Genomic DNA, 144,179 nt, shown 5'->3' on the forward strand with positions numbered 1-144,179 from the left:
TATGTTGAGCCTCTATTATGGTGTCTTTGGAAAGTTTCCATGCAGCTTGCAGAGATTTTACTTTTATCACTGTACCTTTTAATTTCTGTTTAACTAACTTCTTTATTTTTGTGTAGTTCCCCCTTCTGAAATTAAATGCCGCAGTGTTGAGCTGATGAGGAGTTTTTCCCACTACAGGGATGTTAAATTTTATTACATTATGAGAACTATTTTGAAGCATAAGTATAAGTTATACTTATCTCTTGAACCAGATCCTGCGCTCCACTTATGACTAAATAAAAAATAAACTCTCCCCTTGAGGGTTCCAGAACCAGCTGCTCCAAGAAGCAATCATTTAAGGTATCAAGAAATTATATGTCTGCATCTCATCCTGAGGTGACGTGTAACCAGTCAATATGGGGATAGTTGAAATCCCCCAGTATTATCAATTTTTTAAATTTGATAGCCTCTCTAATCTCCCTTAGCATTTCATAGTCACTATCACTGTCCTGATCAGGTGGTTGATAATATATCCCTACTGCTATGTTCTTATTATTGGAGCATGGAATTACTATCCATAGAGATTCTATGGAACATTTACTTGAGGTAAATTGAGGTAAACAAACATTCCTTTGTTTAAAACCAATTTAATTAGTCCTGTCTAATCAGGGCTACCTAGGTTTGAACATGTGCTACCAACATCATTTCAGTGGGAATTCATAACTTTACATATAATGCTGCTGTCTATATTTCACCATGATATTGTTAACCAGCAAGTTAATAGCTCTCAAATGATACCTTACAAGACATGTTTTGCACACAGATTACTACAATAGTGTGGACAGTGTGATTAGAGGCCTACATGCCATCACTATATGTCTGGGTGCTTTCTGTTATCAAGATAATTTTTTGTATTTGTTGTTATTTTGCAGGGGATTCTGAAAAGATAGATAATGTAACAACAAAACAGAAATTAATGTGAATGGTCAGGCTATGTTGTGCTGTGCAGCTACATAGTTACCAAAAGACAGGGACAGGTTGATGAACAACTTCCCCCAAGAGGCTCCACACAACAGCAGTTTATAATTTTAGTCCTCCTTGTACTCCCTTGTACACAAAGAATACTCTTATTAAGAGCCTCTAGTGGTATTAGTTATCTGAAGCAGGACAAGAAGCACATGATTCTTCACCCTCTCAATACTGCCTGGCTGCAGAAAGGAACATACATTGCACCTTCTTAAAGTAACATGTCTCCAGAAGCATGCTTCTTCTAGGAGTCTAGCAGCTTAAGGCATTGTTGTGCATTACCTCCTAGGTAGTTCCACACCATCCCAAATGCAGATCAGTCCTTTGAGCCTTATATTCCTTTTGCCAATATGAAACAATGCTACCAGCATTTTGACCACATTGATTTTGTCAGCATAGAATCGGCACAATGGAAGTCACATGTTTCACTTTAAACAGTACTGCAAATATTAGACGTGGAGATGAAAAATGGATCATTAGTAATGAAATGTCATTGAGGTGCTATTGGTTTAATTTCTGCTTTTTAAAATCAACTCTTTATTTGGGGAAACTATACACGCTCACAGAAACAGTTCAAAATATTTTATACGTATGAAAGAAAGATAAAACAGTGGAAGTAACTTTAATCCATGCTAATATGCGTGGTGTTACTCTACCAATTAATACTACTCATATAATAAGTATTGTTGCCATAACAACTACCACATCACATGCAAAACTGTCTGAGATACTGTATCCTTAACAAATCAGACACATACACACATGCACACCTTAAAGTACTTCCTGTGTCCCTTCCCACTATCTACTTTGTTTTCTGGTAAATTGTATCCCATGTGAACTTGATTTTTCCCTGACCCTCTTTTATAATCATTACTTTAAACAAAAAGAATCTACATTCTACATATTTTAATGATATTTCTTTTCCTTATTGGACAATTTAACAATTATACAAGAAAATAATCTTAGAGATAGAGAATATCTTTACATTAAGCAGGAGATATGAGTGTATGCAATGTACACTCACTTCATCATCATCATCATCTTGCTGAGGCTTAGCAAAAAGTAACATATGGCTAGTTCCAGTCAGGAGTTCTGATAGGGTCTTTCTGTCTCATCACGGAGTTAATAATAATGTAAACAAATATTAAAATTCTAAACCTAATAGTGTCCCTTAACTGACTTGCCAGAAGATGACAGAATATATTATTTTTAGAGCTGAGTGGATCTAATATTTATTTGTCTTTCTTTTATATAAGAATTAGATACAGGGCTCCTCTCAGCTAATTGCTAAATTATGTGCCAGAAAACTAGAGTTTTCAAGTGCCTTAATGGACCTTGGAAACATGGTTAAAGTTGCCACACACGCACCCCAAAATCTCAAATGGCACTTGTGATTTAGCTATTAATAAATAGACTGTTTCTCTTATGATTAAGTCCTGTGTCACTGGTACTCTAACCAATAATTATAGAGTACTGATCGGTTAGTGTTTATAACCCTGGGACAGTCTCTAAACAAACCACTTGCTATTGGAAATGTTTTCAGTCAAAAAGGCTATGTCTACACTACAGAGTTTTTGCAGAAAAACAGCTGGTTTTCCGCAAAAAATCACAGAGCATCCACGCTGCAAGTGCATTCTTTCTACAGTAAATTGATAGTAAATCGAAAGAACAAAGGAGTTTTTGCATAATTGGTATTCTTCTTTCTGTGAGGAAGAAGCCTTTTTGCAAAAGAGTCCTTTCATAGAAAGGTATGTGGGGATGGGGAAGAGGGGAGTTTTGCACAAAAAGAGGAAAGAGGAAAAAGCACAGGTGCCCTGGTGGCTATCCTGTGCATACCAATCAATGCTTACTTTTGAGAGAGCATCCATGCAGTCTGAACACTGTCTTTCGCAAAAGCGCATCACTTTTTCGATGCACTTTTTCAGTGTGGGCGCGCTCTTGTGCAAGAATTTTTTGTGGAAGATCTCTTCCGACAGAAGTTTCTTGCACAAAAAGCCTGCAGTCTAGATGTAGCCAAAGGGAAAAATACACACACACAAAATCAGAATGTCAAAAAACTCTCAAAATATAAATCACTTTCTTTCCTTATATTGTGTTAAAGTCAGTGCTAATTAAAGAAAAAAATGTGTTCACCCCAAATAAACTCTCTTGAGAACTCTTATATATAAATGTCCAGATCTTTATGCAAATGTATTTCAGATTTAAACACCGGCATATTATAGTCGCATATTTAAATTTGTTTTCCAGTACAAAACCCGTTTTCTGTCTCACAGACTAAATCACTGGTTTGAATGTCCCTCCTGGACATTTTAAAACCTTTATTATAATTCCTGATGAAACAGGGAAAGGAACATTCATTTTATATAATCATAATACATTACCGTAAATTAAATTAATGAGCCTGCCTGACAGATCTATTCACTTTCTTATGGACCTAACTCTCTCAGTTGATCTTATGTAAACAGAGTAAGAACAATTCTTCTATAAAGAAGTTCTACATTTCTAATTGATAACTGTTCTAGTTACTATAGAAGCTATATTTTCCTGAGGAAGCTTGAGTGAGGTTGTGTACTGTTACATTACACTTGTAGCTGGAGGTCAGGAAAGAGTAGGACAGGGAGAGATCCTGGGCTAAAATTCCATTAAAAAAATCAGAAAGTCCCTGATTAGGTTCAGAGATAATGAAGTTGTTCTCATAATGCTCCTTTTTCAGCATTAGAAGGAAGCAACTTTATGAAGGACAAATTTATGAGTGAAGCTGTCTGACAGGGCTGCTTGTGATGTTAGGGGGCATGGCTCAGCAGCCCTGGCCCTCAGTTCCAGTTTATGTCTGATGTTTCTGAAGTTCACAGTTCACAGTTTCAGCTGACCTACAGCAGAATTCAGGAAGGGACTTTTCCCCCAGGGTATTCTGGGAGAGGTTATTTAAAATCTCTTTCCTGTGAAGCCTCAGGAATGGCCCCAGCTAGTGATGGGCATTGGGCAGTGTAGGCCAGCACACTGAGGTGGAACTGAGCATGCTCTCTCTCAGGTGGCTGGCTGGTTCTTGCTCACATGCTCAGATTCTTTGATCTCCATATGTGGGACCATGAAGGAATTTTCCCTCAGGCCATATTAGCAGTGATCTTGGGACTTTTTTGCCTTCTTCTGCAGCATCTGTGTGCCACTTGCCATAATTATCTGGGTGTATTCCACTAAATCATTTCCATCTCATTGCAGCTCCCTCAAACGCTAGTGCATGATGGTTCCTCTTATTTTTGCCTATGGCACATAGTCTAGTTTCCTGTTGGCTGTAATACTTTGGCCTCATTTTCGTGGTTGGTTTTGCATGATGGAGCTGGGTGCTATTGGGGAAGTATGGTTTACAGGAGGTCAGACTTTTGGAAATAACCAGAGCAAAAAAGTACCCAGACAGTCTCCTGGAGCACAGCAAGAGTTACCGTGACCCACTCAATTAAGCTCAAACAACTTCCCTACCAAGTGACAGAGACAAATTCCCTGTCAAGTGACTCAGACTTAGGACTATGTGGGAAGGCGAGTGAGCAGAGTGCTCCCTCCAGTAACAAGAGAAGAGATTCACTGTATACTTATGCTCTCTATGCAGCTCTTGAAAGGGAAATAAAACTGCAGCTGAGAATTACCGTATCAAATCAAACACTGCACGCACACGCACACACGCTGCTGCAGAGTCTATACATACCACATGCTAGCTTCTTTGCTCTGCTTGCTCCAGACAGTTCAAAACACGAGTGCCTACAATTTGGTTTTAAAATACACTGGCCACTATTGTGTTTTTCCCCTTTCATTCCCAGATTCCAGCTTTTGTGGTAACACTTCCATCCCCTGGCCATTTCTTAAATTCTAATCATTCATATGTCCTCCGGCTCCAACCAGTCACTTTAGACTGAATAATGCAGGTTTCAAAAAGGTAATCTACATTTCTTTTAGGAGGTTTTTGTGGAGCAGGCACCTTGTTAGAAGATGCAGAAACTTTGTTTTCCACCTGCAGCCAGCAGAAGTCATTCCAGTTTCTCATCTATGAACTTTTACATCAAAGAGGGCTTCCTATGGCTTGCACCCTTGCAGATTTGATCGATAAATCAACTGGAAGCCAGTTTGGCAGTGGCATCTCTCTTTATTTTTGTCTTACTTTTTCTCACCTATTGAGTGATCGCTAAAAGAAAAGTCTTTCATCCAGTAGTAAATCAAGGGACTCAGGGACCACAGTGAGTAATAACCTAGATAGATAATGTAGACTAATAATATAAAACATCATGGGATGTGTGATTTAGCAGTCGTGGCGCTCAAAGCTTGATTATTCAAATTCATTAGTTTTCATACACCGATTTTCTAGATTGCTAAGCCCCTATTCAAACTCCTAGCTGAATTCTACTTAAGAGCTAGAAATGATGTCTTCTCCTTCTGTTTTCTGATGCCAAATATACTTTGTCTGTTACTAAGTGTAAGCCAAGGCAATCATACAGAAGTCAATGGTATACTGGTCTGACTATTGCTCATTCAGGGCAAGTCCATACAGCAGCGCTATCTTGAAATAACAAAGTGGCGTCTACACAGCAAGCCCATTATTTCAAAATAATGTTGATATAACAAGCTTATTTTGAATTCCATAACCCTCATTTTATGAGGAAGAATGCGTATTTTGAAATATCTATTTTGAAACAGGGCGTGTGTAGACAGGGCAGCTGAAATTATTTTGAAATAAGGGGCCTCCAGGAAATCTCATAGCTGCCCTGGTGGCCACTCTGTCCACACTCATCAGAACCCTATAGTTCCCTTTCCCTTGCAAGTTTTAAAGCTGCAGACAGAAGTGAAAGGGCTTGTGGTATGGAACAGGGCCTGCTTGCTTTGTGCCACACAGCAGCACCCTGCACAGCCTTCCCTGTTGCCATGGCTAAGCCCACTCACAGCTCCAGCTGAGCCCCCCCCCCCCCCACCACAGCTGCCAGCACAGCTTCAGGCAGCTCCCAAGCCCCTGCCTGCAGCTGAAAGAGGAGGGCCCCATCTTGGTCTGATGTGGAGTTCTTGGATCTCTGTGAAATCTGGGGTAAGGAGGCAAAACTGCAGGATCTCTGCATCGGAGACTGGTCGGAACTGGTGTCCTGTCACCAGAAGCAGGGGTGCACCGTGTGCAGAGGAGGGTGGGAGGGATCGTGATGCATGAGCAACGCTTGGTGGCAGGAGAGGAGGTGCCCCATGAGATGTAAGAGCCATCTGGTGTCCACAAAGGCAACCAGAGCACACAGGGAAAAGGTTTTACTGTCCCTCAAGGAGGCAGGCAAAGAAGAAGAGCCTGAGACATGACTATACAGGGAGGTCCCTTTAAACATGAGCCTCAGATAGCCTCAGGCAGCAGCTATGGGAAGTGACTGCTGTCCTGATGCCCTGCCTGAAGTGCTTCCAGCGGGCCTTAAATGCGATTCAGCATCCAATGAGTGTGAATGCTATATTGCAAAATAGTTCAGTACTACTTTGATAGGGATTTGTAATGTGGACATGCTATTTTGAAATAAGCTATTTCGAAATATAAATTTCAAAATACAGTAAACTTCCGATAATCCGGCAACTTTAGGACCCAGGGGGTGCCAGATTATCAGATATGCCGGACTATCAGAAGGGGGGGCCTATGAGGGGTCTGGAGTGGGGTGGGAGGGGATGCCACCCCAGACCCCTTATAACCCCCCCTTACAATAGTCCGGCTCTGCCCCAGGCGTCCCTGATTCAGCCGCTGCTGGTCAGTTTCAGCAGCAGCTGAATCGGGGATGCCTGAAATAGAGCAGCTGGGGTGCTGCCTGGTTGGTCCCGTAGCGCTGCCCCTCGGGGCTGCGGGACCAACCTGGCAGCACCCCAGCTGCTCTTGGGGACGTCTGGGGCAGAGCAGCTGGAGTGCTGCTGGGTTGGTCCCGCAGCGCCAAAGGACGGTGCTGCGGGACAAATCCGACAAGACCCCAGCTGCTCTGCCCCAGGGGTCCCCGATTCAGCCACTGCTGAAACAGATCAGCGGCTGATTCCAGGAAGCCCGGGGCAGAGCTGCTCTGCCCCGGGCTTCCTGGAATCAGCTGCTGATCTGTTTCAGCAGAGGCTGAATCGGGGACCCCTGGGGCAGAGCAGCTGGGGTCCTGCCGGGTTGGTCCCGCAGCCCCGAGGGGTGGCGCTACGAGACCAACCCGGCAGCACCCCAGCTGCTCTGCCCCAGGCGTCCGGATTCAGCTGCTGGTCAGTTTCAGCAGCAGCTGAATAGGGGAAGCCTGTCCGGCTGCCCCAGCACTTCCGGGTTCCTGATGGTGCCGAACCATCAGGAGTCCCGGAGCATTGGATGCCGGACTAATGGAGTTTTACTGTAGCTTCTTCCAGAATAAGCATGCAGCATAGACATACCCTCAGTGTTTAATATAAGGGCTAGTACAGACTATATGTATAATTTCAAAAGAAAACCCATACAGCATTTAAAATGTACCAGTACAAGAAAAATCCCCATTAATATAACATGCATCCCGATACCTTTTCTTAGAAACTACTCTGCTGAAATAAAGTTATACAGGAAAATAAATCATAATAGTCTCCAGTTCTGTTTAATTTTTGCTGGTAAATATTGTGCCCTTAAGATGGCTATTAATTCTGCTTTAGTACTTCCAAATAATTTGATTAGTGTATAAAAGTTTACCTTCAGGGCATATTCTAACTACAGAATATATCCTGCATAAAAACATGCAAAATTATTTCAAAATGTTTACTCTCCAAAATGAGCGAGTCATCGCTCATTTTGTAAATATGGTTTATTTGCAACATATTCATCTCTCCTTGTTTAGTTTTCAGATGTTAACATTAGGCTATATCGTCTGTGGGTTTTCTAGAAAGGAGGTCCCTAACAGGTGGCTGTTAGACTAAGTTCTGCTTGAGAGGACAGTATTAATCAGTATATTGCAAAACACTTCAGAACTGAGTCCCACAATAAATCCATGCTTAGTCTCATAAGACACTAATTATGAAAACGTATTCACATATTTCAATGATATTAGTTACACATCCAAATTCACCCCAAGCAAATGAAACATTAAAAAAGTCTTCACTGAAAGATAATTAAAGATGCATGTTAAATCTATAGCTTCTGCTGGGTTGTGAAATAGATGCAACATTTCAGGCTTGCAATAAATATAATGGATAGCTGTAATAAAGCCATAATTTTACAGCAGCAGATACAGGAAAATGCAAATAGTGACTAGTAAGGTTCCAACTGTAGCTTCCTAGATAAAAAATCTCCCTAAAAGTAATTTTCAGATGATTTTTACACTTTTTGGAGTTGTTAAGGTAGACCCTCCATTATCCTAGTATTGTTTGTCTTAGTGATAAAAAGTCTAGCGAGCAGAGTCAATTAACAAAATAACGTCAGTTATAGCATTCCTTTATATTATATAAATATATTCCATTATATATTATTAGCATTATCTCTATTATATAATCCTCTTTGTACATATTTGAAGTCACTTGCCAATTTAGTGAAGAAACACATAAATTAATAAATTGTGGCATCATTAGTTTGATGATAATCAGGAGAATCTTCTGGAGCCCTGCCTCATCTACACAAACCTTCCCACATCATAGAGTACGTCTAGACTGCACACTAAAATCAAAATAAGATACACAATTTGCGCTACACAAATTGCGTATTTCATTTTGATTTTATTTCGAAATAGGCTATTTCAAAATTTGGCGCATCTACATAGCACCAAATTTTGAAAAAAAAAAAAAAGCACTATTTCGCAACATCCCTTATTCCTCGTGGAATGAGGTTTATAGTGTTGCCAAAATAGCACGTCCGTAATTTTGAAAATTATTTCGAAATAGCGGATGCATTCCTTGGATGCAGGGTAGCTATTTTGGGATACCTCCAGTTTTCCGAAATAGCCTTGCAGTCTAGATGTACCCAGTATCACATGTTAAAGGCTCAATTTGATGCCCAATATAATCAGTTGAAAGGTCCACATTGATTTTAATTGGTATTGAATCAGGCCCAGAAAATGAAATTCCCTTCAGTGAATATGCCCAGAACCCAGGGAATGTTGGCAGATCATTAATTTTAAAGAAAAATCTGCTATATTACAGATTATTATATTGTTATTTTTATAAGGGATTGAAATTGAAATGTTCAGAAAGAAATTAAATAAGCAGAGAAGGTGAAGAGAAGAAAATGTTTAATTGCATCTACACCAATGTTGGGGAGCATGGGTAGCAAACAAGAGGAATTGGAATTGCTTGTTTATGAGCATACATTTAATCTAGGTGGTATTACTGAAACCTGATGGGATGAGCTGCATGACTGTACTGTTAAAATCAATGGTAATAAACCATCGTAGGAAGGAACAAGAGGGCAAAAGAGGAGGGGGAGTGCTAGTCTATGTCAAAAATGATATTACTATTTCTGAGTCATGATGACTCACAAAAATATGATCCTAAATGCTTATGAATCAATGTAAAGCACAAGATGGGGTATTATTCATTGGTGTGTGCTACAGACCACCAAATTACACTAAGGAACAGGGTGACCATATTCTTTACTGCCTATCTATAAAATGTAAGGGAAAAAAGCTATGTGATCATGGAGGATGTCAATCTGAATGACATATACTGGAGGGGCCTTGCTGCCATACTAAAGCATCCTTGGAATTTCTAAATGCTGGAAATGACATTTCCGAACTTAGAAAGTCTTGCATCCAACATAGGGAGATTCTACATACACTGTCTTGACAGAAAAAGAGGCAACTGATCACAGAATTAAAGTTTAATGGAAGCTTAGGTACAAGTGATCAGAACCAGATCGCACTTTTTTTGTGTAAACAGAATAAACTTCAACCCGGTAATATATGTACTTGATGCTTTTAAAAGGCCAATTTCATAATGTTGAAAACAATTATGAACTAGAAAGAAGAATTTAATCAGAAAATGCAAATGTTAATCAGGAATTGTTTGAAGACAAGAGAGAAAACGAACTACATGGAAATGATAGCATAAACATTCTGGACCATTAATGTTGATTTTTAGCAAATCTTTGGAAAACTGAAAGAAGGTTAACGTGCCATTTTGATTTGGGTAACTATGGGCCTGTCAATATGATATTGATCCCAGACAAAATGAGGGAGTGGCTAATAGGGGACTCAGTGAATAAAGAATGAAAAGAAAGTAGTATAATTAATGTCAATTGACATGTGCTTATGGAAAATAAATCCTTTCAAACTAATTTTAATGAGATTACAACTGTGTTTGAAAACAGTAATAGTATTGATGTGCTATACTTAGACTTTTCTAAGGCATTTGAGCTTGTACTGCCCTGAATTTTAATTAAAAAAATAGAATGATATTAAATTAATATGGCACACAAGCTGAGTAACTGATAGGTCTCAAAATGTAATGCAAGCTTGGAATCTTCATCAAGCAAATGTGTTATAAGGAAGATTATTAGATAAGATGATCACAATAGCCCCTTCTGGCCTGAGAATGTGAAAAACTGCTGAAGCACAACTACTATTTTAAATCAAAGATGCAATATTCTTAATAACAAAAAGTATTTTTCTATTTTTTCTTCAGATTTTAAAATGTCAGATCCACTTTTTCTCAAACTTAAAAAAAAAGTTGTCTTGATTGAGATCAAATATGTTCAGTTTCAACCTGAAAGGTACAGTCTGACCAAGCTATAAGCAACTGACCAAGTTATAAGCAAGCTATAATCACTGCTATGACTTTGATTACTACTTAGTCTTTTAGTTCATTAGCAAGAGTGAACTTGGATATGGGCAAGAGACTCAAGCCCAGCCTTGGAGCATGGGAAAGGGTCTAATCTGCATCTAATTTCAGAATTTTTAGATCTAAAAGATATTTGCAACAAAGACGGAAGGGATTCAAATATATGAAATAGAATAGAATCAGCCTTTTCAATCTTACTATCGTCATGACTTTCTCACAGGCATATACTATCACTTTGGATCAGGGGCTACAGAGTTTTTCCCCGATACGAGCTATGTAAGCACAGCGAGACCTCTTCCATCTTCCTCATTCTATTGTTATGCTGCATGTCATTTGTTCTTGCGAGCAATTGACCCTAATGTTGTGGTGAACAGTCTGCAGCCCACTGTTGATTCCCATGGTCTACTCATGACTCCATTAGTGATGCAAAAACAATGATGAGTTCTGTGGTGCTTTAAAGACTAACAAATTTATTAGGGCATAAGCATTTGTGGGCTGGAACCCACTTTGCCAGATGCATGAAATGGAAATTTCTGTTTGGCAGGGATATAGACACATGCAAAAATGGGAGTGTACATTACTACGCAAAGGACCAGTGCTAACAAGGCCAATGCAATCATGTTTCTGACAAAATGGGCTCTTGCCCACAAAAGTTTATGCCCAAATAAATGTGTTAGTCTTTAAGGTGCCACAGGACTCCTCATTGTTTTTAGCCGATACAGCTTAAGCCAACTACCCCTCTTAAACGTAAAAAAACAACAAATGGTCTGGCAGCACTTTATAGACTAACAAAACATGTAGATGGTATCAAACATTCCTAACATGACTTTCTGCCACATGCCTACCTGAATAAAGAATATCCTTTGTTTGGAATATATTTAGGGTCCAATTCTGAGCTCTTTAGAACTAAGCTCAGAGGACTTTGGGGTGGGGAATGACCGCTCTAAATTAAGGCTCTGATTTATAGATGCCTCCAAATAGGTGATTTGCAGTGTGTTCTGACCACATCTGCTCCCTCTCCTGATACATCCTCTCCTTTCCTCCTTGTGATATCACTGAGGCCTAAGTATTATCATCATTGCAGTAAGCTGCAGCATGGCCTACATCACCACTAGCTTACGATTTGCCTGAGGAACTCAAGCTGAATACAATGATTCACTTTATTAACCTGCCATTTAATGGTTCTGCACATGGAGCATTCTGGAAGAGATCAAGGCTTATATAATAAAAAAGAGACAATTTGTCCATAACCCTGAACAGTGCAAGCAGCTCTGGGCTCCTTTATCTCACAATGACATGACTTTACACCTAAATGACTTAAATCTCTAATTTCAGGGCAAAAATCAGCTTGTTTCAGATCTTCTCTGCCTTCCAAACAGAGCTTGCTCCTGGACAGACTCGGTTTGCTCCTGGACAGACTCGGTGTAATGACTATGCAGAACAAAGAGTATTAAATAAAGCACTACGGGTATATCTACACTACCCCGCTAGTTCGAACTAGCGGGGGTAATGTAGTCATCCACAGTTGCAAATGAAGCCCGGGATTTGAATTTCCCGGGCTTCATTTGCATGAAGCCGGCCGGCGCCATTTTTAAATGCCGGCTAGTTCGGACCCCGTGCTGCGCGGCTACACGTGGCACGGACTAGCTAGTTTGGATTAGGCTTCTAATCCGAACTAGCTGTACACCTTGTTCCACGAGGCGTACAGCTAGTTTGGATTAGAAGCCTAATCTGAACTAGCTAGTCCGTGCCATGTGTAGCCGCGCAGCACGGGGTCCGAACTAGCCGGCATTTAAAAATGGCGCCGGCCGGCTTCATGCAAATGAAGCCCGGGAAATTCAAATCCCGGGCTTCATTTGCAACTGCGGATGACTACATTACCCCTGCTAGTTCGAACTAGCGGGGTAGTGTAGACATACCCAAAGATAGAGATGGGCATCAAGAAGAAATCAATATACTCTTTCCTCTCCAGCCTTTGAGGCATACTTTATGTGTCATTTATAAAGCACATACTCCTCCGGATCTGACAAGGGCCCCTCCGGAAGACTTGTTTTGGAATGCTGATAGGCACATCCCACTGGAAGGAGGCTGTGAGGCCATCCCAGGACATGCTGGAGGGATTATACCTTCCGCTTGCCTGGGAAAACTGGGGAATCCATGAAGAGAAGCTGAACCTCTTGTGGAGGAAAGGGAGGTCTGGTCCTTCCTACAGCTGTGACCCTTACCAGAAAAAGCAACAAGAAGCAGGAGGAGGTGGAGGAGAACGAGAAGGAGGAGGAGAAGAAGAACCATGTGCATTTATCACTAATGAATACAATGTACATTCCTATGCAAATTAGGAGTAAGCCCCAGCCCAGGTACATGCCCATCATAGTCTTTGGTGTCCATAAGGTTGTGTTCCAGTGCACTAAAGAAATCTTGTCCTCATTTGGTACAACAATGTGATGTTTTTAATGACCCCCTAGAACAAAAGGGAGGAATGAAATTACATGAAACAAAAGCGACTTATTACAGAATCCTAATATTTTTAATGCCAAAAAGTAAAAACAAGGGCATAACGCGTTTTTACTAGTATGCACAATACCAGATCCCACCTCTCTGGACTGTAGGGTTTTAGCAATTCCCAGCACATTGCTGCTGTCACTACGACTCTCTCCCTTTAAAAGGTCATCAGCATAGGAAGTGCTCTTAAATTGCAATGTAATTCATGCACTGGGCATTTTAAAAAGTAGATCCAGTATTCATAATACACAGGGGACAAAGTGGGAATATTTTTATGAATCCTATTTGAGTCTCAGTTTCCCCTATACACTGCACTGTTCCTGGGAGGAAAGGACTTTTTGCCCTGGGAGTTGGCCAAGAGCTAGAGGCATGGGTGTCCGGGCCCAATACCAATTATCAAGGACCTTGTAATACTGCGATTGAATTGCAGCGTGCTGATTGGTTACATGGTGTTTTTTTAACTGACAGGCAAGTCTTTACTTCAGGCATTTAATTACTGCTATCAACGGACTGGAAAAAATGTCCTCAAGTCTTATCATTTAATATAATTTCAGTCTGCTTTCAGTTATAGTCTGTTCATGTTCTCAGTGTCTGACCATCATGTTTGTTCTTCCCCTATTTCTAATGTACCCATTACTGTGGTATGTGAGCTCCTTTGCAGGAGGAAAAAGAATGTTGCATACTTTCAACAAGAAAATACGTATTTTTGTTGCTTTAACCTTACATCAAATTTCCAATTCTGTGGATGTCAGTAAGGACATGGAGGCCGCGTCTTTAAAATATTCACGTTGAGCATGATCTAAAGCTAACTGAAATCAAAGAAAAGACTCCCACTAGCTTTCTTGGGCTTTAGATCAAGTCCTAAATTAAGGGTTATTAACCATCCAATATTGTCCTGGAGTCTCCAGGGATTAAAGATTATGTCATGTGGTGAAGTCTCCCAGAATATGTCCATTCAAAATTGGCAATCCTATCTAAATGCCTTCCAGCCATTGTTTTCCATCATGTTTTCATACTTTCATGCTAACTGGAGATGTATGTTTACCAGAGGAATAGAAGTCTATCAGGGTAGAGCAGGAAAAAAATACATTTTCAAAGAATAGCTTCTAGTAAAAAAGAAAGTGTTCTATTAATATTTTACCAATAATCTGACATCTGATGTAGAAAACATCTTATGAAAATCTTGAACAGTGACATAAGAAATCCATTAAAATCCTAATTAAAGTGCATTTTGCATTACAACAACCTTGGCAAAGGAACTAATCTACCAAGTATTATTTAAATGCTTTTGAGAATTGGGAGGTAGATTTGTAGTCCTTAAAAAAAATCAGGATATAATTTAATTCATGAGGAAAAAAATTAACCTTTGACTCACCCAGTATTTTAAATTTGCCTGAAATTATGCATTAGAAATTAGTTATGTAAGCAAATGCTTACTGCCATTAATATTGCTATTGTGTGCCCTGGTCTACAGTAGGGAGTAATTTTGGAATCACTCCCTTTATAACAAGCAGAGCGTCCATACTTCCAAGCCCATTATTTCAAAATAAGGGGCTGGTTATTTCAAAATCTGTACTCCTGCTTTTCTCAGGGAATAATGCTTATTTATTACAAAATAGCATTAGTGTGGACAATCCATTGCTGTTAGTTCAAAATAATTGGCTTCCAGAGGCCTCTCACAGCTGCAGTTGTGGCTGCTCTGGCCACACTTGCCAGCTCCACTGCTCCCCTTCTGCGGCGCTTAAAGCAACAGGCTGCAGGAACAGGGCTTGTGGCATGTGCAGACCTCTGCCAGCCCCGTGCCATACAGCCTCAGCAGATGGAGCCATGGCAGCCCCCAGTCCTCCCTCTGAGCCCCCATTGCTGCCAGCACTCTCACAGCAACCATGGCTTCCACTGGCCAGGAATGCAGGAGAGCATAGGCCTGGACAGGTGCAGAGACCCTGGATCTCATCAAGGTCTGAGGCAAGAAGACCAACTTCCAGGATCTCTGCACCAGAAAGCGCAATGCTGACGTGGACAGCCCAATGGCTGCTAGCCTGGCTGACAACCAGGTGCGGATGAAAATCAAGGAGATCCGTCAGGCCTACAACAAGGCCAGGGAGCAGAGCAGATGCTCTGGGGCTGCACCTCACACATTCCTCTACTATGAGCAGCTCGATGCCATCTTGGAAGGGAGGCCTGTCACCTCCCCCAACCCCGTCATTGTTGAGTCCAGCCAGGACACACCCAGCATCAGCTTCTAGGAAGGAGGTGGTGGAAGATGAGTAGAAGTAGGTGGAGGAACAGGCCAGCCTGCAAGCCAGGACCTGACCCTTACCCTGGAGCTAGGCCCCCTCCTCCAAGGATGTCTCCCAGGTATCGGACAAACCCAGGGAAGGCACTTCAAGTGAGTTCTATATCTTCCCCTATGCACACACGGGGGCAGGCAATGGGCTGCATGCGCCCCTCACTCAGCCTACTCAGCCTGGGGGACATACAAAAGCCTGTGCATCTATTGCTCATGGAGCGCCAGTCTGCTCTCAGTTCCATGACACTCTCACATAGGAACCCCTCAGTCCTTCTCACAAGGTTCTTGGAGAGGCTGCCTTACTCCAGCCTCTGTGGTGGGACACCTTCCCAGGACAAGCCACCACTAAGGTGTGTCATGGAAACACACAGCAGGGTCATGCCAATATTCAGGCAGCATCCATTGCTGGTCAAGCGCAGTGATGCAGAGGAGACCAATCCGTACATGGAAACCTGTTGGGAAGAGGAAAAGGAGAGGACCACACCAGCACTCTCTCCAGCCTCTGCCACTCACATTCACCTCCCGCAACACTACCCCCTCTCCAGCAGGCTGGGATAGAAGTTCTCTCTCTGTAAGATGTCATCAGTGCCAAGCCCTGCATATGCAGGACATGGAAGGAAGCTGAGCCACCCCATTCCCACCTCCCACCTGCAGGCTCCTGGCCTGGCCAGCTCCTTTCCATGATTGCTTGTCCCCACACCACAGGTGTAGCAACGCTCCCCTGGGACGTCCGTGCCCCTGCAGGAAAATGCCTGCTGTTCGAAGCACATCTCCATCAGCTGAGCTGAGACCTTCGATGTCAGCTCAGAGGTGAGGGCTAGGCTTCATGCAGTGTCTCCTAGGATGACTGCCCTTGTAACTTTTCTTCACAGCTGGAACAGCTGGCAGCATGGTATGCCCACCACCTCCCATGCCATCTTCCTGGCTCTGTGAGTTCCATCATAGGAAACGCACCCAGGAAGACTGGATGCATCAGCAGATGGTCTGCCTCCAGTCCCTCATTCAGGGGCTTGATGAGGAACACTGGGAGTGGGCCATGACCAGGAGGAGCACTGGGCTGACCAGGATCAAAGGAAGGCCACTTGGAACCAGCTGGGGCGCCAACACAACACCATGTGCTCCTTTTCACCTCAGTGGTGAAGAGCATGGCCTCGTGCATGGAGCAGTCCACCAGCCACGTCCCTGCCACCCCCTGTGGCTTCCAGTCCTAGAGCCCCAGGGGCTGCTGAAGCCCCAGAACATGGGGTGGTGGAACCTCTCAGGTAGCCAAAGCCCCGAGCTGACTGTGGCAGCTGCCAGTCCCAGCCCCATCCCTGAGCCCCCTTCTCTGCCGCAATCTCCGTCCCTCATTCCAGGTTCTTTCTCCAGTACCTCCATTGTTGTATATCTCCCAAATAAACTGACTTGTTTTTTCAGACAAAAAAGGCTTTTTTATTTGCTCTGCAGAGCAGGGGGAAAGGCAGAACAGGGGAAGGAGGGATGGGGGAAGAAAGGCACACAGAGGGAATGCAGGGGCCCCTTATGGAGAGGCACAGGGGAGAGACTCACAGCTGTCCTTGGCTGAAACTCTCATTCAAGGCCCCCTGAATGAGCACAGCCCCTTGAAGTGCTCATTTAATGGCACTGGTGTCTGGCTGCTCGTAAGCCCTGGCCAGCTGTTTAGCTTCTGCCCCCTACCCTGGCAGGAAAGTCTCCCCTCCCCCTTGCTCTCTCAGAGGTTGTAGAGCACACAACTGGCCATCACCACCATGAAGGGGATGTTGTGCTCGCTGAATTGCAGGTGGGTGAGGAGACTCCTGAACCTCCCCTTTGAGGGGCCAAATGCACACTCCAAAACCACACGGCACCTGCTCAGTCTCGCATTGAAGTGCTCCTTAGTAGAGTTCAGGATATCCATGTAGGGCTTTAAAATCCAGGGGGAACAAAGGGTAGGCTGCATCGCCCCCGATGCAGATGGGCATGTCCACCTCCCCAACCCTGATGGTGCAGTCAGGGGAAAAAGTGCCGCTGTGCATCCAGAAGATGCAAGAATCATATGCCTTCCCCAACCATCCGATGTTGATGTTGGTGAAGCATCCTTTGTGGTTCACGAGGACCTCCAGCACCATGGAGAAGTACTGCTTTCTGATTATGTAGTCCAAGGCACTGTGGTCAGTGGCTAGAATGGGGATGTGGGTGCCGTCTATGCCCACCCCTATCCCCCGCAGTTGGGGAAGCCTATGGCAGCAAAGCCATCAATGTCCACGTTCCTCAGAGTGATGACCCTCTGTAGAAGCATGTGGCTTATGGCCTTGGCTACCTGCATGAGCACAGCCCCGACGGTTGGTTTCCCCGTGCTGAACTGGTTCCCAATGGAGCAGTAGCTGTCCAGCGTGGGGAGCTTCCAGAGGATGATGACTACACGCTTCTGCAGGAGGTGGCAGGTTGCATTCAGGAGTCCTGTCGCCTGAAGGCAGGTGCGAGCTACTCACAGAACTCCAGGAATGTGGCCTTGCACATATGGAAGTTCTAGAGCCACTGCTGGTCTTCCCATCACTACAGGACAATGTGGTTCCACGGTCTCCCTCTTCCAGAAGCAGCTTTTGATGGTGTCCAAGGGGTTGAGGAGCATTTGCATCAGCAGAAGCATCAGGATCTGGGTGAAAAGATCCTCCAGTTTGGGCTGGTAGTCGTTCTGCTGGAGCAGCATGGGGGCTGTTTGGATGAACTGCACCATGGGGTGCAGCACGAGGCCCATGAGCCTGGCACTGCTTTGCAGTAGCTCTGGCTCCATGCTGTGAGTGCTGTGACATCTGCAAGGACACTCAGAGCACACTGCCTCCCTTTTGTGCCCCGTGAGGGGGGAGGCAGTATAGTAGTGGTGTGTGAGACATGGCCATAGAGAGGAGCCCCTGAAAGCACATGTCAGAGCTTGCCTTACCAAGCAGCCACAGAAAGTCTCCGCTCTGCTGGTGCTCTCCCTGGAGTGCTTCCAGGGGTTCTAAATCCGAGGCTGGTTCCAATCAGTGTGGACGCACTATTTCGAAATAATTCTAACTAACTTTGATGCTTCCCCATCATGGGGACACGCTATTTCGATTTTGTCATTTCAGGAGTTATTATTTCAATTGTACTTATTTTGAATTTATTTCCTAGTGTAGGCATGCCCTGACAGTGCTCAAAGTCTCCAGTCAGATCCTTTCTTTGAAGAGCTTATGGTCTGAAGCCAAAGAAATAAACTGGATTCAGTTGGACATCTTATACAAAGAAAGTTTGAGGGGGGCAAGCAAAAGGGGTCAATCATAGAAGAAAAGTAATCAGAGTACTAATTTAGAAGTCTTAATGGGACAAATGCTTTTTTCAAACATATATATAAACTAGCCCTAGTTACCCATGTATTAAGTTACTTTTCAATCTTTTTTTTTAAAATTTAGCTTCTTCTTCCACCTGTTTTTTTAAAAACAGATTCCAAATATTACACATTGCCTTTTTGTTTATTTTTGAAGATTTGGCAGATTTTTTACTGGATAAAAAATTGTAAATTTCCATCCAATGCAAGAGTACCCTCTCTCAAGACTCTGCTCAATGTTCGTTGTGGCAACAACTCTTCTCCTTTCTAAAGCTATATCTACACTGGGAAGGTTTGGTAACTAAAGTGCTGTCAACAAGCAAAAGTCACCAAAAGTGAAAGAGAATCCTCTGAACTGTTATTCATGCTTAAATTCGACACTTTACACCTGAGTCTGAATAAACAATCTAATTATCTTACCCATTACAAAAATAGCTTCCCCAATTATCACCTCTAATATCATTAGCTCACAGACATTTACCTTTCCCCCCACCCCCCATCCCCTTTCTGTTCTGAAATTTGATTTGTCCTTTTCATGTGTGTTCATTTTTTTGATTGTATCCTTTGGTATATATGGTTGTGACAATTTTCTTCCACTATTTGATCTGAGGAAGTAGGCCTGGCCCATGAAAGCTCATCACCTAATAAACCATCTTGTTAGTCTTTAAAGTGATACATAGTCCTGTATTTTGTTTCAGCTACACCAGACTAACACAGCTACATTTCTATCACTGGTCAAACTGGTTTTTCTGTCTCCCACTGTTGACATTTCATGACCACATTGCTAGCAGCCTGTGGACAGATAGAGCAAAGCAATGTGGGTAAGCATCCCACAGTGCAGTGTTGTGGGAAGGCAGAGCTGATCCCTGCCTTTCTAGGGATCCCCTCATAGCTTTGTGCGTTCTCCATGCTGAGGAACGTCAAGGCAACACAGCAGTCAGAGCCATCTGGGCAGGTTTTGTGAGATACTGGCAGAAGCCAATTCTCTCAATAAAACAAACAGCAGAGACTACACTGGCCCTTTGTAGACAATAAAAGGAGGAGAAAAAACTAATGTCTCTCACTAGGGTGAACATTTTTGGCTGCCAAAGCTGGGTGTTTTTCTTGACAAAAGTTGCATTGCAGTGTAAACGCTCTCACAGTTGTGCCACCAAAAGGCAGTTTTTGATGACAAAATGTGCCAGTGTAGACAAGCCCTAAGAGTCCTTCATAGGACTTCAATGTCAGCAGCAATGCCATTCTCCACATAATGGCCCGGGCATTCTGTAACTCCCAGAATTTGTGACAGTGTGTTCTCGCTGTTTCTCCTGCTTCTCAGAGGGCTTGTGAGGATTCCTATGCCACCTGGCTATCTTGGAGGAGATAGGGCTTCTAAGATTTAAGTCTAGGATGGAGGAAGGACTTAGAAAACTGCACATGCAGTCAGACATAGGCAAAAGAGAACACTGTTTAATTCTTTCTTAAAAAAAGAATTGTACCCTTATGAAGAAGTGTTACATATTTATATATTTTTGTTATTCTCTAAGTTGCTACAGCACCATTGTTGTTTTTTAAATTTTGTTATAAACAAGGAGATTTTTAAGTACTCTACCAGAGTCATCCTGGTTTTACTTTAGGGCTGAGATTTCCCAAGTGATCTCTTCCCTGGTTTTCTTACCATTACTTGGGTGGTGGCAGCAGATTTTTATTCCCCAAAATCTAGGTTTTTAAGATTTTGGGGGGAAGTTTTAAACTAAAGCCTGGAAAGATAAGGTTTTGGGGTATTTTTGCGGGCCTCCACTTCTGCATTCATCATGCCAGAGTGGGAAAGGAGCCTTGACACCTTCCTAGACAGCCATTTCCTATTTTGTATGTGTGCAACTGATTGTTCCTTCCTAAGCTCAGTACTTTGCATTTGTCCTTGTTGAACTTCATTCTATTTACCTCAGACCATTTCTCCAGTTTGTCCATATCATTCTGAATTATAATCCTATCCTCCAAAGCACTTGCAACCCTTCTCAGCTTGGTATCTGCAAATTTTATGGCTATGTGTACACTACAAGCTTTTCCAGAAGAGGCAATGCAAATGAAGCGCGGATTAGCATTTTCTCGCACTTCATTTGCATAATCTCTTCTGATCCATTTTTGCATGAGGCATAAGGATCTTGTGCAAAAAGGGGGTTTTGCACAAAAAGGAAACGTCCACACTGCTTGTTTTTGTGCAGAAATGGATCAGAAGAGATTTTGCAAACGAAGCGCGAGAAAATAATAATCCATGCTTCATTTGCATTGCCTCTTCCAGCAAAGCTCGTAGTGTAGACATAGCCTTTAAGTGTACTCTCTATGCCTTTATCTAAATTGTTGATGAAGATATTGAACAGAACTGGTCCAAAAACTGATCCCATTGTATTTCCCTACTTTATTAATAAGAAGGTCATGTAAGACTATTGAATACTTTACTAAAGTCTAAGTATACCATATCCACTGCTCTCTCCTTATCTACAAGACTTGTTATCCTACCAAAGAAAGTTATCAGATTAGTCTCACATGATTTGTTCTTTACAGATTTGATCTATTACTTTTCACCTTATTATCTTCTAGATCGTGGGTTCCCAAACTGGGGGGTGTGAAGAAATTCCAGGGGGGGCGTGAGGCAGCCCAAGCCCCCCCATGAAGTATTACTGTTGGGGGGGGGGGCATAAGAGTTTTTCAAAAATCAAAAACGGGCTGTGATGCCAAAAAGTTTGAGAACCACTGTTCTAGATGTTTGCAAACAGATTCCTTAATTATTTGCTCCATTATGTTTCCTGGTACAGAAGCTAAGATGACTGGTCTGTATTTTCCCGGGTTGTCCTTATTTCCCTTTTTATAGATGGGCACTATATTTGCCCTTTTCCAGTCTTTTGGAATCTCTCCCATCTTCCGTGACTTCTAAAAGATATTAGCTAATGGCTCAGATAAATCCTCAATCAGCTCCTTGAGTATTATAGAATGCATTTGATCAGGCCCTGGTGAATTGAAGACATCTAACTTGGCTAAGTATTTTTTAACTTGTTCTTTTTCCTATTTTAACTTCTGAACTTACCTCAGTTTCACTAGCATTTATCAATTCCCACCGACCTTCTTGGTGAAAGTCAAAACAAATACTTAGAAATGTGTTCTTTGAAAAAAAATCCAAAAGCTTCTTTCTTTGTTTATATGATATGTAAAGTGACCTTTGTTGTCTCTGCCTGAAGATGAGGCTGGTCAGACAAGCAAAGGCACATACAGTATTATCCGGCATGCTTGGGGATTAGCACGTTCTGGATATATAAAAATTCCTGTTATATGAGGATCCCATCAATGTAGGAAAAACCAATGGAAAATAATAGTAAAACTCAGGTTTTTAATATTGGTACTTTTGTAGGGTGAGGCAGTTGATCTCACATTTCTATTTTGAGTTAAAGATGATTAGTACTTCTTAAATAAAAAATTGTTCAGCCAATCATGGTAAACCAAGCCGGGCCTGTGAGCCTGAAGATGTGACAGTATTGTGTCTGGGGGCAATGCCGGTTAACAAAGTTTTCTGGTTAACAGAGTGCTGGATAACAAAGGTTTCACTATATATATAAATAATCAAACACATTAGGAATAAAATTTCAGTACATTTATAATTCTTTGTATATATCCCATATATACATCATACAAAAATGTTAATGACTAGTGAGTTATTAATATTTTAATAATATATTACATGCCAACTTTCATAGATATATTATGACAACAGAGTATTAGGTGTAGCGAGTTTGTCAGGCCCGACAGATGTTGCTGACACAGAACAATGAACTATCAACGGGTCTCTGTGCTATGGTCACCCACACCCAGGAGTGGATGAGGGTTTTGTGGGGCACAGAACAGCACAATTTCACAGGCCTCCCCCCCCCCCCCCCTTGACACGGCGCATGCGCGGGGCCTCTGGAAGTTCAGGGCCCAGGGCAGCCGCCCCGCTCGCCCTGCCGTGTATCTGCCGCTGCCCACGCCTGACCAAGAAATAGTTTCCAACCAATGTCTTTATTTTCTGCTGCTTTCTACTGAGTGGTGTCATTGGCACCTGTGCAAAGTTAGTGTAAAATGCTACTGACTAAGAATTGCTATGGTGATGAGGGCTAAATAAGTACCCAGATTAATTCCAGGTACCCAAACCAATGGCTGAAAAATCAAAACTATCAACCTTAGACCAGCTCTTATATTAGTTTCCAGGTTAATAGGGAATTCATAATATAGCAAAAAACAAAAAGATAGGATTAAATGAGGCAAGTAGATAAATTAATGAAGTGTGGATATCTTAGATTTTATGTACTATATCTTATTAAATAATGTGTATTCACGATCTGATCTGTTTTCTGTTTTACTTTTCAGACTCTTTCTACAGATATCAGTCTCAGTTCTACTTCTTTATGTAGCAACTTTTATACTGCCATCACCGAATAGGCTGCTCTAAAGTAGGGATGTTAAAGACTAGTTGACTATCCAATAAGCATTTACAAGTTGACTAGTCGATTCCACACACCCCTCCCCCATGAGATAGAGGCAGCAAAGGGAAAGGAGGAGTACTTCAAAGTGGCAACACCTGGTCGGGTTCTGGGGAAATGCCGCATGGAGCCGGGGTCAGCTGGGAAGTCCTGCACTGACCCCGGGCTCCATGGCTTTGAAATGCACAGGAGCCCCCGCTGGGGACCCTTGTGCATTTCAAAGCAGGCACACACGTATAGTCCAGAGACAGCGGGACTTCCCGCTGGACCCAGGCTATACGCAGAGTTCCTCTTTAGAATGTACAAAAGCCCCAGAGGAAATAGCATAATAGCTCAATGCCCTTCCAAATTCAGGAGCCTGTCAGGTCAAGCTGGAAGGAAGGGGGGGCACTTTTTAACATGGGCAGAGTTTGAAAGGGGTAGGAGGACACTGGGGAGAAGGGGGCACAGCAGGAATCCACTTAGTCCCCTCCCCACATCTATGAAAGTTCTGGCACTCTTGGGGAAGTATGGTCAACTAACAGCATGTTCTAGCTATTCAGCACCAGCATAGTGTGCTATGGTGGGCTCTAAAAATCAGCACAACTTGGAACAGCCCGAGACATGATGCAGAATTTGGCTTGTTCATTTTGTGGGCCTCCCTATCTTTCAAAAGATATTGGGGTGGGTTCCCTGTTATCCTATTTTTAACCATTACATAGTAATCGAATTGAACATACATTTCAATGTAACCTTTGTTTTTCTCCAGTTATTCTTCATTCAGATGGCAACTTTTTATCTATTTTATATGTATATAGTTTTATCAGGAGGTAAGAAAGCATCATTATTACAGTAAAAATATTTATTTTGGTATACAAAGTTGTTTTTAATCCACAGATTGGTCTGGATGCTTACATATGTTTTCTTACAGCATTATTTTGCAGGCCTAATGGAGAAAATGTATGCATTTGGGCAAACTAATTTAATTCTAGCTGAGAAGCTACATTTCTGAATGTAATCTATCATAAAGATTTTGTCATCTAATATTTTAAGTTGTGTATATTGTGCGTACTGTAGGTCAGTGTACAATTATTAAAAGGATGAATGTGATGGAATGTCCCTTGGGATGACACGAGAGATGTTGCCTAGGAAACCAGAGATGCACCTAAGTTTGAGCATCTTTTAGGTGTTTCAAATTAATAGTTATGTTCTATTGAGATTATCAGACATTACAATACAGGCAGTCCCTGGGTTACGTACAAGATAGGGACTGTAGGTTTGTTCTTAAGTTGAATCTGTACGTAAGTCGGAACTGGCATCCAGATTCAGCCGCTGCTGAAACTGACCAGTGGCTGACTACAGGAAGCCCGAGGCAGAGTTGCTCTTCCCCGGGCTTCCTGGAATCAGCCGCTGATCAGTTTCAACAGGCTGAATCTGGACGCCAGTTCTTACATACAGATACAACTTAAGAACCCCAGGCGTCCCCAAGTCAGCTGCTGCTGAAATTGATCAGTGGCTGATTCCAGGAAGCCCGGGGCAGAGCAACTCTGCCTCGGGCTTCCTGTAGTCAGCGCTGGTCAGTTTCAGCAGTGGCTGACATGGGGACGCCTGGGGCAGAGCAGCTTGGGTGCTGCCGGGTTGGTCCAGTAGCGCCCAGAGCGGTGCTACGGGAGCAACCGGCAGTGCCCCAGCTGCTGTACCACAGGCGTCCGGAGCAAAGCCGCGGAGCACGGGGGCAGCGGGACAGCCCAGACGCGCCGCGGCTGTCCTTCTGCCCGTGTGCTCCGCGGCTTTGCTCCCCGTCTCCCTGGTCTGCTGGTCTCCAGCAGACCAGGGAGACGGGGAGCAAAGCTGCGGAACATGCCGGCAGCGGGATCCGCAGTTACGAACAGGGTTTGATGCCCGTCTCCCTGGTCTGCTGGAAACCAGCAGACCAGGGAGACAGGGAGCAAAGCCTCTGAGGACGCTGGCAGCGGGACAGCCACGGCGCATCTGGGCTGTCCGCTGCCCGCGTGCTCCCCGTCTCCCTGGTCTGGGGAGACGTGGAGCAAAGCCGCGGAGCATGCGGGCAGCGGACAGCCCATACGCGCCGCAGCTGTCCCGCTGCCGGCGTCCTCAGAGGCTTTGCTTCCCGTCTCCCTGGTCTGCTGGTCTCCAGCAGACCAGGGAGATGGGCATCAAACCCCGTTCGTAACTGCGGATCCGACATAAGTCGGATCCGTGTAACTCGGGGACTGCCTGTACAAGAAACTGTCATGGAAATGAAGGTCAATAAGTAGTTAGTGAATAGCCAAGTTAGATAATTATTGGAAGTGGCAAAGTCAAAATCAGTACTGAATTAAATAAATCTTAAAAAATTCAACCCAAAACTGTATGGTGTTTTCTCCCCTGTGCAAAAAAGATCACAGCATGGTAATAGTCATCTTCAGAAAACAATCAATAAGTAAATTTCTTTTTAATCTGGATGATAACTTTCCTTCATCAGAACTCGACTGACATCTTGACACTTCTAAATAGCCTAGAACCCTGTTTTGATTACTTCAGGTTCTAAATAGAATTCTGTTCTGTTATTGCTGTTATATTGAGCAGTGTTTCGTGAGTGATATTTTTAAAACTCAATTTCTTGTCTTGATTGGTCTCTTTTATCTGCCAAGGTTTGTTTTGTTGTTGTTGGGGTTTTGTTAATTCCCTGTCTTCCCCCACCCACCCCTTAATAATGTTTTCCTGTCGCAGTTATTTCAATCCCTGTAACTCATGTGGCAGAGCATATTGATTGTTTCCCATCACCACCCTGCATAGGGAGTTAGCATTTTATCTCCCTTTGTTGTTGTATTTGAACGCCTCCATTTCTCTTTCCATCCTTTCCACTCTCTTAATTGGGAATGATCTGTTTCTTGGGTTTACTCACACTGCTATGGGGCTCTGTATTAACCTGATACTTTTATAATTGTATCTATCAAATTCAAAAAAATCTGCAATCTCTCTTCTTTATAATTTAAATTAATCCATGGCATTGACACACTCAGGGAGGCTAGCTGACAAACACCACAGCTGTAGGGGTACAGAGCACACATTAATTCTGTCAGAGACAAATAGGGTAACATTTCCACTTGGAAATTATTTTCCCAAAGCTACCCACGATGTACAGTAATTGTAGTTTTTCTCAGCAAATAAAATATTTTTTTCCTTTAGCACACCAACATTTGTCTGCCAGCAAGTTTTCATCTCAAATCAACTGTTTCAGAAAGAAACAGTACCCTAGTTTCCATAAAAACTGTTGATTGTTGCCTTTTAGACTCAGTGTTGTTATGTTAGTTGACAAATACAACAATTTACAACAACAACAAAATTCAGCTGCCTAATGCACTTTTATATCAAAACAATACATTCTTTTCCCCTGACCTCGCTGAATAGGGCAGGATTTTTCCCAACCAAAGGATGGAGGAGGTACAGCCTGCTATATAGGGGGCAGCAAGAGACCCTATAGTGCAGTGGTTCTCAAACTGTGGGGTCATGACCTCTTTTCATGGAGTTAGCAGGGCTAGATTAGACTTGCTGGGGCCCTGGGCCAAATCCAAAACCTGATCCCCACTGCCCAAGGCCCAAGTCTGAAGGCTTCAGCCCTGGACAGTGAGGCTCAGGGCTTTGGTTTTAGCCTTGGGCCGTAAGGCTGAGGTGACAGGCCCTTGCCTGGGGCTGAAGTCTTTGGGCTTCGACTTTGTACTCCCTGCCTGAGGCAGTAGGCCTTGGGCTTTTTTGGTCCTGCCACCCAGGACAATGGGCTTGGAAGGACTCAGGCTTCAGGCCCCCTTCCTGGGTTTGCAGACATGTTGGTGGTGCCCAGAATGCCTAGACTCTAGAGCAGCGGTTCCCAACCTTTTCCAGACGGAGACCCATTTTGACAATTCAGGAAGACTTGGTGACTCAGGGCAATTCAAAAAATGTGTGAATGGCTCCTTAAGAGCCACCTGGGGACACACCTGGCAACCCTTTGGACATGTAATGGTGACCCATATTTGGGTCCAGACCCATAGGTTGGGAAACCCTGCTCTAGAGCCTGCACCCTTCCCTCCCCACACACACACCTGCTTAAGGCTCTGGAAGGAATTTGTGCAGCGTAGTGGTATGGGTGCTGGGGGCAGTCTATGGGCTGGGGCAAAGGATTGAGGTACGTGGGGGTGGAGGTTCTGGAAGAGAGATTGGGGGCTAGAGAAGTTGAGGAAAGGGGATGCAGGCTCTGGGAGGGAATGGGATGTGTGAAGGAGGTGCAGGGATCTCCGTGCCTGCACCACCCCCACAGCTTTTACACACATACGTGCCCTACCTCTCGCAGGGCCACACGGATGTGCCAACAGCCATGCACAGCTAGCAGCAGGAAGCTATTCTAACCCTGCTGCACTGACAGTAGGGCTGGAGGGAAACCCATGGTCATTTTAAATGCACTGGAGGTGGTGGGCAGGATTGGAGGGTGCGGAGGGCAGGCTGGGCCAGCAGAGAGACCTAACCCCAAACTTTAGCAAAGCAGGGCCAAGAATATAACAATGCCTACAGGATCATGTAGTAATTTTTGTTGTCAGAAGGGGGTTGCGGTCTCATGACATTTAAGAACCCCTGCTACAGGGAATTAATTGGGTGCAGGTTTTCCTTGACCATGCCTCCACCCCTACCATAGATCATTGCTGTGCTGCAGTAGAGGCAGCTCAGAGGCTGAGAGCCCGGCTAAGCTATCTGGCCCCTATGCCATTGCTGCACCAGCTAAACTGATAAAAACTAAGCTGGGGCAAACAGACCACAGAACAGAGATGAATTGCTCTCTCCCTGTAGCCCACCTAACTACTTCATTCACAGGCTCCTGTGCATTCCTTCATCCTACTTTTCGCTGACCTAAAGATGTACAAATGTAAAACTGGTTTATTAAAGTAGGGAATCAGGTTCAAAGACTGCAAAGTGTTTTACCAAGACACGGTGGCTACATCTAGACTGGCATGATTTTCCGCAAATGCTTTTAACGGAAAAGTTTTCCGTTAAAAGCATTTGCGGAAAAGAGCATCTAGATTGGCACAGACGCTTTTCTGCAAAAGCACTTTTTGCGGAAAAGCATCCATGCCAATCTAGACGCGCTTTTCCGCAAAAAAGCCCGATTGCCATTTTCGCAATCGGGGCTTTTTTGCAGAATACCAATCTGGGCTGTCTACACTGGCCCTTTTGCGCAAAAGTTTTACACAAAAGGACTTTTGACCGAATGGGAGCAGCATAGTATTTCCGCAAGAACACTGACAATCTTACATGAGATCATCAGTGCTTTTGCGGAAATTTAAGCGGCCAGTGTAGACAGCTGGCAAGTTTTTCCGGACAAGTGGCTGATTTTCCGGAAAAACTGGCCAGTCTAGACACAGCCAGTATGTTTTTCCAGCCTTGTGTATTTTTTTCACCTGGATAAAATGCTGGAAAAATCAGTTGCCAGTTTCTGCACTCTCCTCATACTCGCATTGTACAGGTGTTAAAAGGTATAAGGCAGTGGAGAATCCAGTGTTGGCTACTCTTGTTATATTTAGTCTTTCCCCGGATCCTGGAATCATGTTACTTCATAAGAATCTGAGCTTTCATTTTAAGTGTCTAGTCCTTGTAGTTGTTGTAGTCGGCAGGAGTAAGTCTCAGGTCTGACATTGGGTTCTCAAAGTACAAAGGACGCTACACAGGTATCTGTCAAACACAAGTAGTTTTTTTTCTTGACAGCTAACAGCTGTGCCCCATAAATGGAAGAACAATATAACAAAGAAGCGGCATATCTTACATCCCTTCCTGCAAGCCTGGGACTCGGGGTAGGCTGCGGATGAAGTGGAAGGTTGTGTCAGTTTCCGAGGTACTAATACCCAAAGCCCATCAGTGAAGTCTGATTTGCGAGGCTCTGAGGGTATGTCTACACTACCCCCCCTAGCTCAAACTAGGGGGGGTAATGTAGTCATATGGAGTTGCAAATGAAGCCCGGGATTTGAATTTCCCGGGCTTCATTTGCATGAAGCCGGCCGGCGCCATTTTTAAATGCCGGCTAGTTCGGACCCCGTGCCGCGCGGCTACACGCGGCACGGACTAGCTAGTTCGGATTAGGAAGCCTAATCCGAACTAGCTAGTCCGTGCCGCGTGTAGCCGCGCGGCACGGGGTCCGAACTAGCCGGCATTTAAAAATGGCGCCGGCCGGCTTCATGCAAATGAAGCCCGGGAAATTCAAATCCCGGGCTTCATTTGCAACTCCATATGACTACATTACCCCCCCTAGTTCGAACTAGGGGGGTAGTGTAGACATACCCTGAGGCAGCCTTAAATACAGTTTTCCTGCCTTGTTTGGCAGTTTAGAAATTGTTAGAAAAAAATATGCCCCCCTGTGATGGCACGTTGGGGGTCCCCCGTCTCTTGCACCCCGAAATGGCACAAACAGACTCCACCAGCCAGTAGAATTGAGGGTGGTTTATTGCTCCTCCAGGATACAGCATAGCAGAGATGTAATCTGGTTACAGGAACTGGGGCTAAGAGGCCTCAGTGCCCCCTTGAGATGGGGGGATCCCAGCCCCCTCCCCAGTTCCTTCTTCCCTGCTTTCCAGCCAGGCACTAACTCTCCCTCTCCAAGCCCTGCCCCCAGCCAGGGCAGCATTCCACCTCCCTTTGTTTCTCCCCATGGGGGGTTGGCTGGTTCAACCGGTATGGAGTCACCTTTGCATAATAAGGTTTTCCTGTTGGGTCTTGCTCCAGACAGCAGAGGTCACCACAGCCCAGCAAGTACCCCCACTATGTCACACCCCCCTAGTAAAAAGTTTGGCCAGCACACTCTTGCTATAGTGGGCTGCAATACTCCTTGGGAGAAACCGCCCGCACCCTTCCTGCATACCATTGCGTTAAGAAAAAGGGAAGGTGTGAAAAGGGGAAAATAGCCTTAGACTCTCCCGCCCATCACCTTGGCATGAGAACTGCGGGGCTTACCTGGTCACATGAAATCTGCACTGTTTTGGCCCAACTCCTGGGACACAGACCCCCACTTGGTGACCGTTGGGCCGTATATGGTAATTTGCAAGCGCGGGAAAGCGATGTGCAGATTTGGGGATAAATACCCATCACACAGTTTGCTCGAGGAGGTCTTCGTAACACACATACCACCATGTGTGTGCCTTCCCATATACTTCAAAGCACTGCCGGCCTGATCAACTGACCAGCCACCTCCCCCAACTCTCGGGCGTAACCAAGGCGTTCGCAACCGAACCGATATCTTTGAAATGTTCCGTGTGCTGTGTAAGTTGGTATGTATGATTTGATTTTCTTTGTTGTATAAGCTTAGTGTTGTAGTTGTTTTTCGTAGTACATAGAGTTTGTTGTTATCACTGTTATTTAATTAGTGTAGCTGGATATCTTTAGACTAGAGACTACTCCCCTTGCCGTTCCCATCCTTATATTTCTGACACATTTAACTAGAAATCATAGAATAAATATAATAAATACTGTAAATTCATTATTAACATGGTCTATTAAAAATCTTAGAATAAATATTATAAATTCATCACTGTCATAAAGAAATATCTTTTATTTGCTAAAATGGTCCACCTGGTTCTGTCCTTCCCCCTTGGGTATGAATCATCAGACCTGTGATTCTCGCAACAGACATTTCCAGGGCTTACTCATTAATGCTGATGTAGGGCTTAGCTGTTAGTTATCCATCTGATTCTGATCTGGATCTTCTTGTTCTTTGGCCCTGTTTACGGATCAGTACGTTAGGGTAAACAGAATTGTTTATGCATTCTTGCCCTTTACCCTTATCTCATACTTGTTCTTACTATACAATGCTTATCTTAAGTGGCGTATGTTCCCAAAGACTTGCTTCTGGCTCATCAGATATAGGGAAAAGGGGGAAAAGAATGCAGGCCTCACTACCCCTAAACTAACACGTACAAAGCTCTTCCACAACTGACCACTACAGTCGTGGAGGGGGAAAAAAAAAGCCTAAAAGCATGATCCAAACGCATTTAAGGTTCCAAATCCAAAAAGAAAAAATCCAAATGTATTATTTTTAAAAATATCCCAATGATACTGTGAGAGCCTGGCTCGTCGTTTGTTATTGTTGCGGCTGTTTTGGTTTGGGGTTTTTTTGGTTTTTTTTTAATGGTTGGGTTTGGCAGTTCTGCGCGTTTTTGGCATGACTCTCTTAACATTTGACTTTTTTTTTTTTTTTTTTGCTTCATTCATCCCGGACAAAAATTGAATAGAATGAGGTCAATACTGAACATCTGATGCTATACATGAGCTAGATGAGCTAAAATAAACCAGAAAACATCACTCATTGTCATTGCAATGGCATGGTTAAGCTTACCTTGTCATCTCAAATGTACTTTGCAACCTGCATAATTCTGTAGTTGCACAGCTTTGTGTTAAGCATAATAGAACAGCCTTGAATCATGATGTCTGACAACACAGTCAATTAACTATTTACATGTGGACAAATGCTTGACTATATTCTGTTGCCTCTTGATGGTGCCTTATGCACTGTTTACACATTGCATTCAATGAATTCAAGGCTGTTGATTGTTCCAATGCATACATGAAGTTAAAGCCCTTTTGGGGAAGGGCACTTGCCTTTTATGTGTCAACATTTTCAAACTCTCTGTCCCTGGATATTGTGGAACTTTACTTTTAACTTTTATTTGTTAACATCATATTTAAAGCTAAGAAGGGTATGGGTGGGTTAATATTAAATTTTAGTTTGAGACACCGAATAAAGGCTGCAAACCAGTGTTCAGGATTCAAGGGAGGTTCGGTCACAACCTGACAGACACAGAGGCCTATGAAAAAAAGAAGGTTCAAATGGGCTTTAAAAGCAAAAAGAAAAAAGCTTCACTTTGGAAATATCAAAACTGTTGCTTTGCTAAATTACTTGTTTACATCCTTATAAATGTGCATCCTGAGCTTTCCATCTCCTTTAATTAAGATCTCAGGCTATGTAGAATTTCCCCCGTAGACCCCAGAGTTTCTCAGATATTTAAGTTAAATAGGTGTTAACAAAAAGTAAAAGGTCCTGTCGGGAAAAATTCTGGAGATGAGCACTTACACAAGCAAAGAATCCTATTTATATCAATGAACCTATTTACATAAGTAGGTATTCCCCAACGTGAATAAAAGTTTCACAGTTAGGCCAAAGTATTTTAACATGCTGTATAAAATGCACTTGCCCTCTTGATTTTTAAGATTTAGTTCCTTGGTACCCATAATGCAATTATGCTACCAGTTTTCAGTTACCATCATGGAATCTTCTAGGGAAATAAATACCTGATTTTCTATATAAAAAGAATGTGTGGGAACTCTACTAATAGAATAGTTAATCGCACACAAGGTCTGTACATTGGGGTGAATTTTATCTTTAGATTATCTCTACTTCAGTTTGCAAAGTCTAAATAAGGATCGTTAATGGGCAATTTAGCCGATTCAGCTAAAGAGCTGCAAGTTTGGACTCAGATTAGTCAGGTTAGTCTTTAGCTGAAAATCAGATTTGTTTATTTTAAATTACAGTCAAAGCATAATCCAAAGACACACAGAGCTGCTTCTGCAACGTGAAAAATAAGCAAACACCACAATGCACAATCAGTTTTCACATTCTCCATCTATTCTAAGGATATAATACATTTCGTTCCAGAATCAGGCAGTGAGCAGTGCAGAATGAACATTAATACAGTTTTCAATAATCAAAGCAGACATTAAAATGTTGCTGTTTTCTGCAAGCAACCATTTGAACACTATGTGGAGGAGATGATCCTGTGCAGTCTGAATTTCAGAGTGAAATGAAAAGTCTCAAAGATGATTGATGTCTCAGTGACCTTTTCATAACGATTCATTCTTGAGAACAGATTAATAGGAGCAAAGCCTGCCTTCACTGCCCTTTGTACAGACATGGAATGCCTAAAAGAGAGGAAAATCACCAGGATTCCTTAAAATGAAGAACCCCAAAAGGAAGATTCCACATCTCTCTGAACACTTGGGTTCAAGCCATATGGCATAGGCTCTCTGCTCCTGTATGCATAAAACTTGAAATATGGTGAGGTGGAGGAGTGGAGACAGTAACACTATGGGTACATCTAGACTACATGCCTCTGTCACCAGAGGCATGTAGATTAGGCTACCAGACATAGTAAAATGAAGCGGCGATTATTTAAATTGCCGCTTCATTTTACTATGTTTGGTAGCCTAATCTACATGCCTCTGGCGACAGAGGCATGTAGTCTAGACATACCCTATGTTCCAGTGTTCCCTACCTGCTAGAAATTCTACATTTCCCCTTAACAAATATCCCACATTTAGACTGTTATAAAAAAACTACTGAGAGGGTCCTCATAATCAAGGGAAATAAGTTTAATAGTTATTGCACAGGATTTTCTCATATCACAGAGATCTGCTAATTTCAGTTAAACCGACTTCACAGATAGAGCAAATACTGCCAAAAAAATGTTGCAGCTATTCATTTGATTTGTTGACCCAATTTGCTCTATCTTTTTTATTTGTATTTGTCACTAGATATGCTGCCCCTTTAAGAGGTTTAGAGTTCAGGTTTGGCCAGAATCTTTATCCGAAGGAAATGGTACCGGGGGAGGGGTGTCATGTGATGGTAGCAAGTTACTAGAATCCAGACTTACTGGGGAATATAAGGATGGCCTGCATTCTATGAGAGTCTGGAGAGGGACATGGTGAGAACTCTCAAGAGCTGCAAAGGAGACCTGCAAGGAAACCGGTTGAAGGATAAGCCTTAGCTGAATACCTAAAGGGTGAGAAATCACAGGTAGGAGGACTCGAAAGGCATATCTATATAGCGGGGCTAAAGCTGAAATAAGCTACACAACTTCATTTACGTCAATTGTCGAAATAGCTTACGTCGAAATAGCTTATTTGGCTTTTGTCGCTCTCTACACAGCAGGAAGTCCAAGTTAGAGCACTCTTCCCCCAACTTCCTTACTCATAAAATGAGGGTGACAGGAGTCGGAGTAAGAGGTCCTCCAGCTTGACATTATTTTGCTGGGGAGATACGGACTACATTATTTCAGAATAATGTCAGTTATTCCAGAATAACGCTGCTGTGCAGATGTAGTCTAAAAGACCATGAGTATGAATAGAGGACTATAAGGAAGAGAAAGCCCATATAAATAACTGACCAGTGTTTTGAATTTAGGGGAAAGGCTATATGAATGCTGAAGACTGTTACAAACTGAAAGGGCTGACAGAACTAGGGGAACAGGTTTGGAAAGTTTTGAGTGTTATATTATGGTAATAAACCACATCTAGAAGAGGAGAACATTACCTGTAGAACACCCAGGGCATGTTTACACTACGAAATAATTTCAAAATAAAATTAAAACTTCCAAAATAAAATTGAAATAGCACGTCTACACTGATTGGAGCCTACATCGGACTTAGAGCCTCCAGCAGCACTCTAGGGAGGGCACAAGGAGGGTGGACACTTCCTGTGACTGCTTGGTCAGGCAAGGCAAGACATGTGCTTTCAGGGGCTCCTCTCTATGGCTGCATCTCACATGCTACTCCTACACTGCCTATCCCCTCATGGGACACCACATCAATGCAATGGCCTCTGGTTGCCCTTGCGGATGCCACAGCATTTACAACATGGAGCCCAAGCTGCTACGAAGCAGTGCCATGCTCACAAGCCTCATGCTGCACCTTGTGGCACAGTTCGTTTACACTGCCTGCATGCTGCTCCTGCGGGACCGCAACCAGTCCCAACTGAAGGATCCCTTCATTGAAGTCATGGTGCTCCAGCTGCTGCAAATGCCCGTCAATCCCCTGGACATCAACAAACACTGCTTTTGGTGGAGGGAGACCAGTTCATACTGGTGAAACCGTATCATCCTGCAGTGATGGGAGGACCAGCAGGAGCTCCAGAACGTCCCTATGCGGAAGTACACCTTCCTGGAGCTCTGTGAATGGCTCACCCATGCCTACAAGTGACAGGACACCCGACTGTGACCTGCCACCCCCCCTGCAAGAGTGCATGGCCATAGCCCTTTGGAAGCTCGCCAGGACAGACAGCCACCTCTCCGTTGGGAACCTGTTTGGCGTGGGAAAATCCACAGTCAAGACCGTGCTCCTACAGGTAGCCAAAGCTATCAACAACATCCTGCTGTGGAGGATCGTCATTCATGGAGGCCTGCTGTGTGTTCCACAACCTTTGTGAGAGCAAGAAAGAGACTTTCCTGAAGAGTTGGGGTCAGAGACTGAACTGTTGGCCAGGGCTTACCAGCAGCCAGACAACAGTGCCATCAGGAAAGAGCACATCAAGGGGCTGTGCTCATCCGGGAGACCTCGAAGGAGAGTTTCAGCCAAAGCCACCTGTGAGACTCTTCCCCAGGCTCTCGACAAAGGGTTCCTGCATTGCCTCTGTGTGCCTTTCCTCCCCCACCTCTCCTTCCCCAGCCCTGCCTTTCACCCTCCTTTGCAGAGCAAATAAAAAAACCTCTTTTTCTGAACAAATATCTGTTTATTTGTAGGATATAAAACAGGGAAGGAATTAGGGAAAGAACCTGGAATGGAGGAGGTGGGTTCAAGGAAGGGGTCTGGGACTGGCGCCTGCCTCGGACTAGAGACTTCAGCTGCCCTGGAGGTCCTACCGTACTGTGTTCGGGGGCCCCACCAGCCCTGGGGGGTACTAAGAGGAGAAGCCACAAGGTGGGGGTTGGGGTGGGAATGTGGCTGGTGGCCCATTCTATGCATGAGGCCATGGGCTCCATCACCAACGTGAGGGAGGAGCACATGGATACATGCTGGCTCGCTAGCTGGTTCCAACTGGCCTTCCACTGCTCCAGGTCAGCCCAGCCGTCTTCCTGGTCAGCGACCCACTTCTGGCACTTGTCAAGCTCCCAGATGAGGGACTGGAGGCAGGCCATCTGCTCCTACAGGAGATCTTTGCGGGTTCCCTTTCTCTGGCGGATCTCACTGAGTTGGGATGATGGTGTAGGAGGTGGTGGATGCACTATGCTTCAGCTGACCCAACTGTGAAGAAAAGTTAAAAGGGCAGTCATCCCAGGAGACACTGTGCATGAAGCCTAGTCCTAACCTCTGAGATGACACCAAAGGTCTCGGTTCAGATGATGGTGATGTGCTTCGCGCAAGGCCATCTTTTGCCTAGACAGTGGACACTTTCCTGCGGGGGCATGGACGTCCCAGGGGAGCATTGCTACACCCGCGGTGTGGAGACAAGCCGGCATGGAAAGGTGCTTGCAGGGAGCGGGGCAGGGCAGCTTGGCCTCCTTCTGAGTCCTGCACACACTGGGTCCAACACAGCCAGCGTCCTGCAGAGAGAGAGAGCTTCTATCCCTGCCCGCTGGAGTGGGAAGGTGTGTGTAAGCGACAGATGCTGCTTGCCAAAGAGAGTGCTACTGGGATCCCCTCCTCTTCTTGCCCCCAGCAAGTCTCCTCCGCATCTCTGCGCTTGAACGGGAGTGGATGCTGCCAGAGTACAGGCATGAATCTGTGCTGTATGCTGCACTGCTGTGTGTTTCCATAACCCCAGACTCCTTAGTGGTATCTTGTCTTGGGAAAGTGTCCCACTATGGAGTTCAAAGCAAGTCAGGCCTCTCCAGGAACCTTGTGAGAAGGATCAAGGTGTTCCTGTATGAAAGCGTCATGGGACTGAGTGTTCCAGATGGGCGCTCCATTTGAACCCACATGCACAGGCTGTTGTGCTACCCACAGGTCGAGTAGGTTGAGTGAAGCGCACCCAGAATCTCACAGCCCACCGTCTGCCCCCACATGTGTATAGGAAAAGTCATGGTCAACTGGCTGGCCTGCTTCTCTTCTACAACCTCTCCCTTGTGAAGGCTGATGCCGGCCATGTCCTGGCCAGACTCAATGACGACAGGGGTGGGGAGGTGACTGGTCCCACTCCCAGATGGCATCAAGCTGTTCATAGTAGCAGCACATGTGTGGTGGTATCCCAGAGAGTCCTCATTGCTCCCTGGTCTTATTGTAAGCCTGCCCGAGCTCTTTAATTTTCATGCAGACCTGGTTGAGGGTCCATTTGTGTCCCTTTTGGCCAGGCTGGCACCTTCTGTTGTGGTATTGCACCTTCTGGTGTGGAGATCCTGGAGTTTGATGATCTCGACATAGATTTCAATGAGAGCCAGGCTCTCTGCATCATTCCAGTGCTCTTCTGCATCCCTGGCTAGGGCCAGCTTGCGGGTGCTGCCGGAGTGCTGGCAGGCGTGGGGGGCTCTGAGGGAGCACTGGACTCAGCCATGGCTCCTGTGCTGCTGTGGTATGGCACACCACTGCCAGAAGTCTGTACGTGCCCTTTTCCTGAAGCCTCTCACTTTAAAGGCTCCGCTGGGGGAAGGGAACAGTGGAGATGTCAGTTTGGCAGAGGGGCCACAGTGCAGCTGTGAGAGGCCTCTGGAAGCCAATTATTTCAAAACTAGCCAATTAGCCCGTCATAAGATGGGATTTTCAGGTCTCTCCTCCAGGTCAGTCTTCTCTCCTGAGCCTCCGGTCACTCCTCCTCCTACTGCCTCCCTCCCTCTCTCTCTCTCAGCTCTCCTCCTGCCTCTCTCTGTGTCTCTCTTTCTGTTCTCCTCCCCATCCTGCCTCTCACTCAGGGGATTGCGGAGCCCAAACAAGGGGCACGGTGTCCAAACGGCCTCTTGCACCACTTGCTCCCATGCGGCAGCCCAGTCGAGTGGTGCAGAAGTCAGCCGAGTCCCACTGTGGGAGGTGGGGCGGTGACATTCATGGCCAGGGGGCGGAGCCTGGAGCTGCTGTCATGCCGTACGTCACCGCCTGCCCCCTTCACTTCTCGCTGTGGTGCTCGGCTGACTTCTGCGCTGCTCAGCCAGGCCACCGCGGAGGAGCAAGCAGCCATTTGGGCTTCCCCCAGGCGGCCCAGCTGAGCGGCGCAGAAGTCAGCCGAGTGCCACGGTGGGAGGGGAAGGACGTGATTCAGGCAACAGTGCCACCCAGAGGGAACAGCCAGCATTTCAGCGTTACAGAGTCACAGACATTGGGTAACTATATGATAGCAGCAGCTGAGTGTGCATACTTACGCTATTTTGAAATAATTTTGAAATAAGCAAGGAGGAGTTATTTCAAAATAACCAGCCCCTTTTTTCAAAATAATAGGCTTGGTAGTGTGGATGCTCCACTTGTTATTTCAAAATAAGGTATAGTGCAGGGCTTAGCGTAGTGGTTTGTGTAATATAAAATGGAAGGCAAACTGAGGCAGCGACGTGGTCCAAAGCCAGACTAAATGGAGTTACACTTTCCATAAATATCCTCAGGAACAAACTTCACTTGTGAATACAGGCAGTCCCCGACTTACATCAGATCCGTAGTTACGAACAGGGCTTTTCTCGCCCCAGAGGACGTGGGCGGCAGGACCGCCCAGACGCGTCGCGGTCCCGCCGCCCGCGTCCTCTGGGGCGAGAAAAGCTGCTCCGCGTCTCCCTGGTCTGCTCCCTGGGAGCCCCCCCAGCAGACCAGGGAGACGCGGAGCAAAGCCTCGGAGGACGCGGGCGGTGGGCCCACGGCGCGTCTCGGTGGTCCCTCCACCCCCATCTCCCTGGTCTGCTGGAGGGGGGGGGCGCAGCTAGTGTGCCCCTCCCCCCCAGCAGACCAGGCTTTTCTCAAGACGCCTGAGGTAGAGCAGCTGGGGCGCTGCTGGGTTGGTCCCGCAGCGCCGCTCCTCGGCGCTACTGGACCAACCCGGCAGCACCCCAGCTGCTCTGCCCCAGGCATCCCTATGTCAGCCACTGCTGAAACTGACCAGCGGCTGACTACAGGAAGCCCGAGGCAGAGTTGCTCTGCCCCGGGCTTCCTGGAATCAGCTGCTGATCAGTTTCAACAGCAGATGACTTGGGGACATCTGGGGTAGAGCAGCTGGGGTGCTGCAGGGTTGGTCCCCACAGTGCTGAGGTGCGACGTTGCGGGGACCTACCTGGCAGCACCCCAGCTGCTCTGTCCCAGGCGTCCAGATTCAGCCGCTGTTGAAACTGATCAGCGGCTGATTCCAGGAAGCCCAGGGCAGAGCAACTCTGCCTCGGGCTTTCTGTAGTCAGCCGCTGGTCAGTTTCAACAGCGGCTGAATCTGGACGCCAGTTCCGACTTACATACAAATTCAGCTTAAGAACAAACCTACAGTCCCTATCTTGTACGTAACCCGGGGACTGCCTGTACTCAACAAAAGTGATTTTAAATCTAAATGCTTGACTAGTCACAGACAGCAAATAGCTGATTGTATAACTGAACAGGAAGAGTTCAAATTTTACACCTGAATAGGCATTTTAGAACTGCTCTCATTGTTGATCTTTACAGAAATCATCCTGTCATGGATCAAGATGTACTATTCCATGCTTTGTGTAACTAACTAACACAGCATGAATTTCAAATTTTGAATATTCACAGTGAACTGTTTGCAAACTTCTATGAACCAAGAGCTACTCACTAAAGGAATACATGAATAAATCTGAAAAGATTGCAACTCATTTGTGCACAAAAAGGCAACATTCCTCAAATTACTCATTGTGAATTATCCATCCAGCTCTAATCAAGACAACTGAACATTTTAAAAATCAAAAATGCATATTTCAATTAGGCTAAATCTCCTACTGTGATCATTCATGGGTTTTTATTCTTGACAAATAGTCTTAATGCTCAAAACACTGTTGCTTTCCTAGAAGGCATATGTCAAATTATAAACATAAAACCAATAATTTCCAGGCACTTCAAACAAAGAGCAAAATAGAGGAAACTTGCAGTTGTCTGTCAGTATATTGGAATCGGTGCTTCAGTCCATTAATATTCACTTGTGCAGTTTCAAGTACTTTGTTTTTTGTGTTATGTGGCATTCAAAGACTCTACAGAGGAGAAGATATCTAAAATAGTCCCTATGTAACAACCCTTTAGAAAGACAATCTTGACAAATAAAAAAGAAACATGTGCCTCGGCCCATGAAAGAAAGGAAATTCTTCACAAAAAAACAGGAATTAATCACAAGTTTCCACAGCATAGGGGCAAATCTTACCATTATACCCATGCTTCCAGAAAAGCCCTGGAAGAAAAGCAGTGTGATTCTGCAGCAAAAGGAAAAGCTTCAGGTTTAGCTCATAGACGTAAAAATTATTGTACTCCTTGCATGGTATGGAGAACTGCTCTGCAAAAGCTATTTTGTGCCGGGGCTAGGAGAACCAAACCCAGGAAAGCGTATGATCGGAGGGGCAGAGGCTCTGCTGATACAAGATTCCTCCTGTTTCTTTCTACAGGACAGACTGATAAGGGATGATATAGGCTACCCCAGACACTGGGCTACAGCAGCCTCTGAAGAAAGACTCCATTGTCACTTCACACCCTGAAGCACAAATCCCTCCCTTGTTTCCTGTATCATCAACAAAGGAGGACACTCCATGTGCCAGCTCAGCTGCTTTGGAACAGTGGTTTGGGAGCAGGGCACAGATCTCTACATTACCTCATCTGCTTGCTCCAGAGTCATGCAGTGCCCACTATCCTGAGTGCCTAGACCCATGGTCTCAGTAGCTAGCTGGTATGTTCATATGGCCCTGAAAGAGTATATGGTCCATGATACTGGACTACCTACAAGCCATTTAACCAATGCCATCTGGTGTCTAGGGTTTGAAGAAGATATAGTTTGTTTCTCACTATGTGTTGCTTACTTGGTTTGCATCAATAACATTATCTTTCAATGTAGTATTTACATGTGAATACTTCCGAGAGAGAGCTCTGTATTGAATTATGTGACTTGTCTGGCCCACTGGAGCTACATAGCCATGCAGGTAATAAGGTAACTTCATTTAGCTTGTCCTTGGAAAAATGTCAGCCTAACATGCATTATACAAATTTGGAGAAGTTCCATATATTTTTTCTAATTTACAGTTGCTAGCATAAAAGGGGGGGGGGGGGAGGGGAGAGAGTAAAACAGAGAGAAGAGATGAAAGAAGATAAATGTGCTTTTGCTTTCTTCCTCCTGATAATCCTTGTCTCAAAAAAAGGCCACTATAATATTTTTGAGAGGATCAGTAGATCATGTATGGAATACAGGTCTCTCTTTCTTTTATATGCTGTACATGTTCAAGGTTGTAATTTTAGGCTAGCCAAGCGGCTGTGCAGTGTGATGGGAACATGAAAGGGGTGTCAAAATCACCCAATTTGTTTATAAAGGAGAAAGAACTAGCCCAGTCCAAAACCATCAAATATAATAATAAAGCAGACTGAGAGATGATCCTGAACCACTTTTCTCAGTTCTCTCTCACTCTCTTCCCCTCTCGTGCGTCAGTTACATTAACTTTTGCCATAACTTGCTGGTAAATCACCTGGGCTGAAATTGTGTGTACAGTAAAGGGTGTTCCCATCCGCTACATGTAACCAGTTCTTAATGGCCCAATTCCAGCTATTTCTCAGGCTGTTTTATTAATTTTGAGGGGATGAGGATGAAGGGCCACCAATGCCAGTGCCACCATCAGGGGTTTGCAGTATTAGGTTGGCGGTCAGCACTGCCATAATACTGTTTTCTACAAGGACAATAGCCCAGCGAAGTTGGTCACAAGCATTGATAGCTGAAGAAGAGGCAATAACATGCCAATCAAATTTAGAGGGTTTTTTTTTTATGACCCATGTGTGTGTCTTCAATAGAACAATGGAAATTTTTCCTATTTGTGATTCTTCTTTCTCTTTCATTATATTTGCACTTGAATCAGAGCTTGGCTGGTGAGAATCTAAAATGTCACTCAGACATGAAGCAAAATATATGCCAATTGCAACTACAAATTTGGGCTGACATTAAGTTATTGATATATAGTAACCTAGGTAGCTTGTTGCATGCTAGAAATAATAGTGTTGTGGGCTTTTGTAGGTGCCGCAAGACTACTCATTGTTTTTAAAGTTTCAGATTAACATGGCTACTCCTCTGAGGCTAGAAAAAATACAACATTCAAGAAAAATAATGCTTGTTCTAGCGGCCGTCACAATTCATGTAACTGATCTCTTCTGGTCTAGTATTTTTATTGTTTGAATATAAAGAAATAAAGTATTCTAAGTAGCACAGATTTGTTTTTCAAAAGAGTTTGAAGGAATTGGATGAGTGAATCCTATTGAAACTGAGTGGGATTTAGACACCTAAGTCTCTTATGCTCCCTTGAAAATTCCAGCCTCAGTGATTTTATCTCAAGTACAAACTGGTAATGAAATCAGTTGCTATGCCCAGTGCAGTGTATTCCAGGCTTGCAGAAAGTTTCATTAATATATAAGGTCATCTCTTTCAATTATTTTAGGGTATCCAACATGGTAGCATCTAGGCACAATCATCTATGCTTTTTGTCATCCTGTTGCTCACCCAGCATTAAACTTTGGGATCAAAGGCTATGTTAACTGTCACAGTACTTGAACACTCCATTTTCATTCTCCCATTAGAAGCATCTCCAATAAGGATGGAGAAGGTAACTCATTTGAGTTTTTCAGCATATCTGATTATGAGCCAGTTAATTGGCTCTGATAATGTAGGCGTAATTCCTTTAAAAATGTCAGTTGGAGCCCTGAGTTACCTGACATCTTCCATCACACATGGTTGAACATGTTCTACCACACATGGTTGAACATGCTGCCCACTTAAGCTAGTGAGAGACGTTCATCTACAAATTAATTAAAATTGTATAAGTTAGGCTAAAATTTTCATCAGAAGTTAATCTTTTCCAGAAAATGTATGAAAGGTTCACTAAGGTCAACAATTAAATGAGTTGGGGAAAGTCTACATGTATTGTGCTACAGACAAGCTTCCAGTTATTCAACTACCATTATATTCAGAATTCTTGTCTTCACCTTGAAGCCCAATGCAAATCTGACCCTCCTTATATGTCAGCTCTTGTCACACAGCAGCCCCTCAGGCCTTTCCTCTGTAACCGATGCCTGCTTTCATTCCCCACTAGTCTTCTCCTCTTAAACCTTTCCTTCTCCATGCCAAACCTTAAGGATGGACTGATCAGTAAGGCAAATACCCTCTCCTATAAAATTCTCCAAAATACTTCTTCTATTGCATCTACATGAAATACCCAGCTCAAAAGGGACTGGTGTTGAAGGTAATCAAAAACAGTTATCTACAGCCTCTCCATTAATGAGCCCCTAAGAAAGCTGTGCTCTTCTTGGATACTGAAATTAACAGTGTCCTTTGCAAAGAGAGAGAACAACTTCCCAGAGCAGATGAGACATAGCCCAAGACTGGTTGATTACAGACCAGGCTGCTAAACTCAAATTCCTGAAACAGCAAAAGGCAAAGAAAGGCAACAGCAGTAAATAGGAAAACAAACTCCCAGATACCAAACCAGGGAGAGGCAAAAAGGAGTCACCTATTGAGCCCTCTGTGAGCATTTCTGTGCAAGGGGTAATGAATATGATACTTAAGAGTATTATAATAATGGCCTTGCTAGAAACACCTAAAAAAACTTGTATTTATCTGGATTTCTAAAAACCATGTTTATCCTTGCAAACAAGGTATACATACATACATATATAAAATGTGAACACCTCTCATTAAGACTGATAAGATCAAATTAAGTTGAAAACTTTCACAGGCCACATAGCGGCAGTGACAGACAGGTAGACATATCCAATCTACTCTCTGATTTGCCGACCTGCAGCACAGGATGCTTTATCCTTACAAAAAATGCCATCCTTTCTCCAGAATAGACTGGCAGGCTAAGGAGCTTTCCATAGCCTTTTACTGCTTGAATAGCTCCCAAGGCCTTTGACACAGATGGGAAAAAAAGAAGCATTAGTATGTGCCAGATCAGAGAAAGCCACGTTCTCAACTACTGCAAACCAGCCGAGTGCCACTAACTTAAATGGAGATCACTTGAGTTAAACAAGGATCTGGCCTCAAGAAGTTTCACAACATTAAACCCAGGAAAACTAAGGCTGTCACAAAAGTGTAATTACTAAAGACAGTTGTAGGAAAGGAAAGGAAAGGAAAGGAAAGGAAAGGAAAGGAAAGGAAAGGAAAGGAAAGGAAAGGAAAGGAAAGGAAAGGAACCCAACAATTCCCATCAGTCTCACACATAGAGAGTACACAAAATTATAAGCTGTTTGATAATCCCTGTCTAATGCAAATGAAGATAAGTAATCTTCTCTAATCAGATCTGTATGAGGTTTCTATTTTTTCATAATAAAGCATTTATGTTGCCATTTTATTGATTCTTAAATAGGAAAGCTATCATAATTCTGACTCTTTCTCATGAGGAGACTAATTAGATTATTTGATCGTCTGGTTCACCAAAGCAGGAAATATTTAAGTGTCACAGCTGGTCTCAGACTAAATAGTTTGTACCAAGATTTTAAATGAAAACAACTCCATCTTTACTGGTTAAGCATTTCATAAATGACTAGACAGTAAAACGTATCAAGACAACAACAGATATCTAATGACTCTAAAGAAAGTTTTAACAGCACCAATGCTGATGGGTTTGTTTTCACTTCTTATAATTATTTTCATGCAAAAAGATTTTGAACAATAAAGAGCCTTTAAAAAAATTCAAGATAGCTATATTTTCAGTAAAAATTTAAGATTAATTTTTAACTACTCAGAAAGAAGAGATTTTTACATTTTTTAATTGATTCATCGACTTCTATTACTGATGCAGCCTTTCCAAATTGTGTCTGTTACTACATATGGCCCTGCTTTAATGAACATGAAACATCCTCCATAGACTGACCCCAACTCCATCCTCTCTGCTACTCACCTCCTATCGTTATCTCCCCAAATTTGTTGATGTGGAGGGATCTTGTTCACTCTTTAGCATGCATTCATCTCTATTGGCTCAAAGTACAAATATCAAACCTTGGTGAAAAGAAAAATCTAAATACTTACATTGTATAACCTAACGCAGTATAGAACAACGCTAGTCTTAAACCTACACATATAATGCCAATGAGAATTGGCAAAAGAAATGCCAAAGGAAAAGTTGCAGCTTGTTTGCTCATATCAGCAATCTGGCACTTCATATGGAATGAAATCCTTTCCTTTTCTTCCCTCCAAGGCCCACTCCAGATCTTGGCACTTACGATCTACTTAAGGCCTCAAAATAGGTGGGACACTTTGGACACATTTCACGTTTCTAGGCCTGACTTATCCCCCACATGGCGATAATGATTCACATTTTCCTTTGCAAAGTAATTTGAAATCTATAGGCAAAAAGTTTCATGTAAGAACTAAGCATTATTATTATGTAATAACCATGCTGTGGAATGATGATACAACCGAGGTCTTTACAGGGCTGTAACATAGTTCTGTAATATATTTTACAAATAACATCAAAATTATGTAGTAATGCTTTTCCCTGATGATATATGCTACTGTTCAGATGGGCCCTCAGCACTGTAAGAATTAAAGATTCCCCTTAGTTTGAAAAAACAAGTGAAGCGGCCACACTACCAAGCTCATTATTTCAAAATAATGGGCTGGTTATTTTGAAATCTGAACTTCTGCTTTCAAGGAGGAATAAAGCCAGCCAGGTGTCCATACCTGTAAGCCAGGAGCTGCGTCTCATCCTGGAGCCGGTTCTCCACCCCCGCCCCCCAATATCTCCCAGGCATTGGACAATCCCAGGGAAGGCACTTCAGGTGAGTTCTATAACTTTCCCTATACACACATGGGGGCAGACGATGGGCTGTGAGGGACTGAGAGCTCCTCACTTGGCCTGCTCAGCCTGGGGGTCACACAACAACTTTTGCACGTGAGTGCACGTAGAACGCCAGTCTGGAACACTCACCTCCATGACACTCTCACACAGGAACCCCTTGGTCCTTCTCACAAGGTTCCTTGGGAGGCCTGCCTCACTCTTGACTCCATGGTGGGACACTTTCCCATGACAAGCCAGCATTAAGGAGGCTGCGGTCACAGAAACACACAGTAGTGCCACAGGCTCATGTCCTCACTCAGGCAACATCTGCTCCCAGGCAAGCACAATGATGCTTGACCTACCCCAACACCCTCTCTTCTTCCTCCAGTGGGCAAGGATAGAAACTCTCTCTCTGCAGGATGCCAGCAGTGCCGGGTCTGGTGTGGGCAGGACACAGAAAGAGGCCAAGTTGCTCCATCCCTCCTTCCCACCCACAGGCTCCTGGCCTGGCTGGCACCTTCCCATTCCTGCTTGTCCCCAGGCCGCGGGTGTAGCAATGCTCCACTGGGATGCCCATGCCCCTGCAGGAAAGTGTCCTCTGTTTAGGCAATATATGGCCTTGCTCGAAGCACCATGGTCTGAACCTTTGGTGTCGGCTCACAGGTGAGGGCTAGGCTTCATACACAGTATCTCCTGGGATGACTGCCCTTGTTACTTTTCTTCACAGCTGGGCCAGCTGGCAACGTGCTGTGCCCACCACCTCCCATGCCATCCTTCCGCCTCCATGGGATCCGCCATAAAAAGAGAACCTGCGAGGACCGTTGTAGGAGCAGACGGCCTACCTCCAGTCCCTCATCCAGGGGCTCAATGACGATTGCCAGGAGTGAACTGCTGACCGCAAGGAGCACTGGGCTGACCAGGAGCAACGGAAGATCACCTGGGAGCAGCTGGTGAGCTAGCACGAGACCATGTGCTCCTCCCTCACCTCGATGATGGAGCGCATGGCCTCATGCATGGAGAGGGCCATTAGCCACCTCGTCCCCCAGCTTCTCCTAGCCACCCCAAGGGCTAGCTGGGCCTCCAGCCAAAGCCTCCTGAGCTGAATGGGGCAGGTGTCACTTCCAGGCCCATCCCTGAGCCCCTCTACTCCTCCCTTCCCCCATTCCAGGTTCTTTACCCAGTCCCCCCAATTTTATATCCCCCAAGTAAATAGTCTCTAGGATAAATAATTACTATTATTGCAAGAGTTAGTTAATTGAAAATAACATTTTTATGATGATGCTAATTGCCTCAAAGTACTACTTTTATCATTTAACTTATGTAAACTTTTGTATCCCTTGTTATTCTGTACACAATACTCCTGAAGTTAGGACAAGTTCAGAAAGAATCTGTTGTTGTTTTTTATAGTTCATGACTCATCTAGAGTTTCGTTTCACTTCAAAAGAGACAGTTCTGCAATAAAAGATGATACTTTTCAACATCAAAGTGACCAGTTCTAGCTTTCTATCCAAAGAGCTGTGAGGCCTACAGCCATTTTCATTAAAGAAAATGAAATTCGATTAGATTAAAAAGGGCAATTTGTGCCAACTGATGGGCATAAATTACAAGGTCCTCTGGATTTCAGTAAGGACAAAGAAAGGAAGAACATAAATTGCATTGCACTGTGAACCTTTATATTTTCTTTTGTAGGGGCATGTCTACATTAGGAAATAATTTTGAAATAAGTAAAATTGAAATAACTCCCAAAATAACAAAATCAAAATAGCGCATCCACACTACAGGGGAGCATCAAAATAGTTCAGAATTGTTTCGAAATAGCATCTCCACACTGACTGGAGCCTGTCTTAGAGCCTCTGGAAGCACTCTAGAGAGGGCACCAGGAGTTCAGAAACTTCCTGTGGATGCTTAGTCAGGCAAGCTGAGACACATGCATCCACAAGAGCAACCAGAGCACACTGCATCGGTGTGCTGTGCTATGAGGGTGTAGGCAGTGTAGGAGTAGCGTGAGAGAGACAGCCATAGAGAGGAGCTCCCAAAAGCACATTTGTCAATGTCCTGTTTTAGCCACAATCCTGAACCTGTGCAGTTCACAGGAATAACACTATTCACACGCATTAGTGCTTGCAGATCGAGACTTTCTTTTATGTGGGCCTTTGACTCAACTAAATATGTTTTTTTTTTTAAATAGGTAGACTACAGTTGTACCACACAAATTGGCAGGGGTACTCAGGTTACTTTGTATCTATTTCTTTTTTTACTAGATTTTCAAACCAGGGGGGGCTCTTTTCTTGGCAGTATATCACAAAGAGTAGGTTGTTGGCAGCAGTGATTGAATTTAGGACCTATGGATATAAAAACATAAGTTTTTTGTTAAAAGACAAAGCTCTGAAATGTGTAGTGACTCAAACCTGCATGCAATATAGCCATTAGTGGACGCTAGAGAGCCACATTGGGTAAGTAGGTTGCAGTAGCACTTCTTCATTATTCATTATTCCATGCATGGCCTGACCCTCTTCTGTTCTTTCTCCATACTCTGAAGTAGAGGGGAGGAGAGTGGGTTGTGGAGCACCCACAGGGACACACATCTCAAGCAATCATCATTACTGCAAAGGTGAATAACTTCTTCAAGTGATGCCCCTTTGGGTGTTCTATTGTAGATGACTACTAAGCATTGCCCACAGTGGTAGGTTTGGAGCCACAAGTTACAAATGGAGGATAAGACAGCTAGGTCCACAGCTGAATGGGTCCAGAAATGATCCTATAGTGTTTTGCAAAAGTGTGTTCTGATGTTCATATAAGCCACCCAACAGATGTCCTGTAATGGAAAATTGTGCAAAAAGGCAATTGAGGTTGCCATGGCTCAGGTGAAATGAACTAGTAAGTTTGTGGGAAGTGGCTTGTCTCAGAGAGTATAGCATTTGCATATGCAAGTAGAGAGCCAGTTGGACAATCTCTGCATAGAAATTGCCATTCCCTTAGAGTGTTCGACTATGGAGACAGATAAACAGCCATTGTGACTTATGGAAGAACCTATTCTGTCTAAACAGAAAGCTACTGCACATCATATGTCTAAGGTATGCAAGACAGCATCTTGTTGGTCCTTGTGGGGTTTTGGGTAGAAAGCTGGTAAATTGTAATGAAATGTAATGGCTACAAGGTGGACTCAGAGAGGTAATAGCTAAGCCTGATTGTTTTAATTCAAATAGATAGCCCAGGAGAGCAGGCAGTGGTGCTTTGTGGGGGTCAAGTTGTTTGCATGTACGCCAGAAGGAGAAACTTTCCCATTTTTGGAGGTAAGTAGTCCTTGTTGTGAATCATCTGCTGTTTAGGAAAATATATTTTACTGCTTCTGAGCATATCATCTCCTCATTTTGAAAGCAGTGAGGGACTACGGTTGGTGATGTGGATACAGGGTTCTGTCATTGATCTGTGACAGGAGACCAGGATGTCATGGAAGCAGGTAGGGAGGAGACAATCTGAGGCGAGAGAGTTAAGGGAACCGTGTCTGTCTGAGCTATGTTGGGGCAATGAGAATAACTCATGCATTGTCTGTGTGAATGTTTTGGATCACCCACGGAAATCACTGAAATCAGTGGGAATGCGTAAAGCAGTGTTGTGTTCCATGGGATTAAAAAAGTGTCCCTGAGAAATCCTGGAGCTAGTACCACCCAAGAACAGAAGAGGGGAAATTTGTGGTTCCTGTGAGAAGCAAAGAGATCTACTTGAGTTTGGCCCCATTTGTGGAAAACAATGGTCAGGACATTGGGATGTAGCTCCCCACTCATTGTCATCTGAGAAGTGGCAGCTGAGTGTATGTGCTACAATAGTGTGTATTCCTGACAGGGAAGATGCTATAGGGGTCACATTGTGATGGACGCACCAGTTCCATAAATGGATAGCTTCGATATATAGGGAATGGGTCTGGTTGTGTTGCCTATAAGGCATCACCCTGTTGGTGAGAATATGTATGGTTGTGTTGCCTATGGGGGGGGGGGGTCAGAAATGCTGACACGTGTTTCTTATTTCTCTGAGCTCTAGAAGGTTGAGGTGAAGTTGCATTTCCTTTAAAACGTTAACATTAAAAACACTGGGAAAAACTCATTTAAAAATATTTAATTTTTCAATAGTGCATGAGCACTTTTGGCAGCACCTGATTTAATCAATGCAAACTGAACCATAACTTTCTACTCTGAGTTCAGATTTTTCCACACAAAATTCTCTGTATGTGCAAAGCAGGGGTTGTACATTGGCATAGATACAGAGCCTCTCTCTAGACCCCAGCTCTCTAGGGCCCCCTTTCAGGTGACAGACCTTCTGCCTTTGCCTCTCTCGGCATGGAATCTCAGTTTGTCTGCTCTTAGGTTTCCCAGGCTGCAGCCTCCTTCCTATTTCCTGTGATTACTCAGAAGGCATGCCTCCTGGTCTCTCCTTTGGGATGGTGATCAACTGCTAATATGCAGTGCCCAGTCAGACTTCTCCAAAATAAATATTGCTTACTGATCGATGGTAGGAATATGGTTCTACATAAAAAGAGTGAGGAATGTTAGGCCATTGTGCAATACATTTAGCTTTAAGTGGGCTCTTTAGTTTGCCTTGTTTGTTGGAATAGTAGCTTAGCTACATCCATTGTTTGGCATTCCTAGTTGCTTTTTCTAACTCTCTGCTCTTAAAGTGAACTACCCTATGCATCCAGTTTCCACTCACCCAGTATTTCCCCTACATCAGACGGACCATCATAGCAAATATAGAGATCTCATACATCAATACAAAGCAGTTTTGCACCCCATGCATAGCCAGTTCCAGAGTAGTTGATGCACATGGAAAGATAGAAAAGTAGCTTAGTTTGAGAAATGTTGGTAATCACAGCCCAGATGTAACATCATAGAGTCAAGCAAGGCTCTGACAGTCATTCCAAACACTCAATAAGAATCTGCAAACTGAGTCATCGTGACTCTTATAATAGTTTGGATAAACAGGATCTCAGATCAATCATATATATTTAATCCAGGTGTAAAATGTTAATTCAGTCTCAAATGCATGTTAATGTTGATGAACCCAATACCCAAACTATATTTGTGGTTGTCATCCTTGCATCTCCTGAATTATCATGTCTTCAAAGCCATTTTTCAAGGCTTGTACTTTACTATCCTTGTTGCACTCTCCTTAGACTGAAGACTTAGAGACAGAGAAAAACATATTAGACTAGTACTTCACTTTTAAATAAAGTTATATTCTCATAATAGAATCTTTATAACTATTCCAGAAAATGTCTTAACAATATAAAAGATTTTTATTTATTAGATTTTTAAAAATATAAGTAAAGGTCATATGATAATGTGACATTTCAAAGTCAGATTCAAACCTTCAGCTTCATAAAAATGTTTGTTTGCTTATAACTCATTAATTCCAAATATGAAGATAGCTTAAAATGACTTAATATTGCCTTTATGAACTAAGATTTTTATGTAATTATATAATTCTCAAAGGATCATAAGCATTGAGCCCTCATGATTCTTTCTCCAATAAACTTTCATATTTTGATAATAAAAGGATGCCAATTTAAAAATCTCATTTGGGTCTGAAAATGTTGGACCTATTGTATTTCTAAAGGTCTAATATAACAAAAAAAGAAATATTGCTCAGGGTATGTTTTGTTCATGGGACTGCACTCTGCATAAAGCCAACTTTTCTTGTTGCTGTGTTAAAAGAGACCCACGCAAACAGCAGGAAAGAGGAAACCCTTTTAAAAATAGGAAAATTATGACAAACAACAAAATTTGTCAGGAAAGCTAAGGGGCAGACACAATACAGAGGTGGTTGCTGTCTATCAGACTGATCTGAATTAAACTCATATCAACCTGTGCTCATATATGTATATCCAAATGGTCTACCATTTTACGCGTGGTTTGTAAGCTCTTTGAGCAAGGGATTTGTTCCATGTTTGTGCAGGGCCTGGTACAATACGCCAGGGAGCCTTTCATTATAACCACAATTCATAAAAGTATCATTTAAATTCACTTGATTTTACTCTGCCTCTTAATTTTCAATGTGTATCAGATATTTGTATGGACAATACAACTGACATTATAGAAAGATTTGGCAGCTGGTAAGAGACAAATGGGAACTTTTTGCAGCACTGAAAGTGTGGGAAGCAGTTTGGGAATATGAGACAAATAGAATAGCTGGCTATTTCTGCTAAAATAATCACTGACAATATCAGTGTTGATAGGTTTCAGAGTTAACAGTTAATTGAGAAAAAGGAAGGCAACTCAGACCGAAGACCCTCACAATTTGCAGAATCACTATTCGTGATTCCACATATTCACAGGTCTCCTGTCACAGCTCGGGGAGCAAAGCCGGGAGTCGCGGGAACTCATCATGATACCTGGCCCCTACAGTGAGTTTCCCCCTAGCACCCTATGGTATGTTCCCCATAGCTCCCAGCCCCTGAAGCTCCCAGTATTTGTGAATTTCGCCATTTGCAGTGGATGCGGGAATGCATCCACCATGAATAATGAGTGTTTCCTGCACCTTGTTAATACTATTGTTTTAGATAAGTTGCAAACTCAGAAGACAATACATCTTTTCCCACTGGTTCACGTTTGCAAGTGTTTTTCCACAGCCATGAGGACTAGAAATGTAGTTTGGTTTTGTTTTTAAATACATTTTTGACTGTGCCACATAAGACCTATTCATGGATAATTAATTCATTTCTGCCAAAAGTTGAAAGATTAGGCTTACCTGTTTGGTTATTTTTTTTCAAATGAGCTCATGAGGTATCTGCTGGGTTCAGGTCCCATCTTTCTTTAGATGGAACTCTAAAACTGAGACACCTAAAATTGGTTAACATTTTTAAAATGAAGGTGCCAGCTCTGTGCAGATGGACTGTGGCAAACATGTGGACTCCACTGATTTCAGTGGGGAGTCCCCACTGGCCCAGAACTCTGCCTGTTCTCAGACTGTGCACTTTGTGGGTGAGAATTTACATTGTGCCTTCAAGAGGTGCAGCACAAAACTCACAACCTCTTGTGAGGCCTTTGTTGGCTTTATACTACTTCTGAGTTCTCCATATTCTGGACTTCTATGGTACCCAGAAGAAGTCACACAGCCCTATAAAGCAGCCTAAATTATAGCAGCCTGCTGCCAGCTACCTACGTGTGGTAGTGGCACCTCAAATCCTCAAAATGATAGATACTGTAGTCCTTCCCACAACACACCCTTCTCATCACTAAGCCCACGGCACCGCTCTCCCTTCCTGATGCATGTAGAGGAGCCTTTTTAAATGAAGCCTGTGTTGGGGAAACATCTTCTGGTTGGAACTAGAGCTCTAATGACTGTTTCATGTTGTCATGATAGTTTATAAGAACCAGAGTGAATGAGAGAATCCCTCCCTTTGTGCCTCAGCTGTTCTCTTCTGTAAAATAGAAGAAATACTCACCCCACCACCAGTACTGAAAAGCTTATTTAAAATGTTTATAAAAAAAGTATGATGATATCCTCAGATTAAGAGTTGCTCTAGACTTGATGAGTTTTATATGGCCTTTATTTTCCCTTGCAATCCTTGACATTCAACTATCTCTACACTTTTTCTGTAAGCAAACCTCCCATGATATTGAGAAAAGCTTTGCATAAACATTTTGCCCTTAACGATTAACAAAGCAATGTTTTTAACTATTAGTTTAGCCTCCTAAGGGAAGTCTAAACAAACTCAGGAGAAATAGAATATATACACAGATATATTAAATGCAAATTTCATAGTGTATATACTTTACTCCCCCCCCCCCACACTTTGGACAACTAGATGCCAGTAACTATTATTTAATACTATAAATAACAGAAGGTTTTTATCTATTGATAGGATTATAATAACTTACATTTCATTGTTGAGATATTTGCTTACTTTTTTGGGATCTAACCAAAATAAGAAACAATGATTTAACCAGAATAAGAGCCATCATTATTTCAGGTTTGCTATTACGACTACCCAAATAATGAAAAAAAAAGTGAAACTGAACCACAATATCACTATAACAGAGAAATTTAAAACCTGAGACTAATATACTGACAAAACAAACTGAATTTTAAAAAATGGTCTTAAAATTACAAGAGAGATAACTTGTGAACATCAGGCTTTAGATAAAAACAATCCAAAGTTTATTTAATTTGCGGTGTAGTTTATTTTTGTTCTTTGCCTCCAATATTGCATGCAAACAACACTGTTTCATTAAACCACTACCTTTTTCATAGCAAAACCGAAAGAGAGCAAAAGGTATGTGAAGATTTAACACTTTACATAAATATTTTTCAAGAACATTACACAAAAGAGGAGCTAAAAAAAGCAACTTAGGTATAAACTGAAACATGAAGCACAGTTTAGTTTTTAAAATGTTTTCAAGAATAAGGAAACAATATCTATATAATATTTATATTCAGCTTCACTTTTACCATACACATATGCCTTAATATGAAGACTATGTAAGACGGTGATACTTTGATAATGTACAATATATGTAAAGAATTAACAGCATTAAAACAGAATTATTTTTAAAAAGCATACTATTTAGAAATCTAGAATATGTACATAGAATGTGTATCAGTTAACAGTCCATGTAACTACTAATATAGGCATTGTTCCCTTTTTCTCTCAGGGAATAGAAAGACATATATGAATATGAGGTAAGATATACTGTATTTATATTTATTGTCTTCTGTTTCCATTGTTTTCTGCTTTGTCTCCAACCCAAAGAATTATTTTTCTGCAAAAAAATCAATTCAATTCAGAAGCATGTACTTCAAGTGATCTGTCCTACTTCTCAAGGGGAATCAAAATACAGAAACACCTTATGAAACTGAAGACACCATCATAACCTAATCAGAAGGCTAATCACTATAAGGATTTCAATTTTTCCATTTACATTGCCTTCTGAGTACACCTTTATAATAAAATCATGTTATAGAACAAAGTGGGAGGGGGAAGGGGAGTTTTCAAGTTAAGCTAAAAATTCTACTTAGTTTTCATTCTGCAGAGCAATGAAATAATCAATGTGTTGGAATTTCAGAACCTCATTTCCCCAACTGGTCCAACCAGGCAGCAGGTAGCGAGCAAACAACTCCAAACATTCTGCATCAGGTTTGATATATTCTGTCAGAATCTCTGTGCCAAAAAAAAAAAAAAAAAAAAAAAAGAGAGAGAGAGAAACAAAGATGATGATGAAAAAGGAGTGAAAAAAAATCAATTTCCTCTGAGCTATTGGGAGATGAAAAAAGGAATGTTTCATTAAAAAAAAGACAGCAAATTAATTTCAAGGATTTCATCAACCAGTCTGACTATTTATAGTCAGAAAGTCATTTGAAATAAGTGCCCTTGAGACTTTGAACAATACTGTCAATAGCCCTGATTTATCGGCTTTCATTTGGAGTCTGGGAATGAGGATTTCAGTGCCTTCACAGGTGACTTTTCAATTTTTCAATATTGTCACCATAACATCTCCTGAGTACTGACTTGACTCTCTCTTTAATAGATGCACATTCAAAAAAAGTCTTCCTACTTAAAGAGCAATTGCTTCTGATTATTTATTAGGACTGTAGTTGTGTCCCTCCCCTCTCCACCACCCTTCATAACACAAACAGGACAGAGCAATTAATGATGATGACATTCAGTAAAAAGATGAAGGAGAAACATCATTTCAAGAATCTAGCAATCAGTAGTGAATACAGAGGCTTATGCTGCTTCATAACACTAGAGCCATTCTATCCTGGAAGCACTAGGAAAGATGTATAAAAGAGTTTCCTTTAGTGCTATAAATTAAATCACATTTTTTCTACAATTGAGCAATCTTTTTTAATGTTCAAATCAAAATAAATAGATATTTTACATTAAAATACCAATTATTTCATTAATTTAGGAGGAATATTTGGCAAGGGAGACAAATATAGTATTTTGATTCATTGATTTTATCTGAACAATATTACTGAATATATTTCTTACATGTTTTGAATATAGAACTTGTCAAAATCAATATAATTTGCTGCTGAGTCAAAGGGACCTTTAATCGTTAAGTTTCAGGAAGAAGATTTAAAGTACAAAGAAACCCTACCAAGTAAAAGGTTTTAAAAAGTGATATCGTATATATGAGTGGGAAAGCCCGATAAATACCTACAGAATAAAAACATGCTCCAACAATATAATTTTTACTTCTGACTGTAACTGACTTATAGAATTGAAAAAAAAATTGCTCGAGAGTAATTTTACCCACTCTCCTCCAGAACTTATTCAGAATTTTCACTGTTCCTCATGAAACATGAGGCATGGAAAACAGTTCATTATATCAGACATTTTGTTACCTGAACTGATCTCTCCTCTCACTATCATTTCAGAAAGCAGAATTATATCTGATCAGCATACATCAAAGAAATGGTGGGAACATTTATGCCTGGAATTCGCTATTTGCTTTTTGGGTCAGAGTTGCCCTTCAAAGAATATACTTTCAAGTAGTTGACTGCTTGCAGATTTCTCATCTGTTCAAATACACATCATGAAATGCTCCTGCTGCTGGAAGATGAATATCCTCCCAAAGATCTACTGTGTGGCAATCCTACCACATGCTTTTTCTAACCACACATTTTCCCTTCTCTGAAAACTGCAATCTACTTCAAACTTTTTCCAATATGTATTTTAAAAGATTTTCCATATATATATATATATATATATATATATATATATACACACACACACACACACACACACACACACACACACACACTTACTTTCCTGTGGGATGACAGAGTGACGTCATCACATCACTCTGCATCCCACCCCCTCCTCTGACCTCAGCAGCCCTGCCTCCTCCCTCCCTCCCTGGTGCCATGGGTCGGGTGCCATGTGCTCTCCCCCCCTCGCAGGGGGGATGGAAGCAACATGCCCTCCCCCATCCTGGGTGGGTGGAGGCACGCAACCTGCCCCTCCCCCCACCCTCAGTCCTGCACCCCCAGCCCACTCACTCATACACCCCAACCTGAGACCCTACACTTCCAACCCCTTCACTGACCACCCTGCCAAGACCCTGCACTCCCAAATCCCTCACTCACCTCTTCCTCCAAGACCCTGCACCCCAGCCTACTCCTTCCCCCTCTCCTCTGCTCAGACACCCTGCCCTCAGCCTGATCCTACACCCTCTCCCTGGCAAGATACCTACCACCGGAGGGGGGAGGTTTGGCTAGTGTAGCGAGCCCCCTAGTTTCCCTTAAAATTTTCCATATTTCTTACATTTTGGTACAAGCACCAATCAAGTAGACCTGCCCCACCCACCCCAACTTAAAAAATGACAGAAATGCTGCAGGTGACTTATTTACACTGGGGGATTTTTGCTACATATTACTGTTATTATTGATAATCTTATATTGGAAAATCTATCCCTTTAAATAAGGTTAGAAAACCTAACCCAATCAAATATTTGCGTAAGTGTCTGGCAAATGCAGAACAAAATGTGATAGTGAGCCTGTTAGACTGAACAGTGCTTTTTGGTGTCACAAGTATTTCCCTGTCTCTACCTAATTAGATAGCAAGATAATTCTCAAAAACGTGCTTGTGTCATTTTGCAAAACCATCATTTTAACATAAAAAAGTAAAACCTATCATTATTTTCTCATCTCTTTAATTAAGGATTGTATGTGTACTGATATGCTGCCTGTATTTTAACAAACATCTTCCAAAGATTAATTCCTCTGATCATTTAAGAAACATAGTTGGGTATGTGCCATTCCAAAGGGAATCTCTAAAGCCCCAAGCATTCAATAAATTGCCTTGAGCAGAACTCTGCTCTTTTGACTTCAGTAGGGATCAGCCCATGAAGAGCTTATTGAAACATCAGAGCTTTAAAAACAAAACCCACTTTTCATAACATAAAAGAGACAATACCATTTAACCAAAAATTAAATTTATATTTTGGAGTACTTGTATTTTGTTCCTACACACACAGAGAAAAAGCAGCAGCAACAGGGAAGTCCAGTGGAACTAATATTACTAACTACTGAGCACTAAAGCTTCCATCTTCTGAAAAGCATTTTAAAATACCTACTATCTTACATAGAACAAAGGACAAATTACTTCTGATAGAGATTACTTAGCTGTAACCAGAAGTGAAACTCCAAGGGTTCCAACAATTTTGGCAACAGAATTTAACCAGGGGTTCCCAGGATTCTCTACTATTGTTGTACTTCTTCCCCTACAGCCCATAAAGATCCCACTCTAGTATGTGACGACTGTGTGGTGAGATGCAATTAAATTATATTTACAATAATTCATTTTCCAATATTTTTCATAGCTTGGATTGGGTATTTACATAATCACATCAGGGGCTAACCCTCAGTCCAATGACAATTAGATTATATAGAGGGCAATAACATGGCTGAATGTTTTGGTATAAAATCTAATGCCACCAATTTACTTGAGCATTAACTTTCTTCTTAAGCTATAAATTATAGTAGTATCTTTGTTAGGGTTTTATGGCCTTCCTATCTTCACATGGATATGTTTATACACACTTAAGGCCTGATCTGCAGATGTTAAACAAAATTCTTAAGTTTTTCAAGTGAATAAGGACTGAAGGATCAAGGCCTTTGATACCAAAAGATAAAAAATATTTTCTCTAATAATCATACATTAAAATACTTTTACATTTTAGTTCTATTTACTATAAATACAAACATCACTAAAAATATTATTCTAACTTAAAAAGCCACTATCAACTTACACTGGGCCCACAATGTATATTTTAGAACAACACTTATTTTAAATAAGAGTTCAAAGAAAGAAGCTGTTTTGAAACAAGCAACCATTCCCCTGTATTGTTTGAAACTCAAATATTGAAGTAGTAGAAACCTAGATATGTAATTATCTATATAAATGCAAGCGAAAACAACTTCACTGATTTAGGCTCTAAAATGTAACCATACAGCACAAATAGTGAAAGGAAATTAGATGACTGAAATTCTCTCATGCTTAGTAATATATTGGGAAAAGTGTTCACAACAAATTGGCCAGATTATCTGAGCTGACTGATTTGTGCTTTGCCTAGGACCAGAAAAAGATGGGCAGAGAGTGCTAGAGGTTAGGCAAAGGTGGCATTATGCCAACTATCCTTTGTTTAAGCTTCCAGTTGACTGAGTTCCAACATATGCCTGGCTGCCAATAGCCCCAATGACTATTGCACAGAAGAGTTTCACACGGCACATAAGGTCTCCCTGCACGTGCCTTCTTTAATTCCCTCTCAGGCACATCTCTACAACATCGCCCAAGGGGCATAGAGCTATTACAGGAAGCAGGTGTTCTCTGAGTTTATTTGCTCTGATAGAGCAGTGTAAAGTGGCTAGGGGAAGACTCAAGAATAAGGTCCATGATTTTTAAAGATAGCTGTTCCTTCAAGGACACCTTTTACATAATAATACTAACATGCATGCATAATTAATAACAGCTTTACAAACTGAAGAAGGAAACTGAAATCTCAAGAGCCAGTCTAGGAACCTATATGGAAAAGTTTAAAAAAAGTGTTTGAAATTCAACATTGCTTAGTGTCCTTCATATAAGACAGCCACCCTTTGCGTATCCTAGCAGCAACAATGAATTAGACTAGAAGGAAACCTGCTGTTATTTGACTCAAAATCATAAGTGATAAAATTTCATTTTAAAGTATTTGCATAAAGCAGTTTAAGTACATTTACAATGACATACGAAAGCTGTGAGCACTAAACACAGAGCATGTATCACCAGAAACCCCTACAGTCATGATTTCATAGTTAAATGCACTGCAGGAACCCGAATGTCTCCTTTTGATAGCTTGCTTTAATTTGCATCTTCTTCTTCCCCCAGAGAAATAAACTATTATAATCAGTCATTAAATGGCTACATATGTACCGACATAAAACTTTATAATAGTAACAAGAAATCAAGTGCCAGACAGTAGCAATAAATACTAATATTTTTGGCTTTGTTGCTACTTAAACAAAACACAAAGTACGTGTGTGTGCATGAGTCATCAAGCTTTCTTCTTCCCCCAACCCCAAACTTCAGCTTCTGTTCATGATATTCTAAATAATCGAGGAATGTGGATCAGCTGCTCTCTACTGGCAAATCTAGAATGCTGCCTTAAAAAAAATAAACAAAAACAAAACAAAACCAAATAACCCTTTGTAATAGTACTATTAAGAACATCAGCAACATCTTTAGACAGAAGCAACAACTTTATTCTTTAATTTTTGGTTCAGTGACCCTAACCTAAGACTAACTTTTACTTATTGCAAATACACAATAGGAAAAAGGGGGTAAATCACTGATTAGATGATCTGTTCTCAGTAGCAAATCTCTTCTTCCAGTAATAACAATGAATAAAGCATAGAAGGTGTGTAGCAATTCTACAAAAATACCGTATTTTTGGCATCTGATGTACCCTCCCTACACACATACATCATATATTACGTGAAGGCTTATTTTATGTACTTTTATATGAGGTATGATATGGAGCTGTCAAGTGGTACAGTAAGCTTGAAGGGCACAGTGAAACAGTGGCACCCAAATGAGTGAGACATTTTTTGCAGTTCTGGAAACACATACCATATGTACCATATGACTGACTACAGTTTTTTGCTGTTCATATTAATTTCAACACTATAATTATTTATTGGTCAAAACTGCCAAACATCAATGTATTGAAGTATTTTTATTTGTTTTGCATGGGCAAATATTTTTTCCAGGAATGATTAAGGTGTTTCATACATGGCAAAAATGGCAACTATCTACATTTTTGCAAATAATTACATGCAATATTTCACATAATATTCTTAATGGTCAAAGTATATCATGAGTGATAACAGTTTTCTATATTTTCAGCTGAAATTTGATGAACAGATTAGTCACACACCAAAAATACTGTGCATTACAAGCAGCAGATTGTGTACCTATAGTTTATACTACATAGTGGGCAGATATAAATTCACCTGAATTGTTAAAATAATACTTCTCCATTTGTAAGCTTTTGTACATACAGTATAGTCTCTAGTCTGTCTGACAGACAGTTTTAATTTAATTACCTATGCATGCAGTACTAATCTTTGAAATATACTAGAAACTAGATATTTAATTCAGTGACACATATGCACAGGTCATTGTTAGTGTTAGAGATCATAAAGACAGCTTCATGTTATGAATATGCAATAGCTATGAGAGAAAGAAGCAGCTTAACGAAGTAGTGAAGACAAAGTCTACAAACAAGTCCTTGCCTCTGCACTGAAGAAAGATGAAGAATATGTACAAATTTCTTGATTGAAAATAGCAGGTGCTGGCAAAGAATAAATGGAAAGATTTGAGAGGAACATTTCATTTTCATGGGACATGGAGCTTCTTCAGCCCAGTCAAGAAATCTGGCATCAAAACATTTCTTGACATGGTGAAAAACAGCATGCAAAGAAACTACAGTGTATAGCAGAGATGTCACCACTGTCATATAAATAATGGCAGGACACAAATTCCACACATACAATGAACTGGTTACTGAGTACTTTAGGTGGGTTCTAAAAGCTAACTCTGTACCTGAAGTCTTTGACAGAAAACTGCAGAAAGACAACACCAGATAGGATCTAAGGCTGGGTGCAAAAGATACTGGGTCTGGTGGACACTGTCCTTCCTCAGAAAGAGTTTTTAAACATGGCATCTAAGAAGCAATTACTTGTAAATTTTCTCTGTGAACAAATGATTCAAAGTGCACCTGAGAGTGTAGGAACATGCCAACACAAACACTCCTCCTTGCTGTATGCTTTTTCAATATGTAGTAAAGTCCATCACCACTAAACATGTTGAAGAAGCCCAAGACGTGAACAGACTCAGGAGGAAATGGACACACAGATACTTCTGCATACTCTATGTGTCAGAGTGGGCTTGGGGTTTCTTGGCTGTCAAAGGAACTATAACTATTAGGTCATCTGACAACTGATTTGGACCATGCTGTTCAGTACTTTCCAAAAATGGAATATGCAGATAACGTGGTCTGAAAGAGACACCGCTGAAAGTACAACTAACAAGCATTGCTTCATACTTGTGCACATGATCCGTGGCACACTAACTCCTGACTTTCAGAACACAGGCCCGTATGCAGGAATTTCTGTGTGGGGGTATGCTTTTTTTGTAAACGTGGACTGCAATTTTTTTTTAAATATAAGGGAGTTCAAAACAGTCATGCACTGAGTGTGCATAACAGAGGTTAATGAAAAATTTGAATGGAAACAATGATTGGTAAAATGGTTTTGTCATAACATACTAATATCGTAAGTGAAAAGCAATATTCTAGTCAATAATCTAGTCTTTGTTGCAGTGAAATTATGGCTTGTCACTATTATATGCATGATTATTTTATCTTTGTGACATTAGTTGCCAATTTAGGATAATGTGGCTTGTGTCTCCAGGACTGTGTTTAGAGCTGTTGGAGCTCTGGGGTGGGATATTCAGTGTGGAAGTTCCTTAAGCTCCTTGCTACTCATTTCTTTTGTTTGCAAGCAGCCAACTGGAAACTACTAACCGGCCTCATCTGTTTCCTCCAAACTGGGACCAATTGGCACTCCCTGACATAGGGTACAATGTACTCTTTGACCTATTGGCTCTATTCAGGAAGAGGACTTTCCTATGCTTGTTTCTTGTGAAAGGTAGACCACTTAAAATACAGCCCTCAGATTAATGAGAGGAGGTTCATGTCATGTTTCCACTGAAGTGTGCAAGATGGAAATATACAGTTGGCATGTTTGATATAAACATGTCCACTGGGAAGTGAATTGAGATCACCATCTCATTCCACAAGAGTGCATATGAATGAACAACCATCAGATCATAATGACTTTTTGGCCATTTGATCTTGACTCCAGCTAAGGAATTAGACCATGAAACTCCATAGCTCAATGCTGGTTTTATCCCCATCGGTATTTTTAAATTAATATTCTGCAGCACTTCATAATGAGAGGAATTCTGAAGATCATCATCAAGATGTACAAAATATTAAGGAGAAACTTACAGCTTCTTTCATTAAAATGTCTACCACTATGATTACAAAGCTATTTTGAAATAATTTGCTACAGTAAAGTTAGTATTGCTTTTCAAGTGTGAAAAAACTTCTAAGTAGGGGTGGGCCCTGGAAAAATTTGGAGTGTAGAAGAACTTGTTTTCTTTATTGAAATTTGATCAAATTAAAATACACACTTCTGTGCCCAGGTGAAAAATACCCAAAATGACTAGAAGAAAATGAACAACTTGAAAAAAATTAATTTTGCTTTACTCAAACATTTTGATTCTAATTTTGAAAAAAAAACAAACCTCATAGATTTCTTAGGTTGCAATAGACCTTCTCTCTCCCTTCAGGTCTGGGCTGCGGGGGGGGGGAGGGGAGGGTGAGCAGGGAGCCGGTGCGGCTGAGCTGCGCTACGAGGGGGGAGGGATGGAAGCCAGTGTGCAGTTCACCTGGGCTGCAGGGGCAGAGGGGGACTAGCGCCAGTGTGCAGCTGGGCTAAGTAGGGTCCAGAAACTGGCACATTGTTCAGCTGGGCCATCCTGGGAGACCGTGCTTTTGCATCCTTCGCATTCCCCCACATACAGGCCTGCAACATACTTCATGCTGTACACGCACTAACAGATATAACTGTCTTATTCCTATTTGGTATGGGGTGGGGGAGGCCGTAAAAATCTCTGTTTAATACTGTCAAATCAAAGGGAGCTTACCATTTCAGAGAACTTGCCAAATTTGGAGAGTTTGAAAGACAAGCTGCAATTTTCTGCAATTAGGCAGTGCTGTAGACCAAAGGGGAAAAAAGGAGACTCAGGGAGACCTGAATTGTTTGCGCCTCAATCTATTAATCAGAAAAGACAAGTCCCTGGCCAAATTCCCCTACGTGAGGACAGTTTTAAAGAGCATAACAAAAGGCAATCTTGTAAAACAGATATTTGGTGTCTTCGCATGCAGATAAACCAGTCACCACTGCAATATATGTGGATGTAATGTAAATGATCTACTTTCTGTATTCTTCAAGGGACCAATGGCATCTCAACTTTTGCAAGACTTTATTTGTGCCTATAATGATAGGCATTGCTTTGCAGTTAACTATATCTATAGTCAGAATAACTTTTCCTTCATAGAACTTTGTACATGTCAAGGCAAGGAAGACTTGATAACCCACACACTTTCAATAGAGATCAGGCTGGTCATAGTAATTATATTGACTACAAACGTCAGCAGTCACATTTAAATTATACCAGTACAAATTTATTATTAGATTTTGTTTTACCCTTTAGATTACTGTTGTCGTGCTTAAAAGTCACAAAGAAATCAAATTTTCTCTTGAAAAGGCGATTATAACAAACAAGTGCAAATATTTCATGGTGGTCATTTTAATGTGTTGATAGTGCCACTGTTTATTCCTGTTCCTACGGTAATAGCACCACATAACTGCTAGGCATAATATCTCATCTTAAAGTAGACAAATTTTCAAAATGATGTATGATGTGCATAGACAGAGAGGGTACATTAAATCAACCAAACTGTGGTGCCTGCCACTCGCCTATGATGACATCAGTATCAGATATAGGAGTGACAAGCAAGAAGCACATAAATAAAAAGGTAGATTCTAACCATACTTCATTATTAACTGATGTACCACATTCCTGACTTTAAATATTTTTGCTAATTCCCAAAGTACAAATATTTTGTTTTTAAGCCAGTTTCACACCTGCAATTCATATACAGAAATTCACCAATGTCATTTCTATAGTTTTTATCAGATGTAGGAAGGAACCATTCTAGTACAGGAATCCTGACCAATCTATACTTAGCAGTGTCACCATCCTGTGCAGTGTGAATATAAAGCACTAAAGCAGGGGGTTCTCAAACTTTTGTACTGGTGACCCCTTTCACACAGCAAGCCTCCGAGGGTGACCTTCCTTCTTATAAATGAAAAACACGTTTTTAATATTAAATACTACTAGCAGGCTGTACCAGCCCCCCTTTCTCTGAGAATGTAATGATGTCATTCTGTGGCCTGGAAGGAAAAGTGTGCGCGCGCACACACACACAGACAGACAGACAGACAGACAGACAGACAGACAGACAGACACACAGACAGACAGAGAGAGAGAGAGAGAGAGACCCCGAGACCGAGACCGAGACAAAAAAATGCTGGAGATGAAGCAGGGCTTAGGGATGGAAACTGAGAGCTCATGACCTCCATGTAATAACCTTACAAACCCCTTAGGAGTCACAATCCCCAGTTTAAGAACCCCTATACCAAGCAAAACCAGACATTCTGAGATGCAATATCACCAATATGCCAGTGACCTAAATCACTTTTGTCATAATTGGATGGCAGTCTCTCCAGAGTCTGACACCAATGCGAGATAGTTGGCTAAAGGAGGCCTTACATAAAAAAAAATGGTGGTTAGGGAGAAGCCTCTGGAGGGTGTGACAGTGGTAGGAACTGCATCTGTTTCCTCAATGATAAGGGATACAATAACTTTTTGATAAGGAAATTTGTAACCTAAGGTTTCTTTGGAACCCTGGTCTCCTCCTGAAATTATATGTAGTCGCATCTTTCAAGTCTACATTTTGCTATCTCTTCTTGGACAAGGGATTATGAACTTCTCTTTGAAATAGACCTGAGTGTATTTTCTCACCCCACATTTGCCTACTGTACAGCTCAGTAGCTGGGGCTCTCTTTGAGGGCTATCCAAATGTTTTCAATAGTGCCCAAAGCAGTAGTCTACTTGCTTTGCTGTCTACATTCTATGAGCTGCATGCAGGAGGCCAACAGCCTCCAAGGGCCCCTGGACAAGGTGTGGGAGAGCCAGTTCTGCACTCCCTGAAGAGGAGGGGCCTCAGGTGGAAGGGCTGGGCTGAGACCGCTAGCCTCCTACCTTATCCCTCCACCCCTCGAATCCTCAGAGCCACAGGGAGCACAAGGTATGGTGTTCCAGCAGCGATTTAAAGGATCTGGGGCTCCAGGTGCTGCCGCAGTAGCAGCCGAGAGCCCAGGCCCCTTTGAATCACCGGGCCCTGGGGCAAGTGACCCCTTTGCCTCCCTGCCACACACTGCTTGTGGAGGCTAAGCATTTTGCACATGCCATTGTATTCTTGTATTCCTCTATTCCCCCGCATACACACACCACGTTCATCATCCTCTCCTCCCTCTATATTGCAGGAACTCCCTACAACTTCCCTCACCCTTCCTCCGTGCCTCTTCCCCATGGCCAGGGCTCTGTGTGTCCCCAGCTTCTCCTTCTGCCACATGACAGCTGAAATATGTTCCTTATACCTTCCTATCTAGGGCCTGATTTCCCCTCACTAGCCCAAGAACCCCCAATCTCCCTTCCCACTAGTAGGTGTGCATACCTCCTCTACCCCCCCATTCCTCCCCTCCCTGTAGCAGGGTCTCTTGGTCTCATCCCACACCAAGGGTTCCGTTTGCTCCTCCAATTCCCGCATCTACCCACATCAAGATTGCCCACTCAGCTGCTGAAATACTAGGGGATTTGTGCAGCCCATTTTCCCCTAACCCCATGCCAGGGTCTCTGCCCACCTTTCCTCCCTCAGCACTGTCTCTGTCTGACCTCTATCTCCCATACCTCCAAGTAGGTGCTCCCATTCTCATCACCAGGAGTTCTGTTGCCTCATTTCCCTCTTCCGCCATACTTTCTCTCACCCATTTCTCCTATGCCACTAGCTATGTGATTCCCCTCCCTCAAATCATACTCACAGAATCATAACAATGTCAGGACTGGAAAGGATTTTGAAGTCATCAAGGCCAGAACCCTGTACTGAGGCAGTAACAAGTAAATCCAGACCATCCCTGGCAGGTGTTTGTCCAACCTGTTCTTAACCTCCAATGATGGGGAATCTACAACCTCCCTGGGAAGCCTATTCCAAACTTTAGCTACCCTTCTAGTTAGAAATGTTTTCCTAATATCTGACATAAATCTCCCCTATTTCGGGTTAAGCTAATTACTTCTTGTCCTACCTTCAGTGGACATGGAGAACAATTGATCACTATCTTCTTTATGCCAGCCCTGAACATATTTGAAGTATTTTTTTAACCTTTCATCTTTGACAAAAACAACATGGACTTTCTCCTCTGAATTTGGTCCAAAATACTTTATTCTCCCTAGATAGGAAGGGAGAGGTACACTATGCCTCCTGCCCCATCACAGAGCAGGAGTTGAGGAGACAGGAGAGGGGAGGAATGAAGCCGCCTTCTCTCTCCTCTCCTGGCTGTCCCTGATGGCTGAGCATCTACATCACAGCTCCTATCAGAAAAAGTAATAATTTTTCTTCTGCCTGTCTGGGAGCCAATCACATTACATTCTATAGGACAGAAGAACATGGGTTATGCTGGAAGACATTAAGGAGTACCATCAGCCAGTTATTTGATCCACAGACAAGTGCAGAGGTACCTGAAAGTGTGGCTGTCCTGAATAGATGACAGAAACTCCATAAGTTCTCCATTTTCCTCCGGGACTTTTAATAAAGTCCTGCTCACTGATAACTAGATCGCTCAGGCAACCCTGATAATCATTCAAAAAGACTTTAATTCCAGGGATTATTGCAGGACATTGCTGACATATAGTCATGGATTCAAGCTTCCTTATATTTCAGAATACTAAATTGTGACGAATTATTTGTCTCTCGGCACGTGTGTATTAAACACACACTAGTAAAGAAAAAGAAAAACGTAAAAAACACTCTCCAAACTAAACATTTCAAAACCTCCCTCTTGGTCAAGCTTGAAAAAGGAGTTGAGACTAGTAATGTACCCATGGACAGCTCTGCTCTTCAGCTGAGATGTAATTTTCTACTACAAGGAGTAAATCTCATCAATGCAGAAGACAGAGCTTCTTGGGAGCCGATCCAAAAATGTAGAACAAATTCCCAGGAACCAAGAATCATCTCAAACCTCACCACCTTCCACTCCAAGTCTTTCCAAACTTCTTCAGCCTGCCTTCTACAACAGAAATGTATTGCATCACTTTAAAAAATCATCTTAAAGCTACCATAACTAACACTACACTGTACACACAGTTCTCCCCCTTGGGAGAGGATGATCTAAAAAATGAACTACACATGACCAGTGTTAGTCACATCATTTAATGGACCATAGGAAGATGCTCAGATACTACAGTGATGAGATCAGTATAGGTACTTACATAGAAGAGTAATCAAACGAGGATTTTATCAGAAGTGGGTATGAGGAGAAGGCTGAACTAAATTAAAGTTGAAGGACTTCTGCTCTGCACACCCAGCTCTCACACAGTTAACTCAAAATGATCTCACTGATGGTGGCTCAAGACCATCTCTCCAATAGCCAAGACTCAAACCAACCAGAGCTTTATAGATCAGTCAGTACCTAGATTTTTACCCAAAACCTAATACAGATTTAGTGCAATAGCCAGAGAACAAATCCAACAGGTTCCCTGTAGTTACTGGAACTTCCTGCAGAAGATGGAAGATGAAGAATCTTCAAGTATAGCGTATTGCAATGATACAATCTATAGGTTCATAGAGCCCAAGGCCAGAAGGAGTACTGTGATCACCTAGTGCAGCTCATATTAGATTTGGGTGAAGTACGGTTTTAAATTAAGTTGGGATATTAGCATGAACAATAGTCCCAAATCATGTGACCAAAAAAGAAGATCATGCTGAAGAAAAGGAGTTGTGTTAAATTTGTAGGTAGCCCTTCAAAAATATCAGTCTTATCTTAAAGCACAGGCTGAAGTAATCGAAAACAAAACACAGTTAATTGGATACTAGGTGCAATAAGTAATTTACTATATAAGAAACTGTTCCATCCGACCTTAACTGAGGTCTGATAATTGGCAATAACATCACTTGTTTGTTAAAGAATATAAAAGAGTCAACTCTAAGAATTCACTGCTCCTATCTGCCTGACCAAGTTGAAGCCAACCAATATGGGCCTACACACTTCTGGCAATTAGCCCATTTGTAAGTATCTTGATCAAATGCTTATAAAAGTGTTTTGTTACTGTTTGGATGTATTAAACTTCTTATTATTTAGGCAGATTTAGAGCAATTACAAAAAGTATCTGGCCTTTGTTTTAATAAAGGATGTTATAGTTACATAAAGTGTTGTAGAAATACCTTGCATAAATAATACTTCCAACACTTGGTCTGACCTCCAGTATTACACAGCCCATAGAGCATCATAATATACATTCCTAGAGCATATCCTTCAGAAAAACATCCAATCTTGAGCTGAAAATTCATCATTGATCTGTCATGGTCCCAGTTTGAAGACCTTCATGGCATTGTGCAACAGGTCAAATGATTCTTCAGACCTAGGAAGAGCAGGGATTTGGATGGAAGGCACCTCTTGTCTAATTGTTTGGAGATGGTATATCAATTCCAGTAATATATTATGACTGCTGGTAATTAATATGAGTATGGCCTACTTGCGGTCAATTACTGACAGTTTGTTTGTTATTTTAAATAAATTTGTTAATTTAAAAATATATAAAAATGTCCAAGGTTGTGTGTTCTATATGCATATTAGATGTATGAAAAATTAAATAAATCTCTTCCAAAACTAGGTGTCCCAAAAAGAAGAGACTGGTGTTTTTAATTAAGCACGCGATTGTAAAATATATTTTACATATTCCCAGTCAGGGACATGCTACTTATCACACAAAGGAAAGAACTCAGGTCATTTGGAACTCTTACACAGAATGCAGGAATAGAGCAATTTTGAAATAATTATAAACTATAAAACAAATGCAACTTTTTTTTATTTAAAGACCTCTATCCAAGAATATCAAACAGAGTTCCTTAAGCTTTGACACCTAACACCCAGATGTAAAGAACTAACAATGGCAGGATTTTCAGAGATGTTGAATGCTGGTAATTCTTACTGACTGCAATTGCTTGGCATCACTGAAAAATCAGGCTGCTCATTAGGCACCTATAAATGGATTTAGTGCCTATCTTCAGACATTCAAGTTTGAAAAATCTAAGTCTATACAAACACTGTATGGTAGAGAGGTGTTCAAAGAACATACCAGTAAGAGGAGGTTTGTGTGAATGAAGAATGCAGGGTACGCTGACAATTAATTTGTGCTCTGGAATTGGAAGAACTTCCATGTCTGATTTCCTGTTGTATAAAATCAGAAGAAAATAAATGTGAAATTTCTCAATCAATACTGTGATACAGGTACCTGTTTTCATGGAGTTTTGTTTTAAATGGGATATAAAATACAGAATACTCAGTCACGGTCAGCCTTCACCGTAAGCCTTTGGGAAGTTAAGTATCTAAATGCAGAGTATATTTGTTTCCTTGAAAGATAAAGGGCAGTTTATTAATTGTCTGAGGCTTTGAAGAAAACATAGTCAATAATGGGATAGAACAACAACAATGAGAAAAAGCCTAATTGATACTTCTGTCACTTTTCAACTGTAGAGTATCACCTATCTTAACCAAAGGAATCCATACCACATCCCTAACATTATGTGCATACAGAAATATATATGGTCTGGTCCAGATCACTGCTATGGTGAGGAATGCATAGAAAACCCCACTTATTTTTTTTTCCTCCTGATACTGGGACAAGTCCCCCAGCAAAAAAGGACAAAGGACTGCTCTTAACTTCTACTGGCAGCCAACAGTCCCAAGCAATTATGACTGCTTCTGCAAAGTGCCACTAAGGGAATGAACTAACCATTTCCCCTTACCGAGGGCCATGCTCCATATACAGGCCGTTGGGAGAGACAGGAGTTGCTTTGGTCACACAGTACCACTGGATAATTCCCCTTTCATTAGGATGGTGCTCCCATGGGCACCTGTGCCAGTTCTAGATGCAGCATAAACTAAATGAAGAGCAAAAAGTGGCTGGCATCACATTGATAGATGCCTTAGTGTACAGGTACAGTACCCAAGTGTAATTTGTAAAGTCAAAATGGCTAAAAAAAACTTAAAAACTTGAGTGTAACACATCCCAAATCCCACTGATTATTAAATCTGGTATATTCTGAACAACAACAAAAAAGCTCTCAACCATGATTATAGCTGTTTCACACGGACTTAACAGAATATACGTTTCAGGATATACATCTAGGCTTCAGAGTCACACACAGTGACAACCCTTATATGATATAGCTTATATAAGAGTGACACATTCAAAGAACCACCACTAGTAAAATACTTACTAAAAATAGTCTGTCCTACCTTAATGGCAAATCTACGCTTCTTTGAACTTTCCCCAACACAAGAACTTCATAGGGTTTCTTGTGGGAAGATTCTAATGGAAATACAAATTCTCCAGATTTGGTAATCTGACAAAAAGAAATGAGAAATAAATTTTGCAAGTGACTTGGCATATAATAGGTATATTTTTTTCTATTAGTTATTGTTAGTCTTTGTTCTTCTTCATACAAAATTAAGATATAAAATTATTGCATCCCTATGAAAAGATACAACGCACACATTAAGGGACGAAGAAATTACAGAAATATGCAGAAAAACACCATGTTGCATGCCCTGCCCCCTCCCATCAAAAGCAAACAGATTCATAACTTACTTTCACCCAGTGCCACTCAGCAAGAGTCTTCACAGACCAATGAGGATAAAGTTCATCCTTAACAAAACGTAGGTGCTTCTGTCTGTTGGTCACCCATGTGACCACAAGACAATTAGGAGCAGCTAGTTCTGGTATGGGAATTTGCTTGATTTGCCATGAAGACAAGTGACTGTATCTGTAGTTCAGTATATTCAAAAAACGTATTAGCAAATACAAAACTAATATAAAAAACAACAGTGAAAAAGGCTAGATTAAAGCCCTCTGATATTCTTCTTTAAGGAACATTTCCTGAATACAAAAAAAAAAAAAAAATCAGCTAAATAAACTTAAATTCAAGTAAAGAGTGACATCCAGTGGTCAAATATGTTGGATGCTTACTTTTATATATTAATTTGAATCCAATATCTTATCCAACATTTTTTACTTAATATTTGTTCCATTCTAAAAATGTCAGCTTGCTAATAATTTTACTTTTGAAAATGGCTAAATTCGTCTTAAAGTTTGATAAAAATTATTTCTTTCAATCCAGTACTCTCACTTGTACACTATCTGATGACACAAGAGTTTGTTTATATTGTTGCTTCCATTCAAGTCAATGTCATTTTATCATTCACTCTCTATTAAGAAATCTTCCATCTGAATGAAAAGCAAATGGAGTAACCTACAAGCGCAATACCAGCTTGATTATCTGGTTAAAAGGTCAAAAAACTAATCACTTCTCAAAGAATATACATAAGTCAATTACCATTTCAAAATACTATTCATGTTAGGGATACAGCGGATATAAAGAAATCTGAATACTGTAAAGTTAATTAACTTCAGCGTGAAAAATACTGTGAGATTTTCAGATAATGTCTCTAATTTATGGAGATCATTCTTTATTCTTTTGAAATGCCATGCTGCCTACACTAGCAACACAGTAATTTTCATGGAACTCACTAGTAACTCAGGATCAGTCTTCTTATAAATAATGCAGAATTATTTCATAAGAATGACCACACTGGGTGAGACTAGCCCAGCATCCTATCTTCTGATAGTGGATAGTGGCCAGGTGCCCCAGAGAGAAGGAAAAGAAAAGGCAACCATCATGTGATCCATCCCCTGTTACCCATTCCCAGCTTCTGACAAACAGAGACTAGGAACACCATTTCTGCCCATCTTGGCTAATAGCCATTGAGGGACCTATCCTCCATGAATCTATCCAGCTCTTTCTTGAGCCCTATTATAGTCTTGGCCTTCACAACATCCTTTAGCAAAGAGTTCTACAGGTTAAGTGTGCATTGTGTAAAGAAATACTTCATTTTATTTGTTTTAAACCTGCTGCTACTAATTTAATATGGTGACCCCCCTAGTTCTGTTCAGTTAAGCACTAATCTCAATACATATTTCTTCTCTCAATTATTTTAACCATACAGACAAATATCCTCATATGAACATTAGGATACTAAATCTCAGACAGCAAGATAGGCCACTGATCTGCAGCAAGTATAAAACTTGGAAGGAATCTCCACTGATGTCCTTGGCTGGCTTCCAGCTCAAAAACTGTAGCACTTATACCCAGTGTAAAAGAGACTGCCTTCTCTTCTACAGGATTAAACAGAAAGGTGTGCCATTCTCTGAGTGATGCAGCTATTTCAAAATACCAACCATATTAATTCAAGATCAGAAATAACTTGAGTTTTCTACTGTGACAAAAAGGGAAAGCAGAGGTATGATGGGGATGTGCTTTTTTTTACTGGGGCCCTAAAGATAAAAACAGAATGTGAGAAACAGATAGTACATTGTGTGCGACATTGGTAAACCAGTTGCCAACTCTTGCAACGTCTGCAGGCATCTAGTAACAAATTCATAGCTGGAAACCAGACTAGCTCACCTATCCATTACTACTGTTTAAGATAATGTTAGACTTTAAAGGATGTGTTAAGTATTTAAATTATAAAAAAATCCTTGTATATCGCTGCATGTATTAATCTTACTCGTGAAGTCTATATTCCATGCTACAAGGTAAAATATAAATTTGTTTTATAACTGTAAAAATGCCTATTTTAAACTTATGAGCTCAAACAGGAAGAGTGGCTCTCTCAACCTATCCAGGGCCCATTAAGTGGGCCATTGAAGAATTCTACATAATGTTCAATCAGAAGTCTGATTTTCTTTTTTAATTGCAAGTTTCCAGAGCTACAGGAGTGAAATTATATCACTGTTCACTTTAGAAAAAGTTATAGATCCAAATTCTCTACCATTTTCACCACTTTATATGGTGGTAAGTCCATAGTAACAAACAGCATCCTGTTGCAATGAAATTCCGTAGCTCACTTGAGAAACAGGCCCTTAAATTCTAATGTAATGACTTTGAAAACTAGAGTTCTTAGCAGCTGACTCATTATGCCTGAGAATTTCAGTATAGTATTATTAATTTTCTACTTCTATCGATCAAGCAGAAAATCAAATCCACAACTCCCCCCCCCCCCCCCCCCCCAAAAAAAACCCCCTCAAGTTTCTACCTTGGGCCCTCGTCCTGAAAATTCTTAACTTTGATATCAATGGTATTACTTGTGGTAGTAAAATGGAGCATATGCATTAAAATTTGCAGGATTGACTTTGTAATACAATTGGCTGTAGGCTATCATGAAAAGTAACTTAAGTGCGAATCATGTTAACTCTTTGGCACACACTGAATTTGAAGCATTTGAGTAGTTTCAGTGAAATACACAAGATTACTCACATAATAACGTGCTTCAACTCAGGAACATGTCAAAGTGTTTGCAAGATCAGGGCCTAAGTTAGCAGTTGTTAATGTGCTGGACCGTATTATCATATTATTTCCACTGTATCTGTATGGAAGTAAAATACCAAAAATGAACACACAATCAGAACTTTACAGTGCTATGATGAAATAGCACATTAATGAAATCAAATGTGGGGTTTGGATGATATTTTTTAAAGGACAAATATAATTTTTTAAAAGTTACCGGTTACTTCTTTTAACAGACTTGTTCTGCCATGGTGGATCTATCACAATTACATCATATTTATTCTCATCTAGAAAGTAAGTAAAATTGAAAGACTTGTTTTAAAACAAAAGCTAAAATTGTTCCATAAAGTTTAAGCAGCTATTTACAAAATCCAGCAGTGGGGCAACATTCTATTTCGCTTTTAAAAATATTTAAGTAAAATGCTTTCAGCTATTATAATTATGAGGAAATTAAAGAAAATTTATATAAGAAAATCTTCAGTGTGTCAGACTTTCATGATTGTTCGCTAGGTCAGACACTAATTATTTTTAAATTGCTGACCAGTCACAGCTATGCTTTTATGTCAGACTCTGCTATGTTATGTTGGTTACAAGTGTATTACAAACTACTATTTATGTATTAATGTTTCAGCTATTATTCTACTGATACTGCAACCATCACACACACACACACACACACACACACACATATGCGCATGCCACTTTACTTGTCATCAGAGGAAAAATCCCTTAAAATTCTTTATCTAAATAAATTCAGGACTTTTCAAATAGAATTTGGTTTATATTATAATCTAATCTAATCCAATATAATAATTGTTTCTCTCTTCTTAAATAACATGTCATATTGTAGTTATACATTTTCAAATGAGTAAACATCACAATTTTATTCAATGGATTACTGGGGAAAGCACAGAAATAAAGTGCTTAGCTAATTAAAGCAGTATTAGTCTATTATAAACTAGAAAACTGGCTCCCCACGAACACCAGCTTTTGTAGAGCCACCTGCCCCATCCATGCAGCTGCTTCTGATAGAGAGGCAGCAGAACAGAGGGTGGGTGGGGCAGGTGGGAGACAATTCACACCAGAGGCCAGCTTTGAAGTTGGCTCCCTGTGTGTACCAGCTCCCATGGAGCTGCCTGCCTGCCTCCCTCCCTCCCCACCGGTGCTGCTGCCTCTCTATCAGAGGCGGGGGGCAGGTGGGAGCCGGTACTTAGAAGCCCCCGGTGTGTAAACATGTACCTGCTAAAAATTTCAGCAGTTACACAATTACATAAAAACACAATTTTTAACATCCCTACTTTGTATCCCTTTGAATCACTGGCCCCCAAAACAACTGCCCTCTTCTCCCCCTCTTCCCCATTGGCAGACCTGTTTACCACCAATACTTCAAACTGCACTGAAGTCTAGGGTCAAGATGATTATTTGAGGGGTGACTTGGTGGCTTAAACAACATATTCTATCAGTGAGCAGATTGATGGGCCACTGACAAAAAGAGGAAATTTTAATGAGTAAAGATACTTACAAGTCAGAAGTGGTTGCAAGCAGGAAATATCAGATAAAAGGAACCTGCTTTTTGGTGGCACCAGGTACTTCTGCCCCATTAAATGTATTATCTTTGCATAATCTGTATTGTTTTCTGTAACGCATGAAAGCAGATCCTGCTCTGTAATGGATGTTTCCTCATCTATAATTTGTGCAGGTCGATGGTCATTTTCATTAATAGAAGGAAAATCTTTTGCCATTTCACATAATTCAGCCAATGCACAGCCAACATGTTCTGAAACAAGATTCTTGATGCTGCTTTGCTTTTCAGAAACAAGGTGAAGAAAACCACTTTTGAGTCCTTCTTTGATTAAACACCTGGTGCCCTCCAAAATCAGGCCCCGAATCTGTACAGTGATGAGAGAGACAAAACAGAAGGAAAGGTTGGTTGAAATATCTGGCTGATATCTCTGGAGAAGTAAACAGAAATTTTACCACCTGTTTTCTACATTCTGAATCTGCAGATTGTTACCAGAACCCAAATACATTTAAAACCAAGGAAAACTAAGGATGTCAATATCCAGGGATTTTACTATGGTATCTTTTCAGAAATTTAAACTCACTTTAAACACATATTGTATGTATTAAATTAAGGGTGATAAAAATTAGAGTCAAATTATTGTAACTTGTTTTAGTGAACATCTAAATGATACCCTCTTAGGCCCTGATCCTAGAAGTCATTCGTGTAGTTGTGGCAGATCCTTGAACTTGCACAGAATCCCAGTTATTATAATCAAGGGTTCATTTACGTGTTTCTCACTGACTATTCTAAGCCTAAAATTACTCTCTGCATCCATCATCACTGTGACCCTATGATTTTCAATTATAAACCAAATAATATTGTCTGGTTAGAATAGAATTATAGCCTTCATGGCCTTAGAATACACACATTCAAGAATACCAGTAAATGCACAAGGAACAACCTTGCAAAAGGGCCTCACTTTGATAAGGCTGGTACCAAACAACCAAACAACCGCGCGGGATTGTTTTTACAATTTGCTTTATTTCTAGGAAATAACCTTGGTTCCAAAGGAGCTAGCTGGCTTTTAGCTCAGAGAATAGAGACTCGTATGTCCATCAGCGAAAAACTGCCACATTGCAAAAGGGCCTCATTGCAAATGCACAAAAACTGCCACATTGCAAATGCAATTGTTCTTGTTTCTACAACAACAATGAATAAATATTAAAACAGTTTGAACTAATTTCACATCCTATGGGGAGTAACAATCTGAGGAGGTTAGCTTTTACTAATATAAATTTAGAGCTTAACTTTCTAATTGTTTAAAAGAAGGCTAGTAGAGATTACTTATATTTCGTTAATAACTGTTTGTTTATACTGTCATTAAAAATACCCAAAGTTGTGCACATAGCTAGTACAGGCAATGAAGAGATTTTATTACTCGTCCGTCTTTCTCATTCCTTCATGAATTGTTTTTATTTAGGCTCCAATCCTGCAAAGTGCTAAGCATGCATTTAACTTTACTAACAAGTAATCTTACTGAATTCAGCTCATGAAGTATATGCATAAGTCTTTTCCAGATTCAGGGTCTTAAACTATAAGCAATTTGGAGCAATGCATTTGTATACCTTCCCGCGTTCTGAACCCCTAATCTGACCCAGTATTGAGTCCTTCACTTGGACACTTGTGAGACCAAATTTTGCTTTAACAAACTGAAATTACAAGATTAATGTTACCATATACTTTGGAATGGTTTCAGAGGGTTTACATTTGATAAATTACCTATAGATACACATTGTACACTGATTGTTACTTACTATTGTTCGGGTTTACCTTTGCATGGTATTCTAAAGCATCTAGTTCCCCTTGGTTGAAAGCACTATACTTTCTTTTACGTTTCTGTAGAGAACAAAATGCAAAAATATGAAAAAAAATCAGCTGTGCTACTACATGGCAAAAAGAAACAAATACTCCTTCAGAGCTTGTAACAATTTGTCATATCCTTCTTTTATTATGAATTTAAATCCTTTGTCATAATCAGCTTCTGTTTTAAAATACATGAGCTGTTACAGGCTCTTACAGCATATGTTTGCCAGTGCTATTCAATGTTACTTATTCCATTTCATAATTCATATGAACTCTAATCCTCACTGCATAGTTTGTCTGAAACTTTTGTTCAGCTGGATTTGGAGAACAGCATGCTATGAGAGAGGGCAGTAATCCCATGCTGACTGTGCATATCTGTGCCCCTCAACCCAAAACCTATAGCCCCCCCTCCAGGCTGAAGCAGGAAATGAGGACAGCAGTTTACAAGCATGCTATGCAGGAGGGCGTTGATCCTACACTGACTGTATACATCTGTGCCCCTCCACTCCAAACCTGCAGCTGGAGACCTGTTTGCTAGAGCTGGGGGAAGGTGGGGAGGAGTGGACAACAGTTAGGCTTTCACAGATTAGGAGGTGAAAATACATACGTGACATGTTTAAAGAGCTCATGCAATCCACCCACACTGACAGGGCACAACTGAATGCATGGAGGCAAATGTTGTTAGAGGTCATCTGCAGCAAACAGGACAGGCATGCATCCATGGCATATGAGTGTAACATACAGAACAAGATGTTGAGGCTCATGGGGGGGCAAACAGGCTTGATGAGGCACTTGGTAGAGGTGCAGAAAGAGCAGCTAGAACAGAGAACCCCCTTGCACCCACTGATAAACCACATGTCCTCCTCACCAAATTCCACATCCTCCTCTCCCAGACGTCCTAGAATGCAGCGGCAGAAGGGAAGGTTCAGGAAGCCTTTCATACAACTGGGAGAGATGGCTCTTAGTGCAGAAGGCTGTCATTCCCATATCTTTGACTGCCACACACAGTCAAAAAGGCACAGGTCCTCATGCTTCTCCCACACAGAGTTATCAGACCCTTGTTACACTCATAATTCCATTTCTAATGGTGCCCGTGTTCACCGTGCAGCATAAATAAAATTTAATTATTTCATAACAACAGGATCTTTACTTACTGTGCCAACTATGATTGAGAGCGCTGCTTTACAGGGCAGCATCTGTACAACAGTGGGCTGCTTAGTAATGAGCAACATACATCACTATCACATCATTGTCTGATCATTCATGAAATTGATTTTCAAAGCCTCTCTGAAGCGCAGTGCACCTTGATGTGCTGTTCTTATTGCCCTGGTGTCTGGCTGCTCATAACAGACACCCAGGTAACTGATCTGCCTTATTCCCCCACTCTTGCCATTTAAATGGCCAAAGGCACATTCTACCAGCATTCTAAAGCCACTGGTCTTCGTCCCATAGCTTCCCACAGCTGCATAACTACGTGGTGCTACCAGTCTGTGCTTGTTTCCCAGGACCAGAATCAGTGTTACACTGTGTCAGCATGCCCGACTGCTGCTAGCATATGCCAACTGCTCCATTCAATAGGTTCCTGCATGTCTGTATGCGAGGCCTCCTAATATTTTTCCTCACACAGACAGCTGCTGGCTGGGCTCTGGACAAACCGCATGATACTACAGAAGGTGTTTGCAATGCTTGCCGCAGCAGCGTGCAGCTGAACAGGTCCATGCTTGCCATGCTACGACGTATATATGGATAACCAAAGGAAAAAAAGGCATGAATTGATTGTTTGCCGTTGCTGTCAAGGAAGGAAGGAGGTAAGTGTATCATGGGAGGCTGATGACATACCCAGAACCATTCATGACAATGTTTTTGTCCCATCAGGCACTGGGAGCCTAACCCAGAATTCAAATGGTCAGCAGGAACTGTGGAATGGCTACCCACAGTGTATCGCTGTGTGGATCATTGGTAGACACTGTAATGGAGATGCACACTGTAGACCAAACATGTATAGTGAGAACATGCACCTCTGACCTTATAAAATCAGATGCTAAATGTCGATCTCAATAGAGCTGACCTAATTTCATAGTGCAGACATATCCTGAGATTCTACTGTAAACACCCTATTACCTATTCAACAAGGAGTCTTGGGGCACCTTAAAGACTTATTTGGGCATAAGCTTTTGAGAGTAAAAACCACTTAATCTTACACATACTTTAGTCTTACTTCCTTAGTCTTTCAGGTGCCACAGGATTCCTCGGAGTTTTTGCAGATAAAGACTAATATGCAGAGTGGAAAAAAAAGTCATCAGTAAAATAGTAAAGTTCTCATTTAAAAATAACAGTTACAATTAAATCTGATCACAAACATGCTATTCCTATACTTACAGTCTAATGGCTCTAGTCTATCCAGCCTGGAAACCAGTTCTTGCTCCTTGAAAGTTCTAGGCTTTCAATTTTTGTTAGTCTGCCCAGAAACATGTGGAAATATAAACACAGGCTAAATAGGATTGCTTTTGTTCTGTGCTTATGTGGTGGTGAACCTGGGCCAAGCATAGTTGAGATAGTTAAAACACTGTCTAAAGACAGAGACAACATATAGGAAAAGATGTAGGCAGCACAGAAAGGAACAGTGGAGTGGACTGGAAAGGAAAAGAGAAGACGTTATTCAGCACACACACAGCTATCTATATTCCCTTACACTTTTGCCACAGCAAAACTGCCATGGCTTTTGGGTGTAACAGAGATCTTATGTGGGACTATTTTGAAGAAATTAATTCCCTGGGTAAAAAAGGAAAATATATCAAGTGTAAACAGAGCAAGAAGATGATGCAGGGCCTAACTGCAAGAATTAAACAACACAAGGAAAACTGCTTATTGGGAGAAAATTATGCAGATATTACTGAAGAACAATGTGGATCGACTTTGCAAATGCATCATTTTTCAAGCTTCTCTCTATGCCTTGCAGAATAAGTGTGATTTAACAAGTAAATTACCAAGCTGTTTACTATGTTGGATGTTGCTAGACAAAAAAGTTTATTTTAGCTAATCCTTATGGCTTGTTTAATTAGATAACTAGACTTAGAATCTATCACTCAAGTATACGATAGAGAAAGCAGCAGTAAGAGAAATCTAGAGTTGCCAGTTTCCACTGAGCGTCAGTTCTTATTTTATATTACATAATGCATACATCTTATTTTGGAAATCATGGTCATGGACTATAATGGTGATGCCATGAGTCTTTTCCCTATTTTGCTTCAGTATCACAAAGCTTTTCTGGTTACTTGGAATCAGTTCTGCATCAAAATGATAGTAGGAATAGGGAAGATGAGAGCTAGTGGTAGAAGATTTAAGAATACCATACATTTTGTGCTCTGCGGACTTGCCTGTTAGAGTTAATAAAAATTGAAAAAAAATAAAAAAGAATTTAAGGATAGCTATCAGCTGGCAATGCAAGAGAGTACTTCAATTGCGAATGTGAAGCATTTAACATTTAAGATTTAATTTATTACAATATACATGCTATTGTGTTTGTGTGTGTGATTTAGTTCTTATCATTCCTAACGTACTACTGCTGCATCTGCAGCTTGATACAGGTACTGAGTAGTATGCACCATTTTCTAAATTAATACAAAATTATCTAAAAGAATCGCACAAAGTATATCGTCTTAGACCAGATAAAATGCTGAACTGACCTGTAAATGAACATGTTTTAAGTGATCAGATTTGCACTACTGTTTAAAGAAACATGTGAAGTAGTAATAATAGAAAACTTGGCTTAAATCAGTAAGTTTTTTTCTGGTGATTTAAATCAATGATTTAAATTGACTTTATTTAAATCAATCCACCATGTTAACATGGCTACTACTCAGACTTCAAACCTATTCACTTACTCCAGTGGACATAATGCAGAGCCACAGACATTCGGAAGAGTATAACATGATCAATGTAGAAAAGCGGTATAACAACAGCGGACAACAGAGTGTGTAAATCAAAGGTGCTTTCTTAACATATCTAAGAACATTTTCAGAAGTATAGCAATTTCTTAGACTAACAAGTTTTTATTAATTTTAATCAACTGCTTTTTAAGATGATTAAATTTTAATTTTAAGCTACATTCTTTTCAAGCTTAAATATCAACAAAGTTATGACATTTCACTTGCAGCTTTGTTACTGGTAGTTAGGCATTACCTCTATCTCCCTTTCCCCCGATCCGAGTCTTGCATTTGTAAAAAATAGTTTTTATTAATAGACAAACCAGTTATTTATAAATTGAGCAAGTTTAACCAAGAAGTGATTCAGAGTCTAACATGGAGACCAAAATTATTATTATTATTATTATTAATAGACTATAACTACTCTAAGGTTAACAAAACATCTGAAGCCCTATTACAAATCTTTCTTTTCAGTCTTTCCTTCTTCACACTGCTCTTTTGGGCTAAAATGGTCCATAATGGATTTCAGACAAAGGTACTCTTTTATAAAAGTCTGAGTAGAAATGAGCCATCCATTTTAGAAATGTTTTTTAAGAAAAAAAAATAGAGGGGCATATTCTCAGATATCACCATTTTTCATCAAGGGGTTTGGTTCAAACTAACGCATCCCGGCGCTCACTTTCACTTTCGAAACAGCTGTTGATCGGAGTAACGTGCCAGCAAGATCATGCTAATGAAGCGCGGGATATTTAAATCTCCGCTTCGCTGACTATTTCGAATGCCTACATTTGCATCCCTAGTTCAAACTAGGGTGCAAGTGTAAACATACCCTTAGAGTAGAGTCATTATTGGAGGTGCGAGGTAAAAATAACTCAAATTCATATGCAACTAATTCCCCCTCAAGAAGTTAGAAAATATTATAAATTAATTCATTAACCATGTAGTCGACAAAAATTGTGTTAACTACACGATTAGTTGATGAGGGGTAGCACTGCTGCCACTCAATCCCAGCTCCTGCCAGGTCCGGCAACTACCCCCACGGTGGCTCTGCATTACAAGTACTTGTAGTGCAGAGACACAGTGGTTAATGCCAGCTCCCAGCATGAGCTAGGACTGAGCTAGCCTGCCCGCATGCCAGCTCTTAGTGCTTGTAGTGCAGAGCCATAGCAGGGGTTGATGCCGGGTCCCAGCACAAGCCGTGACTAAGCCAGCCTACCCACATGCTGGCTCTTATTGCTGGGACCCAGCATCAAACCCCGCTGCGGCTCTACACTATAAGCTCTAAGAGCCAGTGCGCGGGCAGGCTGGCTCAGTCCCAGCTCGTGCCAGGACCTGGTATCAACACCCATGCTGGCTCTTAGTGCTTGTAGTGCTGAGCCACAGCAGGGGTTGATGCAGGGTTCCAGCACAAGCCAGGACTGATCCAGCCTATCCACATACTGGCTCTTAGTACTGGGACCTGGCATCAACTGCTGAGGCAGCTCTGTACTACAAGCACTAAGAACCGGCACGGGGGTTGATGCAGTGTGCAGGCATGAGCCAGGATTGAGACAGCCTGCCCATGTACCAGCTCTTAGTGCCAGCACCAGCATCAACCCCCACTACGTCTCTGCACTACAAGTACTAAAAGCCTGCACGGAGGTTGATGCTGGGTCCCAGCACGAGCCAGAACTGTGCCAGCCAGCCTGCATGCCAGGGGAGGGGGAGTGTTGCGTGTTTACTAGGCGGGGAGAGGGAGTGTTGGTTGATAACATTAACCAATAAGCACCTGCTTATCAGTTAATCATTTAGTTGAGTACACTATTACATCCCTATTATGTACTGCTGCTGGTGGCAGCGATGTCTTCAGAGCTGGGCAGCCCAGCTCTTAAGGCAGACCCATCGCCAGCAACAGCACAGAAGTATGGCATGGTATGGCACTGCCATCCTTACTTCTGCACTGCTGCTGGTGGGTTGCTGCATGCAAAGCTGGGCACCTGACCAACACCAGTTGCTCTCTGACTGGTCAGCTCTGAAGGCAGTGCAGAAGGGTTGCAATACCGTGACCCCCTTGAAATAACCTTGCAACTCCCTTTGGGGTCAAGACTCCCAATTTGAGAAATGCTGGTCTCCTCCATGAAATCTGTATAGTTTTGTGCTTTTATCCCAAATACCTGCTTTCACAAGGACAGATTCAATTTCAGTCTCGGACAGGTTTTTCATGATTCTGAATTTGGTTCTGCTTTAGTCATGAGCTACAAAACCCTGACATCATCTTGTTAAGGAGCTAAGTCAATCCCTATATCTAGCAAAGGCGCTTTTTTCCACACATTTTGAAATCTGCAGTGAATATGCTTCCCCACGCCCATAATTTGTGCTTTAAATTCTTTCAGGATCTATCTGAACAATTTGCAAGAAGTTGTTATGATAGACTCTTCAATGAGTAGTTACGTTATTTATAGTCTCTCCCCCCGCCCCCCGTGTAGACCATACCTTCCTAGCACTGGCAATCGAATCCCCATCACTGTTCTTGGCTCCTTTGTGTTGCTCAGTTTCATTGCCATTGTCCTTTCCATTCTTGGGACCAGCATCAGAGCTTTCTTGCTGGGACATCTCTTGAGAAGCTGAAACTATATGGGGCTTAAAAACATGAAAGAACTCTTCTCGAAAAACATATTTTGTCTTTAGTGTTGCCTCAGTTTTCTCTACTGAAGTTCCAGTAGAGTAAGTAGTAGCTACAATGGAAGAAGCAACAAGATCCTCCTTAGCAGGGGTAGAAGAAACAGGAGCAACATCAGACGCTGAAGGAACAGGGTATTCACAGGATGGGCAAACCTGGTAGCCACCCTTGTTGATGAAGGAAAGATGATCCAGTAGCCACCCAACTGACAGCTGATGCACCACAGACATCGCTCTCCTTTTCAAGGACAGTATCTTAGAAATTGGAACTGAAATTCATACTTGCTTTCTGGTTTAGATTTTCCTATAATTAATAAAACAGACTTTATAGAATTGTTTATTAAAACATTGCCTAAAGTGTGCTAGGTATTTCAAATACAAAATCTGTTGCTGACCCTACCATCCATTGTTAAGAAAATCCAGCCTTTATACTCCCTTGCCATAGTGCTCCTCATTGTATGTTTATTTCACAAGTGTCTGTATAAAATACAGAATAAATACCTAGTATGCCACAATTTCCTACTCCATGATGGCCAACTCTACAAAAACCAAGATTTTGTCTGGTTGTTGGCATAACTTCAGCTCTTCAGCCACCCTGATACCACCAGCCCATTTTGGCTAGGAGCACCTGTTGCACAGCTTTGCCTCATTCCGCTGCTCCCTATTGTAATGTATTGCCCATGACCTGGGCAACACATTGCAGTAGCATTTCAGGCAGGACCACAAATCCCACCCGTCACATCGCAGCAGCATTGTAGGGTTGCCAGGTGTCCAGTTTTCAATAGGAATGCTGGGTCAAAAAGGGACCCTGGCAGCTCCAGGTGGCACTATCGATCTGCCAATTAAAAGTCCAGTCAGGGTGCAGCAAGGGCCCAGGGCTAAGACAAACAGCTCCCAGAAGTGGCCGCCAGATGCCCAGATCCCTTTGGCCCCTAGGCACAGGGAGATCTGAGTGCTACCCTTGGACCCACGGGAGCTGCCTCAGCAGCACCCATTGATCGTGGTTGCCAACTAATGGAACTGTGGGGCCAGGCAGCGTGACAGGGAGATCATGCGGCATCTCCCTGTGCCTGGGGGGGGGGGGGGCACTTCCCAGGAGTCATGGTAAGCACCACTGGGACCCCGCATCCCATCTCCTGCCCCAGCCCAATGCCCCTCCTGCACCCAAACTCCCTCCCGGTGCACAGACCCTGCCACCCCCGCCCCCAACGCCCTACCCCAGCCCCGAACAACAAATCCCTCATCCCCGCCCCGCCCAAGAGCCCACACCCCAAGCTGCAGCCCCCGGCCCTGGAAGTGAGGGTGGGAGAGAGCGCAGCGGGACCCCTGCTCAGGAGTGGAACCCTGAGAACCCCTCCTACTGGCCCCGCCTTGTGCCCCGGGAAGCTTCACTCACCAGACAGATTCCAGAGCCCACTGGGCGCAGCCATGTTGTCGTACGGACCCAACGTCTGTCAGCGTGTCGTTCCCCAACTTCCGCGGAAGCGCGACCGTTGTGACTGCGAGGGAAGCCGAGGCCAGTGAGATGTTTGCGTTTTGATTTTCCAACGCTGTTGCTAGTAGACCCAAGACCGGCGGGGGGAGCGGAAGTGAGGTCATCACTGTCGCGCCGTGTGCTCTGCGCCAATGGCAGCGTCTCCCAGCGTGGGTCGGGCGCAGAGCGCATGACGGCGAGTGACGCAAGCAGCTGGCGGGTGGATTTGAAATTGGGAGGGGAGGAAGCAAAGTCGCGGCGGCAGTAACGACAAAGAGTGAGCGAGCGGCAGGGCCGGGGCGGGGAGGCGGCGCCCCCTGGGGCACCTGGCGGGCGGGGTCGGGGCAGGAGCCTCCTTCGCGCTCTGGGGTGGCCCTGCCTGGGGAGGGGGACGTGGCGCGTAGCCGGGCGCTGACAGGTCTTGTCGCCGCCTCGCTGGTCCCGGGGAGCCGCTGTTCCCCTCCCCCCGCGCTAGCTGCGTGCCCTGGTCTGCAGGCCGAGGGCGGGAGGAGACGCCGCGGGGAAATTCGGCCGCTGCCTAGTTCGGCCTGAATGTCGCAGCCAACAGCTGCCTCCAGGCAACGCGCGCGCCTGCTGCAGCAGGGAGATCGCGCCGGGCAAGGGTGAATCTCCGGGCTTTATAGTAAAGTGGGATGCGGGTCCGCCACTGACTTGGAGCTCTCTGAGGTGCCCAGTGACAGGGTCTGGATATTGCAGAGAATGCTCTTGGAGTGAGGCTGTGGTGCACCTAATGCTAACTTGAAAGGTGGGGGTCTCAAACTCATGGCCCAGGGGCCAACTACAGGCTGGAGTGTAATCACAATCTGGCCTGGGAGTGCTGGGGTCCCCGTCCCCCCAAGGAGTGCAGTCTGTCCCCATCCCTCCAAGCTCCACCACCTCCTCCACATTGCACCCCACCCCATGAGGGATGTGGCCTTGGGTGTTGTTGGGGGGGCGGGGCAGTGTTGACTGCTGCTACCACCCCGTAACAGACCACCTTTGGGACTGTGTCTTTTAGTGGATGGGATGCAAGGGAGGGGCAGAAGAGGGGTCAGTTTGGAGGATGAGGGATGAATATGCTCCCCAGCCACCCTCCTGGCCAAATTGTGAATATGTTCTTCCCCATACATTGGACCGTGAGTTTGAGACCCCCAGCTCTAAGGTAAGAATGGGACTGCCAGAGTCAGGAAAGTGCCTCGGTTGTTGAAATGTTGGTGTTGTCCTGACGCTGATGCTCATCTACAACCACTTTGCCTGACTAACCCACCACAGTGACCTGGATCAGTTGCACGGGTGTGGTATTCCTGCTGAATATCAAAAAAATCATAGATTCATTAGACACTAGGTTTATGTTTCATTATGTTTCATTACAACAATCTGTAGCCCAATAACCCTCATTTGACTTACGGCTACAAAAGTGTTAACTGTCCATTATAAATCATCTCTTACAAAATGTGTTAACTAAGGATGTGATAATGTAAATGGTCAACCAATAAGCCTAGGCTCATCAGTTAACCTTCACAATTACAAGCAGCCCCCCATACCCTGTGCTGCTGCCTCTGAGCTCTCCACGAGTACCAGCTCCTTCTTATCTCCCTCCCCCTCTCCCCCCTCTGATACAGAGACAAGACAGGGGGTGAGGCAGGAGGCTCCATGGGAGCTACCCTGTGCTCCTTCCCCCCCCCCCCCCCACATGTGTAAACATGTAATGGCTGACATTTTCAGCAGTTACATGTTTACCTGAATGCACACATTTTAACATCCCTAGTTTTAACATCTCATGCTAAACAACATGTTCCCCTTTATAATTTTGCTGTGACACTCAGGTTATCTTTCCCAGGCCTGAAGAAGAGCTTTGGGGATCTCAAAAACATATCTCTTTCACCAGCAGAAGTTGGATTAATAAAAGATATTATCACGCCCACCTTGTCTCTCTAATATCCTGGAACTAACACTACATCCCACAATTATGGATGTAAATAACCATTAAAATAGTTAACTGTTAAACCAGGGGTGGGGTGGGGTGGGATAGGGGCCAACGACCCACAGAAAAATCAGTCAGGGGGATGCAAACAAGTGAGGGGAAAAAACCCTCACTGACGTGGCCCCTGACTGAGGCGAAAGACACTCCCCACATTCCCCTACCACACCAGAACCTAGGGGGATCCAAGCTAGTAGATTCTGTGCGCTCCAGCCCTGTGGTGGAGCAGTAGGGGGACTGGAGCGCCAGCGCAGACTCCCCAATGCTTAAGGGACCCTGATCCTCGGGGGCCAGTTCCAGTCCAGCCCTGGGGCCTTATGTTCCCTACCACTGTGTTAAGTGGATAAAATTATGCTGTTTAACCAGTTAACTGTTGGCAGGCAGATGGCAGCCAGGGCTGGGTTCCCATCCACCCTTCCAGGCCATGTCAGAGCGGCCGGGACCTGCCTGATGTCCTGCTGGAGTCCTGCCTGGACCAGCAAAGCTGAGGCCGGGATCCCACCGGCCCAGGTCACTCAAGTTGGGCCGGGGTCTTGCCGGCCCCACTCTAGCTCAGCTGGTGTCCCTCTTTGCCATCCAGGGCTGAGGTCTCACTGGCCCGGACTGCTCCAGTGCAACTGAGATCCTACCATCCCCGGCAGCACGCAGCCAGCTGGATTGAGCCAGGGCTGCTTCAGCCCGGTGCAGTTGGCCAACCAACTGGTTACCTGGTAAGCATTCGAATAAGTTATTTACTGGGTAACCAGCTAAATAGTTGATTATTATATCCCTAACCACAATGGCAACATAATTCATTTAAATGTTTAATACTGTTATCATTGGCCTTTAGCATTAGTGTGCCACTAAGGTGAATGAAGGACATCATTCCTTCCCTAGTGCTTGTTTCAGTGTCTGTCTGCAGGCTCAGGCAGTACATATTTGGGAAATGTACTTTGCAAATATAATGATTACTAATTTTTTTTCTTAAACTAAACTTCAATTTCTTGAGGAATAATAGGGCCATCAGATAGTTGCTGGTCCAACTTAACAACCCACACTAATTCAGTTCAGCCCCTGCACATACTGGCTGTGATGTTAAAGAATGATAATGTTCCTTGATACTGTGACTATTTCTCTTCTATCAGCATAATTTACCTTGTAGTTAAAAATGCGGCGCAGCTCAAGTACCAGTGGTAGCAGTGGCCGGCAATCCATGATGCCTCTGAGAGTGCAGGATACCAACAAAATGGGTCTTCATACACCTCAGGCGTAAGTGTTACTGATCAAGTCATTAAAAGTTAACTGGTAAGCATCACCCTAAATGAGTAATGTTTACTGGTTCTGGTTAACTGCATTAGGATCTGGACAGCTCCTCACCCATGCCGGGCAAGGGGCTGCTCCAGCCCTGCGGGCACCCAAGGCAGGCAGGGGCACCAGAGCAGCTCTTGTCTATGGTGGGCCCAGCCCCTCTGCCACAGGTTACACACTGGTTCCCCAGGAGAGGAGTGGTCAGCCCTTGCCAACCCTGCTCCCGGGGAAGTGGCTTTAGCGGGATCGGCAGCACTTGCTGGCTCTGCTTCTGGGGAGGAGGCTTTGCTGCAGCAGGCAGCCCTGCTCCCTGGGAGGCTTCACTGTGGGCTCTGCAGTATAAAGCTTATTTAAGCTTTATGTTGCAGAGCCTGCAGCATGTAACCACTAGGAATTTTAAACAAATGTTTACATCCCTAGTAAATACCTAATTAAAAAGTTAACTAGTTAAAAAATATCATTTTAATTGTTTAACTGGTTAACTGTGGAGTGCTGCCCCAGCCAGTCAAGCCCACCTTGTCACGACTGGGGTCCTGCTAGCCAGGGGACTGCTCCCACCCAGCTGGGTCCAACGCAGCTGAGGGGCTGTTCTTGCTGGGCCCAGCCCTCTGGTTAACTAGTTACTGGGTAAACATGCTGGTAAGGCTAATGCTTACCAAGTAACTGGCTAACTGGTAAACCTTTTACATCCCTAAATTCCACTGGGTTAAGTATGTCTAAATGTCTTTAGGGTCAGATCCATAAGCAATAATTTGTATAATGTGATTAATTTTAATACCATAATTTGTGTGTTCATGCAAATATATAGTTCTTTGGGAGCTAAAACTTTGTTTTCCATGTGACTAAAATTTCATATTTTAACTTTTTTTGTTGCATTATCAAGAACAGAACACCTGACAGCAGTGTTTTTATATAATTGACAGTTTCCTAAGAATATATTTAATGGTCAGTGACACCAAGAAGCTATTCAGTCTAAAAGACTTAGTCTAGCTCAGCATGCATGAAAATTGGTACTTTAAAAAAATTAGTTTAAATGCTGGTTTATTTTTTAAAAATTTAAAATTGTCAACTTGTGCTAAGGTGTAAACGTATTATCTATTACAATAATTTAAATTACATGCAAAAAATAATACTAAGCAATATTTGTTTTATTACCATTTTTTAAAGAATGTTCCACTAGTTCAGTGGCTTGTCAACCAGTACATGTTGAAGTAGACGTTTCCTTTTATGCGGGTGTAGAGAGAGATTTTCTTTATTTCAGTTTATTCCGTTAGTTCAATGTAAAGAAACCAGATGGATTTTGAAGCTGGAAAGCTTATCTTCTTTTCCTTATCTAAAATAAAAAAGTTGATGTAAGAAAATATCTAATAGTTCTAAAATTTTTCAGGGCACAGTGACCGGAAACAATTCGTTCAATTCACTAACTATTGATAATACATCCTTTTTTTTTAAATCAATCAGTTTTAAATGCAAATCACATTAACTTTTTTGATAAACATTTTTTTCTTGTGTACCCAGCGTATTTAAAGTGGTTTAATAAAAAAGTAAATGCCAGTTTTGTGCATTTTAAACTTAATTTGAATTTCCACCCAAGTGGAGTTTAACACATTTGCAAGTACAAAATTAATCTAATAAATATCAGTCACCATTTCTAGCATAGTAAAAATGTCAAATTTAATAATCTGCATAAAGGTATCTTAAGCTATGTAATTGCTTAAATAAATGTACATAATGGTTACCAGTCAATGAAAATTAGCCTTTCTTTAAGATAGTAATTAAAAAGTACAAATGACAAATGTAATTAAAATCAATGATTTAAACTGAGGGTTACTGTTTGCTGATTTAAATCATTATTAAAATCAGTTACTTAAATTCATCTGCTGTTATTTGTGCTGTAGTTTTCTTAAGTGAAGGTGAATTATTGTAATAACAGCAACTTACACATTTTTTTAAGGCAAGACAGAACAACCTTTGGGAAGCTGAATATGAATAAGCCTACATCTGGTGCTTCAGAAAGAAAAGTCAGCTTATTCGGTAAAAGGTACTGATGATAGGGCTCTATATGGTAAATGTAAAACGTAATTGAACAGCTTGTTAAAGATCTCTGCCATTTGTTTTCCCTAAACAGATTTCTGTTGGGGGATTTGAGGCAGCTTCATAGCTCCATCTCTCTCCTCAAAATAATTGAGCAGTATGGAGCTCATGTACCTGTTCAGATCATTAACTTCTCTTCAGAAGCCACAGCAAGGGAGATGGAGCAGAAAAAATCTTTAGTTGGCTGTACTGCTCTGCTCCCACATGGTTTTTTTTTTTCGTTGATCAGAGTTAGGGATAATAAGCTAGATGATGGGGACCACTAAAAACTTCCATGATAGGATGAGAGTAAGGAAGATAACTATATATTTTCAAATCTTGGAATAAGGTTTATAACTGTTTATTTTGGCTATTAGTCCAATTAACTGTTGTTATTCAGCTAGTATCAAAGGGCTTGGTCTACATGGAGACATTGACCAGCATAGATATTGCTCAATAATTTATTCTGTATTAACTATTTCAGAATAACTTCCTGTATGGATACCCTGTTCAGGAATACAAATGATGCAGCAGAGTAATTATTCTTTAATAAAAGTGATTAAGTGAAAATAAAAGTAAATAAGCTTAGGAACCCAACAGTTATGGTCTACATGTATCTAAACTTTTTGTTTCTAGAACTAGTGGCCCTGGAGGTTCACGTAACAGTCAGTATGGTGTGTTTGGTACAGAAAAGATCAAGGATCCCAGGCCACTTCATGACAAGGCATTTATCCAACAGTGTATCCGGCAGCTCTGTGAGGTATTTTGCTACTTTCTTTAAATGTTTGGTGTAAGTCATAAATGGTGCTAATCAGAATCTACCTTTTTCGTTTGCCTCACTCCTAGCTTTTGTCTAGAACCTACCTACCCCCACTCACAATATGTATATATCTTTTCTCAGTTTCTTGTAGAGAATGGTTATGCCCATAATGTGTCCATGAAATCACTCCAATCCCCATCTGTTAAGGACTTCTTAAAGATCTTCACATTTATCTATGGCTGTCTGTGCCCGTCGTATGAGCTTCCTGATTCTAAGTTTGAAGAAGAAATCCCCAGAATTTTTAAAGAGCTTGGGTATGCATCAGGAATTCATTCTTCTCAATTTCTTATTGTAAAAGGGTGTGGTAAAACTTAAAATGGGACAGTTTAAATTCCCTCCCATTGTTGTTTGTTTTGTTTATGGGGTGGCTTGTTGGGCACAGAGGGTTTATTTGGAGTCATTACATTCATGCTGGACAGTAACCTGTAGAAATCTTAGCTGTTGCTTGGAAATAGAAGTACATCCAATGTTTTCCAAAAATCTTAAATGTTAGAAGTATCCAAATTTCCAAGTTTATGGGTCAGTGTGAACTGCATTTGACTCCTGTGGTGCCTGGTGCTAGTATCAAAGTGAAGATTACACTCAACTCATATTGATATCTTTCATTCAAGCATGTCCGCCATGTCAATCAAACAAGGCTTTTGGTTTGTGGTATCTAGTGCAAATTTTGAAAAGATGGGTGCTCTCTGAGGAGCCTTACATTTGCATTTAAAACACTTTGGCATGCTTTACCAGCAAAACCTTTTCAGCCCATTGTGTTATAAATCTCAACTAATCTTGTGTGGCTACTATCTAAAATCAGAACAAAATGGACACTTTTCCACACTGAATTTTAGAAGTTTTACAAAGTATGTCTATATTTGTTACATATTTATGAACTTTCTCAATGTCAAATTTGGTCAGAATTTAACTCCCAGTATTATAATTTCAACCTAGGATCTGAAATCTGTGCTATTTTTGCCCAATATCACATGATCTTAAGTTCACAGTAACTTTTGCAAGCTAGTCTTGCATCTAGAGAGACCCAGAGTGAGATTTTTGTTTAGTGGGAACTTGGATGTTTTTCTCCTGCTTCTCTTGGCCAGTTGGTTAGGAGTGTATGGGCTTCAGACCCACCTCTACCATCCCTACCCCATCAGGAATGTGATGATGGTGGAGGTGGTCAGGTGGAAGATAGATCAGTACTTCACAAGTTGGAATCCTTTTTTCCTTCCTCACCTCATCATCCTCTTTACCTCCTTTCATAGCACCTATTTAAACTGTGCTCTCTCTCTCTCTCTCTCCTTCCTCCCTACCCCCCCCCCCCCACTTCCTAATAGCATGGCTATGCATGTCTCTCTTCTCAAAGTAGCTTAAGAAGGAGAAAGGGAAGAATCATTGTGAGTGGGGAGGTGCCAGTTGCGGGGAGACAGCAGCACAGGAGAGTCAAGATCAAGAATTGCCCCAGCACCAGACTAGAAAGAGAAAAATGGGAGGGACTGTTCAGCAATTTGGGGAATAAATGGGAGTTGTGGAAATAGTTTGAAGACACCCATCCTGGCTCCAATATTGCCCTTCTCTATGCAACAAACGTCCACCTCCTCACTCCAGAAGACATTAAACTCCTGTCTTTGTTAGCTGAAATATTCTGCTATTGGAACTTAGCTGATTTTTTTTCTTTTTGATGCATAATGTAAAATAGAATCTACATTGCTCTTCTGTAGCTGCTCATAGAAGCACATGTTTGCTTTTGTTGGTAGGGTGAGCATCAGGGTGTATTTAAGAATGACATTTTGTGTAGTAAGGGTATTTTTGCCAAAACAAAACTTATTTGAGAATTATTCTGACTCTTCTTCCTTATAGGTATCCCTTTGCATTGTCAAAAAGCTCTATGTACACAGTGGGGGCTCCACACACCTGGCCTCAAATTGTAGCAGCCTTGGTTTGGCTAATCGATTGTATCAAGGTATTATCTGACTTCACTAAGCAGAATAATTTTGTTTTCATGGATAGAATGTTTTAGCCTAGAACATTAGTATCACAAGAGGTATCTTAATGAGTGACTTTTGAAAGAGCCCAACCACTACAATAAGGAAGCAAAGAAATTGCCAGATGACATTTTAGTTGTGATGTAACTTATGATCTAGACTTCAGCCTTTTTTTATAATGCAATATAAGATGACTTGATTTTAATATTCTATTTAAACTTTGTGTTAAACAAACTTGTCATGTTGATTAATACCTATGCTGAAGCAAGGTAGCTATCTGGAAATAAAGATGAAATATATGAACACTTTATGTGGCCTGAATTCTAAGAGTGTATGAAATATCAGCTTCTGAGGAACTTTCCTTTTGCTGCTGGTAACCTTAGCCATCTACTTTAGTTTATCAAATTTAAAAGGATGGGATATTTCAATAGAAATGTAGGAACACCTGTCCCACAATGGGATGTGTGTGCCTATGTTATTTAAACATTCTTGAAAATCAAACCCTAAAGCTTCCAGTATTTATGGTTGCAAAGATACATTTGGCTTTACATTCAGAAGTTTAAATGATACAATTTTGTCATATGGAATTTCCAGACAGTTCTTCTGCCTGTCTTGCTATACTTAGGGCTCATCTAGACTACATCCATCTTTCAATAGAGGGATGTAAATTAGGCAGATTGAAAGTGCAAATGAAATAGGGATTTAAATATCCCACGCTTCATTTGCATAATCGCATCCCAGCTGTCTTTCAAAAAAGGGTATTTTGAAAGTGAAGCCGCAGTCTAGACGCAGTTCTTTCAGAAAAAAAACCCTTTCTCAAAAGATCCTGTACTCCTGAAAAAATGAGGAGTATGGGATCTTTTGAAAAAGGGTGGGTTTTTTTGGGGGGGGGCGGGGTTTGAAAGAACCATGTCCAGACTGCGGTTTCACTTTCAAAATACCCTTTTTTGAAAGACCGCTGGGACGCGATTATGCAAATGAAGCACGTGATATTTAAATCCCCGCTTTATTTGCACTTTCAATCTGCCTAAGTCTAGACAAGCTCTTAGTAACATAACATAATATAGCAGAATTTAACAAAACTGGTTTTTTTGGTCTGCTGGTATTCAGAATCCAATACCCAAAAAACAAACAAACCTGGTCCAGTGCTGCTAGCATTCATGGACTTCTTCTTAAAATTAATGTGATACTCTAATCAAGGAACTGGTACAGGTCTTCCCAGACTGGATTACTATTTAACTTCACATGCCATTAATTCCCTTTTTAGTTGTATTCTGCCATAAGGGAAAACACACCATTTGATGAAGGACAGACCTGGGAAGGAGAAACAGAAGATGGAATTGTACATAATAAGGTACCATAATAGTTTACAAGTGACTATAGTAACTGTTCATCTAGAGCGGTCATCCCCAAAATTTTTAGGGTTAGCATGGCTGTGACTCTGGGGGCTGACTGACAGGGGACTCGGGGGCTGCATCTGGGACCAGGAGTGGAACCCTGGGCAGGGACTGAAGCAGGGGGCAGGGCTGGGGCCGGATGCAGAGCTTCAGCTGGTTGGCTGGGGGAGGGGCCAGAGAGGAGCTGGAGCAAACCAGGATTGAGTGGCACTCCCTCCAAGCACCCGTTCTGGGCTGGCCCTGCTATACCCTCCTTAATGTTTTTGTGCATCACCCTAGGAGAACATTCCCTACAGTTTGGGGATCTCCAACCTAGAGTGTGAAATACAGGCAGTCCCTGACTTACGCGGATCCGACTTATGTCGGATCCGCACTTACGAACGGGGCTTTTCTCGCCCCGGAGCTCGTGGGCAGCGGGACCGCCCAGAGCGCAGTGGTCCCGCCACCGTGTCCTCCGGAGAGAGAAAAGCTGCTCCGGGTCTCCCTGGTGTGCTGGGGGGGACTCCCCAGCACAACAGGGAGACCCGAGCAAAGCCGCACAGGCAGCAGGATCCCACTGCCCGCGTGGCTTTGCTCCATTGCCCCGGAGCAAAGCCGCACAGGCGGCGGGGTCCCCCGCCTCTGCAGCTTTGCTCCTGTCTCCCTGCTGTGCACAGCTAATGCACAGTAGGGAGACAGGAGCAAAGCCGCAGAGGCGGGGACCCTGCCGCCTGTGCGGCTTTGCTCCGGGGCAAAGGAGCAAAGCCGCACAGGCAGCGGGGTCCGCCGCCTGTGCGGCTTTGCTCGGGTGTCCCTGCTGTGCTGGGGGGGACTCCCCCCCAGCACAGCAGGGAGACAGGAGCAAAGCCGCAGAGGCGGCGGGACCTCTGCGCCTCCACCGCTTTGCTCGGGTCTCCCTGGTCTGCTGGGAGAGGAGGGGGTGCAGCTAGTGCGCCCCCCCGCCCCGAGCAGACCAGGCTTTTGTTGCAGGACGCCTGGGGTAGAGCAGCTGGGGTGCTGCCAGGTTGGTCCTGCGGGGACCTACCCAGCAGCGCCCCAGCTGTTCTGTCCCAGGAGTCCAGATTCAGCCGCTGTTGAAACTGATCAGCGGCTGATTCCAGGAAGCCGGGGGCAGAGCAACTCTGCCTAGGGCTTCCTGTAGTCAGCCGCTGATCAGTTTCAGCAGCGGCTGAATCTGGAGCCAGTTCCGACTTACATACAAATTCAACTTAAGAACAAACCTATAGTCCCTATCTTGTACGTAACCCGGGGACTGCCTGTATACTGTCATAAGACAATGTATATAACTAAGTGAAATTTTAAGCTAGATTAATTCAGTTTTCTGTTTTCTTGATCAGGCTCACATCTTTAATGCTATTTTCAGGAAGTAATTGATACAATATAAATTAGCTTAATAAAAGTAATAGTTTGTACTAGTGTCTCCTTTATTTTTTTACGTGCAAGATTATACTATGTAAAGTGCATGAGCTTTATTGTATTGTCTTGATTATTGGCCGAACTGTTTACCTCAACCCAAATAATTTTTTAAAATAAAATACATTTCTTAGAATAGGTAGTCATCCTTCTTTTATCTGGATACTGGCAAATTAGAGCTAAAACTGCTTCCCAGAATGTGGTGATTAATAGTCACAAGTGTTTCATTTCTGGGTGGAAACTGTTTATTAAATTAAAACAGGAATCCTTTGTGTTGGATGATTCTGTATCACTCCGTGCTTCTACAGGAGAACTTCCGAGGAGAAAGGGGGGGGGGGGGTCATCCTGCTTTTAATTTTCTTCTCTTGGTAAGGCCTAAAATACTTCCTCTTTTTGGAGCTTCATTCTTATTGTGTTAAACTGAAATACTGTCCTCAACAGTGACTCATTTAAAAAAGTAGCGTTTCTTTCTCATGGGCTGACACTTTGCAGGATTGTGCGGCATCTTGCTATTACCTGCCTTTAGCATGAAGTAGTCTTGTCTGCTGTGAATCAGTTTCCTGATTCCACTATCCTGTGGCAATACAAGCACTGCTTTCCAGGCTTCCCTAGGCCTTCATTTCTTTGTATAGGTTAGATAGAAATACGCACACACCAACATCCAAGCATCCCTCTGAAGTGTACAGCCCCTGAATACTAACAGAACTAAGCACTCTCTAGATCACAGATGACCTAGACAGTGCTTAGTATTGCTGGGAGGGCAGGACTACCTTCCCACTTAACCCACAGTACCCATATTAATTGTGAAAACAAGAACAAGTTTGTTCTCTGATAATAAAGATTCAAACGATAGTAAGGCGATTGGAAATATGGCTATACGCAAAACAATAATAACATGCCTTTTAGATCTTTACCTAACTCATGAGACAGTCTCTTTCTGCTAAGGGAATGCATAGTCCAAGTCCTTAAGAATTTTCAGCCAGGATGGCTGAGATTTCCCTTTCATAAAATCAAGTCTTCTAGCACCGTGACTTTACTGATTAAAAGATACCTGAGTGTGTCTCTGCACCCCCAAGTATAACAGACCTAACTTTTGATATTTTTTATCTGAAAACAGGGTTCCTCATTGGCCGTCATTTCTCCATTCCCTCAACACCTTTCCATTTCCAGTAGTTGCCAAACCTTCAGGATTGTCCTGGAGTCTCCAGGAATTAAAGATTAATCTTTAATTAAAGATTGTTGTGTTAAGAAACCTCCCAGAATAGGCCCAACTCTTAACACCATTTACCTCTTCCTATTCTCTTCTAAAGTCTCCACAAGTTCTTCATTAGCATTTGAATCAACTTGCCAATAGACTTCTATTGTGAGACACTGGATATAGAATGAACTTAAAAGCAATGAATGATCCTGCAACACCTTATACACTAAAAAAATGTAGATAGTATCAAGAGCTTTCATGGGCACAGTTCACTTCACATGAATGGAGCAAGAGGTCCAAGGATACAAATAAATAGCAGACAAAGATGGAGAATGGGGAGGAAAATGGGGGCGGGGGAAATCTTGTCAGTTAGAGTGTCAGTGCTAAATGAAGCTAATAGAGTGGTTTGTAATTGCCCAATACTTAGCTTTTGATGTCATTTGGGTGTTGAATAGAATGGCCCATTCAGTTCAAATTTTTTTTCAAAAAAAATTGATTAAATGTGTTAAATATACATGCAGAGGGGCATTGCAATGGTGTATTGGCCAAAATGGACAGTCTCTACGACAAAGGATTAATGGACACAAATCAGATATTTGAAATGGTAACACACAGAAACCTTTTGGGGAATATTTTAACTTACCCGGCTCTCATTAATGGATCTAAAAGTAACTATACTCTTAGAAAACAATTTCAAAAACCAGGTAGAGAGAGAAACTGCGGAACTTGCCATCATATGCAAATTTGACACATTTAACCAAGTTTTGAACAAAGACTTGAACTGAATGGGCTGTTATATTTACCCCTCCTTTTCCGCCCTATCTCTTCTCTTTTTCTGCTATTTATTTGTACCTCTGGACCCCTTGCTCCATTCATCTGAAAAAGTGGGTGTTGTGCTTGAAAGCTCATGATACTATCTACATTTTTTGTTAGTCTCTAAGGTGCTGCAGGACCATTCATTGTTTTTTCAGTTTTTTTCAGTTACAGATGAACACGGCTACCCCTCTGAGATTGGATGCAGAATGGTCAACCAATGAGATTAGTGTCTCCCAGTTCCTGTCTGGAGATGTTTGTTTCCATGTACACTATCTTTGAGTGATCTGCCTTTTAACCACAAGGCCTATAGAATATATTTTTCAGTACATATTCATAATTCCTAAAATTTCTTGTATGTACATTTGTCAATTATTATGATGGCCAATGGGGCTAGCTTTCCTTAGAAACCTTACATGACGGTCTTTTGGTGATCCCAGGAGGACCCTTTACCCTGGGCACTCTGCCAGTTGGCATCAAGTGGTCCTTTAGTCTCTCTGCAGGCTAACCCTGTATTTCAAAGCCAATCTGAATTCTTTCCTTCTTATAAAATCAATAATAAAAGTTCTGCCCAGAGTTAAAGCTATGCAGTACTTTTCAGTGGAGTTGCACAGTGTGACAGTGGGCATAAATGGATCTGTAGAATTATTAGCAATGATATAGAACCAAGAAAGAACCTTCGATGAGTTTTTGATCTTGGAGTGAGGACACAGGGCTGTCAAATGCAATGGAAAACATTGTTTTAAAAAAGCCTTTGTATATTGAACATATATGAGTTAAGATTAAGATACCAGCAGACACAATATACCACTTTCAGCTGCTCTTGAAAAAAATCTATTTTATCCACTCTAACCAAAAAGATCTGTTATCAGTTTATTAAAAGGTTCAGTTTAATTCACTTGCTGAGTGGAACTGTATATCCAGATGCTTAGAGGCTTTTGGCTCTCATTTATGCAAGCATTTTAAATTGTATTTTCAGCTTTTTATGGACTACACTGTAAAGTGCTATGAGCACTTCATGAAAGGTGGAGATACTTTTGAGGAATTTGATGCAGAAGTGCAGTCAAAGCTAAGTAAGTTTTTTTGGTTTTTGTTGGGGTTTTTTGATTGAGTGGGGGTGGAGGGACTGGTTAGTCTATATTTGGCCATAATTTGTTTCAATTAAAAGGGAAATTCTTTTCTGTAAACTGCCTACTTGCACTTAAATTCCCTGTTTCTTATTTTTAGCTCAAATTTTTAAGCAACAGATTGGATTTTTTCCCTCTGAACTGCCAACCATGAAAATTTAGCCTGGGCTCTGAGAGTTAAATGAGATTGTCTTGATCTTATGTATTATCCCCTTCCAGTAATGCAGGCCAGTTACCCTATGACGTCAGAGATACCGGTACAATCCTATATTGTCAGAGATGTTAGATGGGTGTAAGTTATTGGAATGCATTATGCAGTGCTGTTGATGTACACATGGAATGGCATTTGCTGCTCATTCTTGCATCTGGCTCAGCAGGACTGACAAATTAAAAGGCAATACAAATTTACTTTTTTCAATAAAAGGTGCAGATGTGACTGAGAACATCCAGGCAGCCGATCAGCTGAGTAAGAATGTTCTGCTTTTGCAGTCTCTTTTCAGGGTTTCCCACTATATCGCAGAGTTTCTCAAACTGTGACCTGTGAACAGTGCTGGGGGGGAACCGGCTTTTAAGATGGCTCCCACCAACTCCTGCTCCCCTGCCTTGCTGCCTCTCTCTGATAGACGCAGCAAAGGGAGGTGGCAACTAGTCAAGTCAACTAGTCGCTTACATCCATATTGGAAAGTTGTATGGTACAGCTCCTTGTTTTCACCTGCTTTACAGGCATCTAACAGAGAGCCTGTTGAAACAGCTGACAACTAGGAGAAAGCCTCACATAGACCCTAGTGGCTGCTGTTTACATAAGAACTACTCCTATATGAGTAATATGCAAATGAGGCTAAGCGTGGAATATCGCTGAGCCTCATTTGCATACCTAATGAGCCACCATTTTTTTCAGAAGAGGCTCTTGCACAAGAGGGAGCGTCTACACTGCTCTTTCTTGCGCAAGAAAAACCCTCTTGCGCAATGCCGTTACACCTATTACTTTTCAGGAGGAACGGCATTGCGCAAGAGGGTTTTTCTTGCGCAAGAAGGGGCAGTGTAGACGCTCCTTCTTGCGCAAGAGCCTCTTCTGAAAAAAATGGTGGCTCATTAGGTATGCAAATGAGGCTCAGTGATATTCCACGCTTAGCCTTATTTGCATATTACTCACGCAAGAAGCCGCGAGTGTAGACATAGCCTCAGACTAGAGCCACCAGTGGAACTGGAATTTCTTGCTAATGGAGTCATTAGTAGAGGAGACATGAATTATCACTGAGGGTGTGTCTAGACTACATGCCTCCTTCGACGGAGGCATGTAGATTAGCCAGATCGGAAGAGGGAAATGAAGCCGCGATTAAAATAATCGCGGCTTCATTTAAATTTAAATGGCTGCCCCGATCTGCCGATCAGCTGTTTGTCGGCAGATCGGGGCAGTCTGGACGCGATGCGCCGACAAAGAAGCCTTTCTTCATCGGCACAGGTAAGCCTCAAACCAGGTTTACCTGTGCCGATGAAGAAAGGCTTCTTTGTCGGCGCATCGCGTCCAGACTGCCCCGATCTGCCGACAAACAGCTGATCGGCAGATCGGGGCAGCCATTTAAATTTAAATGAAGCCGCGATTATTTTAATCGCGGCTTCATTTCCCTCTTCCGATCTGGCTAATCTACATGCCTCCGTCGAAGGAGGCATGTAGTCTAGACACACCCTGAGAGAGAATAGCCCAAACAAAAAGAGAACCAGCCAGCTGTTCAGCATGTGTGGAGAGCAAGGGAAGGGAGAAATCAAATTATTCAGACGGACATTGAAGGGAAAGAAGAGCATCATTGTTAGAGGAGCAGAGTGAGTGCCCCCATTTATCACAGTTTTTACATAAGTAATACTATTGTCCAGAGATGTTGCAGTCACATGTGGGACTATACTTGAGAAGTTGTGAGGGATTTTAGGACATGAACATTCTATAACAACTATGTGGTTCATGTATCCAAAAGTTTGAGAATCCCTGTTTACTGGAATTTGCCCCATGAGATTCTGCATGTATCTGACATGGGCAAGAATTCACTTCAATTACTTGTATATATTTTGTGTCTGTGTTCTAGATTGTGATGAGAATTAAATGAAAACTGTAACCTTTTGAAAAGCGTGTCTGTTCAAAGAATGGGTATCTAGTGTGCTGTAATAAAAGCAACTGCCAAGGCATTATTCAAGATAGATGTTCATGTTTTAGGAGAGCAACTAGTTAACTATTGAAGTCTAATTTTTTTGTTTCCTTTCAGAGGATTTGTTTAATATAGATGAATTCCAGGTGGAGGCTCTAGCAGCAGAAAATAAAAGGTTGCTTGAAGAGATTGCAAGACTAGAGAAAGAAAGGGAAAGTGAGCCGGTTAGTAAATATACACACATAAGTGAAGGGCAGCAGTTTTTTAACTTGATTTATATTGATGTTCCGGATCTTTTCTCCCATTCCTTGGAAATAATATTTCCACAACAAGGTATTGATGAGACAGCAGTAAGAATGGCAAATTGATGTGGCTATTTGATACTAGAATAAAATGGAAATTTTCTTTCACGTGTTCTAAGCAACTGTCTCTGGATATCATTAGCTCCATATCAGTTCAATGTAAGATATTATATTGCAAAGACTTAAGTCACAGTTGAGTATTGCATAGATATTTTCAAATAATGGAAGACTTTGTAATGTTCACAGTTTAGCCAATGTAAGTCTAAGCATTGTTCACCCAATAGGATTTCTCTCCAAGGATTTAATTTCCAGGAGTTCTGGGGCTAAGTTCTTTGTAAGCTGTACAGCAGGTTATCAAGGGCCACCAAGATAGGAAAAGGTGTCCCTCTCTTGACCTGGCCTGGCCCTGCTGGATCTGCCATGCCCAGGGAGCAATGCATATTATCATGGCCCTGAGCTGCTCCAGTGAAAAAGGGCTGCGGGGGGAGTCCTCTTTCCCTGACACAGCCCCAGAGCTCTCACCCCTCTGCACTCCAGGCTTTTGCCCCAACTCTGAGCCCCCCTCCTACACCTAGAACCTCTTATCCCCAGCCCCACTTCAAAGCTATCACCCCCAAACGTCACTCCACACACCCCAAACCTCTGCCTCAGCCCTAAGCCCCTTCCCATACTCTGAAGGGGGCTTAGAGGGAATACTGCTCTGGAGGGGAAAGAGTATAGGACAAGTAGCAGCAATTTATCAACATTTTGTTTTGTAAGAAAATATTATATATTTGAAAAGTTAGTTTAAGTATTTTAAATATATATTTACTGAAATGTAAATTGGTTTAGCAGTTAGGTAACTGGCAAACATACTACTTCTTTGCAAAATGTGCTTGTTTTATATTGTCCCCTTTCATGGTTTCCACCATCTGTCACATCTTGTCATAACCCTAAATTGCAACTTCTCTGTTAGTTCAGTGCTTAGCACAACTGGGCCCTTATCCTTGATTCAGGTTTCTAAGTTGTATTGTGATACAAACAAAAGTGAGAGAAACTTTTCGATTGAAATGTTGGAGGTTAATAACGCTGTTGGGAATGCCTCCTTTTTAAGGCTTTAGGCAAAATTTAAGTCAACCGTTAAATTGATAAATAAACTGAGAGCATAAAGGAATACTTCATCAGCCTAACAAAGCTGCCTATGATCTCTGCTCCTATGTGGACAAAAGTAAAAGGTTTTTTTTTTTCTCCTTCTTCTCCCCACAAAAGGATCGTTTAGTGTCATTGAGAAAATTGAAATCTTCTTTGCAAGCAGATGTTCAGAAATATCAGGCTTACATGGCTAATCTGGAGTCTCATGCAGCCATCCTTGACCAAAAAGTGAAAGGCATTAAAGAGGAACTTGAGACAGCAGGTGAGGAAGAAGCACAGTTCACAGATGATTAACCAAGCTAAAACAACTTGGTTCAGCTGCAAGAGAATTAAATATTTATTGTGTCTATCCTAATCCTACAGAAAAACTTTCCTATATAAACTCTTAACAAAACAGATTTTATTAGATTTGTAGCCACTCCGCAGGCTTTGGGGAGGGTGGATTGGGGAGATGGCAAGTGAGGATTACTTTCCAGATAAACTTATACATCATTTTAAAAAATGCATATGCTAGTATTAAGAACATACTAGTTAATCTTTTTTTTTTTAATTTTAACATCTAGAATACCAAATGAGGGGCGTTCTTCTTAATTTATAAGGGGAGCTGCACTCATAGACTTATTGTGTAAAAGGGGATACGAATACAAAAAGCTTAAGAACTCTGGTCTAGAACTAAGTTTATTCCAAAACGGAATGAAAGCATCCCTATCTTGCTTGTAAGGCATTTTGAGATTATTACATTTAGTATATACTTACTGATTTATTTTCAATATTAATATTTAATTGCCAAAATATTTGATTCTAACTTGCTTTAACTAGAAATTACCAAACCTTCTGAAATAATCACCTTTTCTTTTGCACAACATTCTAAAAGTGATAGAATAGTTGATTTGAAACACTTTAGAGAAGTTAGACCCAGGGCTCAGAAATGTCAGATATTAAATAAGGAAACCTTAAGAAAGCAAAGTATGAACTAATTTATAAAGTAGTTATAATAGTTACATGAGACTGCCATTAACTAATACAAAAACAATTTTCTAAATTCAGAAATGGAAGTTGAAGCAATGAAGCAGGAGAATGCACGCCTCCAGCACATCTTTGATAACCAGAAGTACTCAGTTGCAGATATTGAGAGAATAAATCATGAAAGGGATGAACTGCAACAAACAATCAACAAGCTGACCAAGGAACTGGAGGCAGAAGAACATCAATTATGGAATGAAGAGCTGAAATATGCTAGAGGGAAAGAGGAGGTATATAAAAGTACTACTGTTTGTGAGAGGCATTTGTCAATTTGCATCCTTAAAACTTAATTCAAGATTAATCAAAAACTGAAATTTAAGACACTATTGCCAATTAGGTCTCTAAATTAATTTAATAATGGCAAAAATGTTTCTTCTTATTACAAGCAGTCCCCAAGTTACACGGATCCGACTTATGTCGGATCCGCAGTTACGAATGGGGTTTGCTCCGCCGGCAGCGGGACAGCCGACCAGGGAGACGGGGAGCAAAGTCAGGGAGCACGCGGGCAGCGGACAGCCCAGACGCGCCACGGCTGTCCCGCTGCCGGCATCTTCAGAGGCTTTGCTCCCCCTCTCCCTGGTCTGCTGGTCTCCAGCAGACCAGCACACCAGGGAGACGCGGAGCAAAGCCGTGGAGGACCCGGGCGGCGGGACCGCGGTGCTTCTCGATCCGCCACCCGCGTCTCCCTGGTCTGCTGGGGGAGAGGGGGCGCAGCTAGTACGCCCCCCTTCCCCCCCCCCCAGCAGACCCGGCTTTTCTCCGGACGCCTGTGGTAGAGCAGCTGGGGTGCTGCCAGATGGTCCTGCAGCGCCGCTCTGGGCGCTACTGGACCAACCTGGCAGCACCCCAGCTGCTCTGCCCCAGGCGTCCTGATTCAGCCGCTGCTGGTCAGTTTCAGCAGCGGCTGAATCAGGACGCATGGGGCAGAGGAGCGGCGCTACTGGAGCAACCCAGCGGCACCCCAGCTGCTCTGCCCCAGGCGTCCCCAAGTCAGCCACTGCTGAAACTGACCAGCGCTGACTACAGGAAGCCCGAGGCAGAGTTGCTCTGCCCCGGGCTTCCTGGAATCAGCCGCTGATCAGTTTCAGCAGCAGCTGACTTGGGGACGCCTGGGGTTCTTAAGTTGAATCTGTATGTAAGTAGGAACTGGCGTCCAGATTCATCCTGTTGAAATTGATCAGAGGCTGATTCCAGGAAGCCCGGGGCAGAGCAACTCTGCCTCGGGCTTCCTGTAGTCAGCCGCTGGTCAGTTTCAGCAGCGGCTGAATCTGGATGCCAGTTCCGACTTACATACAGATTCAACTTAAGAACAAACCTACAGTCCCTATCTTGTACGTAACCCGGGGACTGCCTGTAATCTGTTTAAAGAGTCTATATTTATTCTTATCTTGAACAAACACATTTTTTGCCGCCTTCTCCTTTCAAATGGAATGGAAATGTCTTTTCAAGTACATGTGCATCCTCGGTGGGGGATAGCAGGCTTATGCACTGTTGTCAATCGTTGATGTTATTGCAGAATAGGAGGCTTCAAAGTTATTGGTTGTCTCAATTACTTAGGGAACTAATTTACTATATGCCATTTTAGCACTTTAATTTCCACTAATATTTCTCTATGCTGCTTGTCCCTCAATTCTACTGAATTCAGCTCTGCTGAAAGGATGAGATTGGCCCATAGTGTTCTAATTTTAAAATGGCAGATTGTTTTGGATAAAGCACACACGCACAAATTCTGCTCAAACATGTTTTTAAACTTCTTGTTAGAATTGTGCTTTACAATGCACTGTATAACTTTACATCACTTACTTATCGCTGTAAAATGAAAAGCTAATGCGAAATAAAAACACATTTGATGTTTCACTGTTCCTAATTAACACCTGGGGATGAGGAAACTGGCCACTTTTGAAACTCTGTGGGTGATAAAACAATTATATAACTTGCTAGACCATAAAATTTGTGTGTGCAGCACCAATAACTCCTCTAGTATCTTACACCAGTGGACACTAAAAGTGTCACATTTATGACGGATGTTTGCATGTCTTTGTAGCCTTACCAGACTACTTGTAAGTACTCAGAAGTATCTATCTCTAGCTTTGAGAGTCAGTACCCAAATTAAAACTTGACAGTAGTTATACTTCACGATGAAAAAATACAGTAAGTCAAATAAGGAAACTATTCAATCACACTTATATAAGTTACAGAATTTTTGAGAGCCAATCTGCAAGACTCACAGTGGTTAAACCAAAAATGCTATTTGGTACATTGACATTACCTAGAACTCTTGAATTTCTAACAAGCATATGCACTCATGTAGTAACTTGGCACTCTTTTACTTGTAGTAAGAACAATGAACTTGCTGCAAAACTTTGGAGTTGGGTACATGCTTGGAATTTTTGTTAATTTTTGGCTCTTTTCCCTCCCTCTCCAACTGAACAGATTGAAATACAACTGGCAGAGTATCACAAGCTGGCTCGAAAGTTGAAACTAATCCCAGTAGGTGCAGAGAATTCCCAAGGCTGTGACTTTCAAATTAAGTTTAATCCTGAAGCAGGAGCAAAATGTCTAATCAAATACAGAACTCAGATTAATGTAAGTGGGTACCATTGTGTTTAACAGACTGGATGTTTTTTTATTGTTACTTCATTCATAGGAACAGTTTTATTACTTCATTTATAAGCAAGTAGGAAGGAAGTTAAAAACTGTCCTTTATATAACATCAGTAAAACATGTTTTGGGGATGTACTAATGGGAATGGCAAAAGGAAATAAATGGTAAAGTATAGATGGTCTAAGTCTTTAAAAAAAAAGATAGTGGGTAGTGGGAGCAGTAAGTCAATTTTGGGATGGAGGGGGGAAAACAGGCATCACTTTCAAGCGAGCTTTTTGTCACACACACTACTTCTGAGTGATCTTTTTTGATTATAAAGTGGTTTGGTTTAAAGCTTTAATCTAGTTCAAGAGGCTTCAGATTTCCATTCTTTGAGGTTTTAAGTTGTGGTGGAGCTTTTCATTGAGCAATAATGCTTTTTTTCAGTGCTAAATTATTGTAATCCTGGAGGCTTTTGGGGGGCGTCTTTATTTCAACATGCACCCCTTCTTAAATGGCTATTCTTTTGTATGTGCATTATAGACTCCCCTTATTGAGCTCATAAATAAGACTGAAGAAGAAATTGGAAAAGTTACACACAAGAAAATGGGTTTAGAGGATACATTGGAACAGGTGAGCTATGCGTGCTTATGGTGTCTCGATACTAAGCTTTGCTAAGCCATCTATTAACACTTGACCACTTACATATTATAATATTTGTATTAATTAGGCTTTTATTATGAATAATAATATGTTCTCATTGTTCCCAAAGGCCTTTGTCAGGGTGAGCCTGCATTGTACTCGACACAGTACAAAACAAAGGTACATATGGTCCCTGCCTCAAAGATGCAAAAGTGATTCACAGAAGAGGAAGTTGGGTGGGCATGGGTAACAAAAATAAGATGCAGTTACATAAGTCTGAGGATTCCAAATATCAGAAAACTTTTTCTTTTAGATGAACAAATAAGTAAAATGAACTTTCTCAAACTGCTACCCAACCTAGCATCACTGACTGGCTGATGCCTTGTAGAATTGGGTCCAGCAAGTACTGAAGATGGATGGGGAACATGTTCAGTGTGTACCACTTGTTGATTGATATTATAGCCAATTAGTTTTGACTATCCTTGCAGTTAGATATTAAAAAAGCTCTCAAGATCAAATAACCAAGCACAGCCAATTTGTTATAGACAAAATAATATGCTACAAAACACCTCCTCTGAAAATACTTCTTTTCTCTTGGCATGATTATCATGCAATAGGTGTGCTTCAAAGATACACACACACACATCCCAAGACTATTTACATTTATATCATGGCTGTGTACAAGTTAAAACGTATTTTATACATCACCTAAGATCCAATCCATGAGTTCCTTAACTTGTCCTATACATTCCTTATCTCTGTTTTGGATACTACATTCTAAATCTCTTATAGGACCTACAACAAATGTATTTTGCCTTTTGATAGGCTTCCCATTTCCTAATGCCAAAGCTGAAGTCAGTGTTGCAAAGTGTTATGGGATACTTAACATAGGTGAACAGACTTGTGTGAAGAACAGCATAATGCATGCAATTAATGTAACTTCCCAGCACACAGATATAATGTATATGAATACTGCAGGCATAATATCCATTAATGTGATTTATACAACACAATATATATTTATTAGCAAACTGGAGCAGCATTTTAAAAAAAGTGAAGAGATGTCTGGTGGAGGAGCATTCAAAAGTGACACTGCATTAGATGAAGGATTATACTTGAAATTTCTGATGAAATAATATGCTGCTAAGTTTTCTGCCATTTTAAGAAGCTCTTTTGATAAGACACCTATTACAAAATCCTTTTATTCAGGAAAAGTATGGTACCTGAAAAATATGGCTTATCAAAGTTATATTACTGTAATTTAGCGAATATAACCCATGGGTTATATTCATTTTTAGAAACCCCGCACCTCCACCCACCCTCTGCGGGGTATACAGAATTTTTTTTACTCACCAGGAGGTGAGTTCTCTGTCGCCTCATCCTGTGGCTATGCAGCCTCTAGCCTCCGGACGGGGGAGCACTCACCCCCCGGTTCCTGCGCAGTCGCAGGAACTGGGCGGTGAGCATTCCCCCGCCCAGAGACTGGTAGGTCCTGCTCCCGCACCCCTTTCTGCAGCTGCAGAGGAACCTGTGAGATGAGCACTCCCCCGCCCGGAGACTGGAGGCTGGCGGTTGTGCTGGAACCTGGGGCGGTGAGTGGCTAATCCCCCCCTCACTCCCCCGCACCGTAAATATATCCCCAGCAAATATACCCCTGACAAGAAAAGTCTTGTATATCCCGCAGGTTATATTCGTGCGCGGGATATGCAAGATTTTTTTTACTCAAATAGAAAAAACTGTGGAGTATATTTGCTAAATTACGGTAGTTTTCTAATAATTTATTCATAGTAAGAATATTAAAACCTTGTTTTTGTAGTTGTCTTAATTTGTGCCCAATAAAAAATTTAATTTTAAAGATCATCCATTTAAATAGTGACCTGTATAATTAAAGGTCCTTAATGTTCTTGGACTTTACTTGTATATAATCCATGTGGATAGTCAGCAAATTATTCTCATCTGCTTTTCTTCAGAAGAGCTCTAGCTCCTTCCAGTCAGTGAAGTTGGCTCTAATGTCTGTGAAAACTGAAGAGAATTCATGTTTCTTATATTGTTTCTATTTTGCTTATCTTCTACACTGATGGGGATGTATATAAGTACAGGCAGTCCCCGGGTTACGTACAAGATAGGGACTATAGGTTTGTTCTTAAGTTGAATTTGTATGTAAGTCGGAACTGGCTCCAGATTCAGCTGCTGCCACTGAAACTGACCAGGGGCTGACTACAGGAAGCCGGAGGCAGAGTTGCTCTGCCCCCAGCTTCCTGGAATCAGCCTGATCAGTTTCAACAGCTGCTGAATCTGGAGCCTGGGACAGAACAGCTGGGGCGCTGTCCAGTAGGTTCCCACAGGACCAACCCGGCAGCACCCCAGCTGCTCTACCCAAGGCGTCCAGCAACAAAAGCTTGGTCTGCTGGGGGGGGGGGGAGGCGCACTAGCTGCGCCCCCTCCCCCCCCCCAGCAGACCAGGGAGACCCGAGCAAAGCTGCACAGGCGGAGGGACCCCGCCGCCAGTGTGGCTTTGCTTCTGTCTCCCTGGTATGCTGGGGGGGGTCCAGCAAAGCCGCTGGACCCCCCCCAGCAGACCAGGGACACCCGGCGGCTTTGCTCGGGTGTCCCTGGTCTGGGGGGGGGTCCAGCGGCTTTTCTGGACCCTCCCAGCAGACCAGGGGGACAGGAGCAAAGCCGCCCAGGCGGCGGGGGTCCCGCTGCCTGGGCGGCTTTGCTCCCAGGCAAACGAACAAAGCTGCTCAGGCGGCGGCTTTGCTCGGGCGATCCTGGTCTGCTGGGGGGGTCCAGCGGCTTTGCTGGGCCCCCCCCCCAGTGGACCAGGGAGACCGGGAGAAGCTTTTCTCGCCCCAGAGGACACGGGTGGCGACCCGCCGCCCGTGAGCTCCGGGGCGAGAAAAGCCCCGTTCATAAGTGCGGATCCGACATAAGTCGGATCCGCGTAAGTCGGGGACTGCCTGTATTACGCTTGTACCTGTTTTAGAGTCCCAAATACTATAATCTCCAAACAATGCTTATAAAAATGAATTGGGAAATTTTGTATTCACTAATTCTGAAAAATATATAAACACACCTTTCTAGAATGTTTACATTCATGTGTGACATGTGACTCTTAATCTCCAACAAAAATAAGACCATGATACCTGTAAATACTTTTCAGTACCATCAGCCTTCCTTACTGGATGTGGCAGTAGCTGGATAAGAGTCAATTAGGCAGTTGATTCAGCAAATAGGAATGTACCTAATGCAACCATGCAGCTGCCTAATAAGCCCCAGGAAGTGGTTCAGGGCTGCTGTGTATAGAGCTGCTAGGGCCAAAATTTCCCCCTACTGGCCCAGCATCACAGACCTACCGTAGCTAGGAGAGAAGTTCCCCTCCCCAAGTTCAACCCAGCCTCACCAGAGCTACTACTGCTGGCTGAGCAGCACCTAGCCTGGAGCTGCTATGGTGAAAGAATACTGGGAGGAGCCCTCTTTTCTGGGAGAGCCTGTACCCAGCACCCTTCATCTCACAGCCTTCTCCCCTAAACCCCAGCCCTCTTCCCCAGCGTTGAGCCCCCTCATCCCCAGCTCCACTCCAAAGCTTGCACCATGCCCAGCACCCTCACCCCCTCCAACCTTGAGCTACATCCCACAAAACCTTCCCACACTTATCATATATCGTCCATGAGCAGAATTAATTTTGTTGTGTATACTAATATGGAGGTGATGTGTCGTACATCTCCATATTGTTGTATATAACAAAATTCATTCTGCACATGAACATAAAAAATGAGAGGAACACTGGAAGGTGCACTACAACATTTAAGTTATCTGCCTCCTGAATTGACAGTGGTTCTGATTTGAATCCATCAGCAGATCAACCCAGCAAATCTGTCTTCAGTAAGGAAGTGAAGTGAATTCTAAAAAAAGAAACCAATAAATGTACTTATTTGACTCCAAAGGGAACATCACCAAATTTGAAATTGTAGTTGGAGAATACTGACAAGGAAGAATTGGCATGACTATGCTTTGCCTCTACAACTTGGAAAAGTTAGATTGTGTTTGTATTTCAGTGTACTTGGGTATTTTACATTTTAATGATGTGAATTAAAAAACAAGTTCTATCTGGTTTCTGTTACTTTATAACAGGGGTGGGGGACCTTTGTTTGGGTCAGAGGCTGCTGGCTCACAGAAAAGTCAGTCGAGGGCTGCACACAAGTGAGAAGCAAAAAATCCTCTCTGACATGGCCCCGGACTGAGAAGGAGAAAGACACACCCCACATTCCCATCACACACCAGAGCCTAGGGGGACTCAGCCTAATAGATTTTGTGTGCTCCAGCTCTGCAGTGGGATACCGGGTATGGGGAGCTGAAGTGCGAGCTCCCCAATGCTGGAGTAAAACTCTGAGACTCAGGGGCTGGATCCCCATCCCTGCTTTACAAATATACTTATAAAAATCAGTCTCTTAAGTATGAAATGAAAACATATTAGCATGAAGTACACTATTTTCGCAGCTAACCCCTTTAAATTGAAACAAGTAAACACTTATTTAGCACTGTGGTGTACTGAAAGTTAATAGTTTATTTTCATCTTTTCCCCCAGCCTCCATTCTCCTTTAATCAGAGGCAAGACTGATGGCAAAGGGTATAATTTTCTCTGTATACTTAGACTGTGTCACTTTTTAAAACTTTTTTTAAAAACAATTTTTCCTTATTCTGCTACATAAAGGGAACCCTAAATATTCATTCTTGGGAGTTGAAATAAAAGGCATGGAGGATATAGCTTCTATGTATATATTTTCTATGAGGAGGGAAAGTATAAAAAGTTGTAGGTTGGAATGTTTGTAGAATTGTACTGTTGGTCTTTTTTAACCAACTTTGTATTTTCAGATGAACACAATGGTAATAGAAAAAAAAACCAGTGTTAAAATGCTTAAGGAAGAGGCCCAAAAGCTGGATGACCTTTATCACCAAAAGCTTAAGGTAGGCACTGTTTAATAAGTGAGACAAATTAAATGAAGGATTTGATAGTGAGATCCCAAAGTTGTGTTCTGATAGCTATGTTAGCCTTACTGGTGCAACCACCATAAACAAACTTCTATCATTGAGAATTCAGCACTGGAGAAAGTCTTGATCTAACTTCCAGTAAAACATGTTTGGTAAGAAAAAACCCTCCTGTTAACTACTGAGTGGTCCCCTTTAGGGATGTTAACATGTAGTTGACTACATGATGAACCGATAAATCTGGGCTTCTCGGGTAATCCTATCACTTGACCGGCTGCTAGGCGAGAGCTGGCGCCCATGGGGAGCCAGCTTTTAAAACCGCTCCTCACAGGCACCAGATCCCACAGAGCTGCCTGCCTCCCACAGCCACACCCCTGCGCTGTTGCCTCTGAGAGGCAACAGCATGGAGGATGGGTGGGGTGTTGGGAGCCGATACACGCAGGAAATTGGCTTTCATGTTGGCTTCCTGCGTGTATTGGCTGTCATAGAGCTACTCCCCTCTGCCCCCCTCTACTGCTGCCTCTCTGTCAGAGGCACCAACAGGTGGGAGGCGGGAGCTGATACACATGGGGAGCTGGCTCTGCAGAGCCGCCTACCCTCCCCCTTTGCTGCCTCCCAGAGAGACAGCAAGGGGGAGCATGCAGGAGCCGGCACTGGGGAGGAGCTGCCTTAAAAGTTGGCTGCCCACATGCACCATCTCTGCAAAGCTGCCTGTCACCCTTCCCTGCGCTTCTGCCTGTATTAGAGGTAGCAGTGCCAGGGGTGGAGGCAGGAGAGGCTGCCATAGAGCAACCTCTGTGCGTGGCAGGCCCAGGCTCGCTGTGGACAGAGGCTGTTTTGTGGGATGCCAGCTCAGCCTCTGTCCATGGGGAGCTCAGGCCCCTGCTGACCTATGCTGCTGCCTCTGTATCAGGCAGCAGTGTGGAGTGGCAGGGGCTCCCCGAGAGTACACTGAGTGCCGGCCCTGCCTCTGGGGACTATTGAATAATCATGGAACCACTAAAATTTGATGTGGTTACACAATTATTGAACTAACCAATATCTAACGTCCCTAGTCCCCTTAACAGCCACATTGCTACTTTGCTACCTGTGGCTGTGCATAGCAATCCCTGCTCTTATGTTTGTTCCTGCCCTGAGAACTATATTTTTGAAGAACAGTGACACAGAGGAAAAAAGGCTACTTCAAAATAACTATAACTAAAGTTAATGTTAGAGGTGCAGTTTTGAAAGAATTAATAGTATAGCTGTCAGTCACAAAAGGGTCTGCATTACTTGGCTGCTGATACTCTAATTGGGAGGTTGAAGGCAGTTGAACATAACGTTCTTATTATGTTCCATGCCTAAACTCTGATCCTGTACTTTAGAATAATTCAACTAATTATTAATAGCTATGATATTGGTTATACTGTAAACTTCCGATTATCCGGCACCTTTAGGACCCAGGGGGTGCCGGATTATCAGATATGCCGGACTATCAGAAGGGGGGGCTATGAGTGGTCTGGGGTGGGATGGGGGGATGCTACTCCAGACCCCCTCATAGCTTCTCTTTCTGATAGTCCAGCTCTGCCCCAGGAGTCCCCGATTCAGCCGCTGCTGGTCAGTTTCAGCAGCGGCTGAATCGGGGACACCTGCAGCAGAGCAGCTGGAGTGCTGCTGGGTTGGTCCTGTAGCGCCGACCCTTGGCGCCTCGAGACCAACCCAGCAGCACCCCAGCTGCTCTGCCCCAGGTGTCCCCAAGTCAGCCGCTGCAGAAACTGATCAGCGGCTGACTCCAGAAAGCCAGAGGCAGAGCTGCTCTGCCCCGGGCTTCCTGGAGTCAGCCCTGGTCAGTTTCAGCAGCGGCTGAATCGGGACGCCTAGGACAGAGCAGCTGGGGCGCTGCTGGGTTGGTCTGGTAGCGCCAAAGCTCGGCGCTGTGGGGACCAACCCAGCAGCACCCCAGCTGCTCTGTCCCAGGTGTACCCAAGTCAGCTGCTGCTGAAACTGACCAGCGGCTGATTCCAGGAAGCTGGGGCAGAGCAGCTCTGTCTCGGGCTTCCTGGAGTCAGCCGCTGGTCAATTTCAGCAGCGGCTGAATCCGGGACAGCTGGGGTGCTGCTGGGTTGGTCCTGCAGCCCCGAGGGACAGCGCTACTGGACCTACCCCGCAGCACCCCAGCTGCTCTGCCCCCTGCTTCCCGGATTCAGTGCTGGTCAGTTTTAGCAGTGGCTGAATCGGGGAAGCTGGTGGCAGAGCAGCTCCAATGGTCCGGCTGCCCGGAGCACTTCCAGATTCCTGATGGTGCCGGACCATCAGGAGTGCCGGACTGTCAGATGCCGGACCATCGGAGTTTTACTGTAATACTTTTTCAAAACACTATACAAACATTAGACTAATAACGCTTTTTGAGCAGAAGTATGACCTATGTGCAATTATGAGTAACATTTAAGTTTACTAGAACTGAAAGCTTATGAATGGAGGAATTCTTTTTGTTAGTTTTATGCATTAGGTAGCTCTGTGTGTATTGCCAACTCTACTCTTTCTGTGCATATAGTCAAGCATTCTCCTATTTTATTTGTGCCTTTCACTGAGAAACAGGGAAAAGAGAGACTCTTTAAAATTAGATATTATTGTAAAATCACAAAAATTTGACAGGAGTACTCAGAATCTAGGAGTACTCCCACTGTCAGAAAGATGAATATTACTGCCTAGTCTTTCAATTATCTTTGAGGATGGGAGCAATAGGCTATGTCTGGACTATATCCCTCTTTCGAAAGAGGGATATAAATTAGACATTAAAATCGCAAATGAAGCCAGGATTTTAATTTCCCACACTTCAGTTGCATAACTGTGTCACAGCGTTCTTTAGAAACCTCATTTTTTGAGGAGTACAGGATCTTTTGAGAGAGACTTTTCTTTTCGAAAGAAATGCATCTAGACCGTGGTTTTACTTTCGAAGTAACGTTTTTCAAAAGAACGCCGTGACGTGATTATGCAAATGAAGCGCGGGAAATTCAAATCCCGGCTTCATTTGCAATTTCAATATGTCTAATTTAGACGTACCCATAGACTTGGAAGGGAAGGCTGGAGCAAGCCAAATTTTGAAGGGTGGAGAGGAGGTTGTACTCCAATGTAGAACAAAGGGAACCCTCCCCCATTGAACTTTCTCATTTGGCTTCTAAATAAGCTGCAACATGGCATCACAAGTGTGTTTACTAATTCTTACATGAATATTAGTAGTAAATTGAGAGTACAATTTCCCTCTCAAAAATAAAAAATAGAAATACTAACTTCTTTTGTTATCATTACAGGAAGCAGAGGAGGAAGAGAGAAAATGTGCAACTGAGCTGGAATTGTTGGAGAAGCATAAACATTTACTTGAGAGTGGAATCAATGAAGGCCTCAGTGAAGCAATGAATGAGTTGCATGATGTTCAGAGGCAGTAAGTCCAACAACCACTAAGGATTGTTTTTTAGATATATTGCACAGGTTATGTTTAACTCTTAACTTGTCTAGTGTTATATAATATTTTTGTTTCCTTGAGTTGATCCAGGGAAGTGATTATTCCCCTTTATTCTGCTCTACTGAGGCCACATCTGGAGTATTGTGTCCAGTTCTCGGCCCCCCACTATAGAAAGGATGCAGATGCATTTGAGAGGGTCCAGCGGTGGGAGACCAAAATGATTAGGGGAATGGAGTGCATGATCTATAAGGAGAGACTGAGGGATTTTCTTAGTAGCTATCCCAGAGGACACCACTTCCAATCGGACAGCAGACCTATGTAACTTTGTTCTCACCCACAATTATTTCCAGTTTGAGAACAACTTATACCTCCAGATCAGCGGCACAGCCATGGGTACACGCATGGTCCCACAGTACGCTAACATCTTTATGGCTGACTTAGAACAATGTTTCCTCAGCTCCTGTCCCCTCCTATCCCTTCTCTACTTATGCTATATCGATGATATCTTTATGATCTGGACGCATGGCCAAGAAACACTGGAGACATTCCACAGAGATTTTAACAACCTACATCCCACCATCAATCTCAGCCTTGACCATTCTACATGAGAGATACATTTCCTGGACACCACAGTACAAATCACCAATGGAAAATTAGACACCACTCTCTACAGAAAACCCACCGACTCATACAGTTACGTACATGCTTCCAGCTCCCATCCAGAACACACCATACGATCCATCATCTATAGCCAAGCCCTTCGATACAACCGCATCTGCTTTAATCCCACTGACAGAGACCAGAAACTTCAGGATCTCTACCAAGCATTTATAAACCTCAACTACCCACCCAGAGAAATAAAAAAACAAATTGAAATAGCCAGACGAATACCTAGAAATCATCTATTTCAAGACAGACCCAAGAAAACCAACAATAGAACACCACTTGTCATCACCTACAGCCCCCAACTTAAACCTGTCCAACACGTTATCAATAAACTACAACCTATACAACTACAATCTGACAAATGTCTCAGACACTTCACCAAAGAATCAATGCCCACAAAACAGATATTAGACAGGATCACAAAGAAAAAAGTTTCTTGCCATTTCAGCCAGAAAGGGCATTGTCTCAACGACTTGATTACCTGCATCCTGCTTCAAAGACATTTAACACCAGACTTGAAAGAGAATCCTCTGAACTGTAATTCATGCTTAAATTTGACACTTTACACCTAGGTCTTAACAAAGACACTAATTACCTTACCCATTACAAAGATAGCTTCCCCAATTATCACCTCTAATATCATTAGCTCACAGACATTTACCTCCACCCCCATCCCCTTTTTGTTCTGAAATTTGATTTGTCCTTTTCATATGTGTTCATTTTTTTTATTGTATCCTTTGGTATATATGGTCATGCCAATTTTCTTCCACTATTTGATCTGAGGAAGTGGGTCTGGCCCACGAAAGCTCATCACCTAATAAACCATCTTGTTAGTCTTTAACGTGCTACATAGTCCTGTTTTTTATTTTCTTTGTGATTCTTCACTTTTTATTGTCCAGCATAAAAATCATTCTTGTTTTTCAAAGTTAAACTTAAGAAAAGAAGTTTGATCTGAGTCAACTAAATTATCCTATGGAAAGTTGTATTAATCTGATGATTAATCAGCCATAATGAAATTATTCTCTTTTTACTATGGTCAACTTGTACAACTAAGGAAAGGTTTTTTTATTCTTATAGATACCAGGTTGTTATGCAGATGACAACAGAAGAAAGCAGGAAAGTGGGTGATAATTTGAACCGTCTCTTGGAAGTGATTGCTACTCATGTAGTATCAGTAGAGGTAAGCTGAACTTGTTGCTGTCTACAATTAAAGCCTTCTGGACATGGGTCTTTCAGAAGGATTACTCTGGGCATCTGTATTTAGATGTTTTCGCTCTTGAATAAAATACCAATTATAGCATTTGTAGTCTTTCTAAAAAGAGCTTAGAGATTCTGATAATAAAATTAATTGATTTAATCCTTTGTTCAGTAGAAGTCAGGAATATCAGATGATATTTAGTAGTCCATCCTTGTCAGTTTTAATCTTTCTCCTTCCCACTTCTGTGTCTCCCTCAATAATAGGATAACAAAATACTTGACATCTAGAAGTAAAGATTACTCAAAATATGTAAAGCTGCAAATCCCAAATATTTTAAGCAATCGTTTAACAATAGCAATAGTTTAACTAGTTTGCTGTAATTCTCGTTTAGAAATACCTGAGTGAACAGAATGAAAAGGTTGATAGAGACTTTCAAGAATTCATGTCAGAAGATTTATCGGCAAACTTGAGAGAGATCCTAGACAGCTATAAAAACAAGGCTGATGCATTGTAATTTTCAAAAAGGATGATGAAGATAAAATTGTGGGATTTGCAGAGAAAGCATCCGTCCTTCAACGTTGACATCACCTGTCATAAATTTTCTGGTTAGCTGAATTGCGCTTATGTTTCATAGTGACATTTTTATAGGTGTACATAGCATCTTTTTAGTTTTTAATACATGCATCGTTCTATAACATGAATAAAGAGATTCATCTAATTATTTGCAAATAAAGTAATGGATTTGGTTTTATTCCCTTTGTTATCCATTTACGTAATTGTGGTGAGAAATAGTCCACAGAAGAAATTTAATTTTAGTCTCTCTGTAACTAGTGGCAGGTGTTCACATCACTTGGGCTCTCCTAGAATTTAGTGGGATTAAGATACAGGGCCACCTGTCTGAAAAATGACCTGGAATAGATTTATAGTTGGGACATCAAGTCCTAGTGCTTAAAGGGACACCACCAGCATGAAAATCTGCCATCTGAAAACTTTGTATTGACTAACATTACAATAAACTTATAAGAATACTAATAACAGACGATGGGGTTTTTCCATTTTTGAGTTGGCTGTGCATTTGACAACACTTGTATATAGCTAATTTAACTATTGAGGGTTTTTTTATAGTGCGTGTCCTTCCCCAGGCCCTGCAACAGACAGCATTTTGGTTTGCATTTTTAAACAGTAGCAGCAGCAAAACAAAGAGAGAACAGGCAGTAAATGGGGGAGGAGGACTTTGCTCATAGACCTGCTATGCCAGAGAGGCCCAACGAAGCCACTTGGCAAAGAGTTCACTGTTCTTTAGAAGCAACTCCTGACAAACTCACCAATACACCCCTTTTATGGTATTTATCCATAAAGAATACCATGTGAGGTCTCTACTGAAAGCCTGTAATTTATCAATGCTCACAATCATTGTGAGGAGTGTATATAAGTAATAACTAAAGAACAATAAAATTATATTGAAAATTATCCCTGATGGTCTTGCATTGAAAATGAGTAACTAGGAAGTTATTTGTCTCTGTGATGGCCCATTCTTTCAGGGGGGTAATTGTCACCTCCTTATTGAAAGGATGCAGAGTGTCTTTCTCCACCCTGTGACATACTGAATCAGTCTTTTGTCTTTATTCTCAGAAATGGCAATCCCTGTTCTAACAGGGATTGGCAACCTATGGCTCACTAGGGAGCCTAATATGGCTCACTAGGGAGCCTAATATGGCTCTTCTTGAGCCCCTACCAGCTCTTCCCAAATCCCCCCGCAGCAAGGAGCTTGCGCTGGTACTACAGCGTTATGGCCACTCTCTAAGACTGGCGCACTAGCACCGGCTTCCTGCAGAGGGAGAGGAGAAAGCCCTGAGACTCCCCGCAGAATCCAGCATGCAGGGAACAAGCAGAGCTAGAAATGGCTTGACACGACAGTGTTTCCCTTCCCCCGGCCTGAGAAACCAGGAACCAACCATGGTTTACTGCATGCTGCTAATTTGTTCCCATGGGAAACACTTCCCTGGAGGCTTCCCCTGCAAACCCTTTCTGGAGGTTTTCTGCTGGGGAATGGGAGCAGCAGGACTGTTACATGGTGCCTACCACGAGGCACAAAAACAAGTGCCCCCCAACCCTTTATGCCCAGATCCCCATCCCCTTGCTTATCTCCTCTCTGGCCAGACAGCCAGCCCACTGGTCAAAATCCACTGTGCCCCCAGCCAGACCTTGCCACTCTCGCCTTCTTTTATACCGCACCTCCCACCCTGATCCTATATTCCCATCCCTATCCCATTCACTGGCAGCCCTGTCCCACACACTGAACTCATATTTTGGCCCTAATCCAGAGCCTGAAACCCCAGAAGAGTAAGTCTGGCCTGAGGCCTTGAACCTCAGTCCTCCCCACTCCTCTCCCCACGATGAGGCTGGAGCACCAGGGGAGTGAGGTGTTTCAGTTGGGGGTCATATCAATGAGGTTGGGGGTGGGGGTTGGAGGGCTTTTTGGTTTTTGCATGGGAGGGGTTGGTTTTTTGTGTTCGGTTGGGGTTTTTTTGCTTTTGCTTTTGCTTTTGCTTTTGCTTTTCCCTTGTGTGGTCCCCTACTGATTTTTCTGTGGGTCAGTGGCTCTTGACCCAAAAAAAGTTCCCCACTCCTGCCATAAATAAAGACAATGTTGAAATCTTTTGTGTTGGACATAATATTTTATTTTATTTAAAAATGAAGCCTGGCCAACAAGCCTCCAATTGGGGCCCAGTCCCCTACTGGCTGCAGCATCATAACACTTCTGCACCCCCCCCCCCCCCACACGCACCAACCCTGACCCCATCATACACCTGAACCCTCTGGCCTGAGCCCTCATACTCTCACATCCCCAGACTCCTGCACTCCCAAATTCCCTGCCGTAACACTCCTGCACCCCCACACATCCCAACCTTGTGCCCTGAGTCCATCATACACCCCAATCTCCTGCCCTGAGCCCCTCATACACCTCAACCCAGTCCCCTGCCATAAGATTGACAGAAGACAGCCTGAATGCACACATGAAGTTGGATTTGACCAGCTGTGATGGAAACGTCAAAGAAATGTGCGAAAAGATGCAGCAGCAGAAGTCCCATTAAATAAAATCTTTGAGTACAATGTTTCATCTATGCTATTATTAATCATGTCAATTATCAATAATATTTAGTTGTATATTTTCAGTCATGCATTTTCAGGCATTCTTATACGGATCTTTGTTGACCACTTGTTCTGAATGTTGATGTGATTTGACTCTTTGGTTTGAAAAAGTTGCCGACCACTGTGTTATGATGTTTCCTTTTGATGTCCACATGGCTTCAAATTAGGGATGTAATAGTGTAGTCAATTAACCGATAAGCAAAAGCTTATAAGTTAATGCTATAGACTATATGCATTTCCCTTCCCCCCCACTAAGCAGTGCACTTTTTAGCAGCCCGGCTTTGTTCTGGCTCATGCCAGGTCTGGGACCTACCCCTGCTATGGCTCTGCATTTAAAGTGTATTAGGAGTCGAGTGGGCAGGCAGCCCTACTTAGTTCCAGTTCGTGACAGGTCTGGGAGCTCAGATTACCCCCCTGTAGCCAGACACAAACCCCATCTTGTTTCCCCCCCTCCCCCAGAGAGCAAGAGAAAGGCAGTCAGCCTTTGATGCCCTGGGAACACAGGTGTGCTGCCTGTCCCTGACTCTACCATAAACAGAAACCAGACAGTAAATGGGCTAGCTGACGACCCGGGGCCTCCCGTCGTCCTGATGGCTAGTACCAGTAATTGACACGCCTGCACTGTCCCAGGAGAGGAATCTTCGCCCATCACATACCAGAGGTGCCCATTGTCTGCATTTTTCCCAGGTGTAAATTATGCTTTGCACCCTTCGTGGGAAACTTGGTGTTCAAAGCCATTTTTCCTAATTGGCCACTTGAAACCAGGAAGAAGCCTATGTGACCCAAGGGGTATAAAAGAGGTTCAGCAGCCCACCCCATTGGAGCTCCAATCATCTATACCTGCTGGCAGGTATTGATTGTCTCCCGAGGTCTGTGGGACGCCCAACCTCACCCTACTTCTTCCCGAGGGATTGAGAGAAAGACGCTGGCCACGCCAAGTCTGGAATGCAGGGGTGAGAATATATACCTGCTAGGTGTCTATTTTGCATGCATTTAATAAGAGCTCAGAGAACCAAAAGGGTTTCATGGTACCTGTAAGTGACTTATTAGTGTAATTTCTGTCCTGTCCTTTGTAGTGGCTGTGTTATCTGTAACACAGCAGTAGCATTTAACAACTAAGTTTACCCTGTAACAATAAAATAGTAACTGTTTAAGCTTTAACCTGACTCCTTCACTTGCTGTAACAGAACCAAGCACAATTTAAAAGAACTTCAGCCGGTCATAAGGGACTCACTGCCCTGACGGTCGGCTGACACCCCCTCCCCCAGACAAGGGCTGCTACCACTCTGCACTGCTGCCTCTTTATCAGAGGCAGCAGCACAGGGCAACAAGCAGCCGGTCCACAAGAGGAGCTATTAGCCCCGCCTCCAGGGACTAAAGAATAGTCAAATAACCTATATGAATTCATGACGTTACTCGACTATTCAATTAACCAATACTTAACATCCCTACTTCAAATATTTGCAGTGATCTTTGATGGTTCTGATCATTAGAGACGGGACATGATAGACAATTCATCCTAGCATTATGTCATCAGCTAATGAGGGTGAGGTGACAACTCCGCACAATTGAATGGGCCATCACTGAGATAAATGATTCTCTAGTGGAGGGGGGGATACTGGCAAAAGCAAGTCATGAAGGAGTTGCGAAGTTGTTATAGCCGGGCTCTGAAGACAGCAGCTGCAGAGATTCCTGCAGCAGGAGGAGGCAGACTTATGGAGACTGACATGGGTCTGATCTCTCCTGTGCTGCTGGGAGCACCCCAGCTGGGGTCTTCTGGCTGCTAGACCCACTTAGTGACCACTAGCCAATTTTGGGAACAACCTGGAAAAATGGGTGCTCTGAGTCCTGGCAAACTCCATGGGGCAGAAGTCCCAAGTCTGGATACCTGAAACCCGAGCAGCAGCTGCAGAAGCAAACTCCCAGAGCCTTGGGTGCTCTGAGCTACAGCAAAATCAGTAGGATGAAAGCCTGGGCAGAATCCACAAAAAGAAAACCCCAAGCCTGACTCCTAGGTTGGCTGGGGAGTCAGAGAACTTGTTCTTCCCCAGCTTGGCTGGGACTGACAATTAGTAGCCACCTGGATGCAGAGATCAGCTTTCACAGAGAAAAATGTATTTCTGGTCCTTGGATTCACTTGGGAGCAGACAATCTGGGTATCTATGAATATCCAATATATGGATCTAGATATGACGGGAACAATTCAAGTAAGGTAAAGACAGCATTGACAAAGTCCAGAGGAGCATGCTAGAGTGACTGGCAGGCTAGTGATGGTAGGGAGCAGACACCCAGTTACCACAGGCAAGCTATCTGTTACCTCCAGGACGAGGGCAACAAGGTGACTCCAATTCTGGGTACCCCAAGATCTGTCACACATACCCACAGGCCTTTCTCAACATAAACCAGAATAGAAAAACCCTTCATTTTTAAAGGAGGTTTTTGAGGGAAAAATAATGAGACCAGTATAGAATCATTTAAAATAGTACAGAAAAAGTGAGCTTAGTCTATTTTTAAAAAATCAAGTTGTGTCCCTTTAAGTGTTCCATGTTCCCAGAAAAAACCCTTATCTTGCTACCCAGACATGTCTGCACCAGAACAGATATAAACAAGGCATGTTATCTCTGGCTACATGGCATATCAGTTACAATGCAGCTAATGTTGGATATATAGTCTATTTTTAAATAAAATTAAGCAAAGGCTCGCATCACAGCTTACTTTAGCTCTCTTCATCCTGTCTTCCTTAGAGGGGTTAATATTAGTGTCTAGAACAGACACTCATGCATAATAAACAAGAGAACATGGATAGCTATCTTTTAAAACTAATGGCTACGTCTACACTGGCAGTTTCTTGTGCAAGAACTTTTTTGTGGAAGAGTTCTTGTGCAAAAACTCTTCCACAAGAGAGCGTCTACACTGCCATGTGCTTTTGCGCAAGAGCATCCATGACAGTGTAGATGCTCTCTTGCGCAAGAAAACTCTGATGGCCATTTTAACCATAGGGGCTTCTTGCGCAAGAAATTCATGTTACCTGTCTATTCTGGCCTCTTCTGGAAGAGCTCTTGTGCAAGAGGGCTTATTCTTCATGGGGAGAGGAATAACTCTTCTGGAAGAAGCCCTGTTTTACAAAAATGCTGTACTATAAATTTACTTCTGGAAGAACGCTCGTGCAGTGTAGTCAGCCGGCAAGTTTTTGCGGAAGAACAGCTGTTCTTGCGCAAGAAGCTGCCAGTGTAGACGTAGCTGTTTTGTTTCTCTCTTTCGTTTCCTACTTTGTACAATGGACAGTAACTTTTTTTATCAACATTTAGTGCCCTTAGTAATTAAATGTACCACGGTATCTCCTAGCTAGCTAATAGAAAATACTTTGGTCAATATTTTGCTTTTTTGATGCATCAATCAAACAATTTCAACTGTAATGAATAAGTATCTATAAAAAAAAGTACCCTCATTGGCTACATCTATACTTTGCAGTTATTTCAGAAAAAGCTATTCTGGAAGAGATTTTCTGGAATAGCTTATTTCAAAATAGCACATCTACACACAAAGGCTGCGTCTAGATTAGCATGATTTTCTGGAAATGCTTTTAACAGAAAAGTTTTCCGTTAAAAGCATTTTTGGAACAGAGCGTCTAGATTGGCACGGATGCTTTTCCGCAAAAACACTTTTTGCGGAAAAGCATCCGTCCCAATCTAGACGCGCTTTTCCACAAAAAAGCCCCGACCGCCATTTTCACAATTGGGGCTTTTTTGCGGAAAACAAATCTGAGCTGTCTACACTGGCCCTTTTGCGCAAAAGCTTTGCGCAAAAGGGACTTTTGCCTGAACGGGAGCAGAATAGTATTTCTGCAAGAAGCACTGATTTCTTACAGTAGGAAGTCAGTGCTTTTGCAGAAATTCAAGCGGCCAGTGTAGACAGCGCGCAAGTTTTTCCGGAAAAGCGGCTGATTTTCCAGAAAAACTGGCCAGTCTAGACACAGCCAAAATGTGTATCGGAATTGTGCTCAACTATTTTGAAATAGAGCTTCCACATTGATTGGACGCTGAAACGTATTTAAGACCACACAGAACCAGTTCAGGCAGGGCATCAGGTCAGTAGTTACTTCATGTGGCTGCTGCTTGAGGCTATCTGAGGCTTGTGCTTAAAGGGACTCTCCCCCCCCCCCACGGACAGCCATTTCTCAGGTTTTCCTGCTTGCTTGCCTACCTCTCTGAAGGACAGCAAAGCATTTTCTCTGCACGCTCTGGTTGCCCTGCTTTTGGACACCACAGTACTCTCTGCTATGGAGCCAGAGTTGCCTCCAGGAAGTCTTCAGCTCTTTCAGCTTTTGCTGCTAGTCATGCAGCAGTTTCTGCAGGCTGCCTCCCAAGCTCTGCAGGAATCTAATCCCCAGCCCTTGTTGGAGACCCTCCTTGGATCTATGTAGGCGTGGCTCCTGCTGCTAGATCCTGCCCTGCCACCTCTGGTGTCTAGACAACAGTGCAGACTTGTGGGACCACATTGTTTTGGAGCGCTGGGAGACCAGCAATGGCTCCAGAACTTTAGAATGAAAAAGGACATGGAGCTCTCTGAGTGGCCCATCCCTCCCCTGAGGCAACGGGACACGCACATGAGGCCCGCCATCCCTCTCCAGAAGCATGTCACTGTCGCCCACTAGAAGCTTTTCACGCCGGCCAGCTACCGATCTGTGGGGAACCAGTTCAGCATTAGGAGATCTCCCTGGGAGATTTTGTTCAGCCCGCCCTCACAGAGCCTTGCCAGTGGTTGAGGTGATTGAAGGGGGTTGCTTCCTAGGGGTGGGTATTGGGGGAACTTTCAGGGGCCTTGGCACCCCTGTGATTATCATAGAATCATAGAGCTGGACGAGATCTCAGGAGGTCATTAAGTACAGCCCCCTGCCCAAGGCAGGACCAAGCCTAACTAAGATCACTGTTTGTTTGTCTCCTTCTTCAGGTGGTCAGGGCGATTAACACCATCCTGATGTGCAGAGTCATCTGCCTTGAAGACATAGACGCCTTTATCGCCAGGTTTGCTAACATGGGCTTCCCCAACTGCAGAGGGAGGGGCTATCAACGTGACCTACATCCCTATCCATGCCCCAGACCACTGGGCATTTCTATACATCAACCGAAAGGGATACTTTTCAGTGGTCCTGCAGGTCGTGACGGACCACCAGGGACAGTTCACTGACATAAATGTTGGGTGATCAGGGAAGGCACACAATGCATGTGTGTTTCAGAACTCGAGCATGTTCCATAAGCTGCATGCTGGAACATTTTCCAAACTGTGTCATCAGGGTCCAGAACATGGACATGCCCATCTGCCTGGCGGGGGATGCAGCCTATTCCCTATAGCCTTGGCTCATGAAACCCTATACTGGCCATTTCAACCTCTCCAGAGAGCTATACAGTGCCAGGCTAAGCAGGGCTCGCATTGTTGTGGAGGGTGTCTTTGGCTGTTTGAAGGTGCGCTTTAGAAGCCTCCACACTCATCTGGACCTCGGAGATCACAACATTCCCTATGTGGTGACTGTATCTTGTACCCTGCACAACGTGTGTGAGAGGAAGGGGGAGGCATTCCTGCCAAGGTGGGGGGTGGAGGCTGACTACATAGGCAGGACCTATAAACAGCTGTGCACGGCTACCATCACACAGGACCATCAGGGGCCATGCACATCCGGGAGGCCCTGAAGGAGAGCTTCTCCCCTGAGACCAGTGACACTCTCTCTTGGTCCTCCTCACTGGGGGCTTCTGCTTCACCCTTCACTGCCATCCGTCCACTAACCCCTTCCTTCCCTGATGAAAAAATAAAGAATACATTTCTTTTTAAAAACTAAAACATCTGTATTTTCTATGTAGGGTCAAAGAAACTGAGCAAAGAACCTGGGAGAGGAGAGAGGGTGGAAGAAGGGGATAGTGAGAACCTTAGAAGAGGGAGGAGAGAGCTGGAAGGGGGAAGAGGGAGAGGAGAGGCTCAGTGCAGGGCCTGGGATGGGTGCCGGGCTCTGTTGATACCACCGCCACAGATGTGGGGGCCTCAGCATCCATGGGAGGGGGGAAAGTTTTGATGAGGAGAAGCGGGAGGGGGAGAGGGAGCTACAGCAGGAGCAGAGGCTGGAGCCGGAGCAGGCATCATACTCAGGACAAGGGAGTGCGCATCCATGCACATGAAGTGGCCCTGTGCAAGCAGCTCCCGTTAGCTCTCACAACGCAGCTGCAGGTCGTTCTGGACCCAAATGTGGATGGTCTGTTCCAGGGCTCAGCGTGCTGCCAGGTGCTGCCGCTGGAATTCGTCTATGGGATGGTGATGCCTGTGGATGCCTTGGATCCGGGAGGCTGTTGCAGGTGGTGTGGGTTCAGCTGTGGAGAATGAAGAGATGGTCAGTCATCCCACGAGACACTGTGCCTGAAGCCTAGCCCCCATCTGTAAGCCTAGAGAGACAGTTCATAGAATCATAGAGCTGGAAGAGACCTCAGGAGGTCATCAAGTCCAGCTCCCTGCCCAAGACAGGACCAATCCCAACTAAATCAACCCAGCTAGCACTTTGTCAAGCCAAGACTTAAAAACCTCTAGGGATGGAAATTCTACCACCTCCTTAGGTAATCCATTCCAGCAGGGGCAGATGAGAGTGCCACGGGGCCCTGGGCAGTGAAATTTCGCGGGGCCCCTCCTTTGACAAGGCGCATGCGCCGTGGCACCACGGCAATGCGCGGGGCCTCGGGAAGCGCGGGGCCTGGGGCTGCTGCCCTGATCGCCCTGCCCTAAATCCGCCGCTGCATTCCAGTGCTTCACCACCCTCCTAGTAAAATAGTTTTTTCTAATATCCAACCTAGACTTCTCCCACTGTAGCTTGAGACCATTGCTCCTTGTTCCGCCATTCGTCACTAATTGTGAGCAGCCTTTCTGGACGTGATGACCTCTTTGGAACCTCCCTTCAGGAAGTTGAAGGCTGCTATCAAATCCCTCCTCACTCTTCTCTTCTGCATATTAAACAAACCCAAATCCCTCAGTCTCTCCTCATAGATCATGCGCTCCATTCCCCTAATCATTTTGGTCTCCCACCGCTGGACCCTCTCAAATACATCCGCATCCTTTATATAGTGGGGGACCGAGAACTGGACACAATACTGCAGATGTGGCCTCAGTAGAGCCAAATAAAGGGGAATAATCACTTCTCTGGATCTGCTGGCAATGCTCCTCTAATGCAGCCTAATATGCCATTAGCCTTCTTGGCTACAAAGGCACACTGTTGACTCATATCCAGCTTCTCATCCACTGTAATCCCCAGCTCCTTTTCTGAGTTCTGCTACATAGCCATTCGGTCTCCAGCCAGTAACAATGCTTGGGATTCTTCCGTCCCAAGTGCAGGACTCTTCACTTGTCCTTGTTGAACCTCATCCGATTTCTTTTGGCCCAATCTTTTAATCTATCCAGGTCACTCTGAACTCTATCTCCCTTGTCCCCTAACTTAGTGTCATCTGTGAACTTGCTGAGTGTGCAATCCATCCCCTCATCCAGGTCATTAATAAAGATGTTGAATAAAACCGGTCCTAGAACAGATCCTTGGGGCACGCTGCTATAAACCGACCGCCAACCTGACATTGAGCCGTTGATCACTACCTGTTCGGCCTGACAGTTTAGCCAGCTTTCTATCCATCTTACAGTCCATTTATCCAATCCATATTCCCTTAATTTGCTGGCAAGAATATTGTGGGAGACCGTATAAAAAGCTTTGCTAAAATCAAGATATATCACATCCACTGACTTTCCCATATCCACAGAGCCAGTTACATCATCATAGAAGCTAATCATAGACTTACCCTTTGTGAATCCATGTTGACTTTCCCCTCTTCCAAGTGCTTCAAAATAGATTCCTTGAGGATCCCCTCCATTATTTTTCCAGGGACTGAGGTAAGACTGACTGCTCTGTAGTTCCCTGGATTGTCCTTCTTCCCTTTTTGAAAGATGGGCACTACATTTGCCTTTTTCCAATCATCCGGGATATCTCCCGATCTCCACAAGGTTTCAAAGATAATGGCCAAAGGCTCCACAATGATATTTGCCAACTCACTCAGTACCCTCGGATGCATTAAATCTGGGCCCATGGATTTGTGTTTAGCTTTTCTAAATAATTTCTAACTTGTTCTTTCCCCATCAAGGGCTGTCCACCTCCTTCGCATACTGAATTGCCTAGTGCATTTGTCTAGGAACTGACCTTGTCCATGAAGGCAGAGACAAAGAAAGCATTGAGTACTTCAGCTTTTCCCACATCATCTGTCACTAGGTTACCTCCCTCATCCAGTAAGGGCCTCTCTGTCATTGTCTTAAGGTACGTCTAGACTACATGCCTCTGTCGCCAGAGGCATGTAGATTAGGCTACCAGACATAATAAAATGAAGCGGCGATTTAAATAATCGCCGCTTCATTTAAATTTACATGGCTGCCTCGCTGAGCCGACAAACAGCTGATCAGCTGTTTGTCGGCTCAGCGCGATAGTCTGGACGTGCGGGTGTCGATATCAAAGGTATATGTCGACCACCCAGGTAAGCCTCCTGGGATGAGGTTTACCTGGGTGGTCGACATATACCTTTGATATCGACACCCGCGTGTACAGACTATGGCACTGAGCCGACAAACAGCTGATCAGCTGTTTGTCGGCTCAGCGAGGCAGCCATGTAAATTTAAATGAAGCGGCGATTATTTAAATCGCCGCTTCATTTTACTATGTCTGGTAGCCTAATCTACATGCCTCTGGCGACAGAGGCATGTAGTCTAGACGTACCCATATTGTTAACATGCTGAAAAAACCTTTATTGTTATCCTTCACATCCCTTGCTAGCTGCAATTCCAATTGTGCTTTTGCCTTCTTGATAACTCCCCTGCATTCTTGAGCAATATTTTTATACTCCTCCCTAGTCATCTGTCCACGTTTCCACTTCTTGTAAGCTTCCTTTTTGTGTTTAAGCTCACCAAGGATGTCCCCGGTAAGCCAATCTGGTCGCCTACCATATTTGCTTTTCTTGTGGCGCATAGGGATGATTTCTTCTTGTGCCTTTAAAAAGGCTTCTTTAAAATACTGCCAGCTCTCCTGGACTCCTTTCCCCTTCATGTTAGCATCCCAGGGAACCCTGCCCATCAGTTCTCTGAGGGAGTCAAAGTCTGCTTTTCTGAAGTCCAGGGTGTGTGTTTTGCTACTCTCCTTTCTTCCTTTGGTCAGGATCCTGAAATCTACCATCTCATGATCACTGCTTCCCAGGTTGTCACCTACCTTTACTTCCCCTGCTAGTTCCTCCCTGTTTGTGAGCAGCAGGTCAAGCTGCGCATGGCCCCTGGTCGGTTCCTTCAGCACTTGAACCAAGAAGTTATCCCCAACATTCTCCAAAAACTTCCTGGATTGTCTGTGTACTGCTGTATTGGTCTCCTCACAGATGTCAGGGTGATTAAAGTCCCCCATGAGAATCAGGGCCTGTGATCTGGAAACTTCTCTCAGTTGTCTGAAGAAAGCCTCATTTACCTCATCCACCTGATCCGGTGGTTTATAGTCGACACCAACCACAACATCACCCCTGTTGCTTCCACCTCTAAATTTAACCCATAGCTTCTCGACAGTCTTTTCTCCCTCTAAATACTGGAACTCTGAGCAATCATACTGCTCTCTTACATACAATGCAACTCCTCCTCCTTTTCTCCCCCACCTGTTCTTTCTGAACAGTTTATACCCTTCCATGACATTGCTCCAGTCATGTGAGTCATCCCACCAAGTCTCTGTGATTCCAGTCAAATCATAGTTCTTTGACTGGGCCAGGGCTTCTAATTCTTCCTGTTTCTTTCCCATTTGTGTACAAACACCTTAGATAATCAGTTGATCGCCCTACGATCTCCATTCGAGTCAGGGGTCCTCCTTTGTTGCTCATTCCTCCTTGTGTTTCTTCCCGGTATCTGACCCTCATTTACTCCAGGGCTTTGGTCACTGTGCCCCAACGAACCTAGTTTAAATCTCTCTTCACTAGATGTGCAAGTCTGCCTGCAAAGATGCTCTTTCCTCTCTTGTTTACGTGGATCCCATCTCTTCCTAACAATCCTTTTGCCTGGAATAGAGTCCCATGGTCAAAGACACCAAAGCCCTCTCTCCTACACCACCTGCACAACCATGCATTTACTTCCTCAATTTGACAACCCCTACCTGGACCTTTTCCTTCAACTGGAAGGGTGGACGAGAACGCCACTTGTGCTTTAAATTCCTTGATCCCTCTTCCCAGAGCTACATAATCCGCTGTGACGCTCTCAAGGTCATTCTTGGCCATATCATTAGCTCCTGCATGGAGAAACAGGAAGGGGTAGCAATCCGAAGGTTTAATCGCTTTTGGAAGACTCTAGGTCACGTTCTGAATGTGAGCTCCCAGTCAGCAGGAGTTCTCGTCCCTGTTACAGGTGACATGCTTGGAGCAAGGCCATGTGTGCTATGTCCAGTAGACCCAGATGTCCCCGGGAGCAGGTGCTGCCCCGAGACTGGGCATGCCCATGTGCTGTGTGCAGGACTGCTGAATGTGTATGTGTGTCGATGTCCCTTGCCTCCTTCTAGAGGTGGCTTGTGGAAGAAGGGTGTCCCACTCTGAGGTCAGGAGCATGGCAGGCTTCTCCAGACACCCTGTGGCCAATAGCACAAGGGTCCTTTGTGGCAGCCTCCTGGGGCCATGTGCCAAGGAGCGGCACAGCATTTGCTCCCATGCACAGGTTGCTACGCAATCCATGAGCAGCAAGGGCCAAGCATGGAGCGCCCAGCTTCCCGCTTCCCCCCACATTGGCCATCCTCTCCACCCCCCTGTATGAAGGGAAAGTGATAGCACTCACATGATATACCTTCCCTAGCCTCGGACGACGCCTGGGACACATCCACGGGGAGGGTTTCAGGTTCCTGGGTCAGCTGGGTAGTGAGGCTAGCCTTGTCTGGGTCCTGTTCCTCCTTGTTCCCATGAGGACAACAACAGGCATCTTTAAAATAAGGGCAGCTGTGGGGCTCTGCTCTGGAGCAGAAGTTGCCTGCCCTGGCATATGCCTGGCGGAGCTCTTTCAACTTCATCTGCACCTGTTCTTGGGTGCAGATGTGACCTTCTTTGGCCAGGCTGTCAGCCACCCATCCACAGATGTCCGCATTCCTGCATCTGGTGCAGAGATCCTGGAGATTGATCTTGTCCCCTCAAACCTCAATAAGATCCAGGATCTCTGCACCAGACCAGGAAGGCACATGCCTTTTTCGGTCCCTGACAGGCTCCTAGGAACTGTCTGACGGCTTGCTGGGAGCAGTGGAGGGCTATGTGGGAGCAGCAGACTGGCTCATTTTAGGAGCACAGCGAGTCAGGTGGATGAGGTAGATGAGGCTTTCTTCAGACAACTGAGAGAATCTTCAAGATTGCAGGCCCTGATTCTCATGGGGGACTTTAATCACCCTGCCATCCGTGGCGAGACCAATACAGCAGTACACAGACAATCCAGGAAGTTTTTGGAGAATGTTGGGGATAACTTCTTGGTACAAGTGCTGAAGGAACCGACCAGGGGCCATGCTTTTAGGAGCAGGGTGGCTCAGGGTTGTCAGGCCTATTGTGAGCCACAAACCCTTTCTGCAGAGGCTGCAGCTTTAAGGGCTCCAGTGAAGTGGGGGGTGGAGGGAAGGGAAATACAGTTTTGCTAAGTGTGGACAAAGCAGCCATCAGGACACCCTGAGAAGGGCTGGAGGCCCCCCTATTTTGAAATATCAGCTATTTCCTGTCTATACAGCACCTATTCCGAAGTATCTATATCAGAATAGGCCTTATTCCTCATATAGAATGAGGTTTACAGAAGCCAGAATAACCTGTCTGCTATTTCAAAATTATTTCAAAATAGCAGAATTGCTGCGTAGATACTTGCATAGTTCTTTTGGAATAAGGGTCGTTATTCCAAAAATAACTGCTGGGTAGACACACCATTGTGTTTTAGAGTTGCTGCTTATGCTTTCATCAAGTCATAGAAGGCAGATGACAAAACAGTTCACTATGTAGATCTGGAATGCAGCTGGGTAAAGTGTTTTGAAACACAGACCCACACTCCAAAACAAAACTTGAGCTAGAGTCATCTCTCAGCAAAGATTATGCTCAGCTCTGAGCTAGATGTTTCTTTAATATCTTATATTATTATGTTTTCAGATTATAGAAAATGACCTAGAATTAATGTGGTATATATTGGATCTTCTGGCTCTCGAATGAGTATTCTGCTTCAAACATTGACAGAGCGATAGTAGTTGACAAAAAATTAGATTCCTAATTATCCATCCTCTTTACACTCCAATAATTATCCATCCACTTTACACTCCAATAATTTCTCCTCGCCATACAGACTGTTACAGAATTTATCAAGTAGATAATACTCCCTTTTCCTCTCTTACTCAAGACTGTTCCCTGTTCTGTCATTTATTCTTTGTAAGCAGTTCTCTTCTTCTTGAATAGCCTTCCTCTTCCCATGGGCCACACATTTTCTCCTGTTCAGAATGCATTTATTTTGGTTCATTTTCTGCCATTTATATGCTTTCCAGAAACTCCTAACTGTATTTATAAGGAAGTAACAAACAAATATACAGAACAAAGCTCTTCATATGACCTGCTATTAATAGATTTTTTGTAAATGCTCTCTCAAGGGATATGTTCTGTTTCACTGCTTACATGTCTCTCCTCCCCTCTTCTCTAAGCAACTTCTCATTATGCGTTTGACTAATTTAGCGCACAACTTGCAGTCTTACTCTTGAGAGTTGTCTACTGACTATATGAGTGAATAAAATCTCAGTAAGATTACATGAGTAAATCGCATTTCAGTTGGACTACTTATATGGATAAAGATGGAGAATCAAGGCCAAAAAGTCTTACTCTCGAGTATTCTGTAAATCTCCAGCTTAAAGATTCAAGCTGCTTGGATAATAGAAAAGTTCACAGTTGATATTAATATTATTTGCAATAAATTATTTGATCAGCTATGATTTTTGGGCTAGATCACCAGCATGTAAATTTTATATATTTATTTTTAAGTTAATGGAGCTTCACATCAGTAGAAGATCTGGCCTTCTGCGCAATATATACACACCAATATATACACGCACGCCACAAAGTAATAAGTGATTTCCAACTCAAGTTAGGATTACTTAAATTACAACTTTTTACTAGTTTCTTCAAACTCCCAGAAAGTTTTGGAGAATGGATGCTCCTCAACCCTTTCTGAAAACCAGACTTGTTTAATGTGTTTGAAGTGAGGATTCAAAAATTGAAACACTCATAATCATTAGTCATTTCTGAAAATGTTGCTCATGGAATAAATCCACTTTCCCAACATGCATTTGTAATCTAATAGGTAATTTTTTTCTTACACTCCAGAGGAGAAACAGGCCTTCTGAAATGGAATGTTGCTCTTAAACTGCTGCACCAAAAACCAAAGATCATTACTACTCTCAGTCAGTTTTGCTACTAAAGTACTGTACATTGTCTTAGTTGGAAACAAATATGTCTGTACGTAGTAATTTTTAATTGGTTCTTTGGCTTTTGTTTGAATATGACTAGTTTGTCATGGAATATCTATTGTGCAGAATGTGATTGCTTAGAAATTCCTTATAGATGTTTGTAATATTTTATATTGAATAAAATGTTAAATATTTAGGTTACCTAAGTGATCCTCTTATGATATGGGTGGGATAAAACACATAAAGAAGATACATAGCACTTGAGTGTGGCCAGAGAAACTTTCTGTTGGATGGACAAGGAGTGCTGCTTTCCACCAAAAACTAAATAAATTTCCTAACTGATCTTTTGGAGCTGTACTGATCTCTAGTAAATGCATTCTATACGTGAAACTATTTTAAAAAAATGGATAAATTTCTTGAGCTATTTAAGACTGAAAAATAATAGCAATAATCCAGAAAGATAAACTTACCTTCCTTATACTTTAAGCAGGATTTTTAAAAGCACCAAAAGGGTTAGGTGCACACATCCAAGGGTGTGTCTAAACTACATGGCTCCGTCAATGGAGCCATGTAAATTAGGCTGATCAGCAGAGGGTAATGAAGTCACGATTTAAATAGTTGCGGCTTCATTTAAATTTAAATGGCTGCCACGCTGAGCCGACCAACAGCTAATCAGCTGTTTGTCAGCTCAGCGCACTAGTCTGGACACTCCCACGCCGACCTGAAAGCCCTTTATCAACCTCCCCGTTATGCCTCGTAGGATGAGGTTTACCAGAGAGGTCGATAAAGGGCTTTCATGTTGACAGGGGAGCGTCCAGACTGCCCTGATCTGCTGACAAACAGCTGATTGGCAGAGCGGGGCAGCCATTTAAATGTAAATGAAGCCACAATTATTTAAATCGCGGCTTCATTTCCCTTTGCCGAACAAACAAATCTACATGGCTCCGCCGATGGAGCCATGTAGTCTAGACGTACCACAATTGACCTTAAATGGGAATAAGGGAGTAAGAAATCCCGATCCCTTGGCCCACTCAGGCAGTGGCTGGCAGATATGGAGACAGCCTGATGCTGGTAACATGGATGCCAGAATCATCTCTATGGCTGTAGGGATGAGAGTGGTGTCATAGCGTCATCTTTGGGATCCCCAAAGGAAATGCATACCACATCTTTGCCAAGAAGACCGATGCCTCACTCCGTTCCTTAAAGGATTCCAGGGTTATTCAGATAACTAGGCCAAAAGAGACATTTTCTGGAAAGCCCTTTTCTGGAAATTCTAGCCATTTAGCTAACAAAGTCTTTTCATGGTGGTAAACTCTTGAGACCTAACCCTAATTATCTAGTCTGTAAGGGTTAAAACCATAGATAGTGGGTACTAGAGAATCCCCAAGAATGCTAGGGAAGCAGGAAGTGAGTTGGCAGGAGCCAAGGAGTGTCAATGGAAACAGGGTGTGAGTTTTTTAATTGGAAGAGTGATCTAGCTGCTCCTGTTGTGTCCAGAGGAGAACTTTGAAAGATATGAAAGAAGCAAGGGAGCCTGGCATGGAGATCCCCAGACACATCCATGCTTAGGGAAAACCTAAGTCTTAAGGATACAGATATGTAAGTAGAATAGGGAATGTTTAGTCAGACGCAATCAGGTTGTTTTCTTTATTTTGGGGTTTGTTGGATTTCTCTGTGCTGAGTCCATAGCTACCATCTTCACTGTAACTTTCCAAACTGAATCCCAGAGAAGCAATTATCTGTGTTTTAATCCTTTTATTTTCAGTTCCCCTGTAATACTTAGCAACTAAGTAATGTTTCACCAAGTGGGTTTTCTTTTCTTGTTGTAGTAGTTTGTTAATAAAACCCTTTTAAGTCCATGATCTGATTTCTGTGTCCTAGAAGGCAGAAGATTCTGTGTGTACATGCCTAAGACTGCAAAGCCAAAATAAAAAGAGAAATTACAGTTTTCAAGCTCTCTCCAGAAGGAGGGTCAAAAGAGATGTACTTAAAACAGGCAGATCTCTAGTTACGGGTGAAATGTAATTCTTCTTACAGATCAGGCACTTAGAAAGTGAGGTAGAAGAGAAGGAAAAGCAGAGGCACTTTGAGGCAGAGAAGACTAAAAAGCAAAAGTACTTTGACCGGGAAAAAGCTGAGAAGCTAGGAGCTGCAGTTACAGTGATCAATAATTCTGCTCCAGCTAAATGCTTTCCAACTTAAGAAATACCTAATGTACAAGGTAGGGAATGATGCAGAAGCCTCTTACATAATTTTGAAAGGGCGTGCCTTGGGTACAGCATTTCCATAGACCAATACATGGTAGAGTTGAGACCACAATGCAGTGGACCCTTAGCAAAAATGGTTGTTGAAATATCTAGAGAAAATATAAACAATTATGAACCTTTAAACAAAAGGCCAGAATTAAGATGGGGCTCAACCCATGTTAGGGGCAGCCACGTCACCAGGGCTCCTCCAGCAGGTAGTCCTGGGAATTAGTTTGTGGACTCACCCCTATTGACAGGAGGGCCCCATCCATTAGCCTCCCCCAAAGTGACCCAAGGGTTGAGGTCCAATGCTCACCCCCCCTTTCCCGGCTACTCAATCCAATGTTCCTCCCCGTGTCCCACGGGTCAAAGTCTATAGTTTGTCCTTCGGGTTCAGGACAACCCAGTTCACTAGTCCCGACATAAGCTGAAGTTAGTTGTCTGTTAAAGAGTTAGTCGGTGCAAAGTACGTATCCCCCAGCAAGAGGTCTAGATCCTCCCCTGCAACTGGACCTCAGCCTGGGGCCCAGTTAGTGGCATCCTCATGCCACGGAATCAGTGGGAATTCCTGACCACAACACGCTGACTCTAATGGTGGCCTGCTAACACCCACAAGTCATCAGGGAATCCTGACTGCAACCCGCGGGCTCCTCAACAGCAGTTCACTCACCCTGGTTGCCATTGCTGCTCCAGGGCTACTTCAGGCTTTTAGGCTCACTAGTAGGCCTCAGTTTCACCACATCCCTCTGTGTTTTGGGCTCCACTCCTTTCCCTTGAACCCAGCGAGGTCTCCAGAGGCATCCTGTCTCCAGTTTGTGTGGCAGAGACCTGGCTTCTAGGTAAGCGCTGCAGCTTGCAGGGAACTGGCTCAGTATGTCCTTTCCCTCCAGCTGCCAGTCCCAACTGAGCTGAGCTGCTCTCTTTTATACTAGTGCAGCCTGAGTATGCCCAGTAAGCTAAAGGGGGTGTAGCCTCTTGCCCTCAGGGCTGAATTAACCCCCTCCTGACCAGTGCGGGGTGGATAAACCCCATGATACTCCCCTTTAAGAGTGGACCCAAAGTGGGTCCATCTACTTATTCCCCACCCTCCAGCCAAGAAAAGAAATCGACATTTGTATGTGTCTTCCCCGGACGGTGTCTCACCTGGAAGTCATAAGGTTGCAGCAACAGGTACCAAGGCATTTTTCGCAGGTTGGTTTCCCTCATATGGTGAATCCAACACAATGGGGTATGGTCCATCACTAGCATGAAAGGGTTTCCTAGCAAATAATATCTCAGTATGTTCATGGCCCATTTTGTGGCCAAAGCCTTTTTCTCGATGGTGGAGTATTTAGTTTCTCAGGGGAAATAGCTTCCGGCTTAAGTAGAGCACTGGTGTCTAACCAGTCATTGGGCAACGGTAGCCACCCGTTCAAAAGTTTCTAAAAATGCTTCCGGGGCATCACCCGGCCCCATCTTAGCGAGTCTCAGTGGGATTCCCAAGGACGAGATCCCCTGATGCGTTAAACTGGGCACTGGGTGGCCACAACAATGTTGCCAGTTGTTGGACCAAACTCTCTTGCTGAGCTTGCTGCTGTGCCACCAATGTCTTTATCATTTCTTGTTGGTGTGTCATCATCTGTTGCAACAGCTATGCATACTGCTGCTGCTGTTGCTGCTGGCTTTCCACAAGTCTGATGTGATTTCTGCATCACTCATCTAAACCTCTTGTAAACAAACAAGCAAAAAAAAAAAAAAAAAAAAAGAAGGGAACCCTGCGTTCTGTCTGGGTTCACTTTCTTTTCCCCAGCCAGAGCCTCTTCTCAGGTGTGGGGACCTGCCCACTTTCTCCACCATGTGCCAGCCGTGTCACCAGAGTGCCTCCAGCCAGTAGTCCTAGGAATTAGCTCGTGGACTCACCCCTACTGATAGGAGGGTCCTGTACAATAGCTTCCCTCAAAGTGACCCAAGGATTGTGGTCCAATGCTCATCCCTCCAGTTTCCTAGCCACTCAGTCCAATGTTCCTCCCTGTGTCCCATGGGTCAAAGTCTATAGTTTGTCCTCCAAGGTCAGGACAACCCAGTGCACTAGTTCTAACCTAATCTGAAGTTAGTAGTCTGTTTAAGAGTTAGTGAGTGCAAAGTACGTATCCCCCAGCAAGGGGTCTAGGCCCTCCCATACAATTGGACCCTAGTCCGGAGCCCCGTTAGTGGCTTGCTCATACCCCTGAGTCAACAGGGAATCCAGCCTGCAACATGCTGACTCTGGTGGCCTGCTAATACCCCCGAGTCGGCAGGGAATGCTGACCACAACCCACGGGCACCTGAATCGCGGCTCACTCACCCTGGCTGCTGTTGTTGCTGCTGCTCCAGGGCTGCTTCTGGCTTCTCGGCTCACTGGTAGGCCTTAGTTTCATCACGTCCCTCTAAGTTTTGGGCTCTGCTCCTTTCCCTTAATCCCCAGCGAGGTCTCTGGAGGCATTCTGTCTCCAGAGTTTGTGCTCTAGGTAGGCGCTGGGGCTTGCAAGGAGCTGGCTCAGTATGTCCTCTCCTTCCAGTTGCCATCCCCAACTGGGCTGAGCTGCTCTCTTTTATACTAGTGCAGCCTGAGCATGCCCAGTAAGCTAAAGGGGGTGTCGCCTCTCTCACCCTCAGGGCTGAGTTAACCCCCTCCTGACCAGTGTGGGGTGGATATGCCTCATCATATCCCAGAACATGCCCATCACTGTTTCAGAGCCTTAAGATGAAAACTAGATGTGACATACCAAATGTCTACCAAAATGACAAAAATTGTAAAAAATGTAAGAATATGGAAGAGCTATCTTTCCTGATGAGAATGGAACAGTTCCTAGAAGGTGTTCTGGAAGAGATACAAAGATACGTCTCAAATGTGAAGCCCAAAACCATAATGCAGGTGGGGGAAATTGGAGCCAGATAGGTGGAAACGACTGAGAGGAACAGAAATTGTAGCAGTTTGTGAGGATATCAGAAAGGGCATACCATCACTAGGGGGAACCCAAGAGCCTACTTCATATGGAAGAGTCCTCTCCACCACAAATGGAAGCCCCAGATGTCCTCTAATCCCACAATCCTATTCTCCAGCAACCTACCTCGCTCCAATGACAAGCCAGCTGGGCAATGTTTTAAATGTCCCACTCTCATGACATTTCTTTTCCCAAAGACACTCCTCCATTGCTTGCCTTTACAGTGGTGTGACAGACCCAGATCAGCTGGCTGCTGCACAGTTATGGAGGGATGACATGCTGGAGCCTGGCTGAACAGTTTTCTCTTCCTTGAGTAAACATGGCCAAATCTAGTGCAGCATAATCAGGAAAGCACCTGAGGCCAATTAAGAGCTTGCTGGAAGCTGCAGGCTAATCAAAACACCTGCACCCCATTAAGACCTGCTGGGGCTTGTTTATAAGGCCTCTCTGACTATGCTGCCTCATAGATGTCTGAGTACCTTCTTCACAGCTCCTTTCAGGAGCAATTTCCATACTTACAAAAGTAGAATAGTGTCATAAGAAACTTCCCAGAGAGAGAAAAGAGTACATGAAATTAAAAGGATGATTTTTTAACTAAATGGCATAGCCCTTCCCTATAATTTCTGTAACTTATTTATCTAATATAATAAGCCTCTACCGGCTAATGAAATGGGTTAGCTTGTCTCCAAATAAAGGGAGACACAGATCCTTGCTGATTAGCCCACAATACGCAACCCTCACATCAAATCTGAGGTGTGGTATTCAGTGAAGATGAAGAGAAGGGACAAGGTTGTATTGTCTTGGGTCTGGATCTGAAAGATCTCTCTTTGTACTGGCTCTGAAGCAAAGACATAGTCTGCTGATGTTGCGGAAGTTTCTGATTTGAGAAAAATGTACATAACTGAGAGTAAAAGTGTTTCTGACAACAAAAAGGAGTAGAAAGTCACCTTCTGTTTGAAGGATAAAGATACAGTAATTGAGCAGTGGTAGGGATGTTAAATTTAGTTTAATCAATAAATTGACTAGTCCGGGCTTGGCCAACCCGCGGCTCATGAGCCACATGCGGCTCTTCCCCCAATCAGTGCAGCTCACGAAGCTGCCCCCAAGGCTTACAAAGCTGCCCCCGCACCCACTGAACACAGCCCACGCCTCCCGGCTCCCCTGTACTCGTCCTAATAAAAATGGCAGATCCAATATGGCAGCTGCGGCTGCCGTCAGGAGCCTGCTGAGGCCAAAAAGCTCAAAAAGCCTTCTTAAAGCTGGATCTTGGCTCTTCATCCAGAATGGGTTGGCCACCCCTGGACTAGTTGATGGATTTTTCCATTGACTAGTCAATAAGCCAGGAGCTAACACAGCTACAGCTCTGCCTTTTAAATGTATCAAGAACTGGCAGCACCTGAGACTGGGCGCCAACCAGAAATCAGCTGATTCCTGGCTCGTGCCTGGTACCTGCTACCCCCTTACCTCCTTTGCTCACTGTGGAGATGGTGCTGGAGGGAACTGGCTTTTAAGCTAACTCCCAGCAGCACCAGCTTCTGCTCCCCCTGCTTGCTGCCTCTGATGGGGGCGGGGGGGGAGCGACTAGTTGAGGGACTAGTTGACTATCCGATAAGCTTTTGCTTATTGGATAATAGACTAGTCACTTACATCCCTAAGCAGTGGACCTAGTTTTTTTTGTAATTTTTGTATTAGTCCATCTATCCCTTTGTTAGAAAGACCATCCCCTTCAAAGGGAGATCATTTGCTGTAACCCTAGTATTCACTAAGGATGTTAGAAAACAATTAATTTAATAACTATGTAACTGAATCAAATTTTAGCTGTTAAATGATTATCCAATGGTCTCTGGGGGTGGGCCTGGCAGCCAGTGCATTCCTGACCTCTCTCCTGGGGAGCCCCCTGTAACACCAGCAGCACTGTATCAGAGGCAGCAGTGTGGAATAGCAGGTGAGAGCTGGTCTGCGAGGGGAGCCGGTTTAAAAAAATAGGCTTATCAGTTAATCATGTAGTTGACTATGTATTGATGTCCCTAATATTTATGGCGAAAGAAGAATGGAGATAAGCATGCCTTTTAATGGTAACTATGTGTCATGTGGTTCAATTTATTTTAGATCCAAGGGAAACCAAGACACGCCAGGGCTACTTAACCACTTTCCTATTTATTGCAAGCTTTAAGCAGTTAATACAGTTGTTTAAGTTTTACAAGCCTTAAGAATAATTACTATACGTTTTAAACCTTAAACACTATAAATTCTAAATCAATTAATACAGAGCAAAACAATGCAAAAGCAATTACTAAAAGATCTACTATATACAATAATAAAGCCTAATTCACTTTGGGTATGTCTATGCTAGCCCCTAGTTCTTCCTGGGCGCCGCCATTTTTAAATCCCCCTTAGTCTGAACTCCGTGCCCGCGGCTACACGCGACAAGGAGTAGGTAGTTCGAATTAGGATCTCTAATTCGAACTACCGTTACTCCTCGTGGAACAGAGTTCGGACTAAGGGGGATTTAAAAATGGCGCCCGGACGGGAAGATGCAAATGAAGCCCGGGATATTTAAATCCCAGGCTTCATTTGCAACTTCGAATGCCTACATTAGCCTCCCTAGTTTGAACTAGGGGGCTAGTGTAGACATACCCTTACACTTCACCCGTATGCTATCTACAGTGCCAGGCAGGAGGTCGTGGTTCCGTTTCTTCCCACACATTGGAACACCACACACTGGGCCGCCCGTATGAAGGGCCTAATTACTTTGTTACATCGAGCAGGATGTGTGGATCAATCCTGCCCATTCCCTCCCATCGATTGTTCTTACTAAACCCAATTTATAGCAAAGAGAGACTTGGTCAGTCTAGTAATATTTACCAATTGATTACGTATTGTGAAGGATACGTAAAATGCCCAATGACCCTATTCAGGGTACATCCTGCTGCTCAGGATGTTGCTGCTATTTGCGTAGTTGACAGTTTTATGACTGCATCTGTACTTTTTGCTTATCAGAAACAAGTACCAGTTCAAAGCTGCTTGACCTGTGTTTTTTTGACGTGTCTCGTATACCATGCTTAATCTGCATTGTTATGCAAAACAGTTCCTGACTCTTGGGCCCTTCCTGCATGGTTTGGCACACCAGACTTGAGACAGGCCAGAAATCCACACTTTGGACAAGGCAAACATCACCATTTATTGCCAAGGCAGGGTAGTCTAGGCTCCCCTATACTATGGATCCCAGTGGTTGGGCAAAAGAGTTTCAAACATCAAATAAAGCTCTGAGAACATGCTTCATCACATTTTGGCCATCAGTCAAAATAGTATCTGCCAGCCTTCTTTTATCATCTGGCAAATACCAGACAAACACAGCCATCTTTTCCCGTACATGGAATTGGTAAAGGGCCATCATCATCTGGTAATTAGCCAGCCTATTATTGAGAGAAGAAGAAGAGAAATCCTTTCTTCCTAAGGCATCAAATTTCTTTCTCCCCTCTGTCACCAGGAGTTAAAGTACCTTGGCTGGACCCACCCATTTCTGGCAGCAGCCACCACCAGAAAAGGTGAATATGAAAATAAGAAAACCCTTCATAAGGGTTTTTCTGAAAAAAAATTGCTTTCTCCAAATAGGCAAGCAGGAATCTCCCAAACAGTTTTAGCAGACCACAATGTATCATCCAGCATTGCAATGACAACCTATTCCGGGAAGTATCCACAAGAATGTCAAATACTGGATGGGACAATTGTTCCACAGACATAGAAAGTAATTTTAGTGTGGATGCCATGTGATCCACCAAGTTGTGAAACTACAAAGAAACCTCAGAAGAGGAAGATGCAGAAGCCACACCCACATGTTCACATGAAGACAAATCAGAGAAAAAAGAACCCTGGGTGTGTCTATGTAAATTCAGTTTGCTCCTGCTTTGTTTAGATTTGTTAGACATTGCTCATTGTCAGGGCTCACCGAACCGCGGAGAGCCCCGCTTGCCAGCCACGCTGTCCGGTGATCTGCGCATGCGCAGATCGTTCTGCGCATGCGCAGATCGTTCTGCGCATGTGCAGATCGCCCAAACCCGGCTCTTCCTGTGGCCTGTGGCGAGTAGATTGTATTATTTGTCAAGCCCTGCTCATTGTAATCAACTTAATTTGTGAGCTGACACTAGCTATGTATGTATTAAAGCAAAGAGAGCTGAAATATGGTAACCAATTATTATAATCTTATGGGAATATGGAAAAGCATGACTATGCTAAACTATTCCAAAGGAAAAGGGTCACCGTTAGAGATCTTTCAAAAAAAGTCTTGCGAAAGAGAGTATCCACACTGCAAAAGCGCATCGAGAAAGCGATGTGCTTTTTCGAAAGAGAGCATTCAGACTGTCTGGACACTCT

The 144,179-nt window shown here is 43.0% G+C and overlaps 2 protein-coding genes across 5 annotated transcripts; one reads left to right on the top strand and one right to left on the bottom strand.

The window, feature by feature from the left end:
- Window positions 1–54,120: 54,120 nt before the first annotated feature.
- Window positions 54,121–85,901, bottom strand: METTL4 (methyltransferase 4, N6-adenosine). 4 transcript variants are annotated; one of them, XM_006139034.5, is made up of 10 exons: window positions 85,699–85,901; window positions 84,117–84,606; window positions 77,686–77,751; window positions 75,874–76,240; window positions 74,569–74,638; window positions 71,597–71,771; window positions 71,245–71,351; window positions 70,082–70,173; window positions 63,749–63,817; window positions 55,014–55,150 (listed from the first exon to the last, which is right to left on the bottom strand). In XM_006139034.5, the coding sequence occupies exons 2-9, from the start codon at window positions 84,531–84,533 to the stop codon at window positions 63,753–63,755; spliced, it is 1,359 nt and encodes a 452-aa protein (XP_006139096.3). In that variant the 5' UTR covers window positions 84,534–84,606; window positions 85,699–85,901; the 3' UTR covers window positions 55,014–55,150; window positions 63,749–63,752. The 4 variants fall into 4 exon arrangements, with proteins under 4 accessions (XP_006139095.3, XP_006139096.3, XP_006139097.3 ...); XM_006139033.5 differs by lacking the exon at window positions 63,749–63,817 and having other exon boundaries at window positions 54,121–55,150; XM_006139035.5 differs by lacking the exons at window positions 55,014–55,150; window positions 63,749–63,817 and adding an exon at window positions 65,165–68,013.
- Window positions 85,902–86,416: 515 nt separating this feature from the next.
- On the top strand, window positions 86,417–119,436 carry NDC80 (NDC80 kinetochore complex component). Its single transcript, XM_075920919.2, has 18 exons — window positions 86,417–86,938; window positions 88,338–88,467; window positions 88,899–89,005; window positions 90,999–91,085; window positions 91,754–91,877; window positions 92,019–92,191; window positions 93,780–93,882; window positions 95,172–95,258; window positions 99,705–99,798; window positions 102,108–102,214; window positions 103,541–103,685; window positions 104,471–104,676; window positions 106,880–107,032; window positions 107,573–107,662; window positions 112,547–112,639; window positions 115,951–116,081; window positions 117,846–117,948; window positions 118,358–119,436. Exons 1-18 carry the CDS (start codon window positions 86,847–86,849, stop codon window positions 118,478–118,480), a joined length of 2,148 nt encoding a protein of 715 aa, XP_075777034.1. The 5' UTR covers window positions 86,417–86,846; the 3' UTR covers window positions 118,481–119,436.
- The last annotated feature ends 24,743 nt before the right edge of the window (window positions 119,437–144,179 follow it).

This window comes from Pelodiscus sinensis, chromosome 2, assembly GCF_052426305.1.
Source record: "Pelodiscus sinensis isolate ZL-2025 chromosome 2, ASM5242630v1, whole genome shotgun sequence".
In the NCBI taxonomy this organism is placed as follows: Eukaryota; Metazoa; Chordata; order Testudines; family Trionychidae; genus Pelodiscus; species Pelodiscus sinensis.

What these genes read in the sequence shown, in the direction of transcription:
- NDC80 (XM_075920919.2), top strand. Translation starts at nt 86,847, where the DNA reads ATGAATATGCTCCCCAGCCACCCTCCTGGCCAAATTGTGAATATGTTC. An exon ending in AGAGGAACTTGAGACAGCAG is followed by an intron (nt 103,686 to 104,470) that starts GTGAGGAAGAAG and finishes TTCTAAATTCAG; the next exon opens with AAATGGAAGTTGAAGCAATG. An exon ending in AATACAGAACTCAGATTAAT is followed by an intron (nt 107,033 to 107,572) that starts GTAAGTGGGTAC and finishes TGTGCATTATAG; the next exon opens with ACTCCCCTTATTGAGCTCAT.
- METTL4 (XM_006139033.5), bottom strand. Translation starts at nt 84,533, where the DNA reads ATGTCTGTGGTGCATCAGCTGTCAGTTGGGTGGCTACTGGATCATCTT. An exon ending in CTTTAGAATACCATGCAAAG is followed by an intron (nt 76,241 to 77,685) that starts GTAAACCCGAAC and finishes ATCACTGTACAG; the next exon opens with ATTCGGGGCCTGATTTTGGA. An exon ending in ACACAAACCTCCTCTTACTG is followed by an intron (nt 55,151 to 70,081) that starts GTATGTTCTTTG and finishes TTTTTGGCACAG; the next exon opens with AGATTCTGACAGAATATATC.